At 44.7% G+C, this 143,112-nt stretch overlaps 1 protein-coding gene and 1 long non-coding RNA gene across 2 annotated transcripts; both read left to right on the top strand.

Annotated features, from left to right (window-relative positions):
* The first annotated feature begins 40,370 nt into the window (after positions 1-40,370).
* PELI2 (pellino E3 ubiquitin protein ligase family member 2) lies at positions 40,371-124,378 on the top strand. The gene is made up of 6 exons (XM_067295130.1): positions 40,371-40,558; positions 66,971-67,100; positions 108,319-108,420; positions 114,227-114,424; positions 115,127-115,315; positions 118,314-124,378. Exons 1-6 carry the CDS (start codon positions 40,482-40,484, stop codon positions 118,878-118,880), a joined length of 1,263 nt encoding a protein of 420 aa, XP_067151231.1. The 5' UTR covers positions 40,371-40,481; the 3' UTR covers positions 118,881-124,378.
* On the top strand, positions 71,336-74,881 carry LOC106484661 (uncharacterized). The gene is made up of 2 exons (XR_001292609.2): positions 71,336-71,428; positions 74,108-74,881. It is a non-coding gene; the product is annotated as an uncharacterized lncRNA (long non-coding RNA).
* Positions 124,379-143,112: the final 18,734 nt, after the last annotated feature.

The raw sequence follows: 143,112 nt of genomic DNA, 5'->3' as shown, positions 1-143,112 counted from the left end.
CTTTCAGCATGTGAAATAAAAAAACGCAGAACAGTTGGTGTGAGTTTAGATACAACAGAGTGCTGCCATAAATCCCTTTTCCTGCTGCACCAATGCAGCCCTAACGGCAAAGTTTCCTCTACAGCTCTGGACTGAGTTTGCAGAGAGGCTGAGAGAAGATCCCCGTTTGTTTCCTTTTTTTCCCTGGGAGGGAGATGTCTGCAAGTAATTTGGAGCAAATGCAGGGCTCCTGTAAGGAAGCCCAGGGCCATACACGTATGCCATATGTGGATACGTGCTGCATCTGCTCTGTGGCCCGGGCTGGGGGGCTCGGCTGGTTTGAGTGGGAGCAGAAAGGGGATTAGAGGATGTGAAATGTATAAAATGCAGCTGTTGTGCTTGAAGTGAACTTTTGTTTTTGTCCTCACCGAGGATGCGATAAGCAGCATGGCAGTTTATACATCCACTGGGTTAAATTAGGATCATTATCACTTTACGAATGAGTAGATATTGCTATGCTGCCTCTTAAAAAAAGCAATTGCCATATCTATTGGACAGTACATTAAATGACACCATTTAATTAAAGCCTAATTTATCTCTGAATGAAAAATATTTAAAATTGCTGTACAGTATATTATTCCATTCAATTACTGCACATCTCTGTCCATTTGCTGCCACAGACGAGCTCGGCTGGCAAGCTGGCTGCACGCAACGGGCATGCTCTGCTTTTGCTCTTCTGTGCCTGGTGAATCAGATCCAAAACGCATCCCCGGCCGACAGCGTTTTCTGTCCTTGAGGGCATTTCTGAGCTTTAGTGGAGGCGAGAAGCGGGGGAGGGAGGGGAGGCAGCTATGCAGCCATCCCAAAATAAACAGGGCTGCGCTGAGCGTTGCAGCAGGAGCTTTGCTGCTGCTGGGTGCTCTCGAGAAGTTGGCGTTTCTTTGAGCCCTTTCAAAAGCTCGTTCCAAATGCGATTCCTCATCCTTGGAAAATCTCCCAGCACATTTTTGTAGGATCAGCAGTCACTGAAAGAGTCCAGCTTTGGGGCTATCACAGGAATCCCCAATCAAACTGATGTAGGAGTCAGGAAGAGGGTGAAATATTTTTAAGGAAAATGGGATGGTATCCCAGCCCCACTGAAGTCAAAAAGGGGATGCTGACCACGCCAGTGGGGCTGGGATTTCTCCTGGAGCAGCTGGTGAGGTCTCCTAGGTTAACCTGGAGTGCATCCAAGCTGAAATCCAACAGAGGACTATCCTAGTAGACTTACATCATGCACAAAAAGTTTACATTTCACAGAATTCCTTTTATTTTGAGTCACAGAAGCTCAACAAATCAAATAATTGTGGGGAGATTTGCCAATCTGGCATAGATTTGGGCAGAAAGAGGTGTTGCTGCTAGCCAAGGATAGATAATTTGCTGTCTGTGCTGCTAACCAGTCACAAGAAATGTGCCTGATTTATGTGTGTGTGACTAATGGTCCCGTAAAAGGGGCTTTAAAAATAAATAAATAAAATAGCAATGCCTCTGGTCATATGCTCTGGGTTTATGTTGAGATGTGTCATGCCCTATTTAGCTATGCCCTGTTTGAAACCAGTGACAGGAGGGAGTGTGAGACATGGGGACAATATGTTGGCCAGGGTGCAGCAAAATCATCGGGAAATTTAAGAAAGCCCTTCTTAATTTAAAGAGAGAGAGAAAAGATTAAATTATAAACTGAATTTATAATGCCATTTCTGGCATGGTTTGCTGTCTGAACTGGCAGACAGGGAGATCAGGATCTAATTAGTTGGATGCAACCATCGGGTGACGTTACCTCCCCAAAGCAGTTATTTACTACTTGCCACTTGGGCTGCTGGCATATCCTAGGCTCTCATCCTGGTATGCTTTAACACAGCAGAAGAGGAAACTGTGTGTAAAGCACTTTTCCATTAGTTTTAAGAGCTGGCAGAGCTGATAATGAGTCCTAATGACATGATGTTTGTGAACACTGTCCTGTGTATACAGAGTGGTGGGAAACAGGAGAAAGGATTTCATGGCTTGGGAAATACAAAAGACAAATACTAAAGGAGCTGTTCTGTTGAAAGAATAACACTTTTGTGCAGCAAAGCAGAAGATACACAGCTGCCCACTAGAAGCCTGTTAAATATATGGTCCCTATTAAACATCTAGTCTAAGTCTCGCAAAACACAACGTGAGAGAGAGGTTTCCTGAGAGCTTCAGCAAACTCAGCGCTCCCAGCTTCTACCACCAAAATGGGTTGCCTGAGCGCAGCCCAAAGTATCTTTCAGTCAACATCGGAGGCCTCTACAAAGGAAACATTTCTGGAGCAACAAATTGTTTTTTTGTGGTATTGGCATCTTCTGAGCAGCCTGAAATTGGACAAAAGGTTTAGGGAAGGCTGGGAAATGGAGGGAGGCAGCGTTCTTGCTGCTTTTGCCCGGAGATACTAACCTCCCTGCTTTAATGAATGTTTTCCTCAAACACAGAGCTGCCATCACTGCTTAATTCCCAGGACTATAAAATATTCAGGCACAGCATCGCAAAGGGGAGGAAAACAACCGGCTTTTCAGGGACTCCTCAGACACTGTATTGGACTAAGCCCTGGCTCTAGGGTGTGTATTTAAGCACATATTTAAGTCCTGATGATTCAGTGCTTAGGTGCTTTGCTGAACAGGTTTGTGTTAACTATATGTTTAAGATTAGGCATTCTTCTGCATGGTTTGTAAAACTGGGCCCTTGATTTCTTCTCTGTCCCTCCTCCCTAATCTGCCACCCCAGATAAGCCTCATTTGTTGGCAATACACGCAGCATTACCTAGAGCAGCTCCCTGCCCCGTCTTCTGCTTGTCGCAACGATGGCTCCATCCACCAGCTTGGGACCTGACGCTAATGGACACGTTAATGCACGGCAAAGGACTTGTCTTACCAGGAACTCGCAGAGCATTGCAAAGGGGGACTCCTGCACTGGTCTGCTTTTAGGGAAGGGAAGGGAAGGGGAGAAAAGGAAAAGGATAAAAAGGAAAGAATAAGAAAAAAGGAAAAGAAAAAAAAAGAAAGAATAAGAAGGAAAAGGGAAAGAAAAAGAAAAAAGAAAAAGAAGAAAAAGAAAGGGAAAGGGAAAGGAAAAGCCAAAGCGACTGATGGCAGACTATATGCTTTTGCACCATGCTGCTTTTCATGCTTCGCTGGCCAAACTGAAAGATGTCAGTGATGGGAAGACCAGGCCGAAAGCTTTAAGGCTCATCTGTGCTTGCAAGTCAATTGGGAGTAAGGCCTGGTGTGACTTTGGCGCCCAGAAGCTGTTCAGTTCACACTCAGAGCTGCTCAAAAACAGCCAGGCAGCGCTCTTCCCGAGCCGAAATCGTGAGCGAGTCCACGTGTAGAGGAGCTCTCGCGTCGCCCGATGTGGGCTGAATTTTAATATGTGGGCGTCACCAGCCCTGAACTATGCACTGAGTGGGTTTCCTTGCAAAGAAAACGCTGCTTTCTTTCGAGATTAAACAACATTGCTCCTTTTTCTTTAGCCTCACAGTTTCCTTTTCATTATAGTTGGGAAAAGGGAACAGAAATGCATGCAAAATAAAAGCTGACAGTATTCAGCTTAAGAGGGAATTTGGGGCAGTATTCTGCTCTTAGATCTGTGCTGTGACTCTCTTCTTTACTAGAGAGTTTGACAACTGTGCTTATTTCTCTGTGTGATAAATCTACTGCAGTAAAAGGCTGTTCCCAGATGGTGATAGGTGGCGCATGTGTGTGCACACATCTATAAGCAGAACATCAGTACCCCCATCATAAATGGTCAACAGGCTGGTCAAAATTTCTTTCGGTTTTAATGGTGTGTGAAACGTCAGACGAAATTCACTCGCTCAGTAAAAATCACCGGAAAAGTTGTTTTCAAACGAACTTTTTAATTAACATTTTTTCTTCGGTCTAAAAGTTTCATTTAGTTCTGGAACTGCAAACAATGCCAGTGCTGCCAATCTTAATAAGATGAAATAAAAGCATTGGAAAACTGGGGGGAAAAAAAAGGAGATAACGTCGGTTGCTAAACGCTAATTAGCTACTGCGATTGCAAAGCCATTTTTTTCCTCCCCCTTTGCAAATATGCTTAATGTATAGATGCGCAATTGTGTTCAGAGTGGGAAAACCCGGGCTGAATCCTCAAGCCTGGCTGGCACGGGAGGTCGGACGGCGTAAGCTGCTCCCTGAGGTTCAGAAATCCAGCTATTGCGGCCATAACGTTATTTTTCAGGGCAGCTCTGGTGCTGGTTAAAGGCCCCGTTTTTCGCTCCCCAGGAGAGCAGGGCATTTCGTGCTACGTGCGATGGCTGTGGGCGCACCGAAACGCCTCGCTGCACGCAGGCCGCTCGCACGCGCCACGGCTTGACGGCTCCGGCGCCGCCATTTTGTGCTTTCCGTTCGCCATTTTGTGCTTTCCGTTTGCCATTTTGTGCTTTCCGTTTCGAACAACGCGTGGAGCCCGGCTGCCAGCTCGCCCATCCCGACGGAAACCTGCCGGCCAGGGTTGTAAATATAATCGGGGTTTCGGTGCCTGCGGCGCTTCGTCCGCTGGGGCGGGTGCCCGCAGGGCTGGGGGAGCCGCGATGGCGGTAGCGGCCGCAGCGAGGGGGGCCGCAGCAAGGGGGCTGCAGCAAGGGGGCCGCAGCGCGGGTCTCCCGCTCCGGAAGGGAACATGTAAAAGCCGATGGGGGCTCACTGCAAACGCTGATCTGTTCTCCTGTCACGAGCAGGCCCGAGGCACCGTGACTGCCACCGCCGTGGCTGCCCCTGGCGCCGTGATGACAAACCCCGGGGCCTCACGCTGCGGCGGTGACGGCGGTGGCGGCGGGGGGGGGTCTCCTGTGCCCTCCTGCCCGCGCCGGCTCAGACAAACGCAGCAAACAGAAATATAATGTTTTAAAGGATCCTTCAGGCAACAGCGTGAGCTCGCCACGCTTTTTTTTGGGCCCACTGGGGCTTCTGCTGCGCGGGAAGGACGGGTCGGGACTGCATTGCCCTGTCCTCTGCGACCGCTGCTGTGTGCTGGCACAATTTAGCCTTTTGCTCCAAAACTAGACGGCTGATACATAATTATACAGCTGGGGTGAGGGGTGCCGTAAGGTTGTGCTGTCCGCATGACCTTTTTTTTTCCCCCCCTTTTTTTCCTCAATGCAAGCACACTATCTGCTTTTCTCCCCGGGGTATAATAGCGCCGTTCTTCGCCTTTTCAGAGTATCAGGCTAATTGGGCTGGAACAGAGGCTTTCATTACTGAAAGAAATAGCTCACAACTGGGGCGGCACCAATTATTTCCCTGTCGAATGCAAAATAATTTAATTGCCACGGCAGGATTTTAAAGCGGAGACACTGCTCGGGCGTGCGGCCTTGTGGGCAGCGGGTCACTTTGCTTCGCCTGGGAGATGCACGGGCAGGGCATCACCTACTTTTAAGATAGCTTTCCGGAGGCTAAGGCTGTGTCAGAGCCCGAAAAAAGGAAATAAACTATAGGAACGAGCAGCCATCAGGACTTCTGGAGTCCCAGGACGTAGCAAGTTGGAAAGAACTGTTGGATTCTGCTGTGGAAAACGAAAGAATGCAGAATTGCAATTGTCATTGATAACAAAAGATTTGGAGGGGCTATTAAGCTTCTTGCTTTCAGAGTTAAGCTTAATTAACCTCTCACTGTTAGATGCCAGGACGAAACCTAGCAGGAGGGACAGAGGATCCAAGAGCTGTCAGTTCGTATCCCTTCCCTGAGTGAGAAACCCCTCCTCAGCTGTGATTTTTTCCGGCCTTAGCCCAGGTACTTGGCTTCAGTACCACATCTCCCAAGCCAGCCCAGTTGGAGTCTGGATCTCTGTCTTCCCTTTCCGAACTGCGACCAAAGTATGGATACAGTGAGCCAACATAATATTGATTAATATGTAGGAAAACGATAATTTCCTGTGGAAGATGAATTTGGGGTTTTCCCCAGCTCTCCTGGTTGGCATAGCTGAGTGGGAAGATGCAGAGCAAATGCAAGGAAATATCCTTGGTCCAGGGAAAAAGTTGCTCTTGTCTTGCACTGAATTGTTGTAGAGTATTTGGACTGTGCAAAGCTTGGGCTGCATAATAAGGATAGAAACCTCCATGGTCTGCTGTGTCTGCAGAAAGACCGTTTTTAATACATGACCTCTGTGAAGATAAGGCTATGTGCGATGGCAAGAGGTTAAGAGAATGAGGAAGATGCTTCCGTTCCTGCAAAAACACCCGACTTTGCTACTGTGCAACATGTGGAATATTGTCCTTTCAGGTATCTGATATTTAAGACAAGAAGAGACGGAAAGCAGCAAGTTATCTTCTTTGATTAATCAGATAAGAGCTCACATGTCCGCAGGGATCAGATCAACCCCATACAGGAACGTGAGAGCTGCCACACTGGATGAAGCCCCCATCCACTGAGTTTAGTATCTTGCCCTGATGCTGGCCATCAGCAGATGTTTCTGGGGAGGCTGTAAGAAAGTCTGGGAGTGATAGGAAAATCCCCCAACATGACGAGCTCAGTCTGCTCTCCGATAGCAAGAGGCTTGTTGGAGCCCTGAAGCTGGAGATTAAATATCTCTTCCCAAATCCTCATTCACCTCAGCTGCTGTAGTGCTGAAAATCCTTGCACCCCCTCCGAGACAGCAAAGCGGGTGGCAGGTGCCCAGCTGGGGAGGGAGCCCGGCGAGGTGGGTGCTGGCGCCACGTTGCTCCCGCTGCACTGCTGCGAGCCGTGGGGAGAAAGCCCTGCTAGGAGTTCCTGGCAGAGGAAAACCGCTCTGGAAAATATTATGGCAGCTGATCTAATAAGTAAAAATAAACTTTAACTCGCAATAAGAAAGGTGTTTCTGGCCCACGGGCCCCTTAATAGTCAGTTTGAAAGCAGCAATTTGCAGCCTCCTTTTGCTGCGCTCTGTCATTTCCATGCACTTGCTCTGTTTTTCCTCTTGCCCTTCGCTGCGAGTGTTACACCTTCTCCGCTCTCCGCATTAGCAGCGCTCCTGCGATGCTGAAGACTGACAGGTTTGCTCCCTCCAGGAGAAATGTTTTCTCTCCTCTGCCTCACTGTCATATTTCTCTGCCACGAGAAGGAGACCGCGGCGCCTGCTTTGTTTCAGTTCTTGCAGGCTGCTCCGGACAGGCTCCGTGTGCTGGAAGATGTCATTTTTTTGGAGGATGGCTTACGTGCCACCATCGCAACTGGCAGCAAACTTGATGCTGGCTGCTGAGAGTGCAAAGGGACCTGTGCGTGCCTCTCCTCCTGCACAGCCGGTTTGGCAGTGCTGGCGGTGCCTCGTGCCGTGCGTGGGGTACCCGGGGCAGAAGGGTTGCCTTTGTGTCTCCCTTTGGAAACCGCTTGCTCCCCGGTCATACGTGAGAAGCCGGCAAGGCGCTGGGAGGAGAGGAGGGCAGAGCAGGCTCCTTGGATCGGCCGGGGGCTCAGCAGCGGGGTCCATCCCTGTGCGTTGAGGGGGTGCTCACAGCTGACATGTTCCCGGTGGGGTTTTGCTCAGTGGCTGCTAGGCCTCTCCTAGCAGTGGTGTGGGGCCAGCACACACCAAGGACCCTTCCTGAAAGGCAGCCAGGACCCGGCAGCCCTGCCGAGGCGGGCTGGGAGAGGAGCAAGGCAGGAGCTGAAGACACTTTGCAGCATTTCTTCCCTTGTTTTATATTTAAGGCCTCCTTAATCTCTGAGCAGCTCATACGCTGAAGGTTAAATTCACTTTGCCTCATTCTCCCTGGACTAAACCTGCTGGAGGCAGAGCCTCAGCCCTTGCTTTTATCACCAGCCACAGACTCGGACTGTGTTATATGGATTTTTCTTTTCTTCAGGCGGTTGGTTCGTGCTGCCCATGTACCGCGCATTGGCTGCCCTATACCTTTGGCCTGTCTTGATACATCTGTGCACAGCCAGTACGTGAGTGAGTCAGATCAGAGGCTTCGAGCATCCTACAGACAAATCAAAAGCTGTTAAGGGGAATTTTTTTGCCCTTCAACCTCGTGGCAGTCACCTCAGGCCTGCTCTGAAGCATTAGCAGTCCAGGAAAAAGTTTTCCGTCCTTTGGAGGAAATCAATACCGAAATCTCTTGACTTGAACCAAAGTGAGGGCAAAGGAGCAAATGACCACCTTGCTGTAGGGTACAGAAACCAGCCCAGTGCTCCCCCGGCCCCCCAGGACAACTTCAGACCTGGCAGGACTTGTAACGCATGTGCCTGCCTCAGTGAATAACTTCACAGCCCTTCCTAATCTTACTGTTGTATTCCCCACCTGGTCAAGACCTTTTGAGCTCATGCTCTTGCTTTATTGCTATCTTTTAGATCTAGATCGTGTGGCTCTTTGCAACGCGGAGGGCAGGTGCCCGCTGTGGTGCTGGCGCTAAGAGGTGGAGGGCCACGTCGCGCCTCTGTGAGTGCAGCCCAGGGAAGCCGGCCGTGCTGCCAAGGAGCCGATTTCTTGCTCTAGCAGTAAGATCCATCTTCTCTCAAATCTGCAAGGGTAATTGAGCGGTGGAATTGATTACCACGGGTATGTAAAATTTCTTATGTCTTGAAATCCATAAACGACTCACACTAGTTCGATTATGAGATCCCTGGAGTGTGTTCTGCAGAAGAGATGACATGATTGTGGTGTCCCTTGGCTAAAGAAATATGAAATCCACAACGTGCTGTGATATTGCCTGATGTCTCTTTAGAGAAGAGCTGTCACTTTTGTCTCAAGCAGCCCCACGCGTTGCATCGCTGAGAAGCACCCAGGATGTCTTGGCCCCATGCTTGGGGTTGTGCTGACCGTTGGGCAGAGCCGGACAGGACTTTTCCCCAGCTATGGTGGTAGAGACCGTGGGGGTAGCTGGCATCCTTTCATGGGGTGAGCCCTGTTTTGCCAGAGGTCTGGGTGATGTAAGTGGTAAATCTCGGCTCACCGGTCCCTGAGAGTGGGGCACGGGGGTTTCTCCTGCTCTGCCGGTGGCGCACAGTTCAGCTAATGAGAGTTTGGTTTGGTCTGGCATTACCTGAGCTAAAGCCACTGGCTTGAAGTATGGGAGATCAGAATAAGGTATCTGTGGATCCCTCTTGGCCTTGTGTACTAAAAATCCAAGTACAAATCCTAAATACAGTGATAGCAATGAGATACATTGAGTGGTATAAAACTTACCTGTATTCAAACAAGTTAATTCTGCTTTTTGTTCTGAATCTCAGGGTCCCTCGCTGTCACGTGTGTGCAGAGCCCCACACAACGCTTGCAATACTTTAAGGAATGGGAGGATTTTTTCTCCGACTTGCATCCCCTATCATTGCTTATTCCCCGAGGCACCGGAGGCACCCCTTTCAGAGGCAATTTTTTCGAGACACCCTTTGTGTGCATGTGACAAAGACAAATCCCATGCCATTAGCAATTGTTTCATATTTTTCCACCAAGATCACATTGGATATTATTAACAGCCTAAGTGGATGCTTTCTGTTTTTTGTTTTTTTTTTTTTATATCTCCTTCTTTGTGGGCAGAAACATGTAGTGAGCAATCTGTGCACTCAAAACAAGATAATGTGATGATACAGTGGACCCCCTGCTTGGCTGGAGATTGCTAGATAATATATAGTATTCTACTGAGATAATAACCAGAAATGGAGTGAGTATTGCTCCCTGCAGCGTTTACATCAAATACTTAAGGTAGCCCTTTGTGGACAGAGAAGTCAGAAGTGGTATCATATGACTAGAGAGTAGGAAATACTTAAAAAGGCGGAAAAAAGAGCTAGTCATCTAAACGACTTTTTTTTCTTGAGTTTGCAAGGCTGGAAGGCCTCAGGATGAAAGGGGAAGGAGGGAATAACTGGAGTTGTAAAGGGTGGGCAGCAAAGCTAGCTGCCGGATGAGTTAATGAGCTATATGAAAATTAAATCCCTGGCCTGAGAATCTTGCATTCAAAATGCTCCCACTTGTGTTTTTTCTCGCTCACCGTCAGCACGTAACAGAAAATGAGATAAACTGTGGCATGGTTTCACCACAGATCATGCCAAGCCAACCTGGTATCACCTGATTTCTTCCTTTGAATGAGAACAGACTTTCTAGACAAGGAAAATACAGTGGCTCTAATCTGTCCGACTTCGATAAAGCAGCAAACCTGTGCCACAGAAGACATTATCACCGCAGCTGCATGGTAGGGTTAGCTGAGTTGAGTAAGGACACGGTTATGAAAGGTAGACAGCAAAGGGCTGTGTTGAAATTAGGCTGTTTGGGCTGAGAGGAGATTACAGCAGGAGTTGTTTAAGGTTCAGTCTTTGAGTGCACCTTGTTATTATGGACTGGGGGAGGGCTGGAAAAGCAGGGTGACTTAGGTCAGAGGTAATTTAAAATAGGGCAAAATGTCATATTGCAAAGGGTGAGCTCATATATTTGGGGGACTAATCAGATTTTCCACTAAACTAAGGGCTTATGGGTGTGAATTACAAGGAGGGGAAAGACCTTGGTGCATTTGTTGGACATAAAATGAGTGTGCAAGTTATATGTGATGCTGCTAGGAAAAAGGAAAATGTGACCCTAAAGTGTAATAAGCAAGACAGAGATGAGGAAATACTTAAGCGTCTTGCGAACCACTGGGGAAATCTCTTTGGGAATGTGCCATACACTTCTAGTCTTCACTCCAACAAAGATGTGTTTAAATTGCAGCAGGTACAGAGAAGGGTTGCTAGAAAGGGCAGGGGAAAAGGGGCCCTATTTTAGGAGGGACATGAAAAATATTGGTTTGTTTGGCGAAGGAGGTTGGGAGAGGACGTGATTCTTGTCTATAAATCCAGTGGGAATGTAAACACCAGGGAGGGAAACAAACTAATTTAACTTGAAGGCCAATGTCAGCAGAAGAACAAATAGCTGTGAACTGGTCAGGAAGAAATCGGGGAGGAGACCAGCATGGGGTTCCTAGCAGAGCAGCCGGATCCGGGGACGCCTGGCTAATGGGATTGGGGGTGGGGGGGGGTGAAAGACCTCAGAGCTAATTTTGAGGGAGTGCTTGTTAAATTGATGACAGGTCTGACCTGGCTGTCTCTGCTGGCGGTGAACTGGGGTCTGATCTGGGAAATCCCTTGCAGCCAGCACTACTGTGAGCTCTCTGACTTTGCAGCCGTGCCATCCTGATGAACCCTGAGCTTACGGTAATATTAGCAGTGGCTATTAATAGCATCATGTGATTTTTTTGATTTTTGATTTTTTCCAAGCCTTATCCTGTGCTATTTGTGAAATCCTGAAGCATCTGAAAATGCCAGACTTTTCCGCTCATCCTCTCAAACGCCAGCGCGCCTCAGGAAATGTGAATCATTGCACCATTTGCAAACCCGCAACGAAATTGCAAATTATTTGCAATTAATTTGGGCCAGTAGGATCCAAGTCCAAATTCAAGTGTCTTCTGCATAAAACCCCTGTAAGACTGTCCTTCCCCTTCGAAGCTGATAAATTGCATTTGAGCGGACGGAAGTTGGGACTGAGCGGCAGAGTCGCGCTGGCAGGAAGAGTCAGCCCCGAGTGGCTCCGGGAGGTGAGGCTGGGATCGTTTATCTCGCTTGGCACAGGTCATGGTGTGCAGGAGCTGGACGCTCCCCTAAATGATTAATTGCAGAGTTTGCCTTGCACTGCTCTGGCTGGATCTCAGCGCTGTGGCCAGGCTGAGCACGGGGGGGGTTGGGGCAATGTCTTAGCTATAGAGAAAAAGCAGTGGCAGCCGCGTGGCGCTGCCCGTGGAAGAGCTCGCGTGGGTCCTGCGCTGGTCTGCTCGCCGTCGCGTGGACACCACGAAGGGTACTGGGCACTGCTGTGGCTCTCGGTCCCTATCCTTTGTCATTTCCAGCTGATGAGCAGGACTGAGAGCTGAAATCCTGCTATTAGTCCCCGAGCGCATGGCCGTGCTCAGCTGAGTTAATGAGCCCGTGCGCAGGGCCGTGCCGTCCCAGCCCGGCTGTGCAGGGTGCCTCTGTCAGCTCCTCCTGAGCGGTGTTGAATATCGGAGCTGCGGCCAGGGGAGCCTGGGAGGTCCCAGGCTCTCTTAAGGAGCCTGCAGGGGGTAATAAAACCAGCATGGCTTAAACCGTCAGGCAGGGACTGACGGGAGGATTTATAGGGGTCTGGAAGCTGTGAAAGTGCGGAAAGCGCTGCAAGGTGCACGGGGGACAGGTCTGGCTGGCACCACGAGCCCCGCGGCCTGCCTGCCGCCCCGCAGGAGGGAGCAGGAGGCCGAAAGCTGCTCACGGGTCTTTCTCGGGAGATGTACGTGCGGAAAAGCACCTGAACAGTCCCAGCAAAAGCTAGTCTAATGGGAGGCAAAGAAAGGACTTTGCTGCACACGCACTTCTTTCCTTTGGCAGGGGAGAAATACGTACCCAGGAGCTCAGGAGTATTTATGATCCGGAGTGTGGTGATCATGTTATGGGAACCACGGCAGTGAGCTAGTGCTTTATAAACAGGGTGTTCAGCAGCCCAGAAATGGGCAAAATTGACTTTATTTTCCCGAATAGTCTGAATATCTCCTGCACATTGGGATTCTCCAGAAAAATGATTCATAAAGTCCTCTCCTGGGGAAGCAGAAAATCATGGTGCTATTTCAGATCGGCCCTTGCTGGGAGGTTTGCCATCGGTCACACTTAGGATTTTGGAAAGCGTGGTCACGGAGGAAGGAAGCAGGCCCTGGAGAGGCTTTCCTGGATGGAAATGGTGTTTGTTTGTGTAGCAGAAAGAGAAATAGGAATGATTTCCCTTTACGAAGGAAGGCATTTCATTTTCGTAAAGTGGATGAAGCTTCCTGATATGTTAGCTCGTTGGACTGGAATATGTTTAACCTCTTGATGAGGGTGTTTGGATAGAGCATTTGCAAGGCAGTGCTGTCTTGACACAAAGGATTTTGATAAGGCAAATGTAGGGTCACTGTGACCTAATTATGATCTAAGGGAAATGCTGTTTTTGTAAATGAGCTGATTTTCAGATAAAGGAATAAGGCACCTGAAATGTGCTATAAGATGTATGACCATATATAGCATTAAACGAGCATGTAAATTAGATGGCTCTCATTATAAAAGGGCAAGTCTGATGAACAGTTCCTGAGAGCCTTCCCCAGAACGACGTCTTTTACTTCTGCTGCTCATCTTATTATGGCAGGGCAAGGAAGCCGGGAGGATGGGAGGGATAATGAACTGTTGATATGGTCGTGCTTTGTAAGAGCGCTGCTTTGATGCTAGTAATAAAGAGCGATCATTTCGCCTCTGTGCCCGGCGTCAGTAAATCTGTGCATAATCGCAAAGTTTAGTGCGGCTGCTCAAGAACATAGCAAAAATTTCCGTCAGGGCCTGTGTGGGCTGAGCTTAGTCTGAAAGTCAAGGTCAATATGTGGAGTCGGTGGGATGCCGGGATACTCGGCAGACTCCTGGGCGGTCTTGTGCCAGGCATCCTGCCGGGACTGACCTGTGCAGGTGGATCTCCCTGGACGTATTTGTGGCTAATCCCAAGTTTGAACTGGAATTTTGCCTGGCACCTCACAAACCTTTACATGGGAGCATCTCACCACCCAGGGCTGCCGCTGAGCCAGGACTGAGAAGGGCTGCCCGTCTTCAGGTGTCACTCCCCTCACCTGGGGCTGCTTTAAGTCTCCCGGATGAAGCAGTGCTGTTTTTTTTCTGCCTAAAAATTATCTTGATTATTAAACAGCAAGTCCTGGACCTTCTCAGCTGGATGATACCCCTTCAGTAACATAAAATGATTCTCCTTGGGTTTCATGCTGGCTGGAACAAACCATGTTTCAGCTTATACTGTACGTGATAACTGGTGTGATCTAACTTAGCCAAAGTGCAAAAGGCTCTGTTGATGGCAAGGAAAAGCCTATTTGTCTTTTCTGAACTCCAATGGTTGGAAGGGATATTAAAAAGATCAGAGATGTTGGTCACATTTAGAAGCAGGTTATAGCAACTCTCGTGTGCAGGGGATGGATTTTGTGAATAAGACTCTCTTTATTGCCCTTCCCAAAACTAAAGATGAGAAGCCTGCTTCTCATCAGACAGAGTCCTGGCTTCAGTGGTCACCTCCTTTGATTTATCAGGAATAAGCTAACAAATATGAGATCAGCCTTGAAGGTTAACGGAGTGGGCCAGACTTCTGTGGGAGCTGTCCTGGGTTTCCCAAGGGAGGCTGCAAAGGTTTTCCTGAGCATCTCTGCTCTCCGGGAAGAGGCATTAGGGACTGAGACACAGCACCAGCCAAATTTCCCCCGATAATGTAAATGGACATGGCACTGCCAGATCAGTTTGCTCTGGGATGAGGACGTCGATGCTCTGAGCATCTGTGAGTAATTCAAACACAAGGTGTTTTTCCTTTTGGACTTATACTCTTCTGGACTAGAAAGGGGACTTACAAACCTGTCCTGTGCACTCTGCATGCTACTCTTCCCCATTTTTTTTGCACCCCTGATCTCTAGATGAGGGCCTGTTTTGATGAGGGGTTTATCAGGGCCAGGATTATCTGTTGCAGTGTGTTTGTACAGGTCCAGGCCATGAGGTCCCAGTATTGTTTGCACTGTTTAGCAAGAATCCAAATTCCCTTAAACAAGAAACTGCATGAACAATCCTCTACATTGTAGCAGACCCTAAATTGCTTTCCTGGCTGCAGATTACAAAAGTTAGCAGCCCTGTAATTGCCACTGTAATTGTAGGGGACTTGAAAACCCCGAGCCATGCCAGAAACATAACTTAATCTTTTCTAAAATGTTGATTTTGGGGGGCTGATCACTGCGATTTGCTCCTCTAGTGGTGGCAGGGAACCAAACTTGAGCTGGGAGCTGGTGGGGAAAGTCTATGAGGTGCCACCTGGGCTTTGTGCTCCTCCAGGTGCATAATGAAGCGTGAACAGCCCAGGTAGCATCAGCGCTGACTGTGCATGTAAGCTTGTTAAAGGGGCTTATTCACCAGATGGACGAACGGTTCACATGTAGATCTTATTTTTCATTAATACTCCATTAGCCTTATTTGTGCGCTGTGTTTACCTCCACAGATCTTGTTCCTTTCTCCGTCTGGTGCATAGATTGTGTTTCCAACTCACCCGGTCTTCTGCATCTCATTGCCGTAACTCCTGACCTTCTGAAGCGAAAACAAGTGGCAAGTGAACTCAAACAGCCTCTGAGGTGTTGCCGAGCAGCCGCAAAGGGCACACGAACCTCTGCTGGGCTGGAGCTACCCAGGAGCACGTCAAAATAGCCAGGCCTTCTTGACTAGAATGAATATCAAAACTCCTTCCAAGGATTTCAAAGTGTCTCCCAGATGTTATTTATATATACCATCGATTTACTAAAATCTTTGCATCTGAGTTGTCTGTAGAGGCCCTGTTATGTGTGGTGCCATACAACATCTGCAATGAGCAGGAGCTCTGAAGTCTAGTGGCTAGATGGAGGACGCAGGGTGGAGGTGATGTATCCATCTTACCGCCGGGGTTGTAAGACCTGGTTCTGTATTTAGCAGGTCACCTTTGATTCTGTTGATGGCACGGAGGGGGGCTGCAGCAGGCAGAGTGAAACCCCATGCGCTCAGATCCTTGTCCGGCGCCTTAACGCAGCTGTAGGAGGGCTTCTGTGTCACCAGGTTATGGTGTCACACTGTCCTTTCCCTGCCGATCAAGCAAGGCCTCACAATTAGCTAAGCGTCTTTTCTCCATTATTCTTACTGGAAGAGTAATTCAGACTGACAATACTCTCATAAAATTATGCACCTATTACTGATTTCCAGACTAAATTTATTCATGGTGAGTTTATACCCATCTGTCCTTGTGTCCTTTAGCCTAAGGAGCTCCTCTCTTTGATGGCTACCTGCTGGATGTGCTACTGAAGATGAGTTGTGTCCCTCTCGTTTCCCTTTAACCCAGGCTGCCTCGCAAGGCTGGGAGGCTCTGTGGCAGCCACTGCATGGGACCGGCCTCCAAAGCCTGCAGAGAAAAGGCCTTCCTCCCTGGTGCCATAGCTTAGCTCTGCTCATCCTCTCCAGGGTCAGGTGATAAAACGTCAATCGACAGAAGAGCAGAAGCTTTCCTATGACTACACAGCAACTAACTGGAGAATCAGGATGACTACTGGAAGCCTTTGAGTCCAATGCACTGGGAAGGCTTTGATTTTAGGAGTCAGAAGGGTGCTCGGTGCCTCCCCGTGCGTGCCCAGCTGGGTGGTGTTGTGGGACCAGTGACAGGCCACCTCTGCAACTGGTTGCCTGTCGTGGAAAGGTGCCATTGACCCCACTCACCGGTTCAGGTACACGATGACAGGTCAGGGAAGGCCCAGCCTCTCCGGAGGAGTGTGAGCGCTGTCAGCACAGGAGCGAGCGAACTCCTGGGAAATACAGACTGGAGGAAGGAAGGTTCTTGAATCAGCAAGGGACACAGACTTGAGGGGCAAACACGTCGCTGCTTCCCCTCGCAGATGAAATTGGGAAGTGACAAGCAGAGAACATAAAGCCATCATTAAAAACAAATTAACCGTGTTTCTAGGAACTGTAGGAAGATTTCGCTGAAGGAGATGGCAAAGGTTTCAAGAGCTTCTCAGAGTGTGTTCTCCTGTCATTATAAAAATCCTGGAAACTCAGAGCTTCTGAAAGGGTATTTCTGACACTGCTAGCAAGAACATTTTTTAACATTTCAGAGTGAGGACAGGTGGGTTACACAAAATACCACAACCTTGCATTGTAGGAGAGAACTATTTGGGATTGATAACCTGCTGGGTTCATCTGTAGCATCTATCAAACTCTTACAAAAACTAAAGCCTAGCAAAATCCCTCCTGCTGTGTCATTCTTTCTTAAATGTTTTCTGTCAGTACATTTTGTTCTCCATTTTCCTTGGTACGTACTGAAGTGGGAGATTTTATAATGATTCACAGTGTTCTACTGAGCAGCTTCAAGCAGCAACCGGGGAGTCTGCTAAATAGGCATCCAGCCCGGAATATTTTGTACACTATCTAAATGCAGTGCTGTAATTAAAAGACATGCTTGAAATAAATGACAAAGGGCTTTTTATTTATTTATTTTTTTTCCAAGGGAGATGGAAAGGGGAGGGAAGGAAAGTTGCACTGAAACATCAAAAGGCACAACAAGCATATTTGAACAAATAGTATCAAACAATGAGGGCCGATGCAATTACTTTAAAATGCTAGATGTTCTGTTATCACCCAGGGAACTTTCTGTCTGATTAAAAATAATTATTGCTGGCATTAAATCGGTTTAGAATTACTCTGCACAATTCATCTTCTATTGCATGCCGCTACCATATGCCTAGTTTGTTGAGTGGAAAAATGTCTCTTTCGTTCAGATAAATAATGCTTTGTAAATATTTAGAGATGAATGTTCTGGATCACTGAACGACTATTTTTTTCTTACAATAAATATGTGCAAATGAGCTTGTTTTTGGCGGCGGCTCAGTTTGAGGCAGAAACTGTATGGGGCCAGATTAATCCCTGTGTAGCTCAGTAGGGGCCATGCCAAGATGACTTACGACAGAGGCGGGAGAAGGATCATTTCTGCTGCTGAGTGAGGGGGGGAGGCAGAAACAACTCTTTAAAAAATTCAATTCCATTAAGAGCAGTATCTACAACACCTTCAGAAGGCCAGCTGTTGTCGCAGGTGCCTGGATGATTGGCAAATGCCATGACATCGGCCTGCTGCTGCGGATCTGCCCACCTCTGCCGTGGCGCTGGAGCCCACCTCCAGTGGCCTCGGTCACGGTCGGTGGGACCAGACTGCAGGGTTGTTGCCCGTGAAATCATTTGCAAATGCATGACCGAAAGGGAGGTGAAGCCTTGCATCTTTGCCTTTTTAAACATCAAAAGTGCTGCCAAGAAACCAGTCAGATTGCTGCCGAATAACATATTTACTGTATATATATGTAACCATTAGTACAGCTGCTCTGGCTGGTTTTTGGTGATTCATAGAAAGGGAATACAGTGAGCGCTGTGAGAGGGTGCACATATTATTTGAAGGAATACAGTTTTTACATGTTGTTCTTAGTCCAGATGCTATAAATTGGATGCAAGCCGACAGCTTAGTCACCGAGGCCAACCAGCAGGCCTTGGCCTCCCTTCCTGGCTGGATTTGTGCTCAGAGAAGCAACCGAAAGATAACAGGCGTGGGCGACTACTGGGACTTCAGGGAGACATTATTCCTCTGCTCTTGAGACACCTCTCAAGGAATTGTCGGTCTTGGATAGGATCTCCCATAACTGGATTTCCTTCCCTCATGATGTGCACAGGAAGGGAGATGCACGTTCCCGACCTGCTGGTTGCCTTCATCAAGGTACCGAGACTGCTTCAGCTCAGTCTCCTCTTTCTTTCTGGCAATTTAAAACCAGTGAGAAATCTTTGCCTTGCTGACTGTCTCACTATTTGGATGTATTTGCTTTGCATTCGATTAAAAGATGAAGGCAAACAATGGGTATTAATGAATTCGTTCGTATATGATGACAATACGTTTTAGAGTCCTCCAATTGATTTGCCGAGCAAGCTGATAAAAAGAGCAAACCTTGCATTATTTACAACTCTGAGTCTAAACGTAACGTCTGAATCAACAGAGCTTGTTTGCTTTTTAAAATTCAGATGAAGACAACAATAATCTCATCTCTGGGAGGCTGGGAGTCCTGTGCAGTAGCGGGGCTTTACCCTGCTCTCTCAAAAAGATGTCGTGGCTTGAGGTAAACCTGAAGGATTTGGTGTAATCCTTTCTAGTAGAAGCTTTATTTCCCCATGCTTTAAGGTTTTGCGGTAGCACATACTGGGGAAGACAGAGTCAAGCTTCAAAAACTTAAGAAGAGATCAAAAAGGGGTTATGGGGGTCTTTCCTTTTAACAATCAGCTGAATCATCAGCACTGCGTGGTTAATTATAGAGAGTTCCTAATTAAAGTAATTATTTACCTTGGAAAAGAGGGAGGCTGGGCTGCTCTGGGCCTTGGGGATTTGCAGGGCTCTCGCCGTGTTTTCTGGAGTTGCTGTGGAAGGATGCTGAGGTTGGATGGGAATCGGCCCGGAGCAGCGCTGAGCACAGCCCGACTCCCGCGCAAGTCCCCGGGGAGCCCTGGTGCAGGGCTTGGGTGGGCTTTGGGGGACGCGGCCCTGACGTTTCGGGGGTCTGTGTGCGAAGTTTGCTCACTCCGCAGTGCCCTCCCTCTACGGCTGTGACGCTCGAAAAAATACTGGCGCGTGCCCTGCTTCCCTGCGTGGAAACACCTCTCGTCGGTAGAGGAGGAGAGCAAGGCGTTTCCCCTCTCCTACGGATAACCGCCAGCTTGCGCGGCACGGGTTTTCGCTCTTTTCCCAGAAACGAATGACTTTCTTGTTTGTCCCCTCCAGGCTTCAAGAGGAAAAAAAAAAACAATTCAGAAAAAGGAGGATTAAAAAAAATGCCTTTCGCTCCCTGGAAGATGGGGATCGGAGACCGCAGGTTGTGCCGCAGCCACCTCCTCACTCGCCCGAAAAGCGGACGGAGCAGTGGTTCCTCCACCTTCCCCTTGATTTTAAGAAGCAACAACACATTCAAAGTCTTGACCAAAGGGGCTATTACAAAAGTAAGTCAAAGCCCTGATTTAAAACAGCTTGTTTAAATATTTTCACACTCCTTGTGGTTAGATTCCAGACTTTTACTATGTGATTACTTTAGCATGAAAAAAGCAATACTTTGGAGGGCAAAAAGAAAGGCCTGATTCATTGATGAGAGCATGTCATTGCTGCAAACAGGGTGCTACAGTTTCCCCAGGAATGTTTTCGCGTCTTAAAATGTCCTATAGTAAATAAAAACAACGAAGGATTGCCATGGAGCGGGGGAGATAATTTAGTGAGGCCCCGACCGGACTATTCACAGGATGCTGCTTGGGTGAACTGCATTTGGGTAATATTCCCTGGCTGCGAGCGGACGAGCGCGTTTGCAGATAGCGGCCCAAAGAGGTAGCGTCCCCAAGCCCTATCTTACGGGAGTGGAAATAAACAGCTCCCATCACTCTAAATAAATACGGTGATGTGGCAGCAATTTGATCCTTGCTTTCTTTCACCTTCTGTCTGTGCACCGCAAGGAGCAGCCGGCCGCCTAATCTGCGCGATCCCATCTGTACGAAAATAACGTCGATCTAATTGTGGTTGCTAATAAACAGCCCGGGCTTTCCGCACCGTCCTTGGTTGTGTGCTTCTTATTTCTGTCCAGCCGCTGGCTCCTAAGAGGACTTTGTGTCTTCTGGGCACCTCCTTGTGTGGGGTCCAGCCTGGCTTTGAAGACCTCTGCACTGGGAGGAGGTTTGGGGCTGGGGCTGCAGCTGACTTCCACGGCCAGCTCCAGCTTCGTGGACAAATTATTTATGCTTATTGATTACTTCTCAAACAAACGCATGTGCTGGAGGAAGAGGAAGATGCCGTGCTCTGCTGCGGCCAGGGCCGTGCTTGCACGAAACCCTTAAAAAGCTGCAAAGTTTGGTGTCCGGGGGCAGAGACTGGAGAGATCTCATCCATTCTGCCTGTCTGACCTGCGCACGTCCTTCTCCCATTTTGCTGGCAAAAACCCAACATGGTCAGGAGTGTCCTGCCAGGCCGTGGACCAGGCGTGGGACCTGCATGTTTTGCAAAAATTGATTTTAAGGAAGCGTGCGGCAGCTGATGGCAACATACGCTCTTTCAAAACAATGATAAACAAGGGTGTCCCAAATAACTCCGTTCTTGCTGGCAAGGGGTATTTTTAACTAGCGACATGACACAAAAATAACACAGACGGCTGGCAAAAAAACGAGCGGCTGGTTTGCCGGGAGCACGATTTCGCTGTGTTTCACGGGGGAAGGAAGAGCCGTCTTTCCTGCAGACCTCTCACGGCTCCCTGACGGCCGTGCCGTCCCCCAGCACATGCTGCCACGGTGTCTGCGTGAGCACGGCGTATGTTTTTAAATGGCTGCAGTAGAGTAAGCAGGGTCTCAAAGTCCAGCGCGGGTAAAAGCGGCTCCCAGGAGACCACTGGTGGGCCTGGTGGGCTGTGGTGTGACCCTGCCCGTCCGTTGCAGGTGGGCTGGCAGCGCTGGGGACTGCCGGGAGCCCCAGTGCCAGCCGTGGGGTCAGCCTGGTGGGGGCACGGGGGTCCCTCCACGCCGCTTTGCTCACCCAAACAGGGGCTAGCACCTGCTGCCGGCATCAACGGGTCGCTGCGTTGGTCCCAGCATTTAGGAAAGAGCTTTCCCGCCCAGCGGGAGAGGAAACCTTCACCACGTGGCTGAGGTCGGGCCACCAGGAGCACGACACCAGGGAAGAAGCTGGCACTTTGATGGCTCCATTTGTCTGGAGATAACTTGGACATCTGGATGCTCTGGCTCAAGCTGTCAGCAGGCATAAAATACAGCTCCGACCCGGCACCTCGCTGAGAAATGACCTTTCTGCGATGCCCTGGCGTGGAGCCTGTCTTCCCCTCGTTGCAGCAGGGCGCCTTTGCCGCGGCCCCCCGCCAGGTCCCGCTGGGAGCCAGAGGAGCCGGCGCGTGCGGCAGACAGAGAAGTCTGGCAGGTCCATCAGGGTGGCAGGGGGCTTCTAGCTGGGATAATAGCCTTAATGGCTTCGGTGTAATTTATAGACACGCCAGCACAAATGCGGTGTCAGCTGGCTTTTCCCTTAGCAAAAGGCAGGAAATGAGTGGGGGTAAGGACGGGATGTGCAGCGCGTGGGGAAAGCCTCGGAAGGAGGCTTAGACAAGGAGCCCTCAGGCTAAGCAAGGCGTTCGGAGGCTGCCAGACATGTTATAGATCGAGGCGTAACAACAGGCGTACCCCTGGGCAGGTACACGCACACGCACGCAGGTTAGAAATCACGCCTCTCCGGTGCTCAGCTGCTTTCTGGAGCCTCTTTGCTCTGCAGCAAGTTGCCCAGGAGCACGAATGTGAGCGAGGACATGCAGCCACCAGCTCCGGGCAAAGCACGGGGAGAAGGAGCTGGGAGCAGTTTGGACTGTGCCTAAAACACCCAGGTTTTGGAAGAACTTCCTATGTCTGTGACAGCTCTTGTCCATTTAGAAGATGAACGAGAAAACACCAGGCTGCAAACCAGCGTTTTAAAAACCAGGTTAAAAACACTCTGCTTTCGGGCACGCCAGATGGGAAAGGCCAGATGGAAAATTCACGCTGACTGAAACGCTCGTGTTCGTGTCAGTTGTTTCCTAGGTCTCTGCTCCCTCTCCTTCGCTGAAACGGGGAGGAACCAAGGGGGTCTTCTCCCTCTCCCTGAAGCCCAGGTTTAGGAAGGGTTGGCGTTCAGGCAGGTGCCCTCTTCTTTTGCCTTTACTCAACTGTCTCTGTTAGGGCATCTCCACGGCAAGCAGCCAGTGATGCGTATCTTGCAAATGCCTGCAAGAGGCTTGTTGTTACAACAGAAAAACTCAAAATAAAACCAAACCTTTAAAATTCGGGACTAGGTCCAACGCTTCTTCCTCATGGCTGGTATCCCTCTGCTCAGACATCCCATTCTCTTTAGTGGCACTGCTTGTACGTCAAAGCAGCGCTCGATGTAACAGGGGGCAATCTGGTCCCTAGGGTTTTTTGCCTCAATTTGTTGTTATTCTGGGTTTCAATGGTGCTTCCTAGGTCATTCACCCAGGATCAAAGCATCATGCGGTGAGGCCACGCAAAGGAAGCGTAGCAAGATCTCTGCTTGCCCGGTTGCATGCACGAGCGGTCATGGAGGAAGACCCCGGTGAAGGGCCCGTGCTCACATGGCTGCTCCGCACTGGGGTGAGGAGCAGGGTCCTGGTGTCCCCGGTTTCCCTCTGCATTCCCGCGATCTGACTCAGCCTGCTTCCCTCAGCCTGCTCCTCCGGGATGAGTAATTCAGCCGTGATAACCTTTAACGAGTTTGAGAGACTGTCACAGCTTTATATTTAAATATAGTGGTGTGTTTTATTAGCAGAGCCCAGGACGGAGATAAAGTGCCGTCGTAGGAAATGTGGAGGTGTCAGCTGAGGGTTAAAAGGAGACCCTCCAGGAAATAAATCCAGTGCCTGTAGCAGCACCTGCATTCGAGGAGGAGGGAGCCCATCCTCACGCAAATCCCTGTCACTCAGCCTTGCTCAGCTTGGAACAACATCCAGTACATCTTATTTTTGGTTCAACGCCTAAAAGCTCCCACTGCTGGGACAGCCCTTGCAGGCTTACGTTAGTGGGGTACAAATAACGACCCCAGCGTGATGGGCTGAGCCTCGGCTGGACACCAAGAACGCTTTGGAGACGCACGCAGATCCTGCCCCGCCGAGGACGGCAATGACATGCAAACCAAGCACTCTCCCCTTTAGACTTGCACATAAAATATCTACACTGCATAAGCAATGCGCCATAATTGCGTGCAGGCTCTGGGAGGTCGGCAAATGAGAGCGAAAAGTAATTTATGTTGAGAAGACTCCCCTGCCCCTGCAAATTATAATGTACTATATTGTCATTATAGAATTATGATTATGTCGAATAAGTCGAAATTTCGGGTGCTGTTAGCTCTTTAAACTTTACTGCGGTGATTACTGTGAAAGACCACATTCCCTGTAATGTGCTTCTTGTCTCTTCCCTGTCCGGAGGCAAAAGCAAGCAGCTAAGTCACGTGGCCGATGGACAGAGAGGGCTGTGTGGCCGGCTGAAGCGGAGATGGCTCTTGGAGGCCAGGATGAAAGGAACCGTTGTGCGCTCACGTCTGTGCCACACGGCATGGGAAGGGGTTGGCGGCTAGCAGGACTCATCACGTGTCGGCTTTGAGCGCATTTGCTGTCCTTCGGTTTCGGACTGAGGGTTTTGTCTGATCCTCTGGGCTAATGCCCAGCCCTGAGCTGAGCGTCATGTAGACCAAGGCCGCTTCCTGCCTTGAAGTCACGGGGTTTTTCACAAGTTTGTGATCATTCAAGTAGGGGCAATGCAAGGCCTCCATCGCGGTTCTCTGTCCTGGCTCTGTCTGTGCAAAGGACCCGGAAAGATGCTAGCGGAGAAGGAGGAGGTGAAGCTGCTGAAATAGCAGCTGTAATGAGAGCAGGGTAAGATGATAGTCACAGATGGGCTGTTTTTAAAGTGCTCCTGATCCCAGCTGGCTTGCACATGCTGGCTGCGTTGTGCCTCTTGCATATGTTGTAGGTGCTACGCCTCAAGGGATGGTCCCCAAAGATGAGGGTCGCGCGTGAGCTTTGTTGCTTAGCCGGTGATCAGGTGACTCTAAGCTCCCGCTTCTCCTTGGCACTGTCCTCTGCCCACATGCTGTCCCTGCTAGAGAGTCTGCTGCAGGTGCTATCTGATACACTAAAATATAAAAAGCCTTTCTGCTACCTGTAGCACAGAGCTTCTCACTTACTAGGTTCTTCTGATACCTGCAAAACAGCCCTGTGCCGGGGATGAAGGACGCTGTGTCTAAGGACAGGCGAGGAGGTGTCCGTCAACGTTTGCTTCTACCCCAAAGGTTTGCCTCCAACGTTGAAGCCACTTGTCATTTCTTTTGCTTTGCTGTAGGATTTTGTTGTGGCTTCTTCACCTCAAGCCCATCGTTTCTCACTCTGCTTGGGTATTTGAGTAGATGCGGATCTTGATTTAAAGACTTGAAGTGATGGTGAATGCATCACATCCCTAGAGAAGTACTTCTAAAAGTCAGGTAAAATTTCAGAGTAAAAAGCAGAGCCTTGCTTCTAGTCTCTCTCTAATGTAGGGTCTGGCTACTTACTGCTGGTCTGCTCGTCTGCTGGGGGGACTTCTAGTACAGCCACCCGTGGGCAGTGCCCAGAGAGCTGCCTGTGGCCACTGCCCAAATCCTACCTCCATTTATTGGTCTCGACTGCGGTTCACAGCAGCAGTCCCGAGGTAGGAGCTCGTCCGTTCTGCTCTGAGCAGCACTGTGGAGCTCCAGGAGCAGAGGATCACGTTACGAACGGGAAGACAGGGGTTAAAATGCTAGCACATAAAGCTGCCTGAATCATTTATTAGCTTAAAAAATGCACTTTCAGCACAAATAAAAGTGTCAAAACAGTTCAGAAAGGCTGAGTGGTTTTGTTTTTGGAAATACTTGCAGGCTTTTGCTTTTCTCTGCTTAATGACAGTCTGGAAACAAAGGTCAGGAGTCTGAGACCTGGAGGATGGGGTGGTCCCTTTCATCCACCAGCTCACCCTTTCAGGACGATCTGGTGCCCAGATTTCATCTCCTCTCCTGCCCAGGGATTTCGGCCCGTGCACTCTTTCCACCTCCAAGGAGACTGCCCAGATCATGAGGCTAGCGCAAGTCCTCCCTGCATGCAATGGAAATTCTGCAAAAGTGGAACAGTATCAGGATAACAGGCTAAAAAAACTAATTCTGCAGAAGGAGCGCCTGGTTGCTGCCAGCTTGGCAGGCTGCAGGGCCCGGGGGAAGGTGCGGGGGGTCCTGGAGCTGGCAGGAGCGCCTGGCCAGGGCCCAGGAGACTGGGGCCAGGGCAGCCGGTGGGCTCCTCAGCACAGACCCATGGGCAGTCGTGGTCCCGACCCACCGCAGCCCGCGATTTCCCTCCGCGGCAGCAGCGCTAGCCGTTCTGGAGAGGGAGGAATTGCCGAGATCAGCTCGTGCTTTGCTTGGCATGGTTTCTAGATGCACAGCATTGCCAACTGTTGCAGTGTTGATTTTTTCAAAGCACTGCCTTGTGGATTTATCTGATTTTAAAATGCAAATTTTTTATTTTTCACATGTGCAGAGCACTTTCAAAATACGAACCCCAAAGTCTCAAAAACCCAATGTCAGATAAAAAGAAGAGGCTGCTTTCTGGACTCTCCTGATTTTTCAGCGTCAGCCTCAAGATTTTTGGGGCCTGGTTCATACTTGAACAGTTGCAGTTGGCAAGACTGGATTTGGAGGCCTATTACCCACATGTTAAATCTCCAGTCTCCGGATATGTGCCATTTGTATGAAAGTAAAAGCCGCTTTCTCCCTCAGATTTCCTGCTAATAGTGCTGTTTTCACTTGTATTTGTTAATGGGTTGCATATTTTAAGTACAAACCACTGTGCTTGAAGCACTCTCAATCACTGCAAGTCATTCATCAGAGCTCAGTGCTGTCCTGTCTTTGTGGAAGAGGGTAGCTGGAAAAAATAGCAGTCTCCAAAATACAGCTGGATGTCTCCATCCCAAAGAAGGGGCTCTGTATGTGTCTGTGTGAGTCCCCCCATGCCCAAGAAGTCCAGGCTTTGTGCATGCTTGTGGACACGCAGCATGTCCTAGAGAAAGGCTGTCTCCTTGCTGGAACAGCTCTCAAGCCCCTTGGTTTTGGGGAAGCCACTTAGGACAAAAGGGATGTCACTAGTAAAGCCCAGTTTGGTGGCTGATGCTCCAGCTATGATTTGTTCCCTGGAGATACATGTCTTGGGCTTTTCCTCACGGTGCCTCTGTAGTGGTCTGCTTGGCTCCTTCAGCAGGAGGAGGAGGAGGAGGAGGGCTGTTATACAGCGCTTGCTCTTCTGCGTATTTGATAGCATCCATACGCACTCCTTGAGCTTCCTACCGTATAATTCTCCTCTTTGGCAGTATCTCACTCTCCACGCTGCTGTCTGGTCTGTCTCTTCCCCTGTGGCTCCTATCTCAGTCTTGGAAGAGACATCCTACATCTCTCAGAGCTTTAATTTATCCACCCCACTGTGCAAGACACAGGAGCAACGTTAACCACATGCATGCCTCTCTGCTTATTTATGGACCAGCTTAGGAACTCCATAGCTTCTGGATGTTGCTGAGTGGTTTTGCAAGCAAAATAAATATCATCCCTATTGGATTCTTGCTGATAGCTTTATTTTAGGCATTTTTCCCCAGGGAGAAATGTTGAACATATCCTTTAATTCTTTGCTGATATGTGTTCCCTGTGAAAAATGTTGCTCAACTGAGTCATGGAGAAAAGAAATACGTCCAATTGTGGAGTTACTTCCCACCGCTTGGGATTTATGTCACGGACAACGTCATTCCATCAGGACGTTGTTGCTGTGGGCACCTCGCCAGTGAGATAGGAAGTTACATTTATCCTGTTGTGTGCATGCAGAATAGGTATTTTTGCAATAAATCCAGTGCCAGTGCCTCACTGGAGTTTTTCGTTTATGTGGTAGGAGGAATCTCATTAACACAAACTTCAGAGGAATCCAGCACTGCCAGCTCGAAGACAAATGCAGCAGTGTTGTCGTCATTTATCACATAGCAAATGACCTTTGTTATCCATTAGGACGAAATGAAAAGCTTTGGGCTTTAACTTTGTTAAAATGCACATGGCTGTCTTTTTAGATCTCTGAGTCAGTGCATTGCTGAGATTAATCAAATTGTGCATTTTGCTAGTGCTTAAACAGTATTGTTATATAATTCAATCTCTGCGTGTTTTCAAGACAGCCGGCAGAAGAATTACACTGGAGCCCGGCTGTAAAATAATCCTGCTGCGGTCAATAGCTCAGGAGGCAGAAGGGGTTTGGAGCCAAGTGCCAACCTAATGTTTTTAGATTGTATCACTTGGAGTCAAGTTACTTTGGTCAGAAGTAGATGTGTATGTACATAAATATGTGTGTATATCCTTGGGAGAGCTTAACTGAAGAAAGTGGGTGTATCACGCTTTGCTATAAATCTCATCCTGGGAAGAGGGTGCAGGGATGGGGTTTTTCTTGTTTTCCACGTGATTCCCTCCACTTTGTCCACACCTTGCCTCTGCCAGTGTCATTCACGAACGCAAATTTGGCTGTTCCCTATGCAAACACCTCATAAATCCTCCTCGGTTCCTTGGCCGCCATGGTACGCAGCCAGCTCCTGGTGGCTCCTGGCGGATGTCTGGCCTGTAGTTCCTCTCCCACAAGTTTTTTCAGTCTTTTTTTGTCATAGTGAAGACCATCTCCGTCCTGCTCTTCGTGTGGGCTAACCGCCCAGGCTTGTCTGTGGCCTGGACAGCTACTGGTGACCTCACATCCAAGCTGAATATATTTTTCTACATAACCCCTCCAGCACGTCTCTTTTCCTATCAATCCACAAGATGAGGACACTCTCCTGCTGACCAACACCGAGCTGCTGCCTGAAAACTTCTTGTTAAATTAGGTACCAACAGTGAGGAACCAATATCTTTGCTCTTGTCTCCAACCAGGAGCTGCACCAGCTTCTGCATCCCCGGGTTTTTACCTGCCCCTGCTCCCTGTGAAGTCAGTTCCTTCTGTATAGCTGAGTTCTGTTTCCAGCTGACTTCAGGAAAGACAAAACAGCCTTTGGTCAAATGAAATGAGCTCAAAACAGTCATACAGCTGTGGGCATTAGGTCCAGTAAAATCAGTCTGATGTCTCATCTTATGGGCTTCTCCACGTGGTGGAACTGAAAAATTATGACTGGTTCTGTGGCAGAAAAAATTGTCGTATTTACAGATTGTAACCCAATCTCTAGTTACTGCAATGCAAGTCTGTGTGGATGCTTTATGTATGTCTAAAATGCTCTTTTTCTGTTTAATGTATCTATTTATTTACAAGCATAAGCCGAATCTAGTTAGAGCATATGATATAAGAAGGACTTTCATTAAAATAACTACAGCGGGGATATACTGTTGCAGCACTTTCTGTTCCAGTGTGCATAGATCAGCTTGCAGATAAGCCAATAATACTTTTGCATATGGGCAAGCCCAGAAGCAAACATATACATAATTGTAGCTTTACTGCAGAACCAGGAAAAAGCAATGACCGTGAGTGCTGGAGCCTGGTAAATCAATTGAGAAGCATTGGCTGGTCTGACAATAGTGGGACAAAGAGCTACTGATACCTCAGTGGAAATCAATCCATTAATGAACAGGTTTCCTCTTCTATTCCTGGAGCTAATGTAAGCATCCGCACGAGACAGGATCTGAAGTGAGGAACTGAAAACACATCCTTGTTTGAGGAGGTTCTTTGCGAAGTGTCTCTTCATCTGAAGTTACATGAACTTTCAGTCTCCCGGTGACATCAGTGCACATCACTGCTAGAGATGGACTCGATCCTGGATCTTTATAATGTTAAATATCATGGATATGGGCATGTGGGTTGTGGCTGAGGAATAGGATTTTATTTCTGGGTGCTTATAATAAGGAAGTCTGGCTTGCTTGATTACAAATCCAGGTGCAAAAGTCATTCCAAATGAGGACTGTGAATACCTGTAGGAGCTGAGTTGCATCAGATCCGGCCTCTCACTGAAGCCCCTCTCTCCCTGGGGAAAGGCTCCACTCTCAGACACCGGGCTAGGAGGCTCGAACTGAGGAAAAAGTGACTAAGCATTGACTCAGAAGGAACAGAGATCCCATTTAGATGTAAATGGAAAGGAGTGGTGGCAGAGAAGGAGGAAGGAAACAGAAATACATAAAATGAGACTCTAAAAGCAAAATTATCTCGTTGTAGAATCCTTTTTCCAGACTTCCCTTGGTGAGTTATCAGCGACACTCCGCATATTTGTGCAGCCGAATAGCTGCGAGGCACAAATACATCCCCCAGTAGCAAATAATTCCCTGCCCTGATAACATCTGCAGCAGGGCTGGGCTGCAATGTGCAAGCCGAACGGCAAGGACTTCGCTGGGAAGGCAGGGGGAAAGGCAGCGTGCTGTCTGTCAGCCAGCTCAGATCCGAGCAAAAGCAATATATGCACCCAGAGGGGAAGGCTTTCGAGGGCACAAAGGCTTTCCCATGGGAGCCGGGCGCGTCAGTGGATGGGGCCTTCAAGCATCTGCCCTCACCCCCTCTGTGCAGTCTACACTCAAGCAGCAAAGATCATAACCAAGAGGTGATGGGAGCGTTTTGGTTCGGAGCAGAATCGTGCCTTGGTATGAAATCCAGACACAACGAAGGTTTGCATGGGGAGAGGGCAAGGGAAGAGATATAGGATGGGGAAACTTATTCTCTCATCTTGCCTCCAAGCTGTCTTACGGATCTGGGCTGCTCATAGGTTCCTCTAAATTCCAGCATTTGGAGCTGATGTTTTGGTCAGGTCTTGGTGCCCTCAGAGGCATGTCTGCACACCAGCCTTTCTCATGACCCCTAGAGTGACGTCTGCCTTGCCCAGCGAACGCCAGCCAGTCCTGCCCACCATCTCCACTGCTGACGCCGATTATTCGCTAGAAGTCTCTAGCCTCATTGATAATTAAATGAACGAGCTTCATTTCAGATTTCAGTACGGGCTTCAGCACTGGGCTGTTTTTAACCTTTTAAATTAGAGCGATGGGAAGATCTGAATGGGGAAACCTGTGAATTTAATGGAATAGTTTTTTTTTACGCCAGTAGTGCAAGATTGTGCCTTGGTGTGAAGCATTAACACTTCAGCACTTGCAAAACAGGCTCTGCTAGACCTCTCTGCACAAATGCTTTTTGCTTCTCTACGCTGAGGCTGCACAGTCCAACGGACAGACCTAGATGACCCTAGGGACCTTCCTGTCTTTGAAACACAGTTTGTCCATCAGCACTCGCTGTCCGCCTTGCCTCGGTTGGGCAGTTCTCATCCATAGGTCTGAGAGCGCCTGGCTCCAAGGATACAACGAGCTAGAGCAGTTCAGACCTGAAAAGGTGATTACTGCGAGTGCTGGGTTTGACCGGTTTCCAGGCCAACAGTGCGAGCGTTCAGGACATTTCAAATCAGGTTAAAACAAGTAATAGACATCGGTCCTGATTTTTTTTTCTCTTACTCTGGTGTCACTAACGGTAACTGGCCAAGACAAAGTGAAGTGCTTTGAGAGAAGGGTAAGCGTGTGCTTTCAAGGTCAATGGCTTTTTAAGCTCCGGCGGGATAATAAAACATGAAGGAACAAAAATCAAGTCTCTGCTAGAAAGCCCTGAGCCCACGTCGCAAAATCATGTCACTAGCAGAAGTTTCGCAGCCGTTGCTCATGTCGGTTGAAGCATTCGTACAAAGGCTTCAAAACGGGCAAGGACGCGTTTGCCCAGTTTGACTTGGCTGCAGATATGAGCAGATACAGGTGTCTTCCCTTCGCAAAGCAGAACCAGCCGCTGCTCCGCACTAGAGATGGCAGGAAACAAGAAAAAATCGGTGTGAGAGCTCAGCCAAGGCACCCGGCTGCATCGGAGCTCCCGGCGGTCGCCGTTTATTCCCACCCTGAGTTTCCCCGCAGATGAAGAGCACATCATCCTCGAGACACGACCCGGAGCTGCGACTGCGAATCGAAAGCTGAGACCCTGCGCCCGCCGCGGGAAGCGGCGTGCCGGTGGCGGACGCCCGCAGCGCGCTGCCTTCCGCGAGGGCACGTCTGCGGGGGCTTCGCTTCTTGCAAGCATCTCGTGGTCCACGGAGCGGGAAGAGGTGATTTTCCTTTTTTTTTCTTTTTTTAATGGGAGGCTTTGCAGGCTGGGATTTGGAAACTTTCCCAGCTTTTGCAAATAAAAGTGCAAGTCTGTCTGTGGAGCATTTGAAGAGGAATCTCAGGAACGTGGGAGCTTTCTCCCCGGAGCCGCTCTGGAGTTTCTCCTCTTGCTGCCTTTGACGACTCCGAAGGTGATGTTTGTTCTGCACCTCCCCGTGTGCTTGAAGCAAAGGAAAAGCAAAGGAAAAGCGGTTTTGCTGGAAATAGGCAGAGAAGGCAGGATGAGGGCCACCGGTGGCAGAACAAAAAGCAGCAAATATCAAGCTCGTGTTACATATAGTGAGTGCAGGACAGAAAGAACACGAGTGGCTCTCCTGCGTTCAGTCATTGCAGTTGGGGCAAAACTCAGGGCATCCACGTGCCTTGTTTTTAGCGTCACCGCGTAACGCAGGCTCTCTACGGGAGCACGTAACCCGCCGCCCAGCTCTAACGTGACCTGCGCAGGCAGAGGTACATGCAATGAGCTGAGGCAAGAGGACAGAGCTGTCTCCCAGCCCGCATACATTAAAACATCTGCGGCGTGTTGATCCGGCAAGAGATGTTCCCTCCTTGTTGTTCCCCTCGTACGCGAAGGATGTGACGACTAATCGCAAAGTTTTACCGAGCAAAAGCTCCTGGCGCTGTACTTGCTACTCCGCGAGTCGGGAGTTGCGGCAAGTTCAAGAATGCGGCGAACGCTGAGAAAAGAAAAAAGAAGTTTTATCCTCCTAACCGGGGGCCAAAGCCGCACAGCGCCGTCGCTGGGACGATCTCTTTCCTCCAGGCGGCAGCCTGGAAAACGTCAAGAAGTTAACAGGATCGGAGTGCAAACAGAAGAGGGAGGAAGGACAGCCCGGACGACGAGGAAGGGTCCGTGCCCGGCTGCAGCCTCGCTTCCCGCAGGGCCGGGGAGGCGCGCGGTGCCCTGGGCGCCCAAATCTCGCCTCCGGCTGATGGGGTGAAGACGTCTCCGTCCGTCCTCTCCCGGCAAATTAAACACAGCTTTGGGGCTTTGGCGGTTTGCTGCCAAGTGCCGGTGCAGCTCCGTATTAATAGCTTACGACAGGATTATTCTCCCTGTTTTTGGCAGGAAGGAGGCTCTTTGGCCTTAATCCTGCTTGCGGCAGAGGGAAAAAACCCAGCGCGTCCCCCGAACGGCCCGTGCTCACTGACGGCGTTTGCAGAGCTGCTCGTTCCCCGTATCGCTTAAATCCCCGATTTTCGACATCGGGACGGGCCAGAACGACCCCACGTCCACGGGAAAACGTGGCCCAGCACGGGGAGGGTGAGGATCCTTGCACAGAGCTTGGACGCCTGCCCGCCTGGGCCGTTTTCCCATGGGATTGGGCTCTGCCGTGGCCACGCACCCCCCCGCGATGCCCTTGGGTACCGGGTCTCCTAACGGGAGCTGCGCTTTGCGGGGATTTGCTTAAGCTGCCAGGCTGTTAAATACACGGCTCTTAAAAAATTTGTTTCTAGCTGTAGCGAGCCCAGCATTTCCGTGCACGCAGAAGGGGGGAAAAAGATACAGAGGCTGCAAACAGAAAAGCCGAAGGAGCGGGATTCGCCCTGCCGTTGCCCAGCCAGGGCAGGGGGAGCGATGGGAAAACCCGGCTGCGCGTTGCCCCCTTGGAAAAATCACATGTGCTCGAGCAGCTCGGCGAGCACCAGGCGGCTGCGGCTCCGGCCGAGTCGCGGGGTTCCCAGTTGCGTGCGAAAATGAGCAATGCACGGCAAATCTAACATTTAACTCCGCGGCTGCTGAAAGCTTTTAGTCCTACGCTCCGTGTTTGCAGCCGTTTAGGGCAGCGCCGTAGCCGAGACTTTGAGCCGTGATTTTTGCATGCTGTTATAACGAAGCAGCGGGGTAAGAAGTATTAAATCCGCAGCCGTGCCCAAGCCTCTTTTGGGGCACCTGGAAGGAGGGCTCCCACGTCACGAATCCGTTTTTAAAAATCACCGATTCCAGCCAGGCACCTCAGTGGTCAGGGAGAGGGTATTCAAAAGATCTCCAAATTACATGCGTGAAGTGTAAAATTCCCCAAGAAATCCAGAGTCCCATTATTTTCCACGCTCACCGGAATGAGAAAGCTGACGGAGAGGCTTCAGGGGCCTGATCTGGAGAGGTGCTGAGTGACCTGCGCTTCCCACTGAGCTTTGCTGCAGTTTTGAGCTGGCAGCATCACTGGAAATTTTTCAGTTTTTGGGTTTTTTTCCTCTGGGAGGGAATTTTGGAAATTTTTCCCTAATTGTCTAAGCTTTAATTGGTCGCGTCAAAATGTGCCGTGCTTCCAGGACGAGCGGCAGGGCCGGGCCGGCGCTGGAAGCTTTTGGAAATCTCGTGTTTGGCTTTTGCAACTGCAATACTAAGAAAAAAGGTGTGTGGGGAGGGGTCAGAGCTGAGGGAAAAAGCAGGGGGGAAGGTGCGAGCGCTGCCTGCCCCGGCTTCGGGTCCGGCTCCCCGGCAAAACACCCAAACCTCCGGGAAAACCGAGGGCGGCCTTGAGTTTTTATCAGGCGGTCGGTGCAGCCGCCGCTTCGTGCTTCCCACGGCCCTGCCGACGACGTCCCTTCTCCCTGTTGCAAACAGGAGGAGGGGAAAAAGTGCGAACGGTTGTTTCCTTCGCCTTGGTCCGCTTCGCTGGGGCCGAAAGCGCTGGTGCGACTCGGAGGAGCAGTTAGACGCTTCCTTGCTTTGGTTTCGGCCTTTGGAGAACCCCGTCCTTCCCCTGGTAACGCCACGAGATTTGGCCACCAGTTTCTTACTGTCCAGATGTGGATTTATAAGGTTGTCTTCGCTTCCATGAAAAAACGACTGGCCACCTCGGTTTGACATGAACGTCTGAAACGGGGAGTCCTTAACTGCAGAAGGCAGGCGGCTATTTTTGTGAGCAAGTGGTTTCCTGCTCTCTCCGCTCCTGCCATAATGAATTTTCTGTTGCTTCGGTCGGATATATGCTACAGCTACATACATGATTGCTAGCGCTTCTCTTAGCAATGAGTCCGTGTTGATTTTCTTTCAGTGCAAAAGGCTTTTTCCATTCATCCTACGTCTCTTAATGGTGACAGCAGGTACATGTGAGCTCTTTCCATGAAAAAAAAATTGTCTCACGGTCTTTGTGGCTTCTTCTAGTGTTTTCATATAGAATTTTCCCTAATTTAATGTTACTAGTAAATCTCAGCAACGTGTCTTAGAACGGCTCCTTTTTTCCGGACCAGAAGGTGAGGATTTGTCAGCCTCTTCCAGGAGAAGTCTGCTCTTTCGTTAACGAAAGGCATTATCTGGTGAGGGATGAGGTGTCTTCATCTCCAAACAATTGCAGCGAAAGCCCATAGCAGTCGGGGGCTACCAGAATTGCGTTTCTCCATCGCTATCCTAACGCAGTTTGGGCCATCCGTCTGCTAAAGAGCCCATAACAGTGACAACTCGACCGGCGTCTCAGCCGATGCTGACAACGGCGAGCCTTTCGGCTTGCCAAGCTGACGACTCAGTAATTGCCCATACGGAGCCGGCGTAGCGGAGCTGCCCGTATATAACTGCAAAAGCTCCCAGGACGCGGAGGGAGGCAGCGCGCGGGGGCTCGGGAGCGGCAGCCCCGCGTTGCCTGAGCAGGACGTTGCAGGACGTTGCAGGACGTTGCAGGACGTTGCAGGACTTTGCTCCTTTTGCGACACCTTCCTGACACCTGCGCCCGTCTGTTGTTCTCCTCCTTCCTCCTGCTCCGATTTCCAGGCTTCTGGGGCAGCGGCAGCTTCTTTCCGAGTTTGTCCGTTGCCTCGCCGAGTGCAGCCTGGAAGCTTGCCAGGAGCACCTGGCGATGCACTTAGTGAATTATACTAATGAAAAGAATGTCAAACACCCAAAGAGAGTCGTAAGACCTTACCAGTGTAAATAGTTTGCAGGCCAAATGCTGCTTTTAACATATTCAAATATGACCCAACCTTCTTCTCCCTAACGAGATGCTGAGGACGAACTGGCTAATCGCTGGTTCCTCCTGCTGGAGAAGTCTCAACTCCCAACAAGTTATTAGCCGAGGGTCTCGCTCTTCCTAGCAAATATTGCCATGTTTTTCTTTTCCTCTAGACCTGTATGAGCACAAAGTTTGGCCGGTGCCTCTCTCCCGTTTCTAACATGCCGTGATTTCTAAGATGTTCTCATGCCCTGCATCGCCCCACCATGGTCCGAGCGCCCCGGCTGCGCCCAGCCGCCGCAAGGTGATGGAGAGGAAGGCGAGACAGGTGACGCCGAGCCCAGCAGCTGCCTCACGTCCCCAGACAGCGCTTAGAGAGGACGAGGCCAGAGCGGTGGCTCCGCTCCTACCAGCTGCTCGCCTCCACCAGGCCGTCGGCTCTCCTGACGGGCTTTCCCGGGCTGGAGGTCACGCGCAGACCTTCACGTTTCGTGCCGCAGACACGCTTATCTCGGGGAGCGCGACTTGTCTCTTCTGAACCTGCTTGTGTTTTCCGGCCTCTTTGCTATCCTTCGGTGTGGGCTCTTCGGTGCAGTCGGACTCTCCGCGGAGAAGGACTTGTCCCCTGTTTGCTGTGAAGCCATTGCACGACCATTTGCTGGAGTCATCCTTCCCATAGGGTGAGGAGTGGAGAGCAGCCGCCACCTGGCACGTTCCCTGCACCCCGCTCGGGACGGGTCTGCCCTCCACGGCGTCACGGTCTCTTTGCTATCCTTTCCTGGAGCTTCTCCAGCTTTCCGGTCCCTTTTGAGGTGGAATGATGGGAATTCAAGGTGCGGGGCACCGTGGAGCCGTGCGATGGTGCGAGTTCGCTTCCCTTCCCTTTGAGCCCTGCTCAGCTCCTTTCCCACTGCTTCCTACCAAAGCAAGGTTTTTAGGGAGAAGTCATGGATAGCCTTAGAATAACCTGGGTGCTTAGAACAGACAGACATGTTTTAAGCACAGAAGCCTTTTTGTCTTTTAGACTTATGCTGATCTCTGGGCCAATGTTTTAAGAGAAGGATCCATGGTGACTGCAAAATCTCCGGATGTCTTTCTTGAATGATAATAGCTCAATTAGAGCCAGTCATTAGATAGATACGGCTAAGGTCATCTCTTATGTACTTTCCTTGGACATTTTCTTGCTGGGTCCTTCTATGACTCTTTGAAGTCGGCTTAAAATTTCTGGCTCCTCAGCAAACTTTTCTGTTATGGCAAGCTGCCCGGCCAAGGTGCCCCTGCAATACCACGGTCTCCCAGCAGTAACCTCTCCCCACCGTGAAAACAGAGAAGTCATTCCTAGCCTTTGGTTTCTCTTTGAGTTGGCTGCTCATCCATGGAGCGCTTTGCTTCTATCTCCTGCTACTTTTATGTCTTTGAAAGTCTTCGTGGTGGCAAAGCTTTTATGAAATCCACTTAGGTGATAGATGTTCAATCACCTGTTCCATCGTATTCATCAGCTCCTTCAAAGCATGTGAAGGCGTTACAAACGCCGACTTCTCTCTACAAAAGCCTTGCTGCCATTTCCCCAGTGCATCGTATTTATCACATGCATCCCTGGATATCCGTATTCACCTATTCTTTGTTACGCTCTCCCCGATTTTGCCCGGTGCAGGAGTCGGACGGATTGGGCCACCGTTCTCCAGCTTGCTCATGGGACCTCTTCAGAAACCGGTGTCAAGGGTGCTACTTCCCACCCCTTGGGGACATATAATAATGTATAATAATAATATAATAATAAAATATATAATAAAATAATAATAAAATAATGCAGCCATTTCATATTTGGATCTCTTTAGAAGCCTTGGGCCAATAACGTCTCACCCTGGCAATTCGTTGCTCGGTCAATTCACCCATTTTTTCTAAAACCTCTGCTGTTGACGTCTGTATTGAAGAGGCTCGCCTGACCCATCCCTGATAAAGCTGGTTTTGACGTGGGAATCTCCAGATCCTCCTCCCAGTGTGGACAGATGTAGGGACGTCATTTAGCCAAACCCCCATGGTTTTAGCTCCCTGAAGTCTCCTTTTACCCTTGCACTGTCTGTTGGCCCCAGTGAGTCTCCGGTAGACTTTCGGTCTCTTATCTTTTTATATGTGTTTTTATGCCTTTGGCAAACTGCTCTGCAAAAGCCTTTTCACTTGCCTTATTGCGGTTTAATATCTCATTTGCCAGTGTTTATGCGATGCTCTATTTTCCTCGTTTAGACCTAGCTTTTTGATGGCTATCATTTTTATTCCTAATAGCCTCCTTCACTCTGCTGCTTAACCACTTTGCTTTTTAAAAATCCTTTCGGGGCTTTATAAAGGATGGCTACATGTTAAGGCGGAGCCTGTAACATATCTTTGAACTGCTGCCATGACCCTCGAAAGCATTTTATCCTTTTGGCTGTTCCATTTATTTTGTTAATGCAGCTCTCTTTTTTGAATTTTAGGCATTACCGTGAATCAAGACCACCACACGGCACGATGGAAAGTTAAGTCATTAGCACGCAGACGTCTTCCCAGATGTGGCGAACAAAAATGAGTCTATTTTAGCCCAATCAGTTAGGCGCTGAACCCCATATGTAATGCGCAGAAACACGGGGTTGAAGGTGTCTCCACGACATATCGGGCTCACTGCTGTATCGCTACAAGCAATTGCATCATAACGTATTTATCAGATCTCGTTTTAAAACGCTCTGCCCCGTCTCCGAAACTGCCCGGCTCTCCCGCGACGCTGGCTGGAAACCCCGCTGTTGAGGGCAATAGCACGGGGCTCTGAACGGGAACCTCCGTCCCCGTCTGCGCATTTGCGGGAGCGGGTTAAGCTGCCGGTACGACGAGAGCGCTATTGACCCTGCTCGATACTCTTCCTCTATATTTCAAGCTCTTTCCCGGCGCCCTGATTCGCGAAAGCGCGGCAGGGCGCGCGCAGGCTCCAGCACATCTGCAAACGCTTTGCTGCATTAGAGCCTTATTAATCTGCCTGCATTTAAAGCAACCTTTTATTGCATTTTAAAAACAAATGGCTCGGCACCGTTGCTTCATGTTTGGGATTTCGGAGAGGGTTGATTTTAAGGCTCTTCTGGCACTGCTGGCCAGGACGGAGCTATCCACAATTTGCACTTACGGGGAACCGTCTCCCACCGAGCTGCCCTTTGCCGCGCCGGAAAGTCGCTCGGCGCGATCCTGCAGCCGAGACCATGAGATATTTCGAGTTTCAGAGTAATCGAATGCAGCTGGGGTACATTTCTCAATGATTTCGCTGGATTGGGGGGAAAATGCTAGCGAAGCGTTGCTTGCTCCGGTTACTGCAAGGAATTTCTGTAGCCGGAGGAAAGAATTGTCCTGTTTCTGGGGGGTTTAACATGAGTTTTGGCTTCCAGGAAGCCAGACTGCACCGAGCGATTTCGGAGCATTTCGTGCAAGTTGATTTGAGTTGGTTTATGCCGTGAGAAAGCAAAGCTAACGGGAAGGTCTTACGTTTTGGGGGGAGAAATGGGAAAACTTGGAGAGGATGCAGCCAGCAGGTTTGTTTTTCACGCTGCTTGCTGGGCTGTATTTGTTTTCTTTGACAGTGACTTACGGCCCGGCTTTCCTTTCCATTTTGTTAGGGCAATAAAGAAGATAAATCTGTAATAATTCAGCTCTCCGTCTTTAATAAAACCTTGTCTTCTTCACGCAGCCCCTGGGAAGATCTCCATTCCGCAGCCCGGCGAGATTGGCTGGGTTTTTCCATCTCACCTCTTCGCCAGAAACGACACAAAAATAACGCACCCGGGGAAAATTCATAGCTAAAATGCAGTTTTGGCCAAAGGGAAAGGTTTCGGCGAGCGGGGCAGGGCTCGCTGCCGAGCTCTTCCGAGCCCCGGTGACGGCGCTGGGCCCCCGGGAAGCGGAGTGGCAGAGGCTCCGCGATTGCTCACCGTCGGCTCTGTGCCGGGTCCGGGCCTGGAGGAGGCGGAGAGCGGCCGCAGGAGACTTCCCGTTAGATTTTATATAACCTCAAAGTTTCTTTCTGATCGGAGGATAAAGGGAGCAGGTAGCAACGACTCCTCTGCCCCAGACGCAGAATGAGAAATACGGGAGGGAAAAGCATCCAGGTGCCGGTGCTGGTGCTGGCACCCGCGCAGCAGCACTCTCCTGCTGGTGGTGCTCCCCAAGGTTGCCCGTCTGGGGAGCTGGGTGGAACCCCTCCCCAGCATGAGGAGACCTAGAACCTCCCTGGAGGCAATCTAGAACCCCTAAACCTAGAGCCCCCAGATCTCTCGGAGGTGATCTAGAAACTGCAGCCCAGACAGTGCTCTAGAGCTTCCCATGCTGCAGGCAGCCCAGAACCCTCCTCCTGGGCAGCAGGCAACCTAGAACCCACAGAGGCCACCCAGATCTTCCCCGGTGATCTAGAACCCCCAAGCACCCAGGCAAGAGGTGTCCTAGAGCCCCACTTTGCAGGCGACCTAGAACCACTCCTGGATCTAGAACCCCACAACGCACTCTAGAGCCCTTGGCAAACTAGAGCCGCCTGTAGGTGGTGGCCTAGAGCCCACTCCCCCTGTAGGTGACCTAGAACCACTCTGGTGGGTGCATGTGTGTGGGAGGAATCTAGAACCCCAGAAGGTGCTCTAGAACCCTCGGTGATACAGAACCCCCTCCCCATACAGGCATCCTAGAACCAGCCCGGCAGGCAGGAGGCAATCTAGAAGCCTGCGAGGTCCTCTAGAACCCTCGGCGATCTAGAACCCTCGCGGGTGCGCGTGGCCCGGCCCCGCCCCTTGCCCCGCCCCCTGCGGGGGGGCGGGAGGCGGTGCTGAGCCCGCCGGAGCGCGGCCCCTTTAAGAGCGGCCCCGTCCCCTTTACTCTATGTTTACATAACAGAGCGAGGCCGTACCACTCGCGGCCAGCGGAGGGGGGGGAGAGGAGGGAAAGGGGCGGAGCGACGCGGCGCATAGCCCCGCCCCTCTCGCCCCCCTCTCTCCCTCCTCGGGCGATGAATGGGAGCGCGGCGCGGCGGGCGGGGCCACGTGTGCACGGGGGGGCGGGGGCAGAGCGCGGCTTTGCTCCTCCCACCCCCTGCCGGGGCGAGTTGGTACGTCCCCCTCGGCGCTCCTCCCCCCCCCGGCGGGTGTAGTGGCCGTTGTCGGGCAGCCGTTGGCTCAGTGCGGGGCGCAGCGCGGAGCCCGCTCGGGACTCGCCCCCCGCGGCGGCGGCGGATGGGACTGTAGCAGCGGCGGCGGGTGACTTCGCGGCGGCCCCATGTTTTCCCCCAGCCAGGAGGAGCACTGCGCCCCCAACAAGGAGCCCGTCAAGTACGGGGAGCTGGTGGTGCTGGGGTGAGCGCTGCGCAGGGGCGCCGCGGGGAGGGCGGCGGGGGGGGCGCCGTCCTGAGGCGAGCGGCGGGAGGGGGAGGCGGGTGCCCCCCCCCCCTTCCCGCAGCGCGCGCCGCCCGCGGGGCGCTTTGTCTCCCCCTCTGAGGGGAGGCGCGAGACCCCCGGTGGGGGGGGGGGGAAGGGGGGCGCGCGGCGCTTCCCGCCTCCCCCCTCATCCGCCGCGCGGGGCGGCCGTTGGGACCGTTGGGGCTGCGGTTGCTGCGCTGTTCGTTGCGCGCGCGCGTGTCCATGTGTGTGTGTGTGTGCGCGTCCGCCGCGAGTAACTTTCCCCGCGGGAGGAGCGGGGAGAGGCGGAGGGCACCTCGCGGCGGGGCCGTGCGGGGCCGCCGCGGCTCGGCGGGCTGGAAAGAAACTTTGTGCGGGGCCCGGTGGGGATTGGGGGCCGCCGAGCGAAGTTGCTGCGTGAGGCCGCCGGGAGCCCCCGGCCCCGTCCGCCGCCGCCGGGGCCGCTCGCAGGTGCTGCCGAGCCGCGCTCCGCTCCTGCAGCCGCTCGCCGAGCTTCCCCTGGCGGTTTCTCTGCCCTCGCCGCTGTGCGCTCCGAGAGACGGCGTCCTCTTTGCAGATTGCAGGGGAGATGACTTTGGAATTAGGAGGAAAGGCGGGGGGAGGAGGAGGAGGAGGAGGATGGAGCGCTTATATTCAGATTCGTAGTGGAAATGTTTATTTTTCTCAGCTTGATAGGGATCTTAAAGTAATCCGCTTGGTATTATGTTCTTGCCCTGCTGTTAAAGCTTGAAGCCTTTCTGCTGAACGCCGTAGAAGCAGATGAGAGAGAAGCATCTAAGCCATGCTTGTTGGGAACCTTTGTGAACCTTATAAGAGATGTTTAATTTTGATAGTTTAATATCTAGAAGCATATGGTTAATGGAATAATTTTGAGTAATAAATAGATTTCCAGCCAGCCATGAAGCAGAACAGTTAAAGCCTTGCTGCATTATTAAACCTCCCCCAGAATCTGTTACATACTTGCTGGAAGGTCGTAGAAAACCTTATTCTTGTTTCTTAATTCTTTTTTTGTCAAGTCATTTCATAAAGAACTATGTTCACCTCTGCAACATGACTGAATGGCCAAGAGCAAATAAAAATAGCAGTCAGGACTAGGTAGCTGAAATGTCCAATGGTGTACCTTTTTTTTTCCTTAGGGGATGTTAAATGTTGCTTATCACAAGGCTATGTCAAGATATAGTTACCATGGAATAAAATTCAGCTGTTACCATGAATGTGGTATGACTGGTACTTAAAAGACTTGAATTTAAGTCAAGTAACTTGATTTAAGAGAAATATCCATATCAAGCCAAATTTAATAAAGGAATGTTCTTACTGTTAGAATTGTGAACATGGAGGGTAACCTCTGCTGTGCAACACTCTGTCTCTAACAATAAAATCATAGTATAATGTTGAATCTTTAATTAAATTAGAGTGCATAAATTGATGTTGTGCTGCAGAGGCTTTCTCTGCACAGCTGGAAGCATTTTCCTTTCTGTTGCTTTACTATTTTTAGCAGCAGTTGAAAGTACAGAAGTATGAAATGTTTTGGCTTTGATCTTCACCATAGCAAAGTCTGATATGCTTCTCTGTAAACATTAATATGCATTGATCTTGGCTTATAGGTTCTGGTAAAGGTCTTGATCTTCCCAGTTGTGTGTTGAAACATGCCAATAAAATTTAAATAACCTCAGTAGTTTTATAGAATGGATAATATTCAAGAACTAAACCCAGTCACGCTGAGTTTCTTCTGGGTGTTATATATAAAAAGGCAAACAAATCCTCTTTGTAGTACAGTTGCCAATAAGTCTGCGAACTGGCAGCTGAATCTTTCTGTGGCTAGTATATCTTTGTAGGCTACCTTAAACTACTTTGAAGCACAATAAGGCATTGGCCATCAAAGTTTCCTGACAAAATATAGTTGGTAGACCTAATGTAGAAATAGGTAGATGTGGTAGGAGAAAGTCAGAGACTGCAGTTACTTCGGTAATTACCCCTTCCACTTCTGGACCAAAGATCAGGGTTTTAAGATCGGTTTGACATTTTTAGGAGTTGATTACCACATTTCCTATCAGAGATGTCTGAAATGTTATATGTAGTGCCATAAATAATACAAACTCATAGTTTTTTTTTTTTTTTTTTTTCTTAGTGACTCAATGCTTGTGGCTAGGAACTCTTGGAACAGCTTGAGCATCTGTTCTGTTTTCTTTTAAAAATAAAGGGGGGGGCAGAAAAACTTCTGAAATTTCTTAATACTTTTTTTTATTAAATTCTTGTAATCTGGAATTCAATTTAAATAAGACTGTGTTAACCTGCTCTCCTCTCCAAAGTGAAACTGAGACTCTGAACTGCCAGAGCCAAGTATCACAGCTCTTGTTATAATTGCTTGATTAAAATGATACAGTGACCTCACAGCTAGATTTTTAAAAACTTGTTGTTGTGAGACGCTATGTAGCTTAAGAAAGAAAACATTGATGTTGATGAAAAATTTCTATCTTGAGCTGTAAGACTTTTAAAATACTTGGTGAAAATGATGATGTACAAGGAAATTAACATACCTGGCAAACTGCTGAAAATTCTATTTCTAAGATGGCAAAACTTTCCCTCTCTCTTTTGCTCATACTACATCTTAGCAGTATTAAAGTAGAGTTGTTCTATACTTAACTTTTAAATCAAGGGGAAAGTGTTCTTTTGGCAATAGGTAGTTCTCCTACAAGAATGCGTTCATATTTTGTCTCGCAGTTGTTGTGATTGCTTGTCTTCATGTTAATGTGATGAGAGGATAAAGCCTAACATGTTTGAAGTCTGTCATTGCTGCAAATACGTTTCTAATAACCTTTTCCCAGTAGTCCGTTAGGTATTTTCTATAAGTGATGTGGCAGTTCATATTTGGTCAAGATTTTGTTGAGGTTTACTTAATGTTGTTGTGAATAAAAGCAGTTTATATAAATCAAGCCAGACAGGTCAAGATGCATGGTAAAGAAGAGATCTGGTTGATTGTGAATGGCTGCTTGTAGTGTCATCTGCTCACAAAAACCTATGCATTTCTTGATAAAGAGGAAAAATTAATAAAGTTTTTTTTTTTTAAAGTATATTTGAAGTCTCCTCAAAGTACGAGACTGCTATATATTTCTTGGAATGCAAGGCTGGAGGGAGTTATGAACGAGATGCTGAATACTTTAACAAGAATCTGAATAGGGTGTGACAATATTATTATTAAACTCTTTTTCAGTATCCCTCATGTGACTTATTGAATATGTTATATAATACAGAGCAACTAATGGTTAAGAACTCTGCTAGGGAAAGCAAATGAAGTACTGTCCTATCCCCCTCCTCCCCCCAGCCTGAATTGTACTGTGAAGACTTGATTCTAATGCAGTGGCCTTCTAGCCAGTATGGCCTTGTCTTGTGCAGTGAGTGCTTGTCTTTGGCTGTGTGTGGATATATTTCACTGGCGGCAGTTGTCAATGGTCTGGTGCCATTCAATCTCTTTCTCTTCCTCTGGGACTTTGTGAATGTAAATATGTAGCTTGAGCTATGGGAATATGTCTTTGCAGACTTTTCTGGTATTTAATGATGCTGGTGAGTAGTTCTAACTTCTCAGAAAAGTTGCTTGATTAAAATTAGGCAAGCTGAAGGAGGAATACCAAGGAAGTTTAAGTCTTAGTCAATGGTTGAGCTCTCTAGCAGTAGAAAGATTTTGGCCCTGATACTAGATCCGCTGAATTCAGCATCTTACCAACAATTCTAAGGAACTCTGGGTTGAGCTTCTAATAGGCCAGTGAAGTATGTGTGTGTATATACACACACAAATATATAGTTTGTTTTATAGACTTTGTGAATTTTGCGATGTATGATCAAAATTCTTATTTAACTAGACAAAAATAAGGGCTGTCACTCAGTGTTGTTAGAGTGGTCTCTTTGAAATCACTGTCAGCATTCTGTCTATACATTTTCCAGAGTCAACCGTTGAAAAATAAATGAATCTGTTAAATTAAAGGCTGCAGTGCCCAAAGGGACAAGTATGAATTGTTATTTGGGCTTTGTTTAATGCAGACCGTTGAACATCCTTGAATAAACAGGCTGTAGTTCTGCTTGAATTCAACTTTTGTGGGTGGGGGAATCTTGAGTCTGGGGTTACAGTGATAAATTCTACCATAACTTTTGGGAAGTTGTTCTGAATGATAGACTGTGTTATACTTTGATCAAATTTAGATTTGAAATGTGTTGTTTCATGTTAATCTGAAGAGACCTGCATTTTTAAACTTCTGTTTCTCATATGGGCTTTTTCTGACTGATCAAAGTTACTTCTTAACTGCTACCTCCTTGGTGAGTTAAAGCTCCTTAAGTGTTTCCTACTTTTAAGCATATTTCCCGTCCTCAAATTGTCTGTTTGGCTTTTCTTTGAACTCCTTTTGTTAATCTTCCAGAACTGCACAGCAAGAAACTAATGTGTTTTTTCAGTAATGTTGTCAAATACAGAAACAGTATAGGCTCTATACATGTCTTTATCTATTTGCTTCCCTTTATGTGCCAAAGGGGCAGGGTCATCTGGGCCACAGCATTAGACTGGGGTCTCATGTTGCACTTTCCATGGATTTGCTGTTTGATATAAAGCTAAAGCTTTGTGTAATGCTTCTGTAGTTTTCTATACTGTACAGCTTAGATAAGTTACTGAGACTGCTTTTAAACCTTATTTAAAATGTACTTTAGGCTTCATTTAAAGGAGTGTCTATAGCAAATACTAATAATGGTAGCCCCCTATTAAATATCTTAATGTCATTCTTACCTCTGAGAAGTGTTTGCTTTAACAGCCATAGTTGGAATCTGCTGTTCTGCAGAAACTATATATATATATATATATATATATATATATATATATGTATGTATAAAAATTTTGATATTGAGAATTGCTTCTTGGAGACCTTTGAGTGTCAGTGCTTATTTTATGATAGAGCTTGTATGCCACATATTGAGAAAGCGATCAGTGCTAGTTCAGGGCTTACAAGCAGATTAATCAAACACCAGAAATATTGTCTGAATAGAACATTGACTACACTGTAGAAAAAATAATAGAAAAGATAGTAGAACTGGATTTGAGGAAAGAGTCATGGATTTTTTTTTCAATGAAAGCTTGTGTATGGCTGAGTAGAGCAAAGGTTTTATTTCGTTGATGCTAAGAAATAAAACAAATCGGAGTTGATTCTCTGTGACTGTCCTATTTCTTGGAATACTTTTGACTTTCTTGGAGTGCAGATTTATATCCAATTGTAGGTTTTATTCACAGCATCTTGATACCAATGTAAAATTGGGGATCAGGAATTTCAAACTCTAGAAGCTAAAATCTACATATGCTGAAGCAAATCAGAGTATCACACATCTACTTGCTTAATGCTTATCGTAAAAAGGAAAGTGAGTGCATTCTAGAAGTTAAACTGTAAACCCCCTTGGCATCTACTAGTAGATCACATGTATGGAAGTGGAAAAGACTCTTTCTCTTAAGATATAGAAAACGGGTTTTTCAGACTTGTTTTCTCAGAGTGAGACTTTCTTGCCTTTGACTGATGCACTTCTCATGTGAAACGAAGAAGCTGCTACATTCTTCCCCTGGCAGAATCAGTGATGCATAGTTTTCCGTTTTTACTTGAAATTTATAAATGAGTGGACATCATAAGTCCCCCTTTTCTACTTTAAAAATATGCTTATAAGACTAGAAATTACTTTCTAGGCTATTAAGATCTGTATTTTTTTTTTCCTGAAAGCAGCATATTGTTTAAGGTATTTCATGCTCCATGTTAAAAGCAGGCTGTTTAAAAACTGTGATTACGAGGTTGCTTGAGAACAGTGTTTCTCATAAGAAGTCAGGAACTTTTTAGTATCCAGTTTAAGCTAAACCATAGTAATTTTATATTCATTTATTATGGAGTTAGTGCTGCCCTTTAACTTGCTTAGTCCTTATTCCTTGGTAGTGACAGCGCATACCAACCTGGTACTTTGAGTAGATGTAACCTTCTTCTCTTGTACTCCAAGCTAATGATAAGCTGTGTGTATATAGTACGGCACTGAGCCTGAGCCAAATGCCTTGCTGAAGGTATGGTTTGTTAGTTCAGAGTGCCAGCAGAGAACTTTTACAACTGCCTGCAAAATGCTGTAGACGTGCCTATAGGCAACAGCTGTTTAGCTAGGCTGGACTGGCCATTGTCTTGCCTCCTGTTTCTTGGAGGTATTGTCTGCGCTTGGCTCTAAATTTGTCTCGAGTATCCGTGATTAGAATGAGTATGAAACTTTCCAAAGGAGACACCTCTAGCACGTTGTGCAGCGGCAGTCTTACCTCACAGGCTTCTAGAAGAAGTGCTTCTCATGACATAGTCTGGGGTTGTATTTGGTTCTTCTACAGTTGTTGTGTTTGTGGCTCATTTGTCCTGTAGTCGGCTGTTTACTATTAAAAGCAGAAAAAGTAGAGGAGGAGTCAGTCTGAGCTCCCAGCTTGAAGCAGAAACTCTTCTTAGTTTCCGGGTGTACTTTGTATTGTCAGTTGTATTTGTGCTGTTGGATATCCTAAAGCCTGGGTTGAGGATGCCTTTCAGTTTTGTCAACAAAGGTTGTCAGTGTGTATCCTCACTCTGTTCCGAGGCCGCCAGTGAAAAGTTCATGAGGCTTGTCCAATGATTAAACCTTGAGGGACAAGAACAGCAACTCTGGAACAGAGAGCATGCCTACTTCCAGAAAGACTTGTAAGGCAAAACTTTCTTTTTTTTTTTTTTTTTTTTTTTAATATAAATACTTTAGTATGTGTGTTCTCACATTTGTCACTTCTGTGGCCTGCGTATGCTAATGCTGCATTGAAGGGGTCCCTCTTTTCTTTTAAATGACTTCTTTCTCTCTTGACAAGATGCTGTTCAGAATTTTATGCCTCCCTTATCTTTGAGTATAAGCTACGATACTCCGCCAGTTCTCTTCTCTTAAAAAGTAAAACTCTTGAAGTGTCTCTACTGGACTTGGGTTATTTTTGCTGAAACACCTTTTATTGCCTTAGTAGGAAAGAGTTTGCTCACTCTCTGAATTAGATTAAAGGTTGTTTACGTGCTGATGTAATTGTGTCACTTGTACCAGGATGTATTTCGTGTTTTTACTACTTAACAAGTCTACTGCAGTGAGGTGTGAAACTCTTCTCCAGTTGAAGGCTACTTTGCATTCCTTGCTGAAGAATGACAATTCTCATTTTTATTAGTCTGTATATTACACCATGTATGTTGTAGACCATATAGATGTTTAGCTTCATATAGGTTTTTACTGGGTCTTGAGATTCTAGCAGCATTCAGACACTTTGGGGAACCAATTCCTAACCTCTCTGGCAAGCTGTAAGTAACATCTGGAATTAGACTATTTTAATCCTATCACTCAGTAGCCTAGAATAGCACTAAGTCTAGAGCAGTAGGGGCTTCCAAAGAAGCAGATTAGTGTGCTTTTAGGAGGGGGGGGAAAAAGGGGGGGGGAGGGGAGAAGAGACACCCTGGGCAGGGGGAAGGGTAGCAGTCAATAAGCTGTTCATGTAACTACAGATGGAAATCATGGCATTGGGAATTCAGTAGTAAGAGAACCTACTTTGGGTTTGACTGACTTTTCAAAAGAGACATCTTTCTACTGCCCTTCTCACAAATAGCCCTTGATGTCTAGAGCTGATAATGGAGCTTAAGATACAAGATGATGTTTATATAGGAAATCTTTACACAGCAAAGCTTGCAACAGTTGTAATATAAACGTTCAGAGCCTTTGAAAATTGTTACTGAGGGGAGGTGTGGGAGGGGAATCTTGGGGTTTAGTATGATTGGGTTATAAATGATATGTGTGAACATGGTGACACTGGACTTATATTGTCTTGGTGTAGCTTTTAGTAACTTGTTCTGATTAGTATAATTTCTGTTCCTAAATATAGGAGCCTTCTGAGAAGTATATGCAAGCATCAGCTGTTTCACACTGAACTTCTGTTCAGTTCTCCAAGGCCAGAATATGAAGTTCTGTGAGGTCAAGCAAAAACACACATTGAACTTCTTAATGGCTGCAATTATTAGATCATGGTGCAGAATGAATAATTCGCTTAAAGGTTTCCTCTGTTTCCCAACAGACATTTCATATTGGTGAAATAGACTGTAAACAGAAGTAGTAAAAATGGATGCAAACAACATCTAGAATGTTTGTTTCATTTAAAACAAGGAGGTTTTGAGTTAAGCTGGACTTGATTAGGCATGGCATGAGGGTGCTAATTGCTGAGAATCTATTAGACACACTTCTGTCAATAGCAGTTTTTGTCTTCCCTAGGTAGGGAAAGGGAGCAAGCCCTGTTTAGTGCTTCTAAAAGTGATTTACTTTAGTTGTCCCCTTCCCCCCCCTCCCCCCCATTTAACAATATCACCTTCACTGTGGACTTAGGGGTGTACTGAACTGCCTCACCAAAGGAATGGGAGTGAGGAAAGAAAAGTTAGAGGTAATTGGCGCATAGTATGTTTCGGGGAGAAAGCCAGCCAGCATTGTGGTCCTCTACTGGAGTATCGCAGTGTTAACTGATCCCCGCTGTTGTAAATTCTACTTTTTGCTCTTTACGTACAAGGAATGAGGACAAAGAAGCATTGGCGTAGTCTTTCTCTCTAACTGGTCAACAACATTTTGGAAGGAAATCTTCATATTCAGCTACAGTGATGTGGTTAGTGGGCTTTCAGATTACTCTTCGCCCTGAAACGTGTATGCTGTCTTTATTTTATAATCCAACAAGCTGATAAATTGTCATGAGAAAACTTTATTCTTCAAGCTGGATGGCTTTAGTTGTGCCTAGCAAACAGGTAGACTTTAAATGGATGAGTTGTAGCCTCTTAAGGCACATAAATGTCATGGAATAAGACAAAGTGGTACTAACTGTGAAGACAATTAGTCACTGTATGAAAGTAAACAAATTGAAACATATAAAGGCTTGAATCTCCAGTTGTGTATTACAAATAAACTAGAGACCAAATGTGCAAACTCTCTAGCACGTGCCTTTAGGAAGAGTGAAAGAACTGTTTAGTCTAGACACAGAAGTTAATGGGCTGAAACTTTGATTTAAGCACAGCTGTATTTCTTTGCGTGGAACAGCAAGACTTTATTTTGATTGTTGATGTCTCATTTAGTAATAGTGGAGTCATACCCTTTGAAACAAAAGTAGTGTGCATGTGTTCTCCTTTAGTATGAAAGGCTGAACTGCTGAAAGATATTGAGAATTGCACAGTTCCTGTTTCTCTGCACATTCTGTGACAGAGACATCTATTTGAAGTGGATTACTGTAAGTTTTTTCTGGAACATTGGCTAATAAACCAAAATGTTGTTTTATTTCCAATTTGCCTTCCTTCCAGTCCATGCTTGACCTCTGAAAGCAAACAGCTGTAAAATTCAATGCTCAGGTTCAAAAATCACTTTGATGTTGCAGAGGAATCTTTCAGATTAGATATGATTTATTATCTTGCAGTAATAGTCCTTTCCTTCCCACTAGAGACATATAAGACATATTCTAAATGACTTAAAATTTGGTGGATGCTTTTAAAAAATAAAAAAAATCCTAATTTGGTGGAATAGTATCCAAGTGCATCATGGAATGAGTTCTAAATTGATGTATTTTTTGCTAGAGAATTTCATTAAATGGGCAGTTGATACCTCAGTGTCCTTTGCCCCCCCCCCCCCCAAAAAAAAAAGGCAAATTTTGCAAATCAAGCAGATTGATCTTCGGGCAAATCTGTGAGGAGGCAAGCTTTGGTTGAGATGAGCAGCTGAGTGAAGTAACTTCTTCCATCAGAGCTAAATCTAGATAGGTAATTTTGTCAATAGCCAAACATATTGGTTTTGCATGGTTGCTGTTTTTTTTTCTTTTTTTTCTTCTTTTTTTTTCCCTTCTTCATCTGATCTTCCCTGGGCTAAGAAAAAGTCTGAAACATGAGAGGCACCTTTAAACCCTGTTGAAAGGCCAGCCACCTTGGAATGGTAATGGCAAACTTGCTTCCATAGTCAGTGTCTGTGGAAGCTGCAATGGTTTATTCTCATGGACTATGGTGAAATTTTTTTAGGTAAGGTGTCTAGCTGGAGCCACTGGGATGCAGAATGCAAGTTATTCATATGGTGTTAGGGTTTTTTAGATAGACTCCTCAATTTATTCTCAATTCCAAAAAGATTTCTTAAGTAATACTTTTTGATAGTGAACCCCAGACCCCATTTAAAGACTTTGACAGAGCTTTACCACCTCCCCCCCTTTTTTTTTTTCCTTTGGGAGACAAGTGTGTGTGTGTGAGTATTTTAACAATCTGCTTGCTGTCACAGCAAAAGAGCCTTAACTTCTGACTTTTGTTTTGTGCCTTACTTCTAACGTTTGAGCATGAAATGCTGCTGTTACATTGCTGGCTCAGCCCTGCCTTATCTCTTTAGTTGCACAATCACACTTCCAGCTGCAATACTTGAGTGCCATGTATCTTGTTTTATTGCTGGTTTTGGGTTTCCAGTATGCAGAGAGTGGTATAATATAGCAAATACCTTTCCATGTAAGGATGCAAGGAAACTGCAAAATACAAAGTTCAGTTCCCTCTGTAAGCAAAGCTGGGGTTTAAGCCATTAGCAGGATCTAAGTCAAGCTTTTAATAGCTTAACATATCCTCCTAGTTTATTATGTGCTATGTGACTTTAAATTCAGTTCAGGAGTTGGCCTCTGATCATATATTGTTAGTTTTAGCGCCTTAATCTTCTTGAAGAAGAATGGTTTATATTAAGGTTTCTCCTACTGGAAAATTCTCAGCATAGACAGAGCAATTGTAAAATAATACCTTCTTAAGGAGTAAGCAGATCTTCTCGTGGCAAAAGTGATTTGCTCGTTCTCTTCTGGGCATTTCATAGTCAGTGCAGGCAGGAAGGAACTGGATTTTTGGATTGGCTGGATTCCAGCTGCAGACTATTCAGACCCAAGCCACAAAAAATATGGGCTGATTCTTAAGTTTTGGGCAGACATAGCATTGAGAAAAATCAGCTGTCTCAGTTCTGTGAACTGATGAAATTTGTTGTGAATGTGTCAGATGATAAGTGTGATGCTTTGTGCAGTGTAAAGTTCCAGAAATATAGTAAAGATCAGTTTGTCATGCATAAGTCAGGCGAGTAGAACATTTAGTTGAGTTAAAAACTAAAAGATATTGGTAGGTGTGTGTGATCCTCTTTAATATCCAGAAGATAAATGTATTCATTTGAAAAAGCAACCGTTTGTTCATGAAAATCAGAAATGCAATATGACTTTCTCATCGTTACCCCATCATTGCCACTGCTCTTACATTGTCCTCATCTAGTTCACGTATAAATGATAGTAAGTGTTCTTTGTTTTATTTACTTAGGTGAAGGTAATTTACCACTTACGTTCATGATTAACTTAGTATAAAGAAAAGTCTGGTTAGAGATAATCTTAACATCTCAATGCTTTCTCCTTTCATTTTCTTCCTTCTTCCACTCCTAGGTTTTTTGTTAGGGTCTTCCAGTTTCTGGAGAAATGGAAGTTTTGGTTGATGTACAAACCTACCCAGAGTGTGAAATATTAAAATTTAGTAGTCGGAGCTGTTAAAAGTACAAAATATGTTGTATAGCCTGCTATGCTTGTCAGGATTGTTTCAGTTTGTTATTGTTTGTTCTTTGATTCCTCTTTCATTATCTGGACTTTTTTTCCTAAAGGAAAGACTGTTCAGTTCTGCTATTTAATTTGGAATAAATTAAGCATAGTTCAAGGCTGGAGAAGTTCTGAACAGGTTGCCCATTTCAAACCGATAATGGTAGCTGCTTGGAGCTTTTAGAATTGCTTGAAAGCATTTAAGTGAGGTGGGACAAGCTGTTTAAGGAGCTGATGCTACCTTGAGACATAAAGGGCACACACTGGATAGAGGCAGGAGAATAATGTATTTAGCTTTAGGATGATGACCCAAACACAGATGGAATAAAGTCAGATGTTTGAGGTAGATACTGCTCCCTGCTGTCTAGGCAGCCTTGTTGCTGAAGGACACCACATCCTCAAATCTGCTGGCACTATTAGCTCCCGGTTTCCATCGTTTTCCACCTGCCTCTGAATGCTCAGTGATTTACTGAAAGATGCAATGGCAAGTGAGGTTGTAGTCTCTAAGTGGAAATGAAATATGTCATTGAACTGATTTTATTCCAAAGCCTTCCAGTGCTGTTTGTGTTCTGCTGAGGAAAGTCTGTAGCACGAATTCCCCCACTGCCTGGCTTTGGTGGACATCAGAGAATCCATGTGACTGTTATTGCCCTGCCTCTGAGAAAAACTTAATTGGAGCTGTCGACTTACTAGACAAAGAAGGAATCCAACTGCAAAACGTGGACCCAGAGGAAATCATGCTTTGCTGGTTCTTTGGATCATGACATGCCTTGTTTATGACTGTTCTTTTTCACTGCTATTGCTTTGCCTCTACTGCTTGTCATACTGGTGCGACATCAGCTTTGGCTGATGCACTGCACATAACTAGTATGAAGAGGAGTGGATGCCTAACAGTGTTAGAGACCCTACTGGCAGCCTGGGTCACACCATAACCTCTGTCCCGGCGGTGTGAGGAGAAACTCGGTATAGTAAATGTGTTCATCATGTAGTACTCCAATAACTACCAGAAAGTCTTCTATGCAAAGGCGCTGTGCTGTGCCTTTGAAAAGGGCTTAGAAAAGCCTTAATGAGAAGTGTACTCCATGAAGCAATTTCTATAGAATGCTGGTCTTGTGGTGCTGCTTTGGATCAATTGGATTCTAACTGTTCTTTTTAGGGGGGAAAAAAAGAGGTCCCTGAAGACCAACTCTTTCAAGTGTCTGCTTGCCTTGGAAAACCAGCTTTTGGGAGGTATTTTAAACAAAACCCGAAACTTTGTTTTGGGAATTGCAGATGTCACGTGTAGTTCAGCAGCCTTATGCTTTACCTCTCATGTATGAGCTCAGTTCAGAAGCCAGACCAGTATTCTGTGTTACTCAACATACACAATAAACACTTTGGGTTTAAAACTTTCTGGAGGGGGGAAAGTTGCACTTTCCAAGTGGTTATGAAACAGCCTAGATGAAGATTTTTGTCCTTGGCCAAAAGTCCAAAAGGAGAAGTTTGTTTGCGTTTTCTCCACTGTGACTGTCTCTCTAGCAGAGTTAGAGCTTGTTCCATTATAGTGGGCAGTTCCAGAAGATACACTTCTAAATTTTACAGACTGAGATATTAAGACAGGCTGATGGGATGTGAATGCTTCCATATGGTATTCCTGTCTTCTGCTACCTTCAAGATGGGAGAGCAAAGGCACCTCCCTACCAAGAGATTTCCACATAATGGAAGCAAATGCTACTGCTCTTGTTGTTGTTTTCGATAGGGCTGTAGGAGGAAAATAAAACAGTTATGGGAGAGCTTTACAATTGGTGTCTTATGGGTATAATGCCAAAGTACTGGCAGGGTAGCATGGGAATGTGTTCTTCATTTTCTATAATATATTAGCAATCTCTTTGTGTGGACAAGGGAAAAGAGACAAGAATTTAGGTGTTTGCAAAACCCATGTAAAAAGGGAAGAGACTGTGGGTAGGTTGTATTTGTCCTTGGGCATCCTCACACGCTTGGGTGGGGGGGGACCTGCAGAACTTCTTACTGTCATGTTACTCCCCCATCCAGTTGATAACAGCTTCTCATGGCCCAGGTGCACTTATGAGGAGTGATGTCAGGTACAAAAACTTCTGAGGGCAAAAGGGAATCTCCTGAGGCAACCAGCTGCAATTGATTATTTTATTTTTCTCTCTCTGAACTAGCTCTTTTCGGACTATGTTTTGCTGGGGAATCCGCTTCCAGTTTCAGTCCTGGGCTCATGAGCCTTACTTTTACAGCTGAATTTGTTTGGCTTGCAAATGCTAATTTTAGGTCCTGTGATGCTGTTTAGAATTACAGCCTTTGCTTTGGGAAATACTGTTTTAGATAGATCCTCTGCTATCTCGGTCAGGTTTGCCCTGTAGTGCTCCCTTGCCTTAAAAATCAAAGAAATCTAGATAAGTAAGGAGAAATGTATGGGGTGCCTTGATTTTAAAGCTGGGGAACAAAAATAGTAATAGTATGCTGACTGTCTTTGTGGATTTTGGCTGAGAAAGAACTGCACTTCCAAAGGAAGAAACTTATGAGGAGAATTATATGCGGTTTTAAACTTGTTTTCTCTTCTACAAACCACTATGCCACTTATGCACATTACTTAATATCTGTTGGAATGTATAAATACAAATTTTATGGAACTTCAGTATGTAAAATATCTAACTAAATTAGTCAGGCTGGATTAGCAGTACAAGTCAAGTACTTTTTTTTTTTTTTTTTTTTTTGAAGTTCTGGTTCTTCAAGAAACTTTGTCATTACCGAGCCTTCAAGTATGGCTTTAGGGTTTTAATGGCTGCATCTGTGTATAAAGGCACTTTTGCATGATAAACTTGTATCTGACCAAACGTTGTCTTGCTGCAGCGCTGAAAATGGAGTGTCTGCCTATGTGCAGACAGTGGTCATACAAAATCTCCTGTTTGCGCAGCCATTGATTGGATTGCAAGCAGCTGCATAGTGAGGTTCTTCTGGAGGTCAGAATCTCTGTGGGTCTAGGCATGAAAGACTTGGAGAACATGTCACTTATGATTCCGATTCATACTCAGGAAGTGTATGCAGATACATCATAATCCGTAAGTATTTATGGGATCATCTTCTGAGATCAAGCTTCTCTAAAGGTTCCATGTTTATTCTGATGTAATATTTTTGGAGAGTCCTTTGAAGAGAAACAAAATCTCAAGTATTGTGTGGGTAGAAGTGTAGAACTGAAAAGGCTTGCTATCTCAAAGCTATTTAGATCAGACTTAGTTTTGCTGATCAGCTGTAAATATTTAACAGCCTTGCAAAACCTTCTCCTGGCTAGAGGTGACTGACTGATTAACTTTGTTATGGATTATGATAAAGGCAAATGACCAAGGCTGCTGTGAATTAGTAAGTTGTCAGGACATTTTAAGACTGAAGAAGATGTATTGAAGTCTAGTTCTCTGCATTACTGTATTTACTTCTGCGCTTTTTTTTTTTTTTTTAAAAGACTTCAGAAAAAAAAAGAAGAAAGGTAGCTTCAGCTATGCAATAGTTCTTATTTACTTACGGTGTGCACACTGATCTGGTGGGTTTCAGGCAGTTTTTTTTAAACTGTGAGGGAAGAAATAATTCCTCCTGTATGCCTTTTTTAAGGCACCTAACAGATCTGTTACCAAAAAAATAGGTATTACTTAGGTTTTTTGTCAGCTATTCTAAGTGTAACACTGCATTGCTCCTTTGTGTTTTCTAGACTTTGTGTTGTGCAGTTCTTCTTCCAGCCTCCTGTGTATTCTTTACCTCTCACTTGTGGTTTTATTTGCTACTTCTGCCTCGCAGAATGCCCATTCTTCTTTTTGTATTGTTCGGAGAGTAAGAGTTAAAAGCACACGCCTCTAACGTTAACTGTCACAGAATACTGCATGTTAACCATAATGACAGATCGAGTCTCAGCTAGGTTGATGCATCTGGTCCTAGGTGGTAGTGGAGCAGCCTTCTAAAATGTGTCAAAGCTGGAAACTTGCCACTTCCAGTTCTTGCTGGATTTAGAAGGCAGAAAAGTAACTCCTCATTTTTTCTCTTTGCCTACTTTGTCTAAATCTGCTTGGAGCAGGCCATGAAGTAGATTATCTTGTCTGAGACAGCTTGTGCCACTGTGGCTGACAATGATCATGTAACACCAGTGATATTAAGGAAGCTGCTGTGTTAAGAGAGACTGTGGTATTTGCCAGAGTACAGAAGGAAAACTGATTCTGTATTTTCTGTTTCAGATGCAAATATTTGGGATTCTGCTATACAGCTGGGATTGAACAGGGAGCTATGCATGTATAAGGCTGCCTTTTCCGTGGGAAGGCAAAAGGGATGCTAGAATTGATAGGATTTGACAAAGATGTTGCAGGTCAGATTCCAGTATTTGAGTGCTTCACTTCGTATTCAATACACTGCCTGTGAGATCACCTGTATTCGCAAAATGGATACAAACTTTCTCCTCCTTTAAGCTAAATGATACTGGAGTGAACCTTGGAAGATCCTTCTCATGCTTGACTCCTTGAAAAAGCTGCAAGTAACAAACATCCTGGAACTTCCTGGCCATGGAATCACAAAAATGATATTACAGCTGTTTGTATTTGGAAGATAACTGAAGCTATAAGAAAACTAGTGCTTTTTCTTATGAAAATGTGACTTGTCAAATTGTCCATAATAATGTTTTAGAGCATTTGGCTGCTCATGAAATGAATTGTCTGGCCCAAATTGTTGTTTGAATCAAATGTAGTTTCTCTATAATGTCTAATGTAGTGACATTTCAGACATAGCATGGTGTCAGTCCTGTTTGCTCCTCAGGCTAAAGTTTGAATAGTTTGCTTTTGCATCTTCAGGCATGTATGAAGCACAGGTAGATAGGTTGGAAGCATGCTTGGTATGTCAGAGCAGGTGTATTTTGAGGTCTATTGTCCCATTACATTATATGAAATCTAATTTGTTTTAATTTTGAGACTTACAGCTTTTTTTGATCTGGTATTTAAAGGGAGTCTGTAAATTTTTTCCATATAAAAGCGTGTGGATCCAAAGTCTGTGGTGTCTTGGATAAACAGTCTTTCTCCTTCAGTACTTTTTCTTACATCAAAACCCAGCTGTGCATTGTACTTTCCTTTGAAAGGGATTTTGTGTTCATCTGACTTGTTTTGAATATAGTGAAAGCTAGATCTCACTTTCTATCATATTTATCCATATTTAGTTTAACAAAATGCTGTATCAAACAATTTCAGTGGCATTTGGCTAGATTATAGATAGTTCTTGGATGAATAGCATTTCTTCTATAATATGAGAGATTTGGGGTTAGAAAGAAGATTCTAAACATGGTGCTTTGCCTATCTCCTATGCTCTTTTAGCTAGAATAAAAAGCATGCTTTGAAATGAAGTTGATTAGTTTATACCCTGCATTTTCTGTGCACTAGCATTGTAGGTTTTATGCAGTAGTGAATGGTTTTAGTTGACAGCTTTGGAGATGGGCTTAAAGCACTGAATAAAATTGCTTCCTTGTTAAATGAATGCTGAGGGGAGAAGTAAAAGGTTGGAAATAAGGATTGTTAAGGAAGTCATTATGTGAAAGAACTGATTCTTACCCTTTGCTTTCTAAAAGGAAAAAAAAAACCCTTTGCATTCTAATGCTCTTACTTCTGGCATGTTACTTTATGTTGGAATTGATATGATAGTATCTTGAATGTTTGTGTGATTTTTTTTTTTTTTTTCCCCCTTGTTTTTTTTTTCCCTCTGCTTCCTTAATAAAGGCAATTGCTCTTTTTCCATACTCATCTCATGGTTATGGATGACTTCTAGGAAATATGTTGTAGGTGAGACTGCTCATTCCTGTCTGACTGTAGTGTTTAACTGGGTTGCCTATGTAGGTTTCCAGCTATTGAGTTGTTTGGAACTGTCAGGTTATTTGACTGCTTTACTTGAAGCTTATCCTGATGCTCTGGCGTTCAACATAAGCATCCTCCTTTAGGCTCTTCTAGTGTGCTAGCACTAAATCAAACTCTTGTGCTGTTTGTATAGTTGTCATTCAGAAAATTACACAGCAAATATCCTCCATTATCGCGTCTTGAAATCCCTATTTCCACATTGTCATTAATACATGCAGTTGAAGATCTTAAATTTCTTTTACTAAACTAAGGTTGCAGTGCCAGCTGAAATTTCTACAGAAACTTGTCTTTCAGAAGCTGTGGGAAAGGTCTGCTGTCCTTGATTTTACAAGAGCAGCAGTAACAAAGTATTTTCCAGGAAAAAAATCTGGGGCAAGTAACAATTGGCTTATTAACAAAACCTTGACTGAAGAGAGTTATAAGAAGCTTCTGTAGTAATTTTTCCCCCTCCACCCCAGAAGACATGGCAACTAGCTTACACATGAGGGTCAAAATTGCATTCCTGACTGGAGCTCAACCTTTGTGTTACAAGTAGTTTTAGTAATAATGCCCTGATTCGTCTGTTCCTCACTTTCAGACTGGTTGCATTCCTTATATTTTCTTGATCTATAGAGGTTTTTTTCACATTAGTGAGGGAGACAATCTTGAAATAACAGAAGGGTTTTGGAATTTTGAAGCAAACAGGATCTGTAGTATAATTAAAGCTACTTAAAATTAGTTCTTGCACAATTAATTTGCTATTTGCTGCCTGATTGTGTCCTTTAACCCTTTTTAGATGGATTGAAGTTCATGTAGACCAGGTGTGTACTCTCTTGAGTTGTCTATAATCCTCCTATGTTTAGCTTACAAAATAATCTACTTTATTTTCTCTAAATACTCATTCTCTCTAAATCAAACTTAAACTTTTATTTTTATGTTGTATCAGGGTAAATTGGGAGAATATACCTGGTACTGACCTGTTCATTCCCTTTAATGCTAGTTAGCACTAAAGTGTTTTTTCCCAGTCTGCCTTTCCATTCAGTCCTGCTGACAGTGGGTGAATGTATAGAGAGATAAATGGTTCAACAAAACAGCCCATGCATTAACCTAAACCCGAGTCTACCAGCTTCTACTATCCCTTAAGAAAGGGCAGGAAGAGGCTATAGCAGACAGGAATAGGCTTTTATATATTTTTCCAGTGAGGAGCACATGAACCAGAAGACCAACCAGTTCTGGCCCTGAACACCAGGGGAAAAAGCATGTTTTCCCCCACGAGAACCTCAGCTACTTCACATGTGACTTCGTGGTGTTTTCAGTAGATAAGGCTCAACTTAGTTTGTATACCCCATGAAGGAGGAAAGCAGTTTCTCTAGCGTATATGATGTGTTGTAGGCACCTCTGAAGGACTCTGTCATGGTGTGCATAACCCTTTAACCAGGTGTTAAGCTAATCCACGCTTGTGATCAGACATAGAGGCTGGCTATACTTAAGGATAAAAGCACCATAAGCCTAGAATACAGCTTTTATGCAAGATTACTACTAGGTTCCTAATGGTATTGGGAGCAATTAGGAGTAACTTTTGAAGTGTAGTAAAAGATTTGTAGGAGTCCATATCTATACCAGACTTTGATAGTCAAACTGAGACTATTTGAAAAAAATTATCTCTAATCACGAGCCGACCATGCCAATTTGGCCTCCATTCTGAAAGCCAAGTAGTGCTCTTCTGCCTCATAACTATATGGGTTATCAGGTCAGTCTGCATTTCACTGAACCTCTGTAACCTCTTTGAAGGCTCTAGGATTGTACTGGTTGCAGTAAACTGGGAAGGCAGGCAGTACTGAAATTTGGTACTGGGAACTGAAGGCTTGTGGTGAACACGCAGTATTGATCACTACACTAACAGATATTCTAAAAGTACTCAAGAGGTGAATGCTTCATGATGTTTTATGATGGTAAATTGACTTCACAAAGGCAAGTTATAAGAATAAACGCTTGTCTAGGAAAAAAAGCTAGTTGTGATTGCAATTAGCAAACTCTGCTGTATCCCTTTCAGGAATAATCAAGTTCAGAGATGCAAAACATCCTGAATGTCCTCTTAACTGGAGGAAGAGATGAGATTCTTTGGGATTTTAGAACTTGCTGGTTTGGATTTTCTTGCTCTACAGGAAGACTGCTTTATTTAGCTGTGTTGCTGGTAGAGTGGTTAGGAGGCATTTATTCCTATAGAGATGTCTTGGCCAGTGGAGTCTGAGGTGGAACTATGTAAATTCCATACAGTCCAACAGGCTTGGACTTACTCCAAGGTTGCATAAAGTGAAGGTCCCCTGTCTTGGATCAGTGGCTCTTGTTACTCCAAGAATAGAAGCTTTGAGTAAATCATGAGTAAGCTTTCCTACAGTTAATATAGCAACAAAAATGCTACTCAAAGCTACTTTATTTTGCTGCTGTAACTCCTTCAAATGTTTTCCTTCAGAAGGAAACAAATCTGATGGGACTCAAATTTTCAAGCCCATGAATCTGCTGTGGAGAGGAAAAGAACATAGGTTTTTAATTTGGTGGGTTTGGCAAAACATACAGTAGGCTTGTTTTGATCTCTATCTCCCTCACTTGGTGCATGGGGACAATTTTAATTCTAAAGATGCTGAAGCCCTAGGATGCATCTGTTGAAGATGCATGGAACATTCATTACAGGGGTGGGCTTTTCAGACTTGCTTACAGAGAAATGTCATGGACAGACTGGATCAAGCCCTTGAGTTGGGAGTGGACTTAGATGACTTTTTGGAATCCCATCTAGTTCTGTTTTCTATGATTCAGTGATAGCAAGCAACTACATTTTGCCAAAGATATCTGCAATATAATGGGAAATTGCATCTTTGGAAGATGAAAGGGAACCTCCTGGTCAGTCTAGTCTTGTTAAGCTTCCTCTGAAGAATGGAAAAAACGGTCCTGGGTGGGTGGGAGAGCAGTATCTGGCAAGAAACCTCTACATTAGAGGCTTTTGATGCAATGTGTTGCAGTCATCCACGAAGCACTAAAATGTTTGTCAAGTAGTAGTCTTGGACTGACTGCCAAAGCTTTGCTACAGGAGCAGGCTGACAGTTAACACTACTCCTGGTGATGGAGGCTGTTTCCGAGGCTGGAATTCTAATTCTTTATGCATGTAATAATCACATGGAAACAAGCTTAGAATTAATTCAGTTTTAATTGGAAGCTTGAGCTAGTATCTATAATATTAATGCACGGTAGCTGAGAACTGACTTCAGAGGAGAAATAAACCAATGTTATTTTGTTGGTAGGGAAGTACTACCTATCTTTGCTTTACCTGTTGATAACACTTCCCAATGCTATTAAGTTTATGAGAATAACTTCATTGTCCTTTTTAACTGAAATTCTCAAATAACTGGCAGACAGGAACAGGTTGTTTTGTGAAGGTCTGATATAGAAAAACATACCTGAAAGAGAATGTGCTTTAAAAATAAAAATAAAAAAAATCCCCAAACCATTCAAGTTACTTTCCTGAAATAATAAATCTCTACAAAATGAACTGTTCCAGCTGATGAGAGGAGTAATGGAGGCAAAGTGTGAAATAGTGGCAATGGTATGACATTAAAGGAGACATCAGTTCGTATATTCCTATGTCAGTGTTGCATATGTTGAAGTTTTCTTTTTGTATTTTGATATAAACTTTTGAGGCCTTTTTCCTTTCAATTTGTTTTCAAGGGAGTAAGTGTTGGCTCTTTCAGCGGAAGAGGGCTTTCCGATTAGTTGGGATTTTAGCCTACACTGGCAACATCCAAACCCAGAGCTTTTCGCAAATGTGAATAATAAAGGTTTAGGTGGCTAATGCTGTAGGTATCATGATACCTGTAGAGTTGCAGTACTGCCAAAGGAATCTTTTGTGCCCTCTGTGCAGTTTTTCCCTTGTTGCTGATATAAGTGCTTCTTTGGTCTTACAGTGAATCAGAGAGCAATGAATTGATGTGGTTTAAAACTTTAAAAATAAATCTGGCTTTGTTTCCCATTCATGTGAACCAGGGAGAGGAGAAATAGCATTGGAACAAAATAGCAAATGAAAGGTGAGACCGCTGCTTTTGGCAATAGTTTTGGTCCACACTAGTTCAGTGATGGTAAAAATATGGGGTAAGCACAATCTGTTGTTTTGGTATGTGCTGAGTATATACTACGGTATGATACCAAACAAGGAAGTAGAATGTACTTAAGAGGAGGAAAAATTCACTGAAGTCTGACTTCAGGATGAAAGCTATCAGTAATACTTCTTCAGCTTAGTTGTTTAGCACAGTGAGGATATGCTTTCTCTGGTGTGTTAGAGCTGTTGTAGCAACTGAACCGTAGCATGCAGCGTGCTCAAAGTTGAGTTTGTGAAATGGGAGATGGTTTGCATCTATACGTGACTGCGTATGCAGTAGAGCTGTTAGTAGGAGCTGAAGAAGACAAAGTGAAATTATTCCTTTTTGCCCAGGAGCAAAAGGGACCTGTGAAAATTACCTACTTGTTTGTAGTCTCTTAGGCTGTATAGGTATGGAAAGATAATGGTATTTAAGTTTTATGATACTTTCTATTTTCATAGCATTATAGGAGAGACTTTATGTAGCCAATTTTTATGTGTGGTATCTAGTAGGTACTCTCCTAAATCTTGGGGACAACATGCCTGAGTTGAAATCAGACTTTTCTAGGTGCAGGTCAAGTGCACCTAGAAAAGTTTGATTTCAAGTGCACTTTTTTTTCTAGCTTTGTTCCTAAATAACAGGTTTGGTCTACTCTTTACCACTGGCTAAGTCTGGTTCCTGGAAGAAATAAGCCTTATGTAATAAGCCATCATACGAATGATTCAGAAGCTGTTGATAGTCTCTGACGTAGTCAGCTAGGTTCCTACCAGACTTGAGGAAAATAGGGTCCTCGCATTGTGGGAGAGAACATGTATGTTCTTGCTTTCTAGACACCAGGAAATCCACGCAGAGGAGAGGCTTTTACTATGTATCCTAACCATGGGAAAAAACTTAATTGGAGTTTGCATTCCATTATATGCCAAAATCATCAACTGTTTGATGTAAATCTGTAGGAAACTGGCTTTGTTAATTATGGTGCCTGTAGCCTATGCCAGCACCACTCCCTTATTTGTGAGGAATAGTGCTTTCAAGGGAGATAATTCTCCCATGAGGTTTCATAATGCTAGTTGTCCTGGTACTGCTGCCATTGAGAAACGTTTCGAAAAGTACAGGACTCCTCTTTCCACATGTGGTGTTCTGATGTTTTGGAACATCTGGAGAACTTCAGAAGTGGCCCCTTAGATCTGCCTGTGGGCAGGATGTTCTCAGAATTATCTCTTGTCTCTGAAATTTGATTTCTCCTAATTCAAGTTTAGGCTTTTAGTGGGGTGGAGGACAGTTTCTGTTGCAGGTTTTCTTTTGGTAATGTTGGACATCTTGTGAAGTTTGCTTGTCCTTAAGCTGCCTCAGGCTTCTGTAGCTATTGGAGGGGTGTGGAGAGAAGTGAAGTGGGCCCATGCTTATTGAGAAGGATTGTGAGAAGATCTGATATGCAGCTTCTCTTTTATTTTTGAAGCTCCTGTTTGGTTGTAGGGGAGTCCTGAGCCTTTAGTGTTCAGTGATGGGAATTTGTGGCTGTTGGTCTTGCCTCTGCTCTTTCCTGTGCAGTTCCACACTGCTGCTACCTGAAATAGGACAGTTGTTGCTCACACAGGAGGCAGTACGTGGACACTGCTCAGTTATGCTGGGACCTCAAAAAACCTGAAGGATAGGAGAAGCCAGTGTGGGTCTGCTACCTCAAGAACAATCTTATTTGCACGCTTCCAACAGGTTAGAGAAGTTGGGTAAGGTTTCATGCAGAGAGCTCTGTGAGTGGGTGGGTACAGGTCCTGTTGTGGCTGACAAGATCCCTTGACAGCAGTAATGGTTTGCTTGGTATGTAGCTTGTTCAGTTCCTTAGGGGTAAGGAAGGTGGGGCCCAAATGCTACAGGGAGGGTTGGTTTGTGGTGAGCAAGAATCCTGGCCTAGAAAAAACAAATGCATCTGCTGTCTGTGGAGAGGAAGGAAACAAGTCTTTGATGCTAGATTTTCCACCCCCCCCTCATCCCCCAAACCCATATGTACGCCTAGTAATTGTCCTATCTTTTTTACCCATGTGAGATCAAAATAAAACTTGCAGGTTTGTAATTAAAGCGTAACAAATGGTAAGACTGTCATGAAATCCTCCTGCCCTTTTGTGAGAATGAAATTTAAAAATTGTCACAAAAAAACCCTTCAGGAAAACCTGTCAGTGCTGATCAGGACAAATGAATGAATTAAACTTTTACTTTGCTTGCATTTCCTTCCTATTTAAAGTTTCCAAAAGGCCTTTTAACCTTGAGTGACTTCTTCCTTTCTCTCCCCTTTTCTTTTTTAATCTTTAAATCCCACAAAAGACCTGAAAAGAAATCAAATAGCCTTTTCTGGTTATAACCCTTTTGTGAACATGAGACACTTGACTAATTTTTTTTTGTTAATGGAGCCACTTAAATTCAGTACTATTGAACTATTATACAATGCAAAAATCTTTAATTGCAGAATATAAAGCTAGTGATGATATTTGTTATATATGATTTCATAAGGAGGTATTGTTTTTTCAGATTTTTGGTTAGAAATACTTGTAAAAGAACATTGTCTTTAGGCAAGTTAAAACTTGCTGGCGTATTTCATGGTATTATAGTGTCTTTGAAAGAAAGAATTTGTATACATCTAAGATTCAAGTTGCAGAATCAAGGCATTTGAATTTTAAGGGCTTGTATTTAGATTGCCTGTGGATCATACTGGTGTGTGTGTATGTATGTGTATATTTTTTTTATATATATATATATATATATATATATAAATCAATCTTTTTTCTAGGAATCGGTCTGTTTTGTTTTCAGGACGAACTGTATTAACTGAGTGATAATCTCTTCTTGTGTAGGGTTAAACCCAAATTTCCAGATACTATCAGGCCTGGCATGAAATAATTGGAGTGATTTACTCCATTTGTTTTTCTGCACCGTTGGCAAATCTTTTTTATTTTCCAGAAAGATATGTTATCTCCCATATGAAAATGGGAGTGGGGGAACAAGTTCAATTGCATCCCAGCTGAAAAGGTCTTCACTTCTTGGGTGTCTTTGGGATCATGTATTAAACATATATTAAAAAGAGAAAAAAGTTTCGTTTATATTCTAGAGTACTTAAGCTTGAGATTATCTCATACCTTTTCTCCTTTGCGTTCATGAATGTTCAGCAGTCCTGCAGTTCAGAAAATGTGTATGTGAAATTTAAACTATTGTCCCACATGACCCCAAGCTCTCGTTTGTGGAAGTTAAGCCTTCTGTAGGGCACCGTTCCAGAGCCCTAACAAGGAGCCCACTCTGTTTGATCTCCTACATATTTTCCAGTTCTTGTTTTCTTTTTTTTAAAAAAAAACCAAATCTCCAAGTACACTTCCTTGTTACGCAGACCTGTTAATTACCTATACAAAGCGGTAATGATAAGAAAGGTAAGATTCTGCGTTAGTGCACTGCTTTTTCTAGTCTGTAATTGCCACAGAACTTCTCTTACGGCCTGAGCTGTGGGGAGACCATTAGCCTTCTGTGATGAAATGTTTTTAATCTGCAGGTGCTGTGGTAGATGTGGAGCTGAACTACTCCAAGTATTTGCCTGAACAGGCATTGAGTTCTCCTAAATTTTTTTTCATTTGTTTATTTATTTACTTCTTTTGCTTTCCAGGGAACTAATCAGTTGTAAAACTTCCTTTTCCATCTCTTTCAGATTCTTTTCCTCATTGCAATGTTAGCTTTTAATTGTAAAGGCTGTAGGGGAGGAATGCCCATGATCCAGTATAGAATATTCTTCACCAGTAAGACTACTGAAATGTATAAGTGGAACTACATCTGTAGTTCTTCAGGCAAAGGTATGAAATCCCTGAGGATCAGGAATGGAAGAGGTGTCTATGCAGTAAAGTAAAACCCTGAGAGATGTTACATAGACCAGTTGAAAGCTGTCAGGAACATTATACGTGAAGCTGCTGTGATGAGAAGCATCTGCCCTTCTTAAATCTTTTGTCAGGATGGAATTTCAATGCTTAAATGTTGCAAAGAAATTTCTAGGCGATTCCTTCCTTGGGGAAGGATCTATGTCCCCTTGAGGCTGAAGGCTTCTCTGGATAACTAATCGGTTGGGGCTCTGTCCTCAGAGGCAGATGAAAGAACTGTTGAAGGCTCTGTGTTACACCTGATAAAGGAAGTCATTAAGGAGTCTTCAAATATCTTCACATAAATCAAAAGCACTTGCATCCTCTTTCCTTAATAATAAATCAGGCCTTTAGGATTAGATGTTTTGAGTCTTTTTTTTCTTCTTCTCCTTTCACTTAGTTTGGTTTGCCCCTGAATTTCCTTAATTAGGTCTTTCTTCCTCCTCTCTTCTGTGTGAGCTGTGGGGAGGGGGATGGTAAGGTAAAAACGTTTCTAAAACTCCCCATATTCTAAAATTGGACACAAGAATTAAATTTGTGTTTCCAAATTCCTTTATTTCTAAACATGAAAAAGCGTTGCTGTAGTTAAACTCAATGCTTCATCTGCAGTTAATGACTGTATTAATGATGAATAAAATTAAGCTATTGGTAGAGAAAAAAAGCTGGAACACGCACGGTAACTTAGAGTTCTAGGAAACAGCTTACCATGGCTGTGTTACTTTTTTCCCGTTTTGTTTTGTTTAACCGCGTATTTGACATTATCAGGCTGACGTAACCAGATTGCTGATCTCTCTTGCTGTATTCCAAATTACTGTTTTTTTATTCCAAACTTATTTGTTTATTTCTAGGTATAATGGCTCCCTCCCTAATGGTGACAGAGGACGCAGAAAAAGCAGATTTGCCCTCTATAAGCGACCTAAGGCAAATGGAGTTAAGCCCAGCACTGTTCATGTGATTTCTACGCCCCAAGCATCCAAGGTATGCGACAGTGGGAAAATTCCATTTTCTGGTGATCCTGGGTCAAGAACAGCTCATGTAATACCACTGTCTGATTTGTCTTGCTGCCAGTTCTTTCTGTGATAATCAGGAAAATTTGTTTTGATGAAAAGTCTACAGTGGCTTCTCTTTCTGGGGATATTTATCTTTAATCTAGTTACTGATTTTAAAGAGTCTTTAACCTCAGGTATGAGTTAGTCTGACCCTTCTGCCCCTGTTCAGAAAGCTGGCTTACTAATGCTGACAGTTTGGTTATCTGAGTCAGAATAATCTGATGCAAATGCAAGAAGTATTTTTAACTTCTTTCTCAGTGAAGTATAAGATTGGTATGTCTGTTACCTCTTCACAAAGATAAGTGACTTGGTATTAAAAAAAAAAAGTGTGAGCTTTCTGGATCTTTCATTTGCGTTGCTAATAATGATATTGCATATATGTTTCCACCTGAAGTCTAGTGTAGGTGAAGGAGGACAAGCAGCAAACTAAATACACTAGCATAGCAAACAGCTCTTTAGAACTGTCTGGGTTAATGTGCTGGGGGCCAAACATATTTCAAGGTGTGAACAGTCGTATTCTCTCCTCTCTCAAACGCTTTTTCCCAGAAGGGAAGAGTGATCAGAATTTTCCCTGACTTGGAGGGAGTGTTCTGTGGTGACACTCGCCAAAGTGAATGGTTTGTGAGAAACGTGTGTTACTCTTATGTATTTCAATAACTGCAAAACAGTTGCCACCTGCAGACTAATAAGTTCTTCCTGAAGCTAATTTCTTGTGATCTGTACATTACCTCAAAATACTGTAGGTTTTTTTTTTTTTTTTTTAATATTCAAATTGCATGACTAGATCTCTGAGAAGTCCTGGAGCAAGTCTAGACTGAAGCTATAGAAAACTATATGCTAGCTACAGCTTTACTGAACCCAGGGATTCATGGTTGTTGTGGACCATCAGGTGTTAAACTGGGACACTTGCTTTTTTTGGAATCTTAGGCTATGTTTTGGCTGCACTTCCAGGTGTTGTTTTGCAGATAAAGTTGGGGGAATTAGGTAGCTGAATGTAAGAACCTCTGCTTTCACTGAGGATGTTTTAGAACTGGAGCTCTATAAATAAATAGTCTGAAGATTTTTTGCTTTGAGTTATGGTTTGTCAAATATGACTTTGTGTGGTTATCTAAGTTAACTCAGTAGCCCTGAACATGTGGCCTGGGCTTGTAAGAGGCGTTTTAGATACGGTGGTTCCTCCGCCCTCTGGCAACAGTTAGATAGGAAAAACTGTTTTTCAGAGTTGTGTACAGTATGCTGGAAATATTTCATGGTCTTGGGCTGTCTTAAGTTCTGCCTAGGAACCTTAGTTCTGGTCTGAGTGTGTCACTGCTTGAATGTGCGGCTTGGTATCTTTGCTCCCCTGTAGAGGTAAATGCAGTGTTAAAATGCCGGGGTTGCTGGCTGGTTGCTGTCATTAACATGGTTATCTCCTGAATGGAAGCAGTTGAAATCTTATTATATGGGGTGTAATTCAATACTGCAATGGCTATGAATGTTTTTAGTCTATTGGTAGCTCGCAGCAGGACTTTTCAGTTATTGATCAGAGTTCTACAATCACAAACTTTGTGTGTCAGTGGTAGAAGAATAACATATTTATCTTAATTTCAAATTGTTTCCGGCTGTTTGTTGTTTAACAGTGAAAGTTTGTCAAAGAAATTAGTATAACATGTTGTTTTCTTTTATAATACATACCATACACCTAAACTTATCAAAATATAGCATACCAGAGCTGTGGGTTTTTTGTGTGTGGTGTTTTTTTGATTGTACAGCTGCTGCATGGTGTAGATAAATATGTAGTCTTTTGGTTTAAAACTTTCTTTAAACATATTTGTCCTATTTTCAAAATGAAACTATTTGAGTTGAATCTTACTGATGAAATCGCCCTTTTGAAAAGAAAGGCCTGTTGCATCTCTGCGTGCATTGGTAAACTCTCTTCTGTTGCTTAAAATTTAATAAATGAAAAAACATATTTTATGTATTTGGAAACATACTCATGTTCTCACAGAATAATCTTACGCATTTGGACTTCAGATAGTATTGTGGCATTTGAGTTTGAAAATATTTAAACACCTGCCAGACACCACAAGGTATCTGGTTAATGTTCATCTGCGTTGTTATTGTAGTGTAGATAAAAATACGTGCTGTACAAATTAGTGCCCTTATCAAGATAGCATAGGGTCTGAGACATTTAAAGCCTCTCCTTTGAGGATTTGGATTCAGGTGGGTATGTCAGGTTGAATGTACTCTTTTTGCACTTTCTCTGAACCCTTACAAAAGAGCTTTTGTGTATTTATATTGTTGTCTAAGGCAAGGCTGGTGGCCGTGTGCCAGAACAGTGGTGCAGTGGATTGCAGTTCTCTTTCAGATGTGCAAAAAAGGACGTTTACATTTTAAAATACTTTTCATAGGCTTTTCTGACATCTTAGAAACCAGAGCCTAAATCAGTTTTATTAGGAATGGCTTCTGCATAGAGCTTTTGTAAATGATTCCAGAAACACAGACAAATTGAGGGGGGAGAGAGAGAGAGCGAGCGAGCTGCTTTGTTCTTGGAAAATAATGTGCAACTTGACACCAGAATTTTTGTTCTCCTCTCAATCTTTCAGTCTAGCCCTTATTTAGGGAAGAAAAAACAGTGGCAACTTCCACTGCACAGGATATTAACAAGTTTCCTTCCTTTACGTCCTTTCTTGTAACTTTTCAGACCTGAGTTTTGTTTTGATTTGCTTCTCTGTTGCTATATAAACTGAATCCTTGAGTAGAAAGAAAAGTTATTCTTGGGGGTACTGATGTTGATTTAACATAGATGGCTGAAAACAGTCTCCATCCGTGTGTCACTGCTGTGGCCTGGATGTGTGAATAAGGTACATCTCTGCTTTTGTGCTAATGCAGTTTTGGGGCCCTTGTCTTAACAGAAACTGTTGCCAATTTAAGTCAGTATGTCAGCTTGAAAACTGCAGTAGATCTTAAGAGGATGCTTGTCATGTCCCATTGTCCCTGCTATGCAGGTGTCAAGGACAGCTGGAGCAGCGATGGCTTCAGTAGTAAATTTAGCTGAGATAATTACATATGAATCAGTGCCTTTTGTTTTTGCCACTGGAGTGCTTGTTTTTTGCCGCTCTGCCTTCTGGAGGTGCTGAAGAAGATAATTTAGAACTGTTTGGCCTACTGAGGGTGTATGGGTATATTTTGGGGGGAAGCACTACACGGGGTAACAAGTCGCAAGGTTTTTTTTCAGCATGCAGTTAAAATGTATGCATACATCTCTTCAACATTATGGATTTGGCTTTAAAACCTATTTTATAAAATCCCTGACTGGTGCTTAAGCACAGATTTAATTAGTGTCTTGTTTTCCAGAATTCAGGACACTTATTTGAGAGGGACCTTTCTGGCAGGGACAAAATTGGTATTATTGTAAGAAAGGATGCTTAAAATTCTCATGCTCTTGTTTGTTTGTGTATGCGGGCATGCCTTTAACCCGAAAAAATGAATGCATTGACTTAGGTCTCCTGACAAAGAGGAAGACTGTCATCAAAGCTGATCATATGGTCTGTGAAAACCTTTTTCAGACTACCAAACTTCTAGATGCGGATTTTGGTCACAACTCATCATGACACAGCTAGGATTGCTGACTTCTATTTTCATGCTATTAGAGCTGTTTACAGCTAACTTCTGATTTTGTGAATGAGGCTCTTTTTTTCTTTTTTTGGTTGAGCATTGTTATTTTTTTGTTTTCTGTTAAACTGTTGCCCTTTGCACACAACAGAGATGCTCTGGAACTCAACGCTGGGTGTGCTGTGGTGTCCAAGATAATGGAATTTTCTTCCACTGAGCCTCAAACTGAAATTGAGAGGGGGATGTGAGGTTTCAGAATACTAGCCTGGGAATGATGGGATCCTGAAACTGGGTTGAGTAGGGGTGCGTGCGTGTGTGTGTGTGTGTGTAGGGGGCATGGTTGGGGGGGGAGTTCCGGGTGGGTGGGTCTTTTTGTTTGTTTTGTTCTTTTTTTGTCTGGGGTAAATGGGCACGTGTATCTGGCAGGGAAAGAGGTATTTGTAATTGAAAACAAAACCAGCTTAATATTTGTGCAGAATAATACTTGAGCATGGTATAGTTTTCTTACAGATCTTAGCCATAAAGAGGTGTATAAATAAGACTGATCCCAACCTCTGCCAAGCAGAGAGCTCCCTCTTCCCATACACACCCACTCTGGTTCGTTAGGCTGTTAGGCTAACGCTTTCCTTCTGTGCAAACACAGTTGGGTCTTCACTCACTAAGGTAGTTTCCGCATTTGTTTTTCCTGGTACTGTGTGTCTCTGTGATCCCTTACTTTGAGTATAAGTTGGATACAAATTGCTGTTTCCTCCTCCTTGTAGTCAATGCTAACTCCTGTTGCATGTTGTTAGTTAGGTGGTGAGAACTCTTTTATTTCCGTATGAGGAGGGCTGGTAGCATGTATTAACAATGAAATTATTGGCAATACTGAGCACTCAAGTCATGTTGTCCCCCCATGATTCTAGGTTTTGATACATTAAATCTCTTCATTGGTTTCTAATGCTTTCAAATTACTTTTGTGGATGTTTGTTGCTGAATAGGTTAAAAACATTAACAAGGAGCTCCATGTGCATTTGAGTAGTGCCAAGTAGGACATCAGGAAACATGAAGTGTGCACAAGACTTCAGGGGTTGACATTAGCCTTCTAGGATTCCCTTGGATTACTCTTGACACGTGAATGAATCCTATCCTGGCAGTAGGCAGGAAACTGCTGAATTAGCTTGCTTGCTATTTGAGACCTTCCAAAGTGTTTGAGTCAATGGGCAGGAGAATACTACTAGTAAGCACTAGAAATTCTCCTTTTTAACAATCAGATGTGCTTTTATGCTTAATAACCAGCAAGAATGCAAGTGTTAATACTGACTTGACAGAGCTCAACTTTAATTAAAAAAAAAAAAAAAAAAAAAAAAAAGAGAGAGAGAGAGAACCCTTATACCTTTTTGGAGGTGTGTCTTGATATTACGCCTACCTTTCTTGGGATCAAAGTTTTCTTTTGGTAACCTGTGGTCGATAAAGGCAGCTTATTTTCTCCCCTATGAAACTGCTGTTTCAATCTGGCTGGGGAAGATTTTTCTGACTTCAGGTCCAATTACCTGCCGAGTTGGCTTCTGCCTCCTACTGTCACAACAGCAGCTTGTACAGGCACTGGCTGGGTTCCTGCCGCTCTAATCAAGTTTCATGCTGCTGCTCAAAAAGAACAAAATACAGCCATACGAATGATTATTGGGTCAGGGGAGAGAGCTGTAACTTGTGCTTTGGGTGACTAGAGAAAATGAAAGAGTAGGATTCCTGCAATTAGTCATCTAATGCAGATATTGTTTCTGCTTTGAAATACTTTGTGAATTTTGAGCAAGAAGGACAAAAATCCTTCTGGAACATGCAGCTTTTGGTGCTCATTCTAGATGAGAGCTATGGAGGTCAGATGCTGTCGGGATGCTGTCTCTGTCAGTGACTTCTCTTTCCCATTGGAGTTATTTATGGTGTAATCAGTTCATGGAACACTAATTCGTTCTGAAGTAACTTAATCACATAGGTATCTCCAGAGTCCTGAGTTGTGCAGAGGCAGCTTTTTCTTGGCTCATCAGATTGGGTCTATTTGAATAATAGTTGCATCAGCGTAGAATGCCCTTTTCTGTTAAATAAACATCATAACATACTACGTCCCTATCTCTTTGCTCTTGCAAGTAATAGGGAATGGTTAGATAGAAGAAAAAGGTTAGACCAATTTTATTAGTATGACTTGATAAATATCAACTATAACCCAGTCTGAAGCTCCTCTTCGTGAGCTTTTGGGCCTTATTGAGCAGGATGCATGTCAGAGGCCTTGGAAAAATCATTCTACAGTGTTTTCTAACACAAACCATCTGTTTAGTGAAGGAAGGGGGGTTAAAACTATTGAGGTCTTCAGCAATTTTTTTTTTAATGCCTGAACACTGTTTGTTTTGCTTTTCACACTCTCCCTTCAGAGGATAGACAAAAGATCAGAAAATGCTTTCCTTTAAAGCTCAGTTCAAACTACATCTGCTCTAAATCAATATTTTGAGCAGGTTCTGCTTGTATTTCTGAACGTCCTTTTATAGCTGAGGAAAGTGTGCTGAGCACCATGGCTGGCATTACAAAACTCTGGAGGAATCCATTTCCCCACGCACACTTCTGCTTCATTTCATTAGGAAGCCAGCACTGCACAATTTCTATCAGTTTGCAACTTCCTTTACCCTTTTGAAAATAACCAGGGGGAATTCAGTCTTGTGGAAATGGATAGCTAGTTAAAGTACAGACGGTGTTTCCCAGCTGAGTTTAAAAAGCGGTAGTGTAAGGTCAGACACTGCCAACCTTGGGTGCCTAAGCAGGGAGTATCTTCAGCTCTTCTAGCCACAGGAAAACCTACAAATAGGATTTGCACTGTAGGTAGCAGAGCCACTCGTTTTAGTGAAAGCTGAGAATTTCACTACTTAAGCTTTGTACAGGATGACTTGTTTAAAACTAACTCATTCCAGTTTGGCTGGTTTCTACAATTTCCCTGCTCTAAGGATTTAGAGTGGAAGCTTTTGACCGCCTAGTGCAGTGCTTATGTTCTGTCCTGTTAGACATTTGTTGTTTGAGACTCTTGGCTGGAATTGATCTGGTCTTGGAAGCACATGTCTCTTGACAGCTGAGTAGTCTGAACTTTCCTAAAGTTTAAGAGGGAGCTTGGAACTGGTTTAGCCACAGTCCATGCAGCTTCATTTGATTCAAATGTTTATGCCTGAATGGTACTCTTGCTTTCTCAACTTGCTGGCAGTTGGGAGTGACACATCATGGCACTTAATGCTGAACTGCAATGCTGATAAGCAAATTGGCATTACTAGGTGACAATCTCCCTGCCGTATTAAATCATAATGACAATCTGCTTTTGTGTTTTAGATGTTTGAGTGGGTCGTGCTGCTGCTAAAAAGACTCTTGGACTGTTAGCATCTGTATTACCTGAATTCCTAGCTGCTGTTTTGGAAACTTTGCTCTGTCATGGGGAGACTTTTACATAAGCCTGAAGTATTGACTTTCACATCAGCTTTGAAGTGCAAAGCACCCATAAAGAGACAGTCAGATTCTAGACTTCTGAAGAATGTAGGTTCATAGCGTCTACTACACAGAGAACCTGTCCTTGCCTGAGACTTGTACCAAGGAACTGAAAACAGATCTTTTGGCACTATGAAGAGACTTACTGTAAGGTGATGTGCCCTTTTTTGTTTGTTTGGTTTTTTTTTTTTTGTTATCCTCTTTTAGTGAAACTGAAGATCCTTGGAGTATCTGTTGCTACTGATATGAATTAGATTGTTTCATGCTCAAAGAAAATGCGGTGAAAAGAGGAACATGGATGTAATGATGTATATGCTTTTTCTGTTGACTCAAACTGTAATGCCCAAGTGAAATTGCCTTAAGTGGATGAAACACTGTATACTACCTCATTTTTTTTCCCCCCAAATGTGCTCAGTCACAGCAGTACGGAACAGCTTTTCTGGAATAGAGAAGTTGGAACTGCATCTAACACTGGATAGGACTCCTATGACTTTAGACTTTGGGAGCAGCAATTATTTTGAAAACACAAAGTAATTAAAGTTTCATGGTCAAAAAAACTTTACAAAGAAATTAAGTACTGATACTCCTGTTTTACAGATTAAAGAATACTTATTTTCCAGAGTGCTTTGAGATGTGTTGATGGAAAGAACAAAATATAAATATTTATGGTTTTGTGAGTACATCTGTAAAATGAGTAACTGATTTTGTCTGTTCCCTAAGTGAAGTACTAGGAGGGTGTCTGACTTGTAAGACTAAAAGGTTCCTGTTTCCGCAGCCGGTAGGTCTTTGCCTGAGAAGTACTTATGCTTTATTTTGGAGGCAAGACTGCTTTGTTTTGGAAGCCTGCTGTTTTGCTCCTCCTCAGCACCAGAGAGCCTCACAAAGATTTTAGGGCCAGAATAAGGAGTACCTTATCTGGATAATCTGCGTAGAAGGGGAGTGTCCCCAGCAAAGTTCTTATGATGATGCTTAATTCATTGAATGCTCCAAGCTCTTTAGTGCTATGTGGAGAAATATTGTTGTCTGTGTCTGGAGTTCATAGGAGCAATTCGGAGTTCTTTAGCACTTAGGCTTAGCTTCCACAAGATCATTATCTCTTTTTGATCATCTCACGAGCTGTCCTTCCCTGAAAACAAGCTTGTCTGGCCATTGGGTGTGCATCAGAGCTTGTACTTACATGACCTCCATGCAGGACTGCATGTGTGGTTGTACAGACTTGTCTTTAATTTCTGCATGTGTCCACTGTCCGTAGTGATTCTGCCAGTACTTCAAGAAGTTCAGGACTCTGCAGATGCCTGGTATGAGATAATGCCTGCGGTAGAAGACAGAGGTAACTTAAAGTATACTAATTCAGTAATAGCAGATGCCTATCACTTTGACTTGAGGAAGCTCATTGCAGGCCCAGCACTTAACCCAAGCGTGAGCTTTATATCCAGTTCACCACAGCCAGGAAGTGATGGATACTGTCATTTTTGCTTTTTGATATTGCTAAGCAAGGAGGGGTATTAGTCCATCTCATGCTGAAAAACTGCGGATTTGGCAGACTGAAGTCAGATTTCCATTCCTCCACCCCCCCACCCCCCTGAATTTTCCCTCTAGTGACTGTTGGTTTGGTATTTGACTGGTGGCTCGTGAGAATCGGACCAGTGTTTTAACAGTGACTCTTCTCAAACTGAGATTATCCTGGCGTTATTCTCTCAGCCTCGGACGTCCACAAGTACCACTGTTGTGGCTCCAGAGATGCCTTTTGGAACTATTCCTCTTTTCTTGACTTGAGATACTGAGAAAAGCTTTTCTTCCTATTCTGCCCTAACCCAGGGTAAAGAAAGGAGAAACAAACATGTCTTTGGTTTTTCATGGCTCACGTGTGACCAAAGGAATTTTGGTTCCAGGGCCTGTTATAGTTATTTGTACCTGCAGAATTTTGCTTCTCTTTCCAGACCTTCCAATGGATTTGAGGCTTAGATGACAAAGCAGTCCCAGTTTGCAGCTTGGATAGCTCTTATGTCTGCAACAGTGCTGCTCAGCCTCGGTGAGGGATGTTGTCCTTGATAGCAGATCATCTAAAAAGAACCTGCAACTTGCCTGGTGACATAAAACAGGGCTTTTGCTTGCTCTGCAGCAAGGCAAATTTGTTTTTATTGCCAGTTAATCTCAAGTCTCAGTTAAGTGTAACTAAAGAGACACTTTGCTTTGTAGGATTAGACTTCAGGTGATGGTGACGCTTGCTGTATACCCACAGACTGAAGCTGTTTCAGCTGCTGCTTTCATTGCCTAGCTTCTGCAAGTAATGAGTTTCCTTCTAAACCAGGAGTCAGGGCTTTATGGGACCTGAATTTAGTATATTCCCATCCCTGATAGACAATTTTATTTATTTATTTATTTTTTGAACCAGTCTGCTTGTTCTCTAGCACTTTGGGGAATTCTCTGTAGAAACTGTTCCCTTTGGGTGGGTGTTACAGCCTCTAGGGATTAGTGTCTGTCCCTGCCCCCAGACACTGTATTTTCCTAAGCAGCTGCTGTTGCTGAGGCTTAATTTCACCTGAACTGGGATATTATTCCACCTTTTCCATCCCTTTCTTTATAAGCTGCGTGCCTGCTTGAGTCTGAGTTATGCTGTCTTTTTTTTTTTTTTTTTTTTATTGACGGGACTAAATTCATAGGACCAGCAGCTGCCTATCTGTACCACAAGTGTCCAAAGGTTTGGTGATACCGGTTCAGGTGACTTCATTCTCAGAGCTGTGTTAAGACCCATCATGGTCTCTCTTTTATAATCCCAGTGACCTGACCCTTCCTGCAGAATGGTTCCACTCCAGAGTTTGGCTGCAGTTGCATTTCACCAGCGTAATGCAATGCTATTGCTGAAATATCTGGAGACTCTACTTGGGGAAAGCTGTCTTTCAGTCCTTTGCTTGAGTATGGAGTCTGGGATCCTTCTTCCCACAACTGGATCTGCGTGGAGTCCCTAACTGTATGGATGGATATAAGCTGACTGCACGTACCTAAACAACCAACCTCTCTCTCTTTGAAACTCTTTGCTTTCCGATATTTGGGCTATGCATCTGTTTATCACCCTGTGACTCTTCTGTGGACTCCTGCTCAGGCCTTGGGCCTAACACACCGCTCATGCTAAGACCTAATGTATTCTGGGAGTAGCACTATTAGGGTGAAGCGCGAGCAAAATGTACGCCAGGTACTCAAGGACAAAAAAGAACGAGGTCTGCTATCCTGGCAGTTTTGTAGGTAACTGCTTGTTAGTACCTGATCAGCCCGACTGAAACTCTTCAGAATTAAGTAAACTTTTGCCCAGGGACTGAAATGACCAACAGAGGTGATATAGCCCTTACTTTCCTAGCTGTGAGGTACAAATATATCAGCTCACCCAAACAGTCTTCGAAGCGGATCCGCCAGCAGCTGGACTGCTGAGGCTCTCATGCTTCCTGGTGCAATTCAGAGGATGCCCACATCATGACGGAGCAGGAAGGATGAGCAGTCTTGCCATCGGTTAGGAAACTTTTGCTCATAAGCATGTGATTTTGCCAATTCATTAACTTGATAACTTGTTAAAACTAGTGAATTAAATAGCTATAGAATTGACAACTTGGGCTAGTCTACAGCAAAGTGGTTAACCCCTCGTTTGCTTGTTCACTTGTGTGGCTTTTTTCTTAATGAGCTCGTAAAAAATAAATGTGGTGTTTCACACAGTGTGCTGTCCTATAAGTTTGAGAGATCACAACGAACTGTGTGACACATGCGATGTCCTTCAGAGTCTAGAATTCCAGGAGAGGCAATTGGGGAGATCATATGGTTGAGGGAACTGCAGGAGGGGTGTTTTTGCCCTAGAGGTTTAAGTGCTTGGTGAGTGTTGCTAAGGCAGAAGTTCTTTAGCTATAAGGCATGAATGCTTACAAAAAAAGTGCATGAATGGACAAAAAAGTCTTGAACAATTATGGGTAAATAAGATGCGCGTTTGATGGCACTGTACTTCATATCTAAATCTTCCTTACTGTTTTTGAATTTTTACAGATCAGATTATGAGGAAATATTGAATAGGATAGTGACTGCAAACCCACTATTATTTAAGATATGCAGAAATTCTTTCTCTTCCCCTCCCAGTTTTCTTATGCTAGCATCTATTTTTCCACACCCTTTCTGCTTCAGCCCACTGAGGAGTCTTCTTCTGCTGAGGTCAGGAGTAAGGAAGTGCCTTGGTGGTCCAGGTGGGAGGCAGCCAGGAACGCAGCTGACCTCTCCTCAGGCGTGGACAGCTGCTCTTATTTTGTTCCAAATGGAAAACTGGCTTTGGAAAGCTGGATTGCTAAACTTCTAATAACTCAGTGTTCCTTCTAATTTCTCCCTCCCCTTCAAAGTTTTCTTAAGTCCTATTCTTTGGTATTTTATAATTAATACTGACTCTATTATACTGCCAACCTGCTCCTCTCCTCCAAATCTCTGCAACATCCTAAATTCACTTCTAGTCCTTAGTGTCTAGGATTAATCTCCCACTGTACTAATATCTGCATACTTCCTGCCTTTTTTTCTGCTGTTTGTAGAACTACTTTTGCAAGTAGTACTTTCTACTTTGTAGAAATACTTTTGAAAATGCAAGTTTGCATAATAGTGGCGGTGAAGCAGTGGCATTGCATCATCTGCTTCTGTCACCTTGAGGAGGGATTTCCCCTTCCTGCAGTCGCTTTCTGTTCTTAATGAAGGTGTACTTCACACGATACAAAATTAGGGCACTGATTTTTCTCTGTGCCAGCACGAGTATATGCTCAGGAACTCTGGGTAGGAAATAGCCTGACTGAACTTCAGTGATTTTAGTGATTAAAATACACACACGAATACCAAATATGGGTGACGAGGGAAAATGATTGTGTAGAGTGGCAGTATGAATGTACTGAATAGTTCAGACTCAAGTAGTGATTTGTTTCCTTTCATTGACTGGAGCTCACCCCATTTAACTTTGAAAGCACTAACGTGCTTGTATTTTGAGACAGGCATACAGAGCCACCCTCCTAGGTCAGAGGGCTGGGTGGCTTCAAACAAATGTCTGAAAAGCAGAGGACTTATGGAACATCTCCTGCTGCAGGTAGGGTTGCTGGGCTGTGCAGATACCAAGAGAAATGATAGTTCTGCATCAACAAACAAATGCTACAGTTTCCATGAAGCCATAATCCTTTCTTTTCTAGCGTTTGCCACGTAATGCTTAGCTACGGTGTAAGTATAACAGTTCTGTCCAAGCTCCGCTCCCGATATGCTGCTTTGTGGTGTTTAGTTTTTATCTAGTGCAACAGTGCTCAAAGGCAGTGGGGATAGTTCATCGCTCCTACAACCTATTTGTGTTAGCAGCTCCTACTTCTGGAGGTAACTGAAGGAGGGTCAGATGGGGCTGTTAAGGCTGGGGTTTGGTCCGAGGCTGACACCTATGGTTATACACCTGCTCTGTACCAAGCAGCATGTGCCTGTTGGAGAGCAAGCTGATTTCATCAAGGCTCTGCTAACTCTGTAGCAGCTTAGAAATCTTATGTGTACGGTTAGTTATACCAGTTTAGTTATCTTAATCTCAGACTTAACTCAATCTGAAGATGACTCTAGATGGAGGTAACTGGTTTGGGTACAGTACATGTCTGATATTTTGAGGAGCCTCATGTGATCTATTGTCCTTAAGTAAATCTTTTTTTTTCCAGACGCTCAAGGTGTGTCTGGATAGTCAGTTTATCTGTGTTTTTGCCGAGAGTCCTATATTTCTTATGTCTTTTTGAAGTCTAGGAAATCTTCTGCAAGCAAATGCTGTACTCAAAAATTATTTTTATTGTGCATGGCTCTGTTCATGCTTTCTCTTAAAGGTACTTACTTCCTGTTAAATATAAGTGGTTAAACTTTCTGGATGATGAGCTACCACAAAGGGCAGGTTCTGTCTGTCTTTTCTTTTTATTTTTTTTCTCCTGTGAGGTGTGTGTGTGTGGGGGGGTTGTTTTTTAAACTGTTCTCAGGAGCACTGCTTGGAGGAGGATTTGGGAGAGGATTTTCCTATTTGTGGCAATACTACCATTCTTAATCCTTCATCAGTTAACAGTGGAGAGTTAGCTGTGAGCCGTTTTGGTGCATTCACTAGAAGTAGAGTTTAACTCATGCTCTTTCAGAAGAGTGACTGGTTCTAATTAAACTGAACTATTAATTCTGTGGGTTTCCCCCCCCCATACTCTAAAAGATGGAATTATATTCTTACTGATTATTATTATTATTTTTTTTTAAATACATCTCAATTACAATTCAAACTTTTTGGCCAAAAATATAAAGACAATGCCACTTCTTGCTGCTTGGAGATGCTTTGTAATATCTAAAAAAAGCTATGAATGCTAAAATTAAAGTCTCAAAGTGTATTTTCCATTTGTGTTTTTATGGTTTGCTGCCTTGTTTTGCAGAGCTCTGTGACAATCAGATGTTAGGCTCAGGAGTGTTGAGCAAGCACTATCCAAGTGGGTGCCTAAACAGTAGGCTATAAGGACTGTTCAGCACTCTGAATGATATAAAATTAATTGCTCATGTAATCTGAGGGAGAGAAAGTGGGGGGCTAATCAGACTGTTTTGGCAGTAAGCCTCAGATGATGATGGCAGACAACTGGTATAAATTTGTACTAGTGAACAGGCCTACAGGATATATGCTGGGGAAATGTATGTTTGCAAAACAATCCCTGTCCAGTAGTATCCCAAGCAGTGTGTAAATATAGGCCAAGTCCCAGTTTGCCTTTTTTGGTCTGTCTTGCTTGATTATATTGAAGAGTCTTTTGTCGAGTTCAGGAAGTTCAGAGGAAAAGCTCACGCTTTAACTAAAAACCTCTGATGAGAAGACAGTAGTTTAAACTGAATGAGTCTTACTATTTTATGGAAACCTGTTCTCAGGTTTTGGAGGAGAGCAGAAAGTGAGGGAGAGTGGTCAGTGGTTGCTGTTGAGAAGATCTCTCCACTCAGGTTTTTTTGTTTTGTGTTTCTTTTTGGCTGGGGGGGGGGATTTCTCTCCCCTCTAAAGACTTTAAAACCTTGAAGAGCTGTTCTTACTCAAAATTAGTTGAAGTTTTAATACAGTAGTACTAGCTACTGCCCTAACTTAGTGTTGCAGAGTATATTAGCTTTATTAATGAGGTAGGTAAAACATGAGTCGGATGCTAGCATCCCAAATGGATTTTTTTATTGTTGCTGTTCTGCCCATGGCTTCAAAGCATTAGTGTAATTCACACTTGGATGTGGTTCCTCACAGTGTTGTGGTTTTTGTTTTTTTTTAATACAGATAGTGAGTTCAGATGAGAAATGAATCATTAGGTGTTTAGGAAGGAGCAGACTTATTTTGTATGGTCTAACTTTTAAGACAGCCAGTTTAAGGTGATGCATCCCCCTCTACTCAGCACTCATGAGACCACATCTGGAATAACTATGTCCAGTTTTGGGCCTCCCGCAGTACAGTGATAGAAAGCGATAAACTGGAGTGAGTTCTGCGCAGAGTCACTGAGATGTTTGGGGGCTGGAGCACTTAGCTATGAGGAGAGGCTGCGGGAACTGGCCTGGAGAAGAGAAGGCTTCAGGGGGACCTGACAGCAGCCTTCCAATACTTAAGAGAAGGACATCGAGAGCATGGAGCCAGGTTCTTCAGTAGTGTGTAGTGGGAGGATGAGGAACAACAGGCATGAATTGAAACATGAGTTTCAGACTGGATATTGGGAGGAACTTTTTCACCATGAGGACAGTCAAGTATTGTAGTGAGTTGCCCAGAAAGGTTGTGCAGCCTCCATCCTTGGAGGTTTTCCAGACCAGACTGGACAAAGCCCTGAGTAACCTGGTCTGACCTCAGAGCTGACCCTGCTTTGAGCAGCAGGTTGGACTAGAGACCTCCTGAGGTCCCTTCCCACCTCATTTATCTCGTGACCCACATGAAAGAATTTTGTGCAAGTGTACTGGAAAAACCAGGGTAAAACTTTGGATGGGAAACCTACATCAATTTAATGATTTTGAAGAATTTTGTCATAGATCTTGGGAACCACAAATATATAAAAACTCTGCTTGACTAGGTGCGAATTCCTCATAAGTTAACCTCTTACAAGGTAGTTGGAATTCTGTTGATTGCATTTCATTTGGATTTGCTCTGCGTAAGACCACTGTTACTTCTTAAACAATTGCTAGTTAGGCTGCATGATGTTTTCTGTTGTAAGATCTGGTTTTCAGTTGCTTATATCAGTGCTTCCAATGTTTGACCTGATGCTTGTGGAATTTTCTATGGTCTGTGTCTGCTTTAAGCTATGCATACCATTTCTGACACTTAAACTTGAGTGCTTGGCTTGACTTGAACAGGAACTTGAACAGGATGGTCTCTTAGGTGTAATTCTTGTAACTGCCTATTTGTCTCCTATAAAAATCTGCTGAATTTTAAAGGAACACTTAATTTAGGACACTTGTCAAGGTTTGTGAGTTTTAAAGATTAATAGTATTGTAAAAATGAACATTGTTACAGAAGCTTGTGCTATAGCAGGTCGTGTTGCCTTCACGTGAAGCAGAGTATGTGTCCCCAAACACAAGGTGGGCAGAAGACTTCAGGTCATTTGTGGCTCTGAACTTAGCCCCTAATGTAGAAATGCCACACTTGAACCCAATGCCAGGTTCAGAAGATTTCTTAAGTCCTGTGGAGGTACCTACCTTTTGCTCACACCGGGTTTTAAAAATCTCTGCTCTGATTTTGCCTGATCTTAAAGGGGCCCAATTTTTTGATCTTAGAAATGCCTATTACCTAAACTCTGCTGCATATATGGCCCAGAAACAAAGTAAATCTTGATCCTGAAACCAAGTATTCTTCTGTTTTACTAGCCAGAGGAGCCCGTGGTTAATGCAGTCTCAGACTTTGTGTAAAATGTGGTAGCATCCGCTGCTTTCTGTAAAAACGATGATGGTGTTCTCCCCTTTGCGTGATGACTTAGTGGCCCCGGTGTTCAGTTCTTTCTGCAGCTTGCAGGCACTCGCACTGGCTCACTGATGGCTCTGACTATAACTACCAGATTGTAGGCTGTTCTGTAGTTAATGGGTGATGTTCCTTCTTGCTATGCCCACACAGGGGTGAAAGAAGATTCATTAGTATGGAGAAAAGAGAAGAAAGTGAAAATGATTCTTTAACTAGCTGATCAAATCACTTACCTAGGAGGGAGGAGAGCAGGTGAGACCGTGTGCTAGGGGCTGACTAGCTACACTTGACTTTTGGTTAAGAGAATATTTTATCCCACCACCTCTTTCTTTGACTGTAGTTCTTAAAGTATGAACGCTCTCAAATGTTTTCTGTTTTGGAAATAAGTATTTGTCTTCTAGACAGATTTTTAAGTTATGCTACCAAGCTGACAAAGCTGCTACTTGCAGTCTCCCCCAGTAGCTGAAGATGTACACACTTGTCTTCAGGGTTTTTTTTGTTTTGTTTGTTTGTTTGACTAGCTGTGATTTGGGTGTTTACAGGTACCTCTTCCTGTTTGCTGTATAAATTGGATATGGGAATTCTGCAGGCTTCTGAATCCCCCATTAACTGTTTTGTACCGAAGTTCTTTTTAAAATATAGTCTGTAATGACAAGTGGTCAGAGTATTTTTTTATATATATTTTTAAACTCCTGCAGGAGTTATACTGACTGAGAATTGATGGACTTCCATAGGCATCACTAGTCTTTGAAGCAGCTTGTCGTGCAACTAGATGATATGGCTGCACAGAGGTAAATAAGCTAGTTTAACAAGGTCCTTGTACTCCTTTGTAAGTCTTTTCTGTTTGCTTGTGTTTTGTTTATTTATTTTCTTTGTGTTTGTTTTAAAGTAATTCCTTTAAGATATGGACAGCTTTTTAATTACAATTCGGTACCCCAATAAGGTGAAAAACAGCATGAATAACATCTTGTAAACTGTCTGTTCTATGAAAGGAATCCACATTTAGTGTGAAAGGCCCTCCTACTTGTTTAATTTTTTTTTTTTTTTGGACCTTACTTATAGGGCCTTTTCCAGTTCTGGTGTTCAAGTGAGCTGGCTGAGCCACTAAGCCCTTGTTTGTAGGGAGGTTGTAATCTGTGGAGATACTGCGCTTAACGGGGTGTATATATAGGAGGGTGTCCACTTAGCAAAATGCTGCTTGAGTATGGCCTACTGATTTCCCGTCCCCTGCCCCAGGAAGGAGGCTTGTGTTGATCTGAAGCACTGAATTCTTTTTATTGGAAGTGATGATGTTCAGGTGATGTCTTTACTGCAGTTACAAATGCTTGCAAGTATCATTGCAAACTCATCTCTGCTGCTTTGCTTATGCTGTTCTTTTATGCTCGTGTTGCTGCTTTTATGACCCTCACAGAGGAGCTCTGTAAGTTGCCAGGGTTTAATATCTCCTTAGAGCAAGTACTGTACTATATAATACTATATAATATCTCCAGAGCTCAAATCCTATCCAAATTAAATCTGTCAATGCTTGGATTCTGTCCTGGTCAGCTGCTGTGGAAAATGCAATATTTTCCTTAGTATAGATCTTGTGGATGACGATACGCCTGTGCACTATTGGCAGTTGCTGACTCCGGAGGGGTTGATGAGCATACTCTAGTTTACTTACGCAAAACAGAAATCTTTACTGTAGAAATGTCTTGCAGTACTCTTCTGGCTTTCACTGGTCTTTCACTTGCCACCTTGTGAACTGAGTTATTAGCACTAATAAAAGAAAAATTTCATCCAAACCAGAGGTTTTCTTTCAAATGTTTACTGTTCAACCTCCTCATTCAGATATTGAAAGGAGAATGCAAATCCTTGTTAATGACTGACCAAAAGTCTTCATTTTCATTTGGCACACTGATCTGCTCGTTAGGCATTTTCTGTATTAAAAAAAAAAAAAATTGGATTGTACATTAGTTTAGATACCACTCCTTTTGTTACTAGAATAGATGACTGATATTAAAGGAAACTCGGAACTGATTTAAAAAAAGAGAGAGAAAGAAAGAGAGAGGCAATCTGATAATAAGACAATAATGCAACCTTTTTCATGAAGCATCTCAGATGCATTTAAATCTGTTTTATTTTGTTGCTGCAACTACCCAGTATGGTTTTTGAATGCAATTTTAGACTTGTTCAGAGTTGCAGTTTCAGACGTGGTGTGGAATGAGATTATTCTGTGATGAGATAGACTAATGTAACTTTTTTTTTTAACAATGAATAATTGTGTTGGAATATAATAATTGTAGTGGAAAGGCCAAAAGCCTACCGAAAGTCTTGGCATGGTCAGTGTTACGTTACTCTAATTTAGGATCATGCCTTGCTGTAGTAGTTCTGCTTCTACTAATTCTAGTAGTAATTTGTCACACTGAGTGCACGCTGCCCTTCGTATGGGGGGAAGCCTAGCTTTTAAAAGAGGCGATATGGTTATGTTCAAGTGCTTTCGGCAGGAACGAAGGCCAATACCTGTCTAGGGCATGTTGTCTTCTACTTATAAATGCTGGTTGGCTGTAACTAGAACAGAGACCTCTTTGCTGATCTGGTGTCTCATGTGAATTGCTGCAAAGTTGCTAGGTTGGGAGAAGGCGAGAGATGGGTGTAGTATTCGTGCGGACAGAAATGAGCTTCTGAATGGCTGTACTCACATGGCCTTTCTACCCAAACTGGTAGAACTTTTTTTTTTTTTTTTTTTCCTTAGAATATACCTCTGGTGTAATGATGTGGTGGTCAAGGGGTATAGAAAAAGTCTGTGGTGTGATGCCCCAGTACAGCGTGGGTTTTTTGGTTGTTTTGTCTGAGGGATGGGAGGTGGAAGGGGGTTGAACTTAGGTTGTATCTTATTTCTAACTTGATATCAGAAGGGTGTTACAAGAGTCAGAGTTACAAACTTTGCCAAAATCTTAGAGTTCTTAAAATATGGGGGGGGGAGGGGTCTGTATTTCCTAAACTCTTACTTTTTAAATAATTGGCATAGAATCTAGTTGTGAGGTACCTTTGGCAAAACATACTCTGATAGTTTCTAATGACAAGATGACAGATAATTGGAAAATAAACTCTAAGCTTCTTTTTTCAGCTTGTCTTTCTTTCCCCCCTTGATGCATAATCTCCTGTGCATGTTAAAAATAAAAATAATAAAGATAAGAAATTGGGTCTTCTGATTTATTGAATCAGTTCAAAAAGGATCTGTTAAATCTCTTCTGCAGTTCTGCAGTTGTTTTCCCTCCCACCACACGTGCACACCTACCCCGATTGCTTACCTTGTGCTGCATTACTCGGTGGCTCTTGTGTAGCTGGCAAGCGAGGGGCACAGGAAGGCTTTAGTTTTTTTTTCTAGTTTTAGGGTTTTTTTCTATCAGCATCAGTGAGATGACTTTACTGTGCTTTCTGTCTTTACTCGGCTTTGTTGCTGAATATTTTCTTTCTGGAAAGAAAAATGTTTTAACTGTACTCGTAGTGGTTTTTTAAAGAGAATTTTCCTTCTCACTTGGTATTTAAGACACAGGCCCTGGGCTTAACACTCAGCTCTGCTTAGAGCCTTGTTCATACTGGAATACATAAAGTAAAAATAGCCCAGTACGCTCAGGAACTACGGGAGTTCATTTGTCACAGTTTTCAGACAAACCACTAACACTTGGCATGATGAATCAACACAGTGCAAGTTGGCAATTTTCATTTTATTTTTTTCCTCTTGAGCTGGAAAAACTATCGAGTCTGGGGTGGGGTGGGAGGGGATGTCTCTGTGTTTTGGGTTTTTTGTTTTTGCCATAGCAAGTTTCTTCCCTTGTCTCTTACACAAACTGTGGCAACAGGAAGGGAGATTGTGTTGACAGAATATGCTCATATAGGATCAGGTCTGGAAAAGATACTTTGATATTCTAAACTGTGATGATGCTTTTCCACAAATTGTTCTCTTAATCATTTGTTTTCAATGTCTGTATTGCATGGAAGTAGTTCAGAGCACTGGCAATTCTGGCTTCAATCCTAAAACCTTCATTGGATTTCTGGGTTTGAATCTTAATGTATAACTAGGTTTTAACTTTGTAGCCAGAAGTTGCAGGATGGAAGGTTATTTTATTATACTACAGTTTTGTATGTTTTTCTGGAGGATGAGGGGAGATTTTGGAGTCATAAACATTTTTATAATTAGAATATCAGTTACACTAGATTACCTCTTCATTTTACTACTTCATAGTTAAAATCAGTACTTTATGTGCCTTGCTAAGCAAGATGTATAGAGGCAAACATTAAAAATTACATGTTATGGTTGACTTCCAACTCTTCTGCTGTTCTTATATTTTCCCTCGTCCTGGGTCCTTTTGCTGCTGAAGGAAAAAATGCTGGATACATGCTGTTCTTTCATAGCTATCATTTCCTCAAAACTATTATTTTGCTTGGAAGTTAGTCTGTGTAGAAAGTGTCAGTCATCTGTGTCTAGCGGCAGAACACTGATTTGTGATCTCCTAGTGTCACAAATAAAACTAATCTTCCTAGATCTGGACAGAATTTCAGCTTGTCGTTCCTGTTGCTTTTGCACTGGAGAAGCTTCACAGTAGGACTCTGACTTTTTTCCTCTTGGAGTCTCTCTTTTTGTTCTTACAACTTAAACATATTGTTCTCTTATGAATGCTTATTCTGTAAGTGCTGTGTGGGTTTTTTGTTTGTTTTTTAACTGAAAAAAAATTTGCGTTAATTTGTGAAATTACATTTGAACTTCCTAACAGCAGCTAGGCTGATGTGCAGTGATATGAAGCTGCAATTATCCCTATCTTTGTACTCCCGTGGGGCTTCATTAAAGCTGTTCCTCTTTAGGTGCTTCTGTTTCCCAGCACAGCGAAGTTCAGGATTCAGCAGGTGCAATAAACAGTGTTTATGTGTGTGTAATATTTTATACCAGTAATTGAATTTAATCGACACTTTTGCTGTTCTTCTAGCAACAGTAGAATCCCTGTGAGTTCTAACAGACTTTCTAGTATGTGACCTATGAGGACTATGTCTAGTAGCAATGTAGCAAAACTGCATTACTGCATGGGCTTATTCATTGCTGTCAGCTGCAGATGGGAACAACTGCATCTCTGAAATGATTGAAAATGGTGTATTCCTAGTATTTCTTACCATAGTTTATGGCAGACCCTTAAAGCATTAACCCTTAAAAACTTCTAATGCCATAACAACAATTTTATTATGAAGATGTTGTGTATTCACCAGGCTCTCCTGATATTTTAATAATAATAATCTGTTAGGCTGAGGGCAGGTATGTAATACTTCAGTGCTTTCACCAAGCAGCTGTGTGTGTTGGTAGCGTAGTCCTTTGCAGGTAAACTAGAATGCCGTGTCTTTTCATAATAGGTTCTAAGCCTTTTTTTCTTTTGACGGTCTCAATTATTAAATCTATGGCTGAATCTAAAAATAAAATTGTAATAAACATGGAGGGTTACAGACCAAATACTGTCTGGTGCTTATACGTGCCACTGTGAGAGAATATGCATCAGTTGGGCACCTGATAATTCAGGACTCTTTAAACAACTAAACTCCATATAATTCACATAAGAATTTCCATTTACAGTTTTATTGACTCTGAAATACTGCTTTTGTTTTTGTAATTTAGTGGGACATAGTTCTTTTTCCACAGTGTATATGGTGATATCTCTGCTAGCTGTTACGAGTATTGTAATTCTACAAGTATTGAGTGCAAGTCAGGATAACAAGTATTTAATGTATATATACATTTGTGGCTCATTGGTAAAGGAAAATCTAACTTTTTCAAAATAATTTACTGAAGTAGCTATCTGCAATTCAGAATGCTTTGTGTACGCATAGAAAATGAATGTTAGTTACTGTTTAATGTTTGTTTTTTAGAAACGGAGATGATCAGAGTAGACTTATCCAAAATATTTTTCTTAAAGGAGAATATTTACTGTGGCGAATGTATCCATGTATGGACTTGGCACCATAAAAATACTGGCTTTCTTGGGCCCTTTTAGAAAGGGCTGGGAAATGTGTACCATGACCAGTGAGGTTCGGATGTTCTGGTGCTGCGCATTGGTCCCTTTTCAACAGAAGAGAAGACTACGGGAAGGATGAGCCTCATGCTGATTGTAAGTGGGGTTGTCGAAGATCACTCGGAGCAGAGCACCCAGGAGAAGGCTGCCTGGTGAGGGTGTTAGGTGATATATGGGGGAGACTCGTTGAGCCTGGTTCCAGTCCAAAGAAATTCCTTGCTTGCCTACATAATAACATAAGGAATCTGGGTACATCATCATTTGAGAAGTAACTTTCTTTGGCGTTTCTCTAACTTGCTGAGGATTTGCATAAACGAAATCCTGACAGAATAAAGGATGCTTTCAGAGAGGGCAGGGGGAGGCGGAAAGAAGGAATGTGGTATTCTAACCTACACCCTCCTGTGCAGGGAGGAAGGGGGCCTGAAGGCCACGTGCTGCTTCCTCCATCCTTTCAGTTAGGTTGTGTCCCTTACTGGATCTTTCCCCGGTTAGAGTAACAATGTGTCCTTTAAGGCTCTTAGGAACAAGAGAGATCCTGGCTTTGTTTTCCTCCGGAAGGTAGGTGGGCGCGATAAAGCTTGAACAACGCCTCTTCAGCTGCTTCTCATTCCTGTTCACCAGTATTTGTTGTTTGTATTTGGAAAGAAGCAGAACAGTGTGGTTCTATTCACAGGAGGATTATGAAGTCCGTTCAATATGTGCTGGAGAAACCACTTGTAAATGGGTGTGTTTCCAAGAATCCCAGGCAAGTGCCAAAGAGAGCTGGCTTGATAATTGATTGCTGATATTAGAGCAAAGGGGGAATTCCAGAAGAGAGTTTTGATGGCCTGCCAATAGCGTGAAAAGATGAACAGAAGAATTGGGGATTACAGCTGAATTTCCTGTAACTCCCTGTACGGGATGGGAGGACCGTGCTAGTGAGCATAACTCTGTGGAAAATCTGCTTTTGTCAACAAACTCCCGACTTGCTCAGAACCTCGGCACGCAAGCTGGGCCGATTAACTGTATCGATACCCTGTTGCATGTGATCTTAAACAAGTTGCTGTAGAGGAGAAATTACTGTGGTTCAGCTGCTTTGTGATAACTGTCCGAACGTGCTCCTGCTGTGGTAAACGTGAGGAAGCTGACCTGTTTTGCACTGGAGAGGAATAAAATAAAATAAAGTAACTGTTAGTGTCTCACAGCGTTGTGTGATGCTGTGAAATGAGGGTTGTGCACAAGGATAGTAGAAGGGTTGACTTATGGTAACTCACTTGTGTGTTGCGTTTCCCTTATTCTATAAGGTGTTTTTCCCCCCCCCTTTTTTTAAACCTACTGATATTCTGGTATGAGAAGTCTAGAGGAGAGAGATGGGAAGGAGCACTATATGATATTGGTATCTTAACCGTTATCAGCTGACTTTTAATTCCCAAGAAATTATTGGGGAAATTTAACTTCCTGAGCTGGTTACTAATAGGATTCCACAAAGATCAGTAATTGGTTCGCTGCATTAAACACTTCTTAACATAGGAAAAGGAAAAAAAAATCATTTGTCAGAGTCAGTGGCAGTTCAACTGTCAGAATGGTAAATAATAAAGGTGGCTGTATGGAGTAATCCAGGTGGATGGATTATACAGGTTTTTTTAAAAGGCATGTGAGTTATTATCCAACTATAACCAAGATATTAGTAAAGCTAAATACTTAGAGGGTTTCGGTAGGGATCAGAATCAATAACGAGAGCTAGAAGCTGAAGTCAAACCAACTCAAATGGGAAGTTTTGTAGTGGAATAGCTAACAACTGGATGAAACCAGTTATTCTGAAGTAGATCTTTGCTGTTTTCTTAGAAGTCTGTTAGAGGATTAGTGGTATCACTAACTATGGTTTGTCTTGGGAATGTTGCAAAATATTCTCCTTGCATGTTATAGTAGCCATCATTTGCAATGTGCGAAACTGGATGTGGAGGGCAAGGGATGTTCTAAAAATAAGATGGTTGTGAGCATGTGCCAAAAAGCAAGATGCTTTTTAGTGGTGAAACTGTTAGTGCTTATTGTGTGTGAGAGAGAGAAATATCTGTGTATACAATGTAGAAACAAAATCTGGGAAGCATTAGCCTTGGAAGATTAAAGGAAGATACCAGTTTTATTGTCCATATGTGATTTGTCAGCTCAGCTGTGTTTGCAGAGGCTTCATATTGCAGGGAAGGAGGTAAAAGCCCGCATCTTCATGGGAGTGGAGAAACTGTGTCTCAGCTGTCAGCTTTTTTGTTTCTGGTGCTTCATTAGACGAAGCAGATGCAATCCATCTTTAACAAAGCAGAGATTTAAGAGGTTATTTGCTGCTCTGTAGAGGCTCCTTAACAAGCCACAGTACCAAAAAATCCTCAAATGGAAGTTTTTATTTAGTCTGTGGAATTGTGAAGTTGGAATGATACTGTATGTAGTTTAAAGAAAAGAGAAAAAAAAAAAAGTGACTTTTAGTCTGCCATAAACTTTTGTCTGTAGCATCTGGTATCACTTTAAATCCCTGTTATCCCTACTAGCTGACCTAACTTAATAGTCAGAGTGAAAAATAATTTTAAATCCGTTGCCGTATACAGAAACTAAGAGGTCAGAATGACATACCTAAAGATAATCTAAATTGCCTACACAAAAGAACCAGTCTATAAAATAAAATATGATAAAAAAGGTGTCTGCTTCAGGGTAAATTCATGTAGTTAAAAACAAAACAAAAAAAACTCGTAGTTGTGAAATGTTTTCTACTCATTTTATCACTTACTAGGCTTTCTATTAATGAAAGAATATCCCTATCCCAGAGGTTAAATAAAGCAGGGGATAGTCAGTACAGAAATTGGTGTTTTAATAAGGGGTCTGTAGCACAAGACCAGAACTGAGCCAGTAACTCATCTGAAGTTGTGTTGTGGGTGGGGGTTATTGAGACTGAGACTAACATCCTTCCTTATGTGTTTATAGAACTGAATATGGATTCCTCTATAGTTTTCTGAAAGAACTTTTTTAATAAAGCTAACTGTGGAAGTTGTACAACTGCCTGTACAACTTTTACATAAAAATGTACATAAATGTACATAGAATTGTGTTGGCATTGCATTCCACAGGGTCTGTATTGCTATGTTATTAATGTCAAGTTCTTGTTTTTAAGGATGACTGAATCTGTACTAGATCTGTGGCTGCTATGAAAACTGAGCTTATTGAGTTGTAATTTTATTAAATTTGAATACATCTGTCAGTTATATTGACTTTGAAAAGATTATATTTTTACCTTGGGTTTCCATTTATTATCTTTGCTTTAAAATATGTAAGTTCTTAATTATTTTTTATCTGGCATTTGATCTGAGTTGCCATTTTCATCTGTTGTCATTAATTAGGCTTCCTGCTGTTTACTGTAGCTTTACAGTTCATACTTTATGAAAGAGTCAATTGGTTTCAGTGCAGATTCCCACATTAAATATTCTCAAATTACTTTTTTAGCTGAGCTGAGTGGTGGCTTTTCAGTTTTCATAATGTGACCTTCACAGTCAGTGCTGTAAACATGAGAAGCCTATTCATAACTTTCTACTGCTGCCTGCGTTTGATAATCTGATCACTTATTTGTAGCAAGCCTTTCCTCAAAGGAGCCCCATAGTTGGTTCTCAGTCCGACCACACATAGTCGGCTTTACTCACTGTTTCTGCATTCCCAAGGATTCCTTTGGCTCTCATCCAGACGTTCAAAACACATCGTGGGATTTGGCTAACGGTGACTGAAGACAATGTGATTTCAGTGTGATCCATAATCCGAATCACGCAGCAACTGTCGTCATTAGGTATTGGGTCAAAAGCACATGACAGGAGGATAAATCGGGAGAGGAGGGTGGGGGTAGACAAGAGAAAGGACAACACCAGTAACTAACACAGCATTTGGAGCACTCTTTATGCAGCAACTGGAACTTCTTTAGAAAGGGGTGATGGCTTTTTGGCAGAAGGTGTGGGGAAGGGAATCTTTTGTTCTTATCTGCAGCTGACAGACTTGGTCATCAGTTGGGTGATTTGGAATGCTTGATTTTTATGCTGGAGTCATCCAAGCTTTGAAATTTTTGTAAATGTTGGTCCATAATATACAGCAAGTAGAATGTATCCATTTCATGTGCCAAATAGGCTGAAAGCCTACATAATGTGAATGGTCAACGGACTAAACTGCAGACCCGGTTGTGCTGTTGAAAGGGGTTACCCTTCACGCTGCTTGCTTTGTCAAAAATGAGTTGAATTGTATGGTGTTATCAGCTATCTCGGCTAATCTGAATAGAAACAAGTTAGGGAACTTCTTTGCAAGCTGTTCCATTTGCAAGAGTTGTGGTGATAAGCAGCTAGAAGTGAGTGAGTAAACAATTTTCAACTGTGTTCAAGATATGTAGGTGTCTATACCAAGGCTCTTGAACTGGCAGTCACAAGCCCGTGTGCTGCTTGCACAGGAAGACAACGAAATGGCTGACTAGCAGTCAAAAACATTAAACGTGGAGCAAAATTTTTGGAAGTTTGCAGAGCTGTAACTCTAGTGTAGTGTGGTGTCATGCAGTTGAGTCTTGGATGCTCCTCAAACTGCATATGCAGAGGGAAAAAATTACCACCCTGTTTTCTTAAGGAGTACACTACTGTGCTGAGCAATGTCCTGTGTGTTGGGCCCTCTGGTAGGAAGGTGCAGGAACTTGAATGTTTGCCTCTGTCCGTATTGCAGAGGTGGTGCAGGAGGAGCCGATGGTGAGAGACAGCTCGGAGGAGCCTGACCAGATGAAAGCATATTGTTTCACCTTGGGGAAGAGAAGAGCAGTTTAGTCAGCATGGAAGACTTGAATCTGGGAATGTGGGACGTGCTGCTCTTGGCTCTGTGCACCCTCCATGCCTTTTTGTGGTTGTATGGCCTTACCACTTCTTCACAATTACCTGCTCTGGCTTGGCTGATCTTTCCACCTCCACACCCTCTTCAGTGGCATCATGTCTTGAGTAAGATGGTTTGGCTGCCTGTGAAGTATAGGACTGGCTCTGGCTCTTGCTGAGATACTGTGACTCTAAAAAATCAGTCGTGCAGTCTGCTTTTTATTACATGTAGAAAGGTGGTCCTCTTGGGAGAAGAGAAGCCTGGAAATATATCTGGCTTATCTAATTAGAACTCTCTTTTAGTCTAGCCTCTGTAAATATTAGTTGAAGAGCTTTGGTTTGCAACCAGAATTGTCTGCTTGTGAGTAGAGTTTATGCAGGGAAAAGGAATAAAAATCCCTTCGTTGTATGTGCAAGACTACATCAGTAAAAAGGCCAAAAAAAAAAAAAAAAAAAAACCCTTGCAAATGCATGCAAGAAATCAAGTACAACTGTTTTACTTAACCGTGTGCCATAATCTCAAAACAATTGATGCTAACCTGCTCAGCTGATGTAGATAATAGCCGTGAGTCTACGTTTGGAGTAACTCTGCAGTTGGATAAACCTGGCATAGACAGCAAAGCAGCTTGCCCAGAGCTTGTTAATGGTTGGGCTGCCAGTAGAGCATCTCTGAGTTAGGTTTTTTGGCTCTAAATAAAATGGCCCAGCTGTGCAACATGAAAACTCTTGCTTACCTCGATTTACGAATCAGTAATACTGGGGCTCTCAGTTCTGCTGGCCACACAGTTAGTTTTGAAAACTCTTGAGCCTCTCAACCCCTGAGATAATGATTCACACCAACGGAAAACGTAGTGTAGTGGATCTACTGAAGTTAAACTGATAGTGATTTTTGCATTTGTCCCATTCACTTGAAGGAAGCACAACTGGGATGCAGCTCTGGGGATACTAGAGTATTACAGACGAAGCAGTAACTTGCAATATTGTTAGACTTGGCGTCTGAATCTTGCTGCTGCCGAGGTAGATATGCTGTGTTTTGCAGTGGTGTTTGAGAGCTGAGGTACTAGCGCTTTGCTCAGGTCTGCTCCTTGAAAAAAGACTTTTGCTACAGTGTAAAAGAGGTTAAGAAATGAAATATTTTGCAGGATGGGGAGGTTGTGCCTCCAAAATTGTGGATGGTGAGATGGTTTAACTCTAAAATGAGTGCCAAATATTGCTATTAAAACTACTGCTTAACATTAGCTTATATACTTAAATGTATGAATTCTTAAATGTAAGTGATAGTCTTGAAGTCATGTATCTGCTTTATTATGGGCAGTCTAATAGTCCCGAGTGCTAAATACTGCGACTGTCGCAAGACTGATGGGTGTTCCCTACCAAGGGAGAAGTTAAATTGTAGCCAAGACTTTCAAACTTGTTCAAAGCTCTTTTAAACAACTGAGTTAATATTGGGGAACATGATTAACATTAATGTTTACCTAAAGAACTTGTACCCAGGAGTTTGGGGGAAAAAATGCTGCTGCGAGTGCATTTTGCTGTGTGTACTTCTATAAGCCTGCTGTATTCTCTACAAAGATATAGGCCGCTTTAGCACAAAGTCGTAGAGAATAACAAGTGTTTAAAAACAGTACCTTATTTGCACTGTGTTTGTAAGTGTGTTGCGTCATCGTTTAATAATGTGTCTTGGCATTTGTTTTGGTGTAAAGCCCCAAATCCGGTATATCACTGGGTACTGGTCTGTATTTTTAGGATGGCTTGTTAATTTGGCCATGGCAACATCAGTCTTGGGCTTTAGGGCTTTTTTGCAAATTCGCTTCCAAATCTAAGTTGTTGAGAATAAAGCTTGGGCTTTATTCCTAAAGATGCACACAAAGCAAATGTAGGTGTTAATACAGGACTGAATTCTGCCTCCCTCATTTCCGAGTGGGGCTGCGTATACGTTGGGGGGAGGGAGGGAAACACAGGTTTTATCAGTGGTAAAATCACGTTGTTTGAAGTGCATAGATAAGAAGGTGTCTCATCAAGACCTAATGTTACATACGAATATAAAGCGAGTTGCCTGTGAAGCTTGCTTTAAATTTTAACTACTTATCTCTTCTGCAGTTTATTAACTTCTGGATATATGTGCACCTAACACAGCATGCTAAGCCAAATTCCACAATTATAAATTTTACAACAAATCTCGGTGGCTTGAGCTTTACTTTTCAAGCTAGAATGATAGATTTAAGTTTTAGGAACGTGAGTTTCTCCCTCCTTCCCCCCCCCATCTCAAACAGCCGTGCTCAAATTCAAGCCTTCTGTCATTTTTCAGAACACAACGGAAATAACGGGAACTGAGACCAACAGCAGCTACTAATTCTCTAATTACTTTCTCTGAACACTGGGAATTGTGCTGCAGACTATCCTTCAGTAAAATCTAGAGTAAGCTAAATTTATTCCTTTCAAAGCTATTGAGGGAGGGACTTTGCCTGCCAACTCCGAATAGTAATGGGTTGTGCTGGTCTTTAGCTGATGGAAGGGAAGCAGATGTGGCTACCTCTGTCAAATGTCTGTCTTTAGACTTGAATTTTCCCAGCTTTTAGTTGCCCTGTGCTCACCCTTTTGCATTCTGGATTTTGAAATTTTTAAGTAAATGCTCAGTTAGAGACAGTACTCGTTGCCTCTCAGCTGGGGCTGCGAACACAGCAGATTTGCAGCCGTGGTGGTTTATCGCAGACGGGTCTATAATGGTTCTGTTTGGCTCCTCTTGGATGTCAAAGCTGTTTTATGGCAGACGTTACCCATATTTTGGCTGAAGTGCTCTTGGACATTTCTTTTGTACTTGCTCTGTTCTATGCCTTTCTGATTGTATTTATTTTCCCTCATCTTTGATGCCAAGCTACAGTTAGTAAATAAACAAAGAAGATGGAGTTAAATATTTAACTTGCTATTGAACCTCCCTGTGCTAGTAATGAATGTAGCTTGTGAATCTAGCTGTTTGACTGACCTGTAAAATACTTGGAGTGACAGCCAGGGACAAAACATTTCCATAGAGGAATCCTGAAAATTTAGTCGTTAACACCTCATTACGCTTCAGGTGGGTGGCTGAGAATGGTACATGTAGCTGTCATTTTCTCAATGTCCTTCTCAGCTTGCGCAATAAAGAGGCAGCACTAGTTACTGCATCCTCCAAGCGCCATGCAGTCGCCTATGTGAAGAGAGAGTTTTTCTTTTTCCTGCCTGACTTTTTTGTGTAGCGAGTCTGTGAAGCAGGGCCAGACTTGTTTTCAGTTCGGTACGGATTCGGAGACGGCACTGGAGGGGCTCACAGGCGGCTCGGGTTTGCAACGAGCTTGGCAGCCGCAGTTATGCTGAAGAAAGCTCCTTCCTTCCCGCTTGTTAGCAAGCTGATTTTTCAACTCCTGGGCGGTAGCATAAATTGGAATTGCATTTTGACTGTTGAGTGTATTAACTTGACGACTTAAATCACTTAAGTAGCTCAGTCAAACAGAGTTGAAACTGAAAAGTAGGCATTTCTAAATATGCCGAGTTGCCTATGAGGAATGTGAATACGATTTGAAGTTTAAACAAGCAAATGCTTAGTGATACGTATAAGTGATAACTGTAGAGATTAGAAATATTTTCTTTTACTGTGGGCTCACTGGGCTTTAAAAGCAAACAACCCTCCCCTCCACCCAAAAAGCCAGTGACCCTTTCCTGCGCACAAGATGAACGCTGTTAACTTGCACGCTGTTTCTTCCGCTTGAGCATTAGCATCCGAAAACATACCAAGGACCTGCTGGTCAGGCTTGCCTGGTCTGTCCCTTCTTCAGGTGAAGGCGATGAATGTACTGCCTTCCACCCCCAAAAACATGTCGCAGGAAGGATGCATTGTTTGATAGGTGGTCTTGAAATGTATTAATCTGCTTTTTCTCTGGGGGCTGCTATCAGTAGTGTCTGTCCAACTTGGTCCAAGTACCAGTTGAACTGTAGGAATTTATTTTTGGTAGTTTCCATGAATGAAAATAGTACAAAGTGCAGTTTGTCGCAATGACTAGTTGCAATTTCTGTAGGAAGCTCAGTCAATGAATCTGAGAGGGTTTGGGTCTCTCTGAGTGCTTTCTCTTACAACAATAGTCTACTTATAGTGTGAAGCCTAAAAGGTAACTTCTGTCCCTTGTTGGACTTCATTTAAAAAAAAACAAAAAAACCCCCAACCCCCCCAACTTTCTATAATAGCTTTTTGGCAAGACTAAGTTCACATCTATTTTCTTTCTCTTGAGAAATTTTTGTGCAGCTGCTTAATAGGTCTGTTAAGGTAACTGTCTGGAGAGTCTTTGGCTGTCTTAATGTAAAATTGATTTGTGTCAGACTGAATTTATGGTTTCTGGAAGCTATAGCATGCTACGCAGCTTCTCCTCTTGTTATTATGTGCTCTCTTGGCAGGCAGGCTCAGGCTGGGGCTCATGGGCGCTTTGATTCACAGAAACATTCGCTGCTGATGCACCAAGTATACAAATCTTCCCGTATATGTATGGATAGAAGCCCTTTAGGGGACTTTATTTTTTTATTTTTTTCTGTTTTTTAGTTAAGGATTCTAATTTGTGGCTATTTTGTGTGCTTGGCATATGCAAATACATAAGTGTAGCCAGGCATCTGCTGCTTTTGTTCCTGATGTATATAAATGAACTGTAGACTGTTGGCATCAGAATGCGCACTTGCAAACAGACTGTTGCATCCTCCTCTAATTACTGATATTTTTGTGGGTGTATCAAGAGTTTGGGGGAATGTGCTCCAGCTGCAGTGGCAAAATCATGTTTATGCCTTCGTGTTTAAATTTATAGGCTTGCAGCCTTCAAGAAGACCCCTACCCTTAATGAACTAATGCCAGGAATTTTGGGATCAGTATTGTTGCCTTCAGAAGGCTGGAGATGCTAGGAAAGAGTAGTATTACTATTCTTTACCATATGATCTTAAGACAGTGAACAGCTTATTCAACACAGCTGTGTGTGTGTGTATATATACATACACACATATATTTTATATATATATATATAGTATGTTTTTTTTCCTGTCAGCCCCTTAGTCCACCCTCCCCCACCCCCAGTGGCCATGGCTGAACAGTTTCTTTTTCACTCCCTTTTAGTAGACCTGTAGTCTCTTTACCTTCTCTTGCTTTTAAAGGCAGAAGTTTTTTAGGCATCTTTGCTGTGGAGATGGTGTGAAGGAGCTTTGTTACGCCGAGGCTCAAAGGGAGCGCTGCTGCTGCCGCTGCCAAAGTCTCAGCAGCATGACGGCAACTGTAGCTTTCAGCAGAGCTCAGCTGCATGTCTCTTCCTTTCTTCCCTGTTTGTTGCAGATAGTCTTTGGATGCTCAGCAGATCGTAAAAGGTCTTACTCCAAAAGCATTATCTCAACAGGAACATATTCTACTTTTTTGATCCTACTTTTCTGGGCCATTTTGCTTTCTTTTCACGAATGACTGTAAAATACCCTGTAAAAACACTTCTGCAAGTTCATGCCTGTATGCATTTTTCCTTTAGACAGTGGTGTGACTTCTGGTGGGTTTAGGTTGAAAATAGGAGCAGATACGTCTTCCAAAAAGAATCTTAACTGTTCTTCTAAAATGGAAGAACATAAAAGTGACTGTAATCTCTACCAACAGGTACATGCAAATCCAGCCTATAGTGCAGTGGGTGGACTGTATTATCTTAACTGGTTGCTACTGAGAAGGCCTGGTGGACTAAATGAGAAGTTGTAGTATGACTTTATTTAAAAAACAAAACAACTCCCCCTCCCCCGAAAAACTGATGGTTATGAATGTATGAACTGCAAAATTTGGAAGAATGTGCATTTACTGAAAGTCTGAGATGATTGTTCAAACACTTCTTTAAGTCACACCACGTAGATGAAACTCAGTACACGACAGTGATCCACATGTGTCTCCTGGGTTTCCAAAGCAGGTGAAATGTTTCTGCAACAGAGGAGTACAGCAGGCGACTCCGGAGCAGCTGCAATAGGAAGGCAGAGAGCAATGTGCAGGCAGTAATATGCCCAAAGGAGCAGTCTGGAGTTGGAGGTAAATGGTTATTCTGTGGGTAGTTGATGTATCTGACACTGCCACAGCTTAATGTGTTATGCCTCGGAGCTGGCTCTAGCTCTCCTCCGCTGAAGGGAGGGAATTCAGTAAGCTCGCTAAAGGATCAGAATTTACAGGCTCAATTTCAGAGATGGGTGAAAGATCACTTGCAATATAATGTTCCTGAACACAGATAAAAGAAAATGGAAGGAGAAAAAGGGTTTAAGAGTTAGAAAAGCTAAAAGGCAAGATCAGGAGGAAGATGATTCGCAGGTTAGGTAGGCAAGTGTTGACTCTCAACCATCAGTGGGCAACTTGTGACTCACAAAACAATTCCTGAGCCACTGTATCTTATTGCTTGGCCCGTTGGTATAAACTGGCACCTATTTCAGACTGTTTTTAATACACCAAATTATAAAGCGCAACAAATTAGGCTGCTTTACCAGAGTTGGTTAGGAGTCGTGGGTGACAAGCTGGGGCTTGGGTGCAGTAAGTGGCCAGGACTGTTTTGGCTGTCTAGCGCTATCCATGTGCAGTTTACCCACTATGGACAAGATGTATTTTGAACACCTTGCTTCTGTCTGATGGGTGGCCTACCCCACGTTATGCCAGGGAATAAAAACATATACAAAGTGTTACCTCTTTGCCTGTATCCCAACTTCAGAATTACTGGAAATGGGGTATTTTTGTGCCCCTTCTGGAGAAAGGGCTGTCTGCATCATATTGGCTAGTTGTCTTAAAAAAAAAAAGCCTCCCTCAAAACTGCACACAGAGACAAATTCTACAAAAGGAGCAAATAGCTGAACATGTGCTTATTGAGTTGATAAAGAGTCAATTGCTTGAACAGCAGCGTGAAAACTGCAATGCGTCCCGTGTAGTGGATGGTTTGGATGCATGCAAAGGACAAATGTGTTGTCCATTCTAGCCTCCCCCGCTTCCCCCCCTCCTTTATAAACCCAGCATGAAAAGGTACATAAGAAACAAGTTTCTGAATGCTTTGGAAGCCGTAAAAGCTTGAAGTGTAAATAAAGGGCCAAAGTATTTGCTGAGATTGTTTTTGCATAGACAGTGAACCCATGTGCCCCGAGTTTAGAGGGACTGACTTGCATTCGGTGGATTGGAGAGAGGTGGCCTGCAGGTTATAAATCGCCTAGTTTATTGTCACTGAAAGCGTTTAAAACTATGTCAAGTATCTGTTGTCTGATGACCTGTTACATGCGTGTTTTGAACTTTTCGCAGTCAATATTGAATGTGTTTATCACTGACTGATCCAGGCACTAACAAACAAACAAAACTAATGGAAACTGATAAGGAATTAGTAGTGTTTTACAGTTAGAATTGGTGCTTTTCAGAAGATGAGTGTTGCCATATTCAGTTTACCAGTTAATAACTTTGCCCGTATTCAGTTGCAACATCAGAAATAGTGCCGGAAATGGGCACTAAATGCTGTGTTACACAATTGTGTTCACTTCTTTCTGGTGACATCCTCTTTTTCTTTACCTGTGTTTGCTGACTCTTGGATTAAGGTGTCTTTTTTTTAACTGTTTCATTTGACAGCTGATGAGTTGAGTTGGAGACAGAGGAGGTGTTAGCATGGATATTCAAAAAATGGCAGAGCATGTATGTTCTTAAGCTTAATGTTGGTGCAGTTTTAATGTAGACACTTGGTTATACAGAAAGGAAGAGCATGAAAATATGTTTGCTTTTTTTGTGGAGCTTTACAGGAAGCGGATGCAGACTTCTTAAACAGCTGGGACTGATTCGGGCTGGTACAGGCAATTCAGCCCCTCCTTCTCTAGGCACATGAAGCCCATAAGGTTTCCATGATAATGTCTCTTTTTCCCGGTGAAAGGTTAGAGGAAAAATATGTATAATAGCTGTATCAGCAGTCAGGGGTCAGTGTAAATTTTCAGCATTATTGAAATCTAGTGTTACAGAAGCAATAATTCTGGACAATTACAGCTAGTTTTAAGTTGAGACCACAAAATTGCAAGCGGTTGGTCTTTAGATAAGATTAGTATTATGTGGATTGAAAATTGTCCTAACTTGTTGTGAAATTTCCTCCTTTTAAGTGAACAGAAGACTCTTCTGATGTGGGTAAAATGTCAGTGTGTCATGATCATGTGCTTTTGTTGTGTGTTTTTCTGATAACCTAATGTCTGCTGGTGCTGTCAGTCAGTCCAAAAATGCAGTGGAAATGTGCCGGGTTCTTCACTTCACAATGATTTCTTCCTCACTAGTTAAAAGAAAAAAAGTTTTAAGTTGCAAGAACCTTTATCTGACATCCCTGAGTGTTTCTTGTGTCCTTTTTTATAGAAGAAATTGAAGGCCAGGAGCCAAGTTTAAAAAAAAAAGCGTTTAACTCATGAAGGCACTGCTGTCATGAATTTCAGACATGTCAGTGTGGTGTCAGTCAGCTTGACTACCAATGAGGAAAACTAAAAGTCTTCCCATAAATCATTTTATTGTCCTAATCCAACCTAATTAACTAAACTAAACCCGCTATTCTAGTAGAGCCGCCCTCCCTGTGAGGTATCTCCCTCTTTCCTTAATGGATTTTAACCTTCTCTCCTGCTGAAGTGCAGAAGAGTTGGTACCCGTAATAATAAGCCCCTCTCACGATCTTTGGGGAGCTGGCTATGGAAAATGAATTGTGAAGTTAAATTTCCAAACGTGGATTGTTTTTTCTTGGAAACATTGTCTGCTGACCAGAAGAAGGGAGCAAAATCTCCATTTCTAGAGGTAGATTAGAGCTGCTCCCTGCAAGCCTTTGAGCAGCAGCCTAAAGGCTGTGAGAATTCAAGATGTGTTTCTTTAGTTCATTGAAACGCTTCTCATACAAAAGGTTTGACCTGAGAGCGTTAAGTTAACATAGTCCTGTCTTGAGCTCCTGATCCGTTCTTGAACTGTTCGGCTGAAGATGACTAAGGGAAATAAACAGCTTTCATCACTGTCAGGATGTGGAAGAGAGCTGCAGCACCCCAGAAGATGTGCCTAAATAGGGAAGAGCTGCCTGAGGAGGGACGTGAGGCCCGTGTATTTTTCCACTTGAGGGGGTTTTTATAGATAAATGCAGTATCTCTCATTAAAATAACTAGTATAATTTGGGGAAAAAAATACGCTTGTATTTTGCCAGCCTTTCTTCAGGCTTGATCCTTAAGCCAGAATGCTTCTTCCACCCTTACTTCTCAAAAAGTAGCATGCTTACTACAAAAGACGAATGTCAAGATTAGATGCTACTTCATCATTCTGTGCCAAACGGGGGCTTTCAGAGTTCTCCAAGAACAGCCTGTAAAAAAGGAGTCTGGGGAAAACGTGGTGTTGTACTTGGAGAAACCAAACACTGTGTGAGGTAGAGGATACCTCTTGGAAAAGGATTTCATCTCCAGCTTAGATTGTTTTGTAGGCTTTGATATGCCCTTTTGCGGAAGGGATGGTCGTCTGCAGTTGTACCTCTTTGTGGGTTGTTAATAGAAGAAGGGCGTTTCTGAAGATGTGTTGGCTTTAATCTGTCATTGTATGGCAGGAAATAGTTCAAGTTTGTTTATTGCCGTGATAGTAGTCACCTACGATGTCCGTGGTTAGGAGAGAGTGTCAATGGTCTCAATGGTGTCACTCCATTCCTCAGTAATGCTGTACGTTGGTGCTGCGTACTGCTGCCAGTCAGCTGGGCCTACATCTAATCTGATAAGGTATTTTATTTTATTTTTAAATGGTGGTTTGCATCCTTTGTATCTTTGTTTAAAAAAAAACAAAAACAAAAACCAAAAAAACCGAATATGAAGAAATACTGTTTTTTAAAATGCATCTTTGTATTTTTTTTTCCCCTTGCCTGCAGGGTGTTTTTATACATGAGGTAAAGGAATTTTACTTTCTCAGTTCCTGAAATGATGGTAAAAGGGATAGCTTCTATCTTTGGGGCATAGGGGGATGAGGAGCAAAGAATTGGTGGGGTGGGATGTTCGTGGTGCTGGCTGACTTGCAGCATCGCTGCTGGGTAAACAGTGTGATATTTGATCTAAGTTCCTCTGGGACCTGATGAATTTGTAAGCCATTGCCTTTAGCTGCTGCTTTGCTTGTGGGTGCAGACTGCTGTGTAATGAGGTTTCGTTCCGAAAGCAGACAAAGGAGCACGAAAGAAAAGTGTTATGTAAGGAAGCAGGAGAAAAACAAGACTGGGTGGGAAGGACATAAATGAAAATTTGAAGCGCCATGGGGCTGATGGTTAAAAATTGGGCCATGTTAGTGTGGGGCCGAGACAGTGGGGCTTCTCGGGTACAGCTCCTTTTTGCCGCTGATAACGCGTACCAGTTCTGAATGCCCTAAAGCCCTGGGACAGGAAACCTGGGCAGTGGGGGTGCCACACAGCTGGACCCTAATATTAGAGTCCCCCAGCCCCAGTGTGGACATGGAGTCATTAGCAGTGGAATTATTCTTGTTGCTATTTCTTCCTTCTCTTCTGCTCGTGATGGTTTTTGTCAGTTAGTCCCCACTTTGCTATCTGTTTCCTCCAAACACATAACTGTCTTGAGCTGCTGAATTCAAGTAATCCACAGAAATACAAAACAAGTTGTTTGTAGGCAGCAGAATGAATCTAGCCTGTATCTCCCTAACGGCATTCCTACCGGACAAGAGATTGCGTGCGCTATGGCCAGTCTAGAGGCATGTGTTTCTAATTGGTTTGGCAGGCTCAAACTATATAAGTCAGTGACTTTTTGGCCAGCACTTGTTTCAGCTGGAAACTCATTAGGTTCTTTTCCCTGTGCTCAATTGCTGATTTTCATTAAACTTAACATTAAGAGATATGAGAAAACCACTTTCAAAATTAGCTGATGTTGGCCCAGAGGCTCAAAAGTTTGGTCAACTGTGAGTTCAGGCTTTGAAAACATGCGCGCACTGTTGCTCTAGTAGCTCTAGGCCTCCTTGGGGTGGAGGTAGGGGGACAAAGCTAAGGTTGCCAGTTTAGTGCCTGGTTTCTGTTCATTCCTGTTTTAGTTCCTGCCTAGAAGGTGCGAAGCAGAGTGGTCCAACCTCAAACTCTTAAGTCATCTGCTAGAACTTGTGATTCTGCTACATATCTTGTGATAGTCAGGATTTTTCTCGAAACTTCAGTTCCCAGAGCAGTGTGATTGTGACAGCTGCAATTAAAAAATAAAAAATAAAAAAATCATACTGGCAGAGAAGAGTCTGGAAATGTGAATGCTAAAAGCCGTGAAGGGGGAACCTCACTGTTTTGGTTGCTACAAACCAATAAGAATTATAAGGGGGTTGGGGCAATCGGTCTCTGGACTTTTGGGGGACTTGTATTGCTGTCATTCTGCAGTTTCTCAAGCTGTCAAAATGCTTCTTCCCCCCCCCCCCCCCCCCATGGCTGCTTTCCATTTTCAAAACTGTTTTATTAGATTTTTTTTTTTGCCTCTTTCTTTTCACAGTTCATTGGACCGGTTCTTTTGTGTTTTGTTTAGTTCCTGAAATATTCTGGTCTTTCTTTTTGGCTTGTAAATGGCCAACTGCTTTGAGACAGGTAATTAAAATGCATGTGAAATGTCTTTGAATTGGAAAACGTGCAAGTTGAAACATTTCTCATAACGTTCTTAGCTTTTTTGGAGAAATGATTATACAGTTCCAGGAAATGTGGCATTTCACACTGAAAATAACAGAGTTGAAATAATGAAAAGCAAAGAAGAGGGGAAATAGGACAAGGAAGAAAAGATGGGAAGGGAAAGGAGATAGAAAAGAAAATGTATAGACTATGTCCTAGACTAATATTTCAGATGAGACACGGGCCACACTCAGCTTAATAGGGCTCAAATGTGTTAGTAATTCCAAAGTTCTGCAGGCAATTTTACGTAATTCACTTGTATAAGTAATGCTGGTTAAATTGGTTTGTAGCACAGTAGATGTGTTCTGTTGACACTGAGATCGGTGAACTAGTAGGCTCCAGAAATCTCAAGTTAATCTTTTGTGTCTACACTGGAAACTCAGTGCTGAATTCCACCCCCCCCTTTTTTTTCCCTCCTTCTTTCCCCTTTGACTGTATCACTCTCCCATGAATTGGTAGAGGACATGACCCTACCTGAGTATTTCCAGAAATTCTTATCTTCCCCCTCTCTTTTTCTGTGCCTAGATGCTGTTGTCAAACCTTAAAAGTTGCAGTCTTGGGTCTGACCAGAGTTTACATTTGATCCCGTATCTTGTCTGACAGTAGCCTAAGCTCAGGGCACCCACCCCTGCCTGCGAGTGTCGCCCAGCCCCTGGCAGTTGGTGCTCCATGAACTGGCTGGAGCCAAAGTCACGACCATCGGGTTAAGGGTTGCTGTTATATTCTTAACTGCCACATAATTTTGTGGAAATGAATGAAAACTTTCATGAATTTTGTATGAAAGCTACTACCTTCTGATTTTTGAAATGCTATCTAATAATGTGGGTATAAATTAATTATTGTCATGTTGCACCTAAAATCCAGGGTGTAAGGGTTTCTTGTTCATCACTTTTGGTATTTCATTATACTCTAGTAGCACCTGAGACCTACTCAGGGCTTGAGATCTCATTGCTAGTTGTCAAGCATGCAAAGAGGAAAAGCTCTTGATGTATGGTTCAGTCCTATGGTTCAGTAGGACTTGACGTATGGTTCCTAGCAGGTCACAAAGTAGCATTGACCTCATCTGTGTTGTATTTAGAGATACTGTTCATCCTTGCAGCATACTGTGCATCAGCATGATGATTATTAGAACCAAGACTATAAATTTCAAATGAGAGATTTAGACTCTTTTAGCTTACCACTGATCACCAAATATGCTTAAATTTATCTCACTTTTTAACAGTTGAGGCAAAAACAGTGAAGCTAGACTTTATGGCTTGAAGTCACATAACCTCCTAAATGTTAAAAGCTACATTCCAGAAAAAAGTGGCATAAAAATAAGGCTTTAAGGGACTGGGAAAGGTCATCTTGTCAATCCTTTGCCTCCAGATACCATCACCTAAGCCTAAATCTGTAGCAGGTGTTGGAGCTGCTAAGTGCTTCCAATGAGAGGCATGTTGCAAAAGCTCTCTGTAATCTGTTGCTGCAAATGCATGTAGCTTACAAAAATTCTGCCATTAGATGTACTTTCAGCGTTTTTACGTCATTACTTTTGCTAGCCCTTAGGTTTTTAGTATTCATGTAGTGTCTTTATACCTCTAATACTCAAAGATATATATTTTTAGTGAGTTGTTTAACAATTTATTTGTAGCTTTGGGATCATTTAGACTTTGTCAGTGATGACAGACAGATGAGCAAAATGTATTTAGTTGTTTAGTTTAACCATCCCTATCTGTTACCTGTGATTTTGTAGGAGAAGGGCAGCATAAAGGAATGAAGGTAGTGAGAGAAACTCTTCTAGAAAACGAAGCCACTCAGCAGAGCACTGGGGAAAGTTTTAGTTAACCTATTAATTCAACACTTTTGACATTGCTTAATCATTTCAAGTGAGTGTTAGTCTTCAAGCTTCGGCAGCAATTGTCAGTGCCGCAGAAGTTTTGTCCATTGGGCCTCAGAGTTCCTGAGAAGATTGTTGTGCCCTACCTCTTCTTACTGATTTTTGCTGTGCCAATTATATACCATGTTTATTTACGTAAGAAAACTAATTCTTACTGTTTCTTTCTGAGTTGGACCAACTTCTTTGTTGGGGTGATGTCTTCTGTTTCATTCTCTGCAGTAGTTGGTGGACTAGTAAAATCTTTTTCAAAAAAGACAACCGTAGAGGTGTAAACTTGGGAAGTCTAAACAATAAAGGATTCAATCTTGGTCAAATAGAACTGAGTAACAGGAGTTGTCCTCTTGCAGTCTTGTTTTAAATACTGAAATGCTATATAGTATTTGATGCTACATCCATATCTGTAGGGATCAGTTTCCTTTTACAGGTAGTAAACCATGTGTTGGGAATCTAAGCTATGGAATTGGTAGGTATCAAGTGCTTTAGAAATAGAAAGCAGAAGCAAACAATTGCAGGGTTTTTTTGTTTATTAAAAAGCAAAACAAAAAATCCTGTTGTATTTACTCTACTTCGTAATAAAATGTTATGGAACACTGCTCTGCTTTTCCTGATCATGGTCAAAACTGTTTGTATAGTGAAATGAGTTTGATTATAATATTTACGTGGAAGCTGTGTGTAACATATTTTCTTATTCAACAGGCTATCAGCTGTAAAGGTCAGCACAGTATCTCTTATACGTTATCCAGAAACCAGACTGTTGTGGTGGAGTATACTCATGATAAAGATACAGACATGTTTCAGGTAAGACTCTGTTACAAATGAATTGTTTTTAAAAAGCAATGTTGGGTGTTCTCTCTATTTTTACAAATTTTTGTGGCCAAACTCTATTGCCCCGCTCTGTGAGTGCTTTGAAATTTTGCATTGTCTGATCTTCTCAAACCAGTGCCAGCATCTGTTAACATCCATACTACTTTTGCTGTACTTTGCTTTTTCTGCAAGGATAGTGTAGCACCTGTACAAATAGCACTGAAAAAGAAATGGAGTGTTTGGGTTCATTAATAAGCACAAAAATGCACACTTTCTTCCCCACCTTCCACTTAATCAAGGAGCTGGAGTAAAAAGGAAATGGTTAGGAACAGGACATGGGATGGGGGAGGAGGAAGGGTGGGAGGAAGATGGAAAGGGATGTAGGAGCTGTGCACTGAAGGAGACAAACTGAGAGGTGGTGGAATCTCCATCCTTGGAGGTATTCAGAAGCTATCTGGATGGGGTCTTGGGCAACCTGCTCAAGGTGACGCTGCTTGAGTGAGCAGGGTTTTGGACTAGATGATCTTGAAAGGTCCCTTCCAACCTCAACCATTCTATGAATCTGAACTGGTGGAAGAATAGTGGTGAAACTCTGTTCCTGAAGAGTATATTAGTGTATCAAATGGTGTAGGGGACTGTACTGAGTTTCTCTAAGCTGCTTATATGCAACACTTTCCCATGTATGCATGTGGATTTTTCTACATCACCTAATATTCTGGTAGCCTAAGTTATTCTCTTACACGATGCTTTTTTTGGTATATAATCTGAGAGATGAGAAATTCTGTACCACCTTAGACTTCAAGCTTGAAAGAACAAACATGCACAACCTTTTCCAGTCCAGACTAATCAGGTTTGTCTTGTCCATGACCTCTGTAATTAGAGCATCTTATCCTGAATTACCTCTCTTTACTTGTATTTCTCCTGTCAGTTGCGCTCTTTGGAGGATTGCACTCCAAGCCTTGGCCCAGAGGCTCTAATGGCCATGGCAGCGGGAAGAGGAATAGTCTGGTAGACTGTGGTGATATTTTGCTGTTCAAGAGATGCCAGACAGCAGCTGAAGAGACTTCCATAATTTAGACCATTAGGTTTTAATTATTCCTGGGAATTTGATTGTGTGCATTCAGAGAAAAGTTACTTTAAGGTTGTTACTGCTGACCTGTAGCTCACGGTAGCAAATTCCATGCTGCCTCTATTGATCCACAGCGTAAAAGCTTGCTGTCTATTCAAGGGATGCTTGAGCAGCAGTCCTTGGAGTTTGCTGTTTTCCTTTCAAATGTGTTTTCCTGGATTCTGTAGAACATTTGTAAGGATACAGAAGCTGAAAAGGGAAGAGTAATGCCTAAACTGTAGCATTATCTTGAGGCTTGAGGCCTCTCCTTAGCTGTTGACTACATATGTTATCTTGGGCAAATCGCTTAGCTTTTCTTTATCTCAGTCTTCCCCTCTGTAAAATGGGATACTAGCACTGCACAGCTTCACCAAGGTAACAGCACTAAGGAGTGTGATAAGCATAAAATGGCAGTTATTAACAACAACTTAGCCAAAGTGTGACTTGAAATGGGAAATAGAGTTCTTGCTTTGCTTTCTTGGCCAGGATAAAGTTTCTAATGCATGAAGACAGAGTCCATTGGGTTAGAGCTGATTTCCCTTCAAAGTAAGGGAGGGTCACAGTTCACAAAAAGCTGTCATCTTTTTTCCCCTTCTTTCTCTTTGAGAGTTTGTAGTCAGTCCATTTTCTCTGAAGGAAACGTGAGGACTGCTGTTTGTGACTTGTGTTCTGCAGTGCTTCAGACACAAACGCAAAACTTTTGAAGATCACAAATGCAGAAAGACTTGTGTTATGTTTTCCTAGCTTGTAACTGAGAAGCATGAATAGATGACTGTCAGAAGTGAAGCACACATGGAAAATTTGGGGAGCCTGTAGAAGGGACAGTAAGGAAACTGAAAAGGCATTGAGGAGCAGTGTTCAGGCTGTCTATAGATAAATAGCAATTCCTTTAAAGTTTTCCATAATGAAATGAAAATTGTCATATTTTCATGCATAAACCTACTGGTTAATAATGGGTTTAAATCCCTGCATGCACACTCTGCCTGCTGTCTGCCGTTGTTTGTTAGCTGTTCGGTTTATATACGTATTCAGTGACTACATAATAAAGTTTCATCCTAGGAGTAGTGCTGCCTCTGCTCTTCTAACTTGCTTTTTTCTGAAGATAATACGAAGATTTATTTCCAAGTAAGTGTATTTTTGAAAGGGTGTTTGAAAATACTATTTAAAGATCTGACCAGGAATGTTTTTGCTTTCTGAAAGCTGGAAACAATACAAAGGTTGGTGCTTTTTCTTCTTCCCCAGTTGTTTGACGTGTGACTGAGTGAAATACAATTGTCTCCTGCTGGACCTTTTTAACAAAATGGCTTCACGCTCTCCTGTAGCAGGACTTTGAAACTTGCAGGTGGTCACATGCTTTGGAAGGTTGTCCTGGACACCTCATCATATGATTCTGTTCTTAGTGTCCTGTACTCAATATCAAGAATAGTCATCTTTTCTGCTGGACTTTTATTCCCCTGTGTTATGGTGGGTGTTTTGTTTTGTTTGCTACTGTGGAGCTCTCTTTGTCTTAAAGACATCCAGATCAGGATCTCTTCATTTAATAGCAAGGATGTTCTAACATGTTCCTTGTGGCATCTCCCAAAGTCAAGTAGTTCCTTTTCTAGTCCATATGTTGCTAAAAATGAGGATTTTGCATGAGAATTTAGGTACTGTTCTGTGGATGATGCATCAAGCTGGAGTAGAACCTGCTCCTTCATAGTTTGGCAGGCCAAGAATGTATTGATTATACCTGTCAGTCGCACTAAAAGGAACTGAAATGTATAGCCAGTACCATAAATAACTACAAATCTATATAGGAAGCAGGTACATTGAATACAAAGATTTGTCTTTTCAGAGTAGAACAGCCTTTCGAAAGACGCACGGTCGAATTCTCCCCGGCCATCAGAGTGAAATGCTGTTGAAGTCTGAGAATCTGCAGCTGTTAAATTATTTACTGGCAAGTTGTCTGGTTTTTTTTCCCTTTGTCTCAGAGGATTGGGGTTTTTCAACAGAACTTCTTTGATTGGCAGTAGACACTAGCAAATTGATTGACTGCCTGGCTCTTATAGCTTTTAACAATAGCCTGTAGTGTAGACACAGAAGCTGCCTGATGCATCAGCTGGAAGATTCATGGTTGGCTGTTGGAAATAACTTAGGGAAACAGTATGCAATATGGCACAGTGCACAAGAAGATTCCCAAAATGCAGCCAAAAGCTTTCCAGACAAGGTCTCCTATGCTATAAAGGGAGATGGAAGTAAAAATGAGACGGGAGAAGAGGGAGAGATAAAATGTTGGACGTGAAGAAACAAAACTTTGGAGAAATAGTAATATGATCAAGTCTGTTACTTAAAGACTAGCTTTGAACTACTGAGCTAGGTGTGTAGTGACTGTTGTCTGACTGCAATATCAGATGAGTTAAAACTTGTGTGTTTTTTTTTTTTTTTTTTTTTTGATGAATGTGTTGTTGTTATCAAACTTTGCATTTATTACTGTTTGGCTTTCTTTTCTAATGGGTCTAAAACCATTCTTGAATTGGTATGAAGCATGGGAAATTCACACCGTTTGAAGATAGCTTCCAGCACTTCACTTTAAAATCATTTCTAGATGTAGCACAGTACTACATGGGACTAATTCTCTGAAGGCTTTTTTGAAAAACAAGAGAAAAAATATAGAATGCTTCGTGTTCAATAGGCATATTGTTGACACAAATGAGACGTGAATCAAGGCATTATTTTCTTGCTTAATTTCAAGCAATTTCAGAAATTCTAAACACAAAGTTTTGTCTATAGATGTTAATGCTTGCCTCAATATATTCAGATTTCATGCTGTCAGATTGGTAGGATATGATGAAGACTGGGAGCTAACGCGTGCTTTAAGGGACAAGACGACAGTTTGTTTTTTTTTGTTTTTTTCCCCCTTTTATGGCATTTAAAAGCATTGATAGTTATGTATTTCAGAGACTTCAACAGGCAGAAATTTGTAATGACCAAAATATTCAATGTTCCTTACTGGTTATCCTTTAAAAGACTTTTAACTATTCTCTATCACTATGCAAAGTCATGAATAAGCTTTCTGCTACAGATCAATGCTGACTCCTTTGGCAAGAATTACATTGGGTGGGAAATAGTCTGTTGGAAATAGTATTATAAATGGAAGAAGACTGTAATTTCCTCGATAATTTTTAGTTTGAAATTGTCAAGTTGCATGAATTGGAAATAGTTTATAAATGGTCTCTTGGGTGTTGTAGTAGTCACTTTACTTTCTGTGGAAAAAATCAAGTGCAATACTTTTGATTAGACCTTTTTAGAATGTCATTGATGTTTTCTCCCGCAACAAACTCTTTGCGTTTTATACTTGGGTTGAGAGCTGTGACATGGAGAGAAGAACTGGATGTGTCACTCAAGATGTGAATTTCAGCATGTGTTTGAGTTTCTACTGACACTTTAAAGTAGAGCTGAAAGTAGAAGTATGGGGGAGAACCCTGTACCATTTCTACCAGTTCATTTGTGACAAGGGTTAAGTATTAAAAATATCACTTTGTTTAACTCTTCAAGAGTTTTTCTTTAGTGTTTAAGCAGACACAGTGAATTTAGAGTTTGCAGAGATGTTTATGCACCTGATGGAGTCAAACCAGCGTTCCCGTGGCTAACTTGGAAGAGCAAGAGGCTAAGCAGGATGTGACCTCTTGGAGGACGTTGAGATCATGTTTATTGAGGAGGTTATGTCATATAAATGTGGGTTCTTGATATTTAGAATAGTTTCATGTGAAGAATATTACTAACCTTGTTTTCCCATTCAATCACAGTATGTCTATCAAAAGAACATTCCTGTTCCTCTTTTTGTTCCTCAGCTCTGGTTTCTCAGTTACACTCGAAGCTGGTGTAATAGTAATTTGCCTGTAGAAGTACTGATACAGTCTCGCTGCTGTGTCTATGTTTGGTTTGCAGTCAGATCCCTTTGTCTATTTTGTAATGAAATGATCTGTTCCAGATGCCTAGCTGTTTCCAGTTTTGGAATTAAAGTTTATAGGTGTCAAGATAGAAAAATATCCTTGCCACTGATCAGTGGTGTCTTTTCCTGAAGAAAGCTTTCTTTTTTTTTTCTTTTTGAATTTGTTTAGTCATGCATATGCATGATTAGAAGCAAATATAATCATATTGTGGGCTTTACCTGAGAATTTTTATATGCTGAAATACAGATTCTGAAAACGCGAAGGTAGGTAGCTTTTTGTTATGGTATATTAACATGGCTGAGTTAAAACGACCATTATTTTCATGGCAAATGAACTTGGAACTAGAACTGTGAATAAAACTTGCTATTTTCAAGCTAACTTTTTCTTAATTGACAGAATACAGTGGTAACTAATTTGTAGAGGTAGGATTAGGAAATATCACAGGGACAATACTTTTCTGCTCTTGACAATATCCCATCAAACAAATCACTGTAGCTGTATTGGACAAGCATACACATCAGCTGAATAAGTGAAAATTTGTCTTGCAGTGTAAACAGTGGCTTTGTGTCTAGGGCAAACATGGAAAACAGATTGGTCTTTGGTTGGATCTTGGCATCCAAAAACTCAGTAGATTATTGATGTGATCGACACTGACTTGACAAGACTGCACCCTTAATGCTTTTTTTTTTATTATTATGTTTTTTTCCCTCCCCTATGACTACTTATAATTATACCACTATCTCGATTTTTTTTTTTGCAGGTTGGGAGGTCAACAGAAAGCCCCATAGACTTTGTAGTAACGGATACAATTTCTGGCAGTCAAAACAATGATGAAACTCAGATTACACAGAGCACCATATCGCGTTTTGCATGCAGGATTGTTTGTGACAGGAGCCCACCATATACAGCAAGGATTTTTGCAGCTGGATTTGACTCTTCTAAAAACATATTTCTTGGTGTAAGTACTACTACTAATTTTTAAATATGAGTAAAATTCATTTTTATTGTGTTACCTTCAAGCTGCAAAATTCCCTTTTGCTAGTTGATATCTTATACTGGCATTAGACTCTTACTACCCCAGCGTATCAGCCTCAATGTTAAGTAGAAACTGCAGTTTTATGTACCAGCTTTAATACCACTCATGGTGATAGTTGTCTTTAACAATAGAGTTCTACTTTAGTAGCTTTAGATATTTTTTCTTTGTTTGCTTGCTATATTCTTGATACTCACTGTGAGTTTAAGTTGCTGTGATAGTTTTGGGTACTGAAGACCAAGGACATATCAACTACATGATACAAACCAAATGTGCGCGTTGCACTAATACTCCATTACAGTGGTCAGGAGCATCTATGTTAATTTTGCCTTTGAGGTCAGTAAAGAAAGCATGAGTCTCAACTCCGACCTGACCTCCAGTTAGAGATGCTCTTCAAGTGAGTTAGAAGTAACAAATAGTAATTGGAGGTGCCTAACACAAGTTACCACTGCAAGACTGGCAGAAGAAACTTTTTAAAATGCTTTATTTAGAAATCTGTCTAAGCACTGCTGGCTAGTAATGAAATGTTACATTTTAGACAGTGTTGGTAAAAGTGTACTTTGACTAAAACTTAAGAGCGTAAAACTTTTAGACTTAGAACTTCTGGGGTGGTTGTGTCACATGCAGGAAAAAGCAGCAAAGTGGAAAAATCCTGATGGCCACATGGATGGATTAACAACCAATGGTGTGTTGGTCATGCACCCAAAAGGGGGGTTTACTGAAGAATCTAAACCTGGAGTTTGGCGGGAGATCTCCGTCTGTGGTGACGTGTACACTCTCCGTGAAACCAGATCTGCTCAACAAAGGGGGAAGCTGGTAAGTCGGAAGTAAACTGATAATTAAAACAAAATGAAGGATACTTATTTTTTGGCACTGAATGGATGTAATCATGTTATAACTGCAGAACAAAAGCCTTGTCCCTGGGTAGTGGGCATTGCAATCATTTGACAGATGTGTGCCACAGTAAATTTTGTACTGCTATTCTGTTTCTGCTTATACAAGAAGACAGTCTTAACGTTTGTTAACGTCACTTTTCCCACTGAAATAGCATATAGTATAAAAACTAAATAAACTTTGTTCTGGAATCTCCATCTCTTAAGTACCTTCCTGGGAACTGGGGAGATCTGGAAGCTAGTATTGTGAAAAACAGCTCTGTATGTACTGCTTCAAAAGGAAGAGTCAACTCGCATGCAAGACTGGTTTGGATATTTCTAGCTTCTGTTTGATTTACCTGCTGCTGGGATGATGATAGAAACCTTGCTAAGTAGATTCCTGTATCATCCTACAGAGCAGGATGAGCTTAGCCTTTACCAAAACTGAAAAGCTTCAGCTGCTACTGAGACCTGTAGCATAAAGAACTGGGACAGAGGTTCCCATGAAAATGTGTTTCTATTCCTCCATGGAAGCTGCAAGGGAATCCTCATAGCTTTCCCTTCCTTTCCACTTCCTAAATCTTGGGGGCCTAGGAAGGAGGGTGCATCTTTATTCTTCCTCTCATCTTCTTTCCCCTCAAAGTAAAAGAAAAAAACTCCACATGTAGAAGCTGGCAAAATACGTGGCCAATCCTACTCACTCAAGCAGACAAGCTTCCACAGAAGTCCATTTTTGGACTTCTAATCAGGACCTGGGTAGATCAGAATACTGCCCGGTCTGCAGACCTGGAAGAGCCTTCATGGTTCACCCTTGCTGCCCTTTGAGGGAGAGTCCCCCTCTCTCTTCTTCAGGGAGTAAGAAGATGGTTTCGAGAGCCTTCACAGCCAAGATGCCCCTTTTGTAACTTTACCATCTGGCTGCTAGACTTCAAAGACGGTGAAGGGGCAGGGGCAGGTGGGGGGAGAATGTCCCCTCTCTTCTTCTCTGTGCCAAATTTTGCTTTGTGTTGCAACCTTGAGTTCCCATTAGTTTGCTGGTGCTGTAAAGGTGTCCCATACACTCCAGCTGAACCAACTTTGCAGCTTTGCCATTTGCTTTGCAGAAAACTGGCTGCTTAAAGGGTTGAGGAAAATGGAGTTTGAATATCTTGTTCTGCTTTCAGTAGACAGCCCGCACTACATAAATTGCTTTGCCACTTTAATGGTGTCAGGCAAATACTGCCTCGGGGACTGGGACAGATGATGTTGCGATTGCGCCCTTTGTACGTGGTTAGCAAAACACCTTATTAGTGCTGCTGAAGAAAGGCAGTGCTAAAACAAATAAATTTCCTCTCCTGCATCTAAAATGACTTGAATTCTCATTTAAATAAAATTACATGGCACACTGGTATTGATGTGATCAGTATTCGTTGATTGGGTTCATAAAACCAAATGCACACTGTATAATGAATTGAACACATTGCATACTAGGAAGCTTTTTGCTCTTCTGTTTGTGAAGGAATTATCCGAGAAGTGCATTAAATCAAGGATTCTCTCATCTCTGCACCAACCACTGAATTTTTCTGCTGGCGGCACTTTATAGTGGTGACTTTTTATCTCTAGTCTGTATTGCATCATCTACATGTTTTGTGCAAGGATGATCCACAGTAAATCTGTGAATTTCAGCTGGATTAAAATGTAAATGCCAGATTGGTTGTCGGTATTCTCATGCAGACATGACTATTTCATGTGACCTACTTAATGTCCAGGCTGTTTGTTTGGCTGTAGCTGTATTTTCTGCCTGCTTTCTATGTACAAACCTGGGCAGCAGGTCTATTTCTGTTTGATTTCAAAAAGATCCTTTTTAATATGTCTCCATCACTGCTAGAGTGAGAGCAATAGTACGAATTGCCTATACGTTTGTTGACAGTAAAATAAATCAGAGAATACTTCACCAAAGTACAGTGTGTGTTTAGCATAATCTTTTGAAAATGTGTTATAAGCACCTGCTTCTATTCAGATGAGAGAAACCTTTGGACTATGCACACTGGATTTGTATCTGCTTGTAATACCTCATTGAATAAAGGGCCTGGTTTTGGGGGGGGCATTTAATTCTCTGGAAGCTGAGCCCGTGTGGCTTCAGTTGCAGAACTTGTCACTTGAAAAATTCAGCTGGCAATTCACTTTATGCTGTAATGATAATCTATGAGAGTACCTGTGAATGTGGCTGGTATTCCATTTGTCTTCCATTTATCATTAATGGATCTGCGGAAAAGAGTTTCACTGTTGATGATGTGCACTGTGGGAGCTCATGCTTCTGCAAAATGCTTTACGCTTGCCACAAGCCAAAAAATGGTATATGAGTAGCAGGATAGCTGGACTGTCCTGGGTGGCAGTTTTTAATCTGAAGAGGATCTTTTGCTGCATGAGTGTGTCTTTGCTCATCTACGTGGGCAAAGGATTCCAGGGAGCAGTCTGGCTGCCCGGCCAATACAGCCCTTAGGGAATGGCAAGTTTCCTCTTCAGTCTATTAGGGCTTACTGTAAACCTGACAGAGAGGCGTACAGAAAATCAATATTAAAGATAAAGGAAATAATAGCATGCTCAAAGGTAGGGGGGATTTCTGAAGAAGTTTATGTAAAGTAATTCTTTAGGAAAAGTATTACAGGAAGGAAAACTGTGTGCAATATCTAGTATTGCCATAGCACATAACTATAGATGCAGATTCAGGACCTTGTGTACAAGCGCAGAATAAAGACCCATGCTCCCTATAACCTAAATGTAAGACAAGAGACAACAGATGGATTTGGACAGGGGGCCACAAGGAAACAATACAACAGAATTAGTTAGTATTTTAGGGAGGGGTAACAATATGGTGAGGAAGAAAACACCTTCACAGAACTTGCTTATCCCTAAAAGCAGCATCTCAGACTTACCTACTTATTCTTGTGTTCTACCACTAGGTAGAAAATGAGACCAACGTCCTACAGGATGGTTCTCTTATTGACCTGTGTGGAGCCACCCTTCTGTGGAGAACAGCAGATGGACTGTTTCACACTCCAACTCAGAAACACATCGAAGCTCTGCGACAGGAGATAAATGCTGCCAGACCACAGTGTCCTGTTGGGTTAAACACTTTAGCATTTCCCAGCATCAACCGTAAAGATGTGGTAGAAGAGAAGCAGCCTTGGGCATACCTCAGCTGTGGTCATGTTCATGGCTATCACAACTGGGGACATCGCAGTGACACAGAAGCCAATGAGCGGGAATGTCCTATGTGCAGAACCGTTGGCCCCTACGTGCCTCTTTGGCTTGGTTGTGAAGCAGGCTTTTATGTGGATGCTGGTCCTCCAACTCATGCTTTCACCCCGTGTGGACATGTGTGCTCTGAGAAGTCTGCAAAATACTGGTCTCAAATCCCTCTGCCTCATGGTACTCATGCATTTCATGCTGCCTGCCCTTTCTGTGCAACACAACTGTCCGGGGAACACAACTGCATCAAACTAATTTTTCAGGGTCCAATTGACTGATATCATTTTGCGGTGACCACAATAACATGTTCTTTAACAACTTACTGTGAAGATTTTGCCACTAACTCTAGACTTTACCTTTTTTTATAATGTTATTAATAGGGTGGTAGGGTGGGGTTGGGGAGCTGGCAAGGAAATTGTGAGGGACCGTGGTGAAATGGGATACATTGATACCTGGAACTTGACAGATATCAGTGGTGTTGCATGCTCAAAAGCAGCATATTCATGAAGTCTTCTTGGTCAAATTGTAGTATATTTGTAATCTTTTTATTAGTACCCTGGCTCAGATAAAGGTGTCTTACTGATTTTTTTTTTTTTTTTTAAGCTAAGATTTTTTTAATGGAAAGGTTTTTTCTTCTAAACTTTGACAAGCCTTTAAAACCTATTTTTCAAAGCTAGAAGGAACGTACAGAATGTAACTGTCTTTAATTTGCAATATAATTTAACTTGAATAGTTTCTCAAGGAGCTAATATAGAATGTGTGGACAACCATAGGTGAATGTTCACTAGAGATAATTGGTTACGTAAGAGAGAAGTTAGCTGCCTAAATTGTAGAGTATAAATGCTATTAAAATATCTATTATGGTATAACACAGCTGGCCAAAAAGGCATCAAGGATTACTTGAAACTGAGGAAACCCTGTTTGCAGGATTCCACTGTTCATTACGTATAGTATATGGCCCTTTTTTGGTTAATTTTTTTGGTTGGTTTGTTTTTGTTTAACCTGCATCTGGTGAAATTGCTTTACTTTCTTTTACATACGTAGTTCTGGTTTTCCAGACGATGTTCTGTATATGTATAGTCTGGCCTTTATTTCTGCTTAACTTAGCCTGCCCTAACTGCTCCTTGCATGCCCAGACCCCTTGGGTTAATTGAGATGTAGCAAACCTTTAAAAACTGCATTACTGAAGGGGTAGTACCGCAGCGAGACAGAAAGTTTAGGTACTATTTATGCAGAGTTTATTTACATAGACCTGAATTCAGGAAAGCACTTAGTCTGTGTTTAAATATAAGCCCATGGATGGGACTGTTTAGATTCTCAAGTGCTTCAATGGACTGTGGTTATATGCTGTTGTTTCGAAATAAAAAGCAATTAAAAATAAGCTTTTTCTTTTTAAGCTCACTTACTAGCCAAAATGCTGTGAGAAGAGCATCCTTTCTAGTTCAACTGAGTATTTTTGTTCAGTTTTCAACTTGCTGCCATCTGTCACCTTTTTTTTTGCAGATTGAGATGTGTTTGTATCTATTTTTTTCAAATATTTGCAAATCAAACAGAATTCAAATGTAATCAAATATATGCATCAGGGTGGTACATCTGAAGTAGATCACCTGAAATTCCTGACTTTTTAAGGGAGCTTATAAATGTTTACTATGAAAATAATTAAATCAGAATTTCATGTGAGATGTACCCCTCCTACTGCTGGTTTCATTTCATATAGAATAATTGCTCCTTGATTTGATTTTCTTTTCTTTTCTTTCTATACTCTTGGTATCTGAGGTATCAATATATCCAGGTTAAAAAAAAGAATTTGGGAGAAAATCATAACATCGCTAGATGAAACTGATCATTCAAACTCAGTTCTGCTTAATCAAACATAGCTTTTTGCTATATTTGTGCCCTTTGTATAAATATATAATTTATATGATTTTAATATATTCTGTATATATACTTGAATTGGCCTGTTCATATTTTGGTTGTAAAATTGTTTTATAGTTAACCTTATAAACATTTTATATGTCCCTTGCCAGTGGTTATGGGACATGCTTTGTCTGCTGCTGTTTTTAATATAATTTTGCTGTATAAATGTTCAGCATTTTAATATTTTGAAAATAGCTTTACTTTTCTTTTTATTCTTTTGCTGTAAAAAAAAAAAAGTTTTGTTCTGCAGCATTTTCTCTAAAAATCCTACACTGTACAGTTTTTGTCCCACTCAGTGATTGCAAATAGGATGAATCCTGTTAACCTGAAACTGTATGCTTCTTCCTAGTGCCTTTTCAATGAGATCCTCTTGCGATTCCATATTCCAAGTCCTTACTCCCACAAGACAGTCTTGTGGCTAAATCTTCATCAAGAATGGCAGTCCAACCAGACTGGGAAAGAAATGCCTTTGGCCTTCAATACCTTGTCCTGGTTTTGGGCATAAACATGAGGGTGCCTCTTCCCCATCTCTCTTCAGCAGAAGTTCCTCAGGTCCCATACGCGTTCTGCAGCATCGTTTCTATTCAGCGTATACCTCATCTGTGAGAGGCAGGCTCACCTCTACCTTGTTCATAGTGGACTCTCTGAAATACTTACATTATTTCGCAAGAGATGCTATAGAAACACGCTTTCAGGAAATGTTCCTTACCGAATTCGGGCCGCAAGCGGTGGGTCAAGGCTGGTGGCCAGAGTTCTCCAGCTCTCGTCCTCGCCGAGCTCCCTGTGCTCCGCGGCTCTGGGCCGGTAGCTGCTCTACCGGGCTCGGGCTGATCAGGATTTGCGTGCGCGGCCTCCCTCTGAGGGTAAATGGATTGTAAATGTGCAGGTTCCAGGGCGTCTCCGTATCAAGCTGCTTTACTTTTTTCCTTTGCTGTCGCAGCTTAATTGCTGCTTTGGGGCTTCATATACTTACACCCTGTGCAAAGTGAATGTACAGCGTTAGAAGAGTTCTCGCTGGTGATGCTTGCGCACCATCTGCTTGTGGTGTGGCTGGCTTGCGCAAGGTGGGAGACTGGCTGGCAGTGCGTATCTGAGGGAAGGGTCCTTTTGAAAGTTTGTGTTTTAAGGGAGATGTTTTTGTTTCCTTCATCGCCAGCAGTTCTGCAGTAACGCAAGAAATACTGCGAGAAGGAAAAGTTGCCTCTTACCTGGGAAACAGACTTCCACAGTTCTTTTGCACAAATCCAGGTACTTTGCCATTAACCTGTATTCAAATCTAGGGTGAGTCCCACAGAGTTGGGTTTACTGGGAAGACAAAGGAGTTTTTAGCATTATTTTTCTCAAACAGCACTGCCATATGTGCTGCTCTGCTCAAATGGTAAACTGTTTAGCTGCTTATGCGTTTTTCTTTCTCTTGTTCCTAAGTAATGCACCTCTTTACTAGTCCAGTAACTCGATTGGGGAAAAAAACGTTTCTGGATAAATGAGAACAATTCTGTTTGGAGGGAGTAAACTTGAGAATCACACTCAAACTTCATTTTTTTGGAAGACTGTTTCGTGATTTCAGTGTTACCATGTTTCTTGCATACCATTCCAAGAGCTGGCAATAATGTATTCCGTAAGGATTACTTTTTCACCTGTTACTGTTGATTCTATTTGTATGCTTCAAAAAACAGCTTTTACTGCATAACTTTTAGCTAAAAAGTATTTTTCTAGGCTGATCTTAAAAGGAAAAAAAAAAAAATCTCATACCCATATACACTGGAGCTGTAACACTTTCCACTTTCCTGTCTCCTGGCAGCTTCTTGATAAAGAAGCTGAAGTCTAAATAGCGAACTCAGCAGTAACTTGTGTTCTTGTTTGAGTTGTGGTCCAAATTGTACAAAAAAAAATCCTTAGCACGATACTGCATTTTAATCAAGATCCTTTTTTCAAGTGCAGTCGCTTTACACCTCAGGGTAGCTTGGTTTAATAGTTAAAGAAGGAATTTTTCTTTGCGAGGGTGGGGATTGGGCTCGGGGAGAAGAAAGCCTTTGGCAGGCTGCTTTCATGAGGGCAACAGGCCCACCTTGAAGCGAAGACATGCCAATAATGGATCAGAAATGTGACTGTAGCTGTTTCCCCCTTTCAAACCTTAAAAAGGACTCTCTTCAGGTCCATAGGAAGCTCCAGGATGCATTTGAAAGGCTGTGACCTTCTGAACAAAAGGCTTTGGTCATTTTAATGACAAATTCTGGAATTTGAGGATTCCGTTTCGGAGCACGGCCAGGGAGCAGAGGTGCTAAGCGTGAGCTGCCCTGAAACTGAGCGTATAACAGTGAGAAACTGTGTACACTCTGAACAGAAAACTTTTTTTCCTTGCCTCTTCACATGCACCACCCAAAATACACTGTTGGCTTGAGCTGTGGTACCTCTCCCTTTTCCAGCTACTGCAACAGCGCAGAACTTCTTGCCATTTGTTCTGATCACTATGTATTCTTTTGCAAATGGAAGCTTCTCCTAAAGAGTCGCATTTCTGTCCATCCTGCTCATAGTCTGAACATTTTTCCAGAGACAAAGAACTGTTGGTAGTGATCCGGCCATTGCTGGAACAGATGTAAGGCATTTAAATGTGTTCTTAGTTTTGTTAAGAAAGTTGACCTGGCTTAACTCCTGCTCTTGTTTAAAGGTGAGCTGCAAATAAGCTTTTTGAAACAAGCTGTGCCTGCTGTTACTCTTTGCGAAGGATCATTGTATCGCAGGTGGTGAGTCTTGGTTTCCCTGTGATTGTTGGTAACTTGCTGTGTTGATGTGAAGTGAAAGCTCCCGCAGAATCGGCAATTAGAGCTGTTGATCCCAAAGCAGTTCAGAAGCAGACGTCTGTTAGGCACTTGAGTTGAATAAATGTGGACAGCCCAATCGTTTTCAGATAGTCTGGTCAAGGATTCTTCCTTCTTTTTGTTTGCTCAGTTTTTAACCTCTTGTGGAAATCTTTGTTCCTGTCATCTTCCATTCATCCATGTAGTTGCAGGTAAACAAGTAAATATAACTTGGAGAGAAACTCTGTAAGTGAGTCTAAAAAGACACTTTCGGGCTTGCTTCTCTCTTCAAGGGAAATACAAATGTGAGTTCCAAACTTCTTTGGAGATTCTCTCATTACTCTGATTTTGTAGGCAGTCTTCATGCTTAGTATTGTGAATTAAAAGGAAACTCTTAGAAGTTAAGGCTGATTGGGGGGGTGGTTTCTAGGAATAAAAGTGGCCAAAGTTCTGCAGGCCTTGTGCAAACTAAGTCCCACTGACTGCAGCAGGCATCTTGGTCTTGCGAGAACTGCTGAGTTAGCCTCTGATGGGCAGCAAAGATACCACTTTACGTTGTTTGATCTGAGTTTGTTTGCTGGCAGCAGAACAAAAGTCTAAGTTGCTCGGACCAACGAATTACAGAAGAAACTGTTGGCTGTCTAGTTTTTTTTTCTTTTTCTTCTTCTTTTAACAGGGCATACTTATAATTTCCTGATGGGCAAGCCAGTCTTCAAGTCAGGTAGAAGTCCCTTCTGTTTGTGTCATGGATAACAGGTGGATAGGGATGGGTATTGTTTTTTTTTCTCTTGGATCATGATGAAGAGCCCCTCGAAGGCTCATTCGTCTTGTGATACAACCATAGGAAAAGTCTCATTCACACAGCGAGCCCTCTATGACGGAGAAGTTATGTTTACCTTTATACAGTGTTAGCAGCTGTTCAACTTCTGGGTATATTTGTAAAATTTGGTCTTTTATACACCATGTGAAATGGACTGAAATAATTTCTTTGCTGTTGTACCTGTGGAAGTACAAGCCATTTTACAGGAAAAAAAAAAATTAAAACATTATCTCAGTATTGACTTTGACTCCTTTAGTGTGTTTCTTCACCCCCCCCCCCCCCCTTTACTGGATGGTTGTTAGGGTTTAACTTTGAGTTGAAGAAACACATGAAAAACACATGGAAAACTTTTAAAATGCACACAGTTTCTCCTACCCTTTTATCCCTTTTCTTCTATTCTTCAAGAAACAAACAACCCCCCCCCCCTTTGATTCTTAAGTATTCAAGTTAGTGGAGTGTATTCAGGTGTGAGTGCCCTGAAATTTCAGTTAATTCACTTCCCTGATTTTTAAATTGAACTGCTTGTTTTCAATGCTAACTGCCTTCTTGCTGTGTTAACATAATTGCAAAATAAAAGCAACTTCCAGGAATAATATGCTTTGTAACTCTTAAAATTAATTTTTCCATAGTGGTAATTCAATGTTTTGTTCGCATCTGTGAATTTTTTCCTTTCTGTATGCATTCCCTGAATACATTAAGCATTTCTTTTAAAAAACAAGAGCTAAAATGGATTGTCTGTCTTTTTTTGGTAAGTAGAAGAAATTGTTGGCATGAACATAGGAAAGGGAAATAAAAATATCTGCAACTTTTTCTAAATGTGGTCATCTGCCAATTTGCTATCAGGCTTCTTTGTAATGGAAGAGTATTAAATACTTTTCAGGGGACATGCTCCCAAGGGAATGGGAGAAGGGGAAGCTCTGCATTATCTGTATGTTGGGGTGCCCATCTATCAAGAGAAGAGAAAACGTTTGTTTCCTGTGGAACTATTGCTTTCTGTGTAGGTACCAGCTTCATTTCAAGATGCCTTAACTGCTTAAAGTTATCTTGGACATACGTTGTGTAGATGCAACCAGACTTCAGTGTCTGGTGTGTAGGCATCTTGGTGCTTTTCTGAGTAGGGCTTCTGTGTAGGAAGCATGTTGAAAAAGCACTGTACAGTTAAAGAAAAGCTGTTTGTACTTGCCCAAGCATACGGACAATGCTATTTTCACTGAACGATTGGGAGGTATGATAAGAGGAGTAGTTCTGTTGGGGACATCAGGTCAGAGCAGAGAAGCTGTCAGTTTGCCTTGGTGGGACAGTGTTTTCTGCTGATCTCTGAAGGAGGAGATGAGCATCAAAGCAAGAAACAAGGACTGAGACAGAGGAAGAGAGAGAGAGTTCAGAACTGACATGTCACCTGAAGGCCTGGGAAGAGCAGGGTTGCAGCTGAGGTCCTAGTGTGACCCTGGAGTATCCCTCCTTAAAACACTTTGGGCTTTATATGCAAATTGTGTGGATCTTGAATCAGTTCTATCAGGCAACATTACAAGTTTGTTTTTACCTACGCTTTTAAGTCTATGTTCAGTTCATTTTATGAAGACAAGAGGCCCAAACTTCTTCATAATGATACTAGAGAGGCTGGTGCCTTTGGGTCTCCAAAGCAAGAGAGACTTCTTGTAGTGTTCCTGCTTCGTGTAGTCCCACAAATTGCTGTTCCTGCTGAAGGGCCTTACAGAAGGCTGTGCTTGAGGGGAGCACTTCTTACTCTGCCCTGCCTGCTTGAGGTTGAGGATTTGAAATAATACTCCTTGAATGTCTTCTGGCTACCAGTTTTGCATGTGAGAAGGCTCAAATGGGGAGAAAGCTTACTAGTGAATAAGACTTCTCCACTGGATGCAGAGTGGAAAGCTCTGAATGACACTTAGCATGTCTAGAGGGAGAGAAGCTGTCAAGCTCAGTACTTGAGTGTTAAAATTTCAGTGCAAGCCAAAACCGTTTGCCTTACTGCTTTTTCCACCATGGTTTTCCACTACCCGATTAAAGATGCTATGGTCGTTTTTTCCCCGCTCCGTATCGAAAACAGTGTGTATTTCTGCTGCTGTGTTATGTGGCTGTAACACCTCACTTGTTAGGTACTACAGCCTTTGCTGCTGTGAAATGATTTCTGTGAGATGTTTCCAAAGCATTTGTGGTTACTACTCTTTTTCCCTTTAAAGGTATTGCTGTATAGATGTGTATTTTTAGAAGGAACTTCTGTCTGCTTTAGTTTTACATGAAAGAAATTTCTGAAGTTTGACATAGATGTCAGCCTGAATTTTTTTACTCACTGAAAACTCATGCTCGAAGACAGGGTCAAGATGAGGAAATGTGTAACAGCAGAAAGAAATTTAATAGAACTACATGAGCGTTTAAAACTGTGGTAGACTCACTCTTTATGGTTTATTTGCCCTAAATGCTATCTTCTTAAAACTACCACTAAAGCAAAGGGATGTATATTCTCCTGTAGGTGAATGGACTATGTCAGCTCTCAAAACGGAGGGCTTTCTACTTCCTCTACTAATCCTCAACTTCGTAGTGGCTAATAAATCTATGGAGATGTATTGCTTTGGGAAAGAGGAGGGTGAAGCTCCTCAGATCTTGCTGCAGTTGTTTGGCGTGTGGCATCATTAGTGCTAGATGCCAACTATTTGCTGACTTCTTGACCAAAAGAGGGGATACCAGCGTTCTCCTTTGTGGTTTTTGCCTGGCTGCCCCAGCAGGGTGTATTCCCCATGCTGTTGTGAACTCTGTAAAGGAGGAGGAGCAGGCTGCGAAGGAAAGGGCCGTAGGTTTTCACCTGAGGGAGAATTTCCCACTTTTGATAGAAATTGTCCTTTTTAAGAGCAGCTGTGGGGGAGCTAGAGAAAGGAAGAAGGCTACATTTAAAAGAGGCCTCAGGAAGTGCAAAACTAGATTCAGACTCCTGTGCTCTATGGGGAGAGCATTGGAGACTGTGGTTGCTCTTGCTGAAGAGAAGTGGCTTGGACTCTCCTTCTCAGTCTGCTATGAATACAGCTGTGCTGGCTGTGGGGATGTCTGCACACATGGACTGATCGAGGGTGCTTCTGCCTGTGCTGGAGGCCAAATCTTGTGGTATGCCATGGTGAGGAAGGGACTCTTGTGCCAGGTGGTATGAAGATGCTAGGGTGCGAGCTGCAGAAAGCTCCAGCGTGTTGAGGAACTTGTTCTGATGGAAGGGCTTCTTGAGTGGTGATACGCAGCCTGGATTTTGCTGGGGATGGTGCCTGGCCCGGGCTCTCTGGAAGCCCCAAGTCTTTTTTTCAGTGCATCACCTTGCAAAGCTGAGGGAGGTGTGCCCCAGGCTGCTTCAATCCTGATAGAGCTCAGCAGGGCTGAGCAGCCACCTGGCTGGGGTGTTAACCATGAGGAGGAGTGAGGGTTCAGGCTCAGCCTCTAGGGCAATTTGGGATTTGGGCCAAATTGCCTGTCAAGCTAAGACTGCAAATTGAGCTAAGCAGGCTGGTGAGAGCAATGAATAACATCTGGCTAATCTCAGGTTTGTGGCACATCGCCTCTCCTCTTTACTTCCTTATGAAAATGTAGGAAGTGAGTGGCCAGAGAAGGGGTGGAGGAAGGACGAATGGGACTGGATTAATTGGTAGCATTTTCCTAATGAGACTGCACAGAGTGGAGTCTCTTCTGGCGTTGTGATTCAATGAACTCTGCCTGCTGGTGCACTGGGAGACCAGCATGTTCCCTAGAGGCTCCTCCATGCAAACCCCACCCTGGGCTCTCTTCCCTGCTCTGCCACTTCCCTGCTTCATCATCCTGGGAAAACTGCTTTGCTTTTCCTCCCCCGTGTGCACAAACATTGTCTCGTTTGGAAACGACGGGACTTTGATCTTTATTGAAGTCTTTGTACAAAGACTCTTACAATGCTGCCAGCCAATGCTGCCTTAGCTGCCCTATGCTACAAGGGCCATGGAGGCATCTAAAGCCAAAAATCAACAGAGCCCAAGGGGAGGAGGCATCTTAACAAAGAGGACAGGGCTGACTTCTAGTTGGGCTTTCCCCTGCTCTGCCCTTGTGTAAGATGTTTTTCATTTCCCTTTTCCTATCTGAAGAATAGGAAGTGCAGGAGGACCCTGCTCTGCCTGGAGGGTTCTGAGGGTTTTCTGACCATAAATCTGACTTTTGACTGATGGAATTTTTTCTTACTGCAAGCAGAAAAAAAAAATTATTGTTTCCTCTTTTGACAAAATGTTCCCTGCAGAAATTCTGGGGTTTCCTTCATGTGTTTATTCCTCCTCCACCTCCTGGGCACTCCCAGGACTGCTCTGCTTTCAGTAAGGTAGGACTTTCCCCTCCCCTCCCTTCCTCTCCCTTATGCCATCCCAACCCTGGAGTCCTCCACACAGGCCCTTCATGTCCCAGTCCTCCTGCCTTTCCTCTCTTCTTCATGGGGCTTCCTCACCACTGCACCCATGACCCGAAGTCTCTGGTGATTTGGGAGCAGGCTGGGTGCAGCAGTTCTCACATCACCAGACACTCTCGTGCCGGAATGTGCACAGAGAAAGCCTGTGGTGTCCTGCAGGGGGAAGGACAGAGGCAGGTACAAGCGTAGGTGGAGGCTGAGAGCATCCGAGAAGCGGGATTCAAGGAGAGGGGCTACCCAGGAGCTGAGGACAGAGGGACCAGAGGGAGGAAAAGAGCCTTTGGGCTTTGCAAGGGCAGCTCAGCAATGAGAAGCCCAGCACAAACTCTGGAAAAGCCCAAAGTTCAAGGCTCTCTCCCCCTCATTGCTTATTTCCAGGTTCAGCCCCTGGTGGCCTCGGCACCCCAGCTGCCTTCCTGGCAGGGCTGAGGGCTGCAGGCAGGACACTGCCGTGATGCCTGCGGGGTTGCTCTTCCTTCTCCAACGGGTGGGATGATGTGCTGAGGAGACGGCAGTGTGCATGGGGGCCCTTTCTTGGAAGGGAGAGCCAGGAGGGTCACCTTGTGCCAGAGTGGGAGCGGCTGGGGATCTATGCATAGAACCAGAAATGTCCAGACAGCCAGGAGCCTCCAGAGGACAGAGCAGCAAGTTTTACAGCCTGAAGTATGTGGAGAAAGCCTTTGGCCCTGGCACATGTGTGGGCCAGATGTTCTGCCTTGCCTGTGTCATGGAGCCGTGCGTGGTCCCAAGCTGCCCCGTGAGCAGGCGGTGGAGATGGGGTCCCGCCCTGCTACCTGAGCTTTCCCGGGCAGCAACGTGTGTGTGTGCACCAAGCACATTGAGGACTCTGTATCTGGAGCAGCAGGGACCTGCTGCACCGATGGACAGATGAGGAACATGCAGTAACTTTCTTGTTCTGGTCTTGCTGTCCATGCGCGGTTCAGTTCGGCAGCAGTAGGTCTGTGTCCCAGCCAGGGCAGACTTGCTGCACACTGTCAGGTCAAACAGCGCCTGCCAAGTAGCTACTTGCATGGGATTTCCAGCGTGTGGAAGCACACAAATATCCAAAATTCTTTTTGGCCTGGACAGAATTTGCAGGTGGAAGAAGAGAAACGTCTGTTAACAAACCTGGTGCTGGGAGGCAGCATCTATGGCCTTGCTGGAAGCATGTTGTATTTAAGACAAAGGAGCAACTCACTGGTTTTAATCCCAAGCATGGTCTCATCCAGTTTCTAAGGAAGGCAATTTTTTGTTGGTCTGTGCTGACAGATACAGAGCTCCATTGATGTAGATTATTAATGGAAAAAATGTCCTACTTGGATGCAGTTTCCCCCCACCCGGAAAACCTCAGCTGGGTTTGAGTGAACTCTGCAACCGAACATCACTCCTGCATCAAGCGTTTCTGAAAAGGAGCTTTGGGAACATTTTGTTCTGCAGAAACAGTCAGCCTCTCACACTTGTCCTGAAGTAGCACCACCAAGTCAATTAAAATACTAAAAACATCTCTAAGATGACGTTTCATCCAGAAAGCTTTAGAGGTTCAGGTAAATGATCCCACAGTTCTTCTGATTTTGGAGATAGCTGGTTACTGGCAATATTGCATGTGCCAGGCGAGTACACCGGAAATTTCCTCTAAAGTCCAAAGTCTTTTCAAGTGATTAACGATGCCAAAGAGGCTGGGAAGAGAACCTTGACGTTGTCTGCAGATTTGAATGACTTGGCATATTATGCGTTTGAGGTCTGCAATTCCTAAGGCACGGAGCATGCTATGAAAGAGCGCCTTGGCCCCTAATCTCGGCAAACGGATATCGACGTCCTTCTGTGAAAACCAGTGAAACTACTGCGTTATGCTGCTCTGGATCTGGCTCTATTTAGGGAATTTTTTAGAAACAGATCCTGGGATTTTGGCAGCACTTCCCTGGAGCAAGGTTGTGTTTGGCCTGGGAGGATAAACAACCGTTAACATTGCCGTGTGCGCTGCAGCCTTGTTCGTGCCTCCGGATCTCCTTGTGCCTGCGCGCTCTATGAGCAAGGACCGAACGGAGTCAGGTCCTGCCTTTCTGAACGGAAGATGCGCTGGTGGTGATCGGTTTCTACCACACTGGATGTGATGTCAGGCTGAATGTGCATGTCTTCATGTGCTGGGAAGGCTGAACCTGTGCACAAGGGGAGCAGAAATCTTTGCTCTGGCCGGAGGGGCAAAGGCTGCCGTGGTGGGGACGATGGGGGGTGGCTGTTACAGGCCTTAGCTGGTGTTTTGGTTGCACTGGGTATGACTGAGTGGCCTGGAGAAAGCCTGGTGCATAGACGTGGTGGAGGAAAACGTAGCTAATGTTTTATGCAGCCGTCCTGGGTAACTGAGTGATGGTTAATGCTGAAAAGCAAAGGAAAACATGGGACCAGCAGCTAATAGGTGCTCGGGCATTAAAACAGCCGCATGAACTGCCTGGTTTCAGGCTGCCTTGAGCATAGCGCTTGCATCCCGAAGTGCCTCTGATCCAGGTTTGAAGCACCAAGAGAAGGTGGTGCCCTTTGGAGGGTGCTTGGGCGGTTGGTGACCTTCCCCATCAAAAACATACGTCTCGTTATTTGGTTTAGCCTGGCCCTGCTTTTCAGTTGTCCTCTCCTGTAACAGACTGAAGTCCTTCAGCTCTCGGCCTTTTCCTCCTGTCCAGGTGCTCCGACATGGTCGAGCTGCTTTCCGTCTTTCCCGTAAGCTTAAGCAGGATGAGATCCTATGAGCCTTTTCGCACACTGCTCTGTCCTAAAAACCATTTCTGTGCTTTTTCCTAGCTGTTTTCCTCAGGCTTTTCGAGCCCCTGTCGCAGGTCCGAGATCCCCGTGCCGCATGGAGGGGCAGGACGGGCTTTGCTGCCGCTGCCCGTGGAGGCTGCTCGTTCGCCAGCCCACGTGTTACCCTACTGCGAACTGACTGCTGGAACCACTTGTTTTCACCTTTCTTTCTTCTTTTTGGGTTGAATCCTGGATGTGCGCTATTCTACCTGGGATGGACATCTGGCTAACTAGCCGCGACGCAGCCGCTCCGGGTGCGAGCCGGAGCTCGGAAGCTGTGTGCACCTGAAGTCTGCTCGCTGCCATTTTTTCAGCGATAATATCGGGATACGCACTCCTGGATTCCCAAGGCTCCTCCAAGGCAAGTGCAGCCCAGCAGCGCGGCCATTTCGTTAATCGGATTATGCAAAGTGTTTTTCCCCACGGTGAAGGGAGCAGGCGGACGCGTGGCATGGGGAAGGCAAGTAGGAGATGGGAAAAACGCCCTGGGCTGGTGCAGCCAGGCCTGGCCAGCCTCGTTCAGCATCATTTCCTTCCTCCCTCCCGTTGCGGGTGCCCGGGAGGGCCGCCGGCGCCCGTGGGTGCGTGCACGGACGCCCTGCCCGGCAGGAAGGCAGCGGGGAAAGGCCTGGCCTGGACGTGGGAGCAGGGCGGGAATGGGTTTCACAGGGGAGGCAGGAAATGCGTGTGCTTGAAAACAGGAGGAAAAAAAAATACATTTTATATATATATAAATAAAATGTATAATATAGCAAAAGTAAAATAAAAAGCAGGAGAGGGCAAGTGTGCAAAGCCCCAGCGCAAGCCCAGCTCCACGCTGGTGCTGGGCATCACAGCAAGGCTCGGGGCGTTTTGCTTTAATTCCTTGGCTCCCCGTGTCGTTTTGCACAGCGGTGGAGAGTCCCGGCGTAAAAACATACAGGCGTTTCTGAAGATCGAACCAGGATTCAGGCGCGTAGGCGGATTCCTAAACCTTCCTACCAGCGATTGCAGTTTGATCCCGAGTTTTTCTGTATTGGCTTTGTTTTTAAGCATTAACAGCTGGAGCTGCGTGAATATGGCAGAATTGCAGCTCTCTTTCCTTCTTTTTTTGAAGCCCATATGGTTGCAGGGAGAAACACAAACCCAAAGAGAAGATGCATCAAAAGAAAGCCAAATATAGAATATTTAAAAAAAAAAAAATTGTAGACAATTTTGAATAATAGCAACGCGTGAGCGAGTTTCTAAAAATCTGCCGCCTTTGAAGCCAGTCTCATAACTTACGCATATTTAGAGCTGGCGGTCCTGCACGCAGGCGTTTCCTCGCGCGTGTTCGGAAAAGTGGAGCTTGACTGAAGGGTGAAGCTGCGAGTGCCGTTAACGGCTGCAAAGAGCTCGGCGCGGCTGACGGCTGAGCAGCCGCCTGGCCCTGTTCCCCCACGCACGAACACGGCGTTTTAGCCCTGGGGGGCTGAAGCGGAGGGGGGTGATGCCCCCCCAGACCCGCTCCCCTTTGAGGACGGAGCCCGTTCTGCTTCACAGCACTTAAACCTGCTCCGTCAACGCTTTGAGCAGCTGCTGATCGTCGTCCCCAGCCCTAGGCTAACAAAACCACTTGTGGAATTGGAGGTTGGGGTTAGGGAACGCAGCGGGATCTTTGCAAAATCATCCAGCGGACTCTACTAGTCCCTTGCACTGGGAAAGCCGCTTTCCTTGTTGCTCCTCTCGCCGTTTCTCACACGTGGGCTGCAAAAAGAGCGATCTTTGGGTTTATCTTTTCCTCGAAGCTCGGGGATGCTTCCTGCTGTTTGCAGAGGGGTTTGTGCTCTGCAACGTCGGGGCTGCAACGGGCCGTAAAGAAAATCGGGGGCTGGCGGAGGCTGCCGCGGGCTGGATTTCCCTCTTTCTCGTCAAACCCTGCACAACACCCTCCGCATCCCCCCTAGATGTTTTAATTGGGGATTTACTGCTCTCCTCCTCTAGCTGCGGGTTTTTTCCAAGCGACTTTGGCTGTCAGCGAAGCAGGGCTGGGCGAATACCGAAATAGCAGCCCGGCTCGAGGAGCCGCTCCGGGCCGCCGGGATGCAGGTCCCGGGTGCCGCGAGGGGGCCGCGTTGGCTGCTTTGAGTTCGCAAGGAAATAGTCGATATAATAAAGCGAGTCTACGTTTTTCCAGGCGCGTTTAGGGCTAGGAGGTGAAGAGGAAATTCCGAGCCGAATTCCTGGCTGTAGGATAGCACTGTTTCCACGGTGTGCCCTGCCAAGAGCTGCTTAATTATGAGTAATTAAAAAAAAAAAACAAAGCATGCTGTTGCTTTTTTTTTTTTATTTGGCTCAAAACCGCCGAGGGATTTGGGGACAGGAAAATGGAATAAGGGAACAAACAGCAAAGAGCCGGGTGCCCCGATGGGCGCGGGTGGGACTCGGCAGAGAGTTCGACGTTACGGAAATGCGATTTTCACTGGGGCGGTGACTTCGCTGCCGCACTGCTGGCGTTTTGCCTGCCGCAATAACGCGCGTACGCTGAAAGCCGCCTGACCTTTGCGCGCGCGCTGAGATTTTTTACACCGCGAGGGCCGTAAAGCGGCCGTGAGGCTGGGATGCAGCCGGCGCTTTCCCGAATCCCTGCTCCCATGCAGCAGCCTGGACGGAGCAGCTTGCAGGACGGCAGGAATAACGGCTCGCAGCCGGCCCTGCTTCCCGGCAGCAAGCCTGGTCTAAACCTCTCGCAAAAAGCCCGTCGGCTTTGCCCCCGTGCTGTTCCTCGTGGAAAAAAGCCCTGGAGCCGGTCGCAGGCAGCCCGGGGCTGAGCAGGAGCCCCGGCACGGACGCGGTGGGATCAGCGGGGCCGCTCACGGCTGCGACGAATACGCAATATATCTTTGCAGGGAAGCAAAAGCCTCCCGATGCGGCGAGCTCCCCGTCTCCATCGGAGGGGATGGTTTATATAGGAGCCCGGCGCAGCCCTGCGGGAGAGCGGGGGGGGGATTTATAGCTCTTGCCCTTCGCGCTGCCATCAGCTCTTCGGCGCGCGAGTTTTATCGGAATAAAAGTAGATTTTTATCTCCCGAGCCTGTTCATTAAACTCTCTCTCCTTCCTCAGGCTCCCCCGCTCCGGACGTTTGTCGATTCAAATCGGGTTTAATCAGCTCCCTGTATTGGACCTGGGAAAATTGGATTTCCGCAAGCCCGATGAAAAGCGCCGGGAAACAGCAGCCCCCAGCGAATAAATTGGTTTAGGGGGAGCGGGGAAGGGAGGGAGAAGCGTGCGAGGGCTTTTCCCGGCTACGGTCAGCCCGCTCGCACGGCCCCCGCTCCCCGCCACCGGCCAGCGAAGCGCCGCGGGCGCTTGCGAGGCCTTTAATTAGCCTTCGCCGGCGATAACGAAGACGGGCGCCGGCGATGCCCGGGGCGGCCCCAGCGTCGGAGCTGGCTTCGCCTTTCCCGGACCCGCTCGCTCCCGCTGGCTCGCCGTCGTTAAAAAGAAATTCATTTCGCCGGGCGCCGAAGTAAGTAAACTCTCCGCTTTCTGCTCTGGCGTGACTGTTAACCAGCTCGATCTCGCTTTAATAGCTTATTTAAAGCGCCGGGGCGCTGACAGCCGGGGTGATGGATGGAGCTGTCAGCGCTTGCTCCATTCGGAGAGGAGACGAACATCCCTTAGCCGAGAAGCGCTATAAATCAAAAGGCTGAAAAGCGGCGAGCGCGTTTTTCTGGACAGGGCCGTCCTCTCCCTGCGGAGCGTCACCGGCCCTCGGCTGCGCTCGGGGTTTTATCCCGCAGGAAAACGCGCGGCTTCTCCTGGTCGCCCAGTCGGTCCGCGTTGGTGCTCCGCCGCGGGTCTCCAGCCCGGCCAAAATGTTTGGGGCAAAAAATTGCCCGTTTTGGAAGGAGAACGGCCCCGAGGCACGGCTGCCCGTCTTTGGGTCCCCCGGGAGCACCTGCGGCCCCCAGCCGGACCCGGTGAGCGGGATATTTCTGGGTGTCCGGGGCAGCAGCTCGATCGGCAGCGGACGCGGCGAGGCCCCGGCGCAACCCGAAGCGGTGCCGATGCTGCCGGGAAGGCTGCCCGCCGGCCTGCGGGATGCACGCAAACGCGTCTCCCGGCGGCTGGGGAGGGACCGGCTCCGCTTTAAAAAAAAAAACCGGTGATTTATGCCCTAATCGGTCTCAAAGCTTCGTTATTCCGAGCATTAGTGCGCCTGATCCGGTGGCCTCGTTTGTTAATGCGCTGAGAGCGGCCGCAGATGTGCTGGTGTTCGTCGTCGGCCCGATCAGCCAGCTGATGCATCTGCTTCCATTCTCATTTTCCCGTCGTTGATTTATTAACGATGTCCCGCTTATCCGGGGCTCTTCCGGAGGGCTCCTATGGCAGAGCCCCCGGAGAGGGGCCGGAGGAGGTCGTTCCCCCCCCGACCCTGGCAAACATCCCTTTTTTAAACCATATTCCTGGTGCAAATCCACCAGCAGCCTGGGGCCGGGAGAGGGGTCGGCGGTCTTTACTCTGGCGCCCACCCTGCCGCTGCCTCCCGGGAGTATTTTCCTTGCTTTTTATCCTCTCTATAGGGTTGGTCCAGCTGGGAAAAAAAAATCCCAGGACCAGAACTCAAGCAAGGAGCTGCATTTCTCCTGGCTTTGGAAAGCTGGCGAGGAGCTCGCTCCGGCAGCGGTGCCCATACGGCTCTTGGGGCAGAGGCGCGTGGTTCCCGCGCTGCCTCTCAGGCCTGCGCAGCGCTGGACCGGCGAGACGGGGGATCTTTCAGCCAGAGGAACATCGAGCGAGAAGTGACTTGTCTCCTCCCTCCTATCCCGGAAAGCAGAGACCTTGGTGGCAGCAGCAACAGTTCAAGGCGCCAGGTCCCTAAAGGAAGGACAGAGCGGCTCTGGCAGCTCAGAGCCCCGGAAACGGGGCCAACCTGGCCGGTTTTGGTGGCCCAGGTCCCCGGTGGCACGGCAGGGACCACGTTCCCCCGGGGACCTGCCCAAACTTCTGGAGGAGCCGCGGAGCAGAGGGAGCCGGGACGGCCGGGGGAAAGGCGGCAGCAGGGAGATAAGCTGTGCCGCATCCAGCATCTGCCGGCTGTTTTTGATCCAGGAGTCTTTTCCGCTCGGCGTCTGGCTTTGCCGAGCCACTCGGGGTCATCCGCACCCAAAGGGCCCCTCTGAAAAGGCTCCTGCCGCTGAAAAGCGTTTTTCTCTGGGAAACACTCACCTAATGTCTTTGCGGCTTCGGAAAACCAGGAAAAGGAACCAAATCCTGCAAGCAGACAAGCAAACCAGACCCCTGGAGAGGGGGAAGCGTGTTCCCGGCTGATGCCACTCAAGCAGCCCCCAAGCACCGGCGTGAGCATCCTCCCGGCACCCCGCAAGCCGCTGCTTGACCTCGCGCTTGGTCCCTCCGCACCCTCGCGTTCCCACCACGAGCTCCGTGCCCCGGCAGCGGCCGTGCAGGACCGGAGCTGCCCCCGCGACGCGCTGTGCGCCCGCCTGACGGTATCGACCCTATGGACAGGCCCTTGCTGTTTTATAAATGCAAAAGTACCTTTCTAGATCAATAAATCAACATTAACAGTGGTTTAAACTGGTACAACACGTCTAGGGGATTTGCTGGGTAATTCTTTCGCCTCCTGATTAATTTACTTGGTCTGCTTAAAATTCGGACGCTTCAGGGCGCGAGTCTCCGTTCCCCGGGTTTTCGCCGACGCCGTCTCCGAAAGGTCGCTTGGACGCAGCCCGGCTTCGGCCCGTCGTCGTCGCAGCCGGAGGCGCGGAGCGGCCTGGCGGCTGCGTTCGCTCGGAGCGCGGAGGAAAACCCGCTGCCGCCGCCAGATGCCCAGGCCCTCCGCAGCCGTCGCCTCGGAGGTGCTGTTATCTGCTATGGAGCCGCACGCAGGCTTTCTAGGGCTGCGCAAATCTGCATTGCAATGGAAGAAAAGAGCTCGGTGTCTGGGTCGCCGCTGTGAATAATACGCGTTTTAAACCGCCTGAATTACATGTTTAGTGTAATGCACCCCACCTGCTTCTCAGCCACAATTAGGGCCTCTGAGATAAAGCGGCTTTGCCTGGAAATGCCCCGAAGACATGTTTGCACATTGACACAATCCATTACCCTATCTCCACGGGTTTTATTGTCACTATTTATTAAAGGCTCTGCAAATGTGCAAAGCTGCCGCGGCGAGGAGAAGGCCCTTTTTATGGGCAGGAAAGGAGAGAAGCACCAGCCGTTCGTGCTGAAAATCGCTGCTGCCCGCTCCGGGGGTGCGAGATGGCCCCTGCGGCGGCTGGGAGATTGGCTGTGCTGTGCCCTGCAGCCATGCAATGCCCTGCAGCCATGCAGTGTCTTGCAGCTGTGCAATGCCTTGCAGCCGTGCAATGCCCTGCAGCCGTGCTGTGCCTTGCAGCTGTGCAATGCCCTGCAGCCGTGCTGTGCCCTGCAGCCGTGCAATGCCCTGCAGCCATGCAGTGCCTTGCAGCCGTGCAATGCCCTGCAGCCGTGCAATGCCTTGCAGCCGTGCAATGCCTTGCAGCTGTGCTGTGCCTTGCAGCTGTGCAATGCCCTGCAGCCATGCTGTGCCTTGCAGCTGTGCAATGCCCTGCAGCCGTGCAGTGCCCTGCAGCCGTGCAGTGCCTTGCAGCTGTGCAATGCCTTGCAGCCGTGCCATGCCTTGCAGCTGTGCAATGCCCTGCAGCCGTGCAATGCCTTGCAGCTGTGCAATGCCCTGCAGCAGTGCCGTGCCTTGCAGCCATGCCGTGCCTTGCAGCCATGCAGTGTCTTGCAGCTGTGCAATGCCTTGCAGCTGTGCAATGCCCTGCAGCCATGCAGTGTCTTGCAGCCGTGCTGTGCCTTGCAGCTGTGCAATGCCTTGCAGCTGTGCAATGCCCTGCAGCCATGCTGTGCCTTGCAGCTGTGCAATGCCCTGCAGCTGTGCTGTGCCTTGCAGCTGTGCAATGCCCTGCAGCCGTGCTGTGCCTTGCAGCTGTGCAATGCCCTGCAGCTGTGCAATGCCCTGCAGCCGTGCTGTGCCTTGCAGCTGTGCAATGCCTTGCAGCTGTGCAGTGCCCTGCAGCCGTGCAATGCCTTGCAGCTGTGCAATGCCTTGCAGCCGTGCCATGCCTTGCAGCTGTGCAATGCCCTGCAGCCGTGCAATGCCTTGCAGCTGTGCAATGCCCTGCAGCAGTGCCGTGCCTTGCAGCCATGCCGTGCCTTGCAGCCATGCAGTGTCTTGCAGCTGTGCAATGCCTTGCAGCTGTGCAATGCCCTGCAGCCATGCAGTGTCTTGCAGCCGTGCTGTGCCTTGCAGCTGTGCAATGCCCTGCAGCTGTGCAATGCCTTGCAGCAGTGCCGTGCCTTGCAGCTGTGCAATGCCCTGCAGCTGTGCAATGCCTTGCAGCTGTGCAATGCCCTGCAGCAGTGCCGTGCCTTGCAGCCATGCCGTGCCTTGCAGCCATGCAGTGTCTTGCAGCTGTGCAATGCCTTGCAGCTGTGCAATGCCCTGCAGCCATGCAGTGTCTTGCAGCCGTGCTGTGCCTTGCAGCTGTGCAATGCCTTGCAGCTGTGCAGTGCCCTGCAGCCGTGCAATGCCTTGCAGCTGTGCAATGCCTTGCAGCCGTGCCATGCCTTGCAGCTGTGCAATGCCCTGCAGCCGTGCAGTGTCTTGCAGCCGTGCCATGCCTTGAAGCCGTGCCGTGCCCTGCGGCCACGCTCAGTCTCCATCCCTGTGCTGCCCGGGCTGTGCCCGTGCCGCTGCCTCCCACCCGGGGCTCCCAACAACCTCCCAAGCCATCGCCACTTGCATCAAACTTTTCCAGCGTCCTTTTTTGTAAAATATTTTAAAAGCAAAAGTACAGGAGCGTTTCAACCCGGGGCTCCTTGGCTCCGCTTTCCTCCCCTTTTCCTTGCACAGGGCGAAATGCTGCCCTTGCTTTGGGTCTCTAACCCTATCCACACTATGGTCCCTTGTCAAGGGGGTCTGGACTGGCCTCGCACCTTGGAAAATTGTGCCATCTGCCACTGGTTTGCAACTGTACGGGTTCAACAGCTCCGCTGGCCCTGATGCCTGTGTTTCCTCCGGACCCCTCAGCACGGCCGCGGGGCTGCAAAGCTTCCCAGGGCCGAGGGTATCCGCCAGCCCGGGGCTGGAGGCGGAGGGATGAAGCCGCAGAGCTGCGGTGTGCCGGGCGGCTGGCGGAGCGGTGCAGGGCTCTGCGGCGAGCCGCGTGCTCAGCCCTTCCCTGCCTCCCCGCACGGTTTTCCCGGCTTTTACGGAAGGTGCTTTTATGACCCCTCGGCAGCCGGCACCGCCGTCCTGGCTCCCTGCGCCCGCTGGTTTCTCTCCCAGCAATTTTGCCTCAGCAGCGTCTGGGATTTGGGCTGGAAACGCCGTTTGTTTTTTCTTTTCTTCTTTTCTTTTTTCCCCTCTCACAGCATCCTAATGGCTTAGCGCACGGATTTGGGAAAAGCCACGCGGGCGGATGCGGCGGCCGGGGGTGCCCTCTCTTGGCACTGCTGCACGCTGCACGGAGCAAAAGCGCCGGGGATAAAATTACCTCCGCGTTTCGCCGCGGTCTTCCCGGTTCGCAGCTGACTCACTTGCGATGGTTGATGAGAAGCGCCGTTTTCGAGCTCTTCCATCTTTCGCTTTCGCTGCGTCGCGGTCAGGTTCCCGACTTGCTGTTTTAAGGTCACGGAACATATTGCGGCTCGGCGATGCGGGCGCATCTGCCTGCCAGCTTCCTTAATGAACCTTTTCAATCTCATTTTTGGCCTTCCAGTAGCGCCGAGCGAGCCCTTGGGGGAGTAATTAAGGATTTGCGCAACATTTGTGACTGTGACCTCCTGCTCCCCCCGTCACGGCGCAAATCGCCGCCGCGCACACGCGGTAAGTCCCGAACTCGCCCCGCGCCACGAGGGCACGCCGCTCGATAGCGCCCGGCAAGTCCCGCGCCTTGCTCCTGGCAGGCGGGTTGCTGAATTTCGTCGGGGTGACGCAGAAAGGTTACAGCCGAAGGTTACGGACAATCTTTCTTCCTGTTTTTTGTTGTTTTTTTTTTTGATATAGCTTTGGATAATATCGAGCCGTTTAACCCGGACTTGCTTGTCCGCAGCTTGCTGACGTTCCCCTTTGCTGCATGCAGAGCTCGGCTGCAATATGTGGCTGGGGACAAGGGGTGCTAAGCCCTGGCCAGGCCCACCAAGGGGCTATTCCCTCGTTTTGGAGCCGGCGATCAGTTTGTCCGCCTGTCTGGCCGCAATTCTGTCTCTAGTATCCCCAGGAAATGAAAGAAAGCTCTTAAAAGCAAGTCTGCCAGGGTCTCTGTGCACTCGAGGGGTGGGAAGTGGTTCGGGAGCAGCGTCTTCCCTTGGGCTCTGGAGCAAAACTGCCCACGGGCTCTGCCAAAAAACACCTTTTTGGAAGGATCCAAGGCTATTTCTAGAGGCGCTTGGTGGCCAAAGCACCCTCTGGGTTCGCAGCCCTGGTGCTCCCTGCTCCCCGTGCTCTGAGCGCTCCCGCTGCCCCCTGCACCGTCCGAAGGGTGCCGGCATGGGAACATTTATTTGCGTGATAACGCTGACAGCCCTGGGGCTGGTTTCCAAAATGTTTGTTATTCGCTGCCTCCCTGTAATAGAAAATATCAGCAAAACCCTCCGTTCTGCAGAAAGCACCTGAAAACGGTAAACAGGGCTTTGACTCCTGCTGTCTCCTTAGGCTGGCAGAAGACGGGTGATGCTCTTTTTTTTCCCAGGTTGCTCAAAGCTCCCGGGCGATCTCAATCCCTGAGCACTGCTGCCATCTAATGCCCAGCCCCAAACTGCGCAGGGAAATTTGGACACGGGGTGTGCACAGGACTGGGCTTCTAAGGGGAGAGTGAATAGCGCACGGGAAAAACAGAGGAGAAGAGATACCATTTCGATACTGCAAGAGAAAAGAAAAATAGCTCTTCCTTACTTCTGCAAATAAATAAAGCTGCTTTCCCAAATCCCAGCCGTAAGTACCCTAAACTCCTGTGACCGGACTCGTTGCCCACGCTTTTCCCCCTGCGAATCCCCGCAGGAGAGGTGCTGGCAGCGGTCGCAGCATGCGAGCTGCCACCTAGGAGCAAGCTCTCTGCTGGCAGCTAGCCCTCCGTAAGGACCTACCTGCCCACCGGCGCCAGCCCTGAGATTTTGCAGCCGTCACAATGGCCACCGAAGGCTGCACAACCACTAAAACCCAGTCCTTCGAGGCACCTAGTTGCTTATTCGCCAGCTCAGGGAGTCCAGTTTCCTTGCAGGGCTGGCCCGCGGGGTTGCACTGCTGAGATTTATCCGGAGTGCGTCTGGGATCGCGTTATCACGGCCGCGCTGTGCTGCAGACCAGCTTGGCGTTTCTGGTGGGCATCGCCAGCACTTTGTATCTCACCGGGTTTGATTTCTGCAGAAACCACCTCTGTGAGACTGCTGCCCTCTTGGCCTTTTTCCCTCTTTCGTTGAGGCTGGAGGCAAAGGAACCGGGATGACAGGCTGGCCAGGCGGCTTGCAGGAGGACATGCAGGTTTCCACTGAGTCAGACCTTGTGGGCTAGTTAATCTCTGCATTTTAGCGACGGTGTTTCTGTAAGAACTTTTTATTTACTTAGTGCTCTTCAAAGTACCCTGCAGCAGGTTCCATAGTTGGCTTCAGTTCTGCATAGTGTTGTTTTTTTCTCATGGTTTTATATTCGCAATTATCACTCACCCAAATGAACGTTAGGGCTCGTGAAATGGATTGAAAACCAGCTCTTCATCCTGCTCACGGAGTAAAGGGGAAATTACAGCTCTGAGGAGCAGGAATTTTTGGCTAGACCCTCAAAGGGGTGCCCATTTTAATCTCCTGAGGATCTTCCATGGGAACTTGATAATGTCACCAGCAGCGATTTGGCCATTTCTTCCCGATGGTGTCTAAAGGATGCAGAGGACACAAGGTATGGAGTGATGGCCGAGGTCTGCGTGGTACGCGCAGCACGGCTAGCCCTGCTCTCTGAAAGCAGAGGTCTGGGCGCAACATTCAGGAGTTGCAATGCGGGTGGCATTTGTGGGAGAAGAGCTGTGTTCTGGAAAGCAGTTGCCCAGCCCAGGGGCAGGGTCCCGGTGGGTGAGGAGCTGAGGAGGGCAGAGATGAAGGGTGCTAGTGCCATCTGAAGCTGAAGGAGCACGTGCTCACGCCTCAGGGAAGAGGCTGATGGATGAAGCTGGCTCAGAAAAGAGTTACAGGAGTGACTGGAGGCCTTGAAGCCCCATGGACGTGGGAGGTGAAAGCAGCTCCACTTGTTTCCCTAACAAAGGTAGTCACCATGATTTAATCACACTTGTACAGGCAGATCCCCCCGGGCATCTGGGCCCTGATTTGAACCAAAATTAGACAGCGTAACTCAGTCTCAAGAATAGTGGAAATCTTCTGGGACCCAACCAGGGAGCTTCTTAAGAGGCTTTGTTCAAATCTCCACTGAATTCACTTGCTGGCCCCACTTGCCAGTGGCTGAGTCCCATCTTGGCCTCCTAGACCCGTTTATGGGAGGGCTGCTCCCAGGAGATGACTGGAGCCTGTCTCTGCCCTCGGGCTGGAGCTTTTACCCCAAACACCCCCAGGGACGTGATAGTTGGGGTGAGGAGGCTTCTCCCCTACTACATCTGTAGGTCTGGTGGTAACAACTCACTTGGAAAGATTTCTGGCTGTTGCCTGAAAATAAGATCATCCGAGCTAGCAGGGAAGAGCTGACTGGTAGCCGAAATGGCGTGTCTGTAGGGTCACTATGATCCGGAACGACAGC

Source organism: Apteryx mantelli, chromosome 4 (genome assembly GCF_036417845.1).
Source record: "Apteryx mantelli isolate bAptMan1 chromosome 4, bAptMan1.hap1, whole genome shotgun sequence".
Taxonomy (NCBI): Eukaryota; Metazoa; Chordata; class Aves; order Apterygiformes; family Apterygidae; genus Apteryx; species Apteryx mantelli.
This window is presented reverse-complemented; position numbering and strand designations above follow the sequence as displayed.

Coding starts and splice junctions, on each gene's coding strand:
- PELI2 (XM_067295130.1), top strand. CDS start 40,482: ATGTTTTCCCCCAGCCAGGAGGAGCACTGCGCCCCCAACAAGGAGCCC. Junction 114,425..115,126: donor CTAAAAACATATTTCTTGGT/GTAAGTACTACT, acceptor TGTCACATGCAG/GAAAAAGCAGCAAAGTGGAA. Junction 115,316..118,313: donor CTCAACAAAGGGGGAAGCTG/GTAAGTCGGAAG, acceptor TTCTACCACTAG/GTAGAAAATGAGACCAACGT.